Source organism: Salmo trutta, chromosome 17 (genome assembly GCF_901001165.1).
Source record: "Salmo trutta chromosome 17, fSalTru1.1, whole genome shotgun sequence".
In the NCBI taxonomy this organism is placed as follows: domain Eukaryota; kingdom Metazoa; phylum Chordata; class Actinopteri; order Salmoniformes; family Salmonidae; genus Salmo; species Salmo trutta.
The window spans coordinates 12,199,402-12,328,760 of NC_042973.1; the positions used below are offsets into that span (position 1 = coordinate 12,199,402).

At 43.8% G+C, this 129,359-nt stretch overlaps 1 protein-coding gene and 1 long non-coding RNA gene across 4 annotated transcripts; one reads left to right on the top strand and one right to left on the bottom strand.

The window, feature by feature from the left end:
- Positions 1–3,128: 3,128 nt before the first annotated feature.
- Positions 3,129–61,996, bottom strand: LOC115151594 (nuclear factor 1 A-type). 3 transcript variants are annotated; one of them, XM_029695657.1, is made up of 2 exons: positions 61,408–61,996; positions 3,129–3,793 (listed from the first exon to the last, which is right to left on the bottom strand). In XM_029695657.1, the coding sequence occupies exons 1-2, from the start codon at positions 61,501–61,503 to the stop codon at positions 3,233–3,235; spliced, it is 657 nt and encodes a 218-aa protein (XP_029551517.1). In that variant the 5' UTR covers positions 61,504–61,996; the 3' UTR covers positions 3,129–3,232. The 3 variants fall into 3 exon arrangements, with proteins under 3 accessions (XP_029551517.1, XP_029551519.1, XP_029551518.1); XM_029695659.1 differs by lacking the exon at positions 61,408–61,996 and adding an exon at positions 13,901–14,459; XM_029695658.1 differs by lacking the exon at positions 61,408–61,996 and adding an exon at positions 10,179–11,626.
- Positions 61,997–71,712: 9,716 nt separating this feature from the next.
- LOC115151596 (uncharacterized) lies at positions 71,713–76,832 on the top strand. Its single transcript, XR_003867328.1, has 2 exons — positions 71,713–71,996; positions 76,607–76,832. It is a non-coding gene; the product is annotated as an uncharacterized LOC115151596 (long non-coding RNA).
- The last annotated feature ends 52,527 nt before the right edge of the window (positions 76,833–129,359 follow it).

The following is a 129,359-nucleotide window of genomic DNA, read 5'->3' on the forward strand; positions in this document are numbered from 1 at the left end:
CCTGTGATAGTGACACCCGTTGCCGGGCCGAGAGTGAGGCTGTAAATTAGCCCTGGCCACGCTGCCAGTCAAAGGGGGGCCCGCCCTGACACCACATTGTTCCTAAAGATGACACATGATGTGACGGTTGAACAACGCACAGAAAGCCCTGGTTAAGACTGATATCCCGGCCCATCCCACCCACACACACACTCGCCACTAAGTAGGGTTAGGCATGTGGCATTATATCACAAAACTCTCCCAAGAATATACCATATTGCACAATAATTCACCAAGAGTAAGCCTAAAGATAAAGATAATAAAAGGCTAATTATGTTGTCAACTTTGCAAGTATACACACACTTTGCAAGAATTTGCACAATAGTTGTTTTTGAGAATTTTCATACCCTGATAATAAAAGTGGTCTACTGTGTTTGCTGTTAAATGGGTTGGTGGTAGGATAGTATTGTCACGGGGGTCCCCCTCTTCCACCCCTTGCCATTGCAGCAGTGGGGGATACCTTGCCCTGGCATTTAATTACTGACTTCAGCTGAAAAACCCCACCTTCGGCATCGGTGCATGAGGTCAGCCTCTCTTCAGATGGCTTGTAATCAACAGAGCTCTAGAAATGCTCCACTGCTTTAAATAAGACACAGGAAGAAACCTGATCCTGTGGGACGAGGCGACGAGAGACAGAGAGAAAACGAGATGGAGAGAGCGAGAACACACTGCAGACTTAATTCTACTGAAGGCATACCTCTGTGCTCTGTGGGAACCATCTATTTCTTCTCCCTCTTGTTCTCACTCTGATAGCTGATTTACAATCAAAGCTGAAAAAAACTCTAACTTTAGCTATCAGAATGCTCGCGAGAGCAAAGCGCCCATGACATTTAGCCACAATGAGCCTCAGAAAATTGTACACTGAACAAAAATATAAACGCACCATGTAAAGTGTTGGTGCCATGTTTCATGAGCTGAAATAAAAGATCCCAGAAATGTTCCTGACACACACAAAGCTTATTTCTCTAAAATTGTGTGCACAAATTTGTTTACATCCTTGTTAGTGAGCATTTCTCCTTTGCCAAGATAATCCACTTGACAGGTGTGGCATATCAAGAAGCTGATTAAACAGCATGATCATTACACAGGGACAATAAAAGGCCACTATAAAATGTGCAGTTTTGTTACACAACACAATGCCACAGATGTCTTAAGTTTTGAGGGAGCGTGCAATTGGCATGCTGACTGCAGGAATGAACACCAGAGCTGTTGCCAGAGAATTTAATGTTAATTTCTACACCAGACACCTTCAACGTTGTTTTAGAGATTTTGGCAGTATGTCCAACCGTCCACGTGTAACCACGCCAGCCCAGGAACTCCACATCCGGCTTCTTCACCTGCTGGATTGTCTGAGACCAGCCACCCAGACAGCTGATGAAACTGAGGAGTATTGCTGTCTGTAATAAAGCCCTTTTGTAGGGAAAACCTCATTCTGATTGGCTGGGCCTGGCTCCCCACTGGGTGGGCCAGTCTCCCACCCATGGTTGTGCCCCTGCCCAGTCATGTGAAATCCGTAGATTAGGGCCTAATGATTTTATTTCAATTGACTGATTTCCTTATATGAACTGTAACTAAAATCTTTGAAATTGTTGTATGTTGGATTTATATTTTTGTTCAGTATATTTGAGACAAAATGTATCTGTTCCTAAAAAATAAAAGTGCAAAAAGAAACTTTGGAAATTAGTGTCAATGTTTGACTTGTCTACACCATTGAGCAATTGAATGTAATGTTTCATGTGTTTAAGATATTGCTAATCAGGGATTTCTTTGCGTCCCATTATAACGTCATTGACTGAGGAGTTCATGATGAGGCCAATTATGCAGTATTTGGACAAAAATCCTCCAAAGGCCTACACTTTTGTGTTTGGCTCAAGTTAAAATGAGCTTCCATTCCAGCCCGACTAAAACTTAGTACTGCACAGCTCCCACAAGGGTACCCCAATCCTATAGGCCTATTCCAATCATTAAAAGCTCCATTCAGATATTTGGCCAAAATCACTACATAACCTCCTTCAACATTTTAAACTTAAATTTGCCGACTGTCGTTGCAAAAATCTGCAAAAACTGAACAAAAGCTTAAAAAATATATATATATACATATGATGACAACATGATGCTATGGGAATGTAAAACTAGGTACACATTACACCTAGCTCACTTAAGCTTCTGGAAACAATTTGTTGCAGAGTGGAAATGATTGTAATTAAGGTGCTCGGTTTGCCTGGTGAAACAGAGCTCTTTCCAAACCTTGCAAGTGAAAGCTGGTGTTTGTTGCTGTTAGTGGAGGAAGGAGACCCCACTGCCTCTTGTCAATGAACATTTCTCTATCGGCTATTTGCACTGTACTTCACTCTCAGGGTGAGTTTTCATGGCACAAGTACAACTCATATCAAATGGTGAAAACACACATTTTTCACAGACATTTTGAAAACATTTCTAGATAAGGATTTAGCTCATGGGGAAAACATGAAACCCTATCGAATTGATTTGTTAATTAGTATGTATTTTCCACTTTTTAAAAGCCTTTGAATAGAAAGCCTTTGAATACAATAATTATTAACAGGAGAGAAATCAAATAAGGCTAATGGCATGTTGAAGTTTTTATATGTACCAAATAGTTAATTTGCTTGTGCTGAGCAATCGTGATGGAGAGAGTGTCGTGATGGAGAGAGTGTCGTGATGGAGAGAGTGTGTTTTGAGGCAGCTGACTGTCATCACACAGTACCAACGTCTGGCCCGTCATAAACAGCAAAAGGACAGGGCAGTGCGAGGAATTTGGCAGATTTGTCCCGCTTTTCCCAGACTACTGCTGTGATGAAACGATGGTTGTCTGCTACAGATAACATTTGTGTCTGCATCCTGAGAGGGGACGGTGCTGTGTGGTGCACTGTTGTTGGGTTTGGTGAGGGCAAGGTGAATCAACGTCCTTCAATACAAGTACATTTCTTTGTTTAGGTTGGGTTGGGTGCTTACTTAATGAGTGGCCTGTGATTGTTCCTTGAAAGAGTGAAGCCAACTATGTACATTACATTGGCCTGCACTCTCTGATCAGGTCCATTTGACCCGTTAACCCCATCCAAGTGTTTTTATTTTCGATTAACAGTACAACTTTATCACACTTTCCATTTCCTATGATCATATGGAGTGAGGCCAACATTTATGCAACTCCAATTTCTAACAAATGTTGACTTGTTTAGAGAGTTGAGAAACAAAAGAGGGACTTACCTGCGTGAACAAAGTAGGCCAAGTAGAGGTCGAGCTCCTTCACAGAAACTCCAATATGATGAGGCTGTACACACAGCCCTGGGTTCGAGCACTGTGGGGACTTTACCAGCCTTTCCCCATCAGTACTTTCCAGGGGAATACCTTTGAATAAAATGACCATGACCAGGTCCAACCTCCAGACTTTGTCTGCCTGACGCAGGCAGTCGATCCTCCTCATCTTACCCTTCTGGTCGGGGTTGGACAGCACACAGCACGGGGGCTTCTTCCCGGTGACGGTGAGCACAAAATCCTCCCGGAACTCTGGCCGGATGTCCTTGCGGAGCTTGGCCAAGAGGCGTGATGCCCACTTCTGCTTAACCTCAGGCTTCTCGCTGAGCAGCTCGTCCTTGACCTCACGCTCCTCTTCCTTAGACATGCGCTTCTCATGCTTCTTGAAATACTTTCTCTTGCGGGCCTGCAAGTTGAACCATGTGTAGGCAAACGCTCGCACGTGGGGCAGCAGAGCTTCGATGAAAGGATGGAATTCATCCTGTGAAAGAGAGGACCACAGGAGAAAATAATTAATGATTTGGTGGTAACATACATTCATAGTGAAACACTTTGTTTATGTAATCAAATAAAAGACAAAGCAACAATAATCATTACAATTAATCTTGTGAAATCAGATTTACATTGAGTAAACACTAATTGACTTTTATCTGAAATACTCTGCAATGAAGGAATGCAATAAAGAACATGCACTAGTTCTCTTTGATAGAATATCATTCCAAAAATGACTTTTTAGAAAACAAACATTTTCCATTTTCCAGAATAATATGCAATGTCTGCCACGTTTGTATTTATGAGTATTTACGTAATTTTTTTTGCATTTGGGCCCGTTTCATTAACACAAGGAGAACGGGCTAACGGAGGAGTTTCTCTGGGCCGTACGGACAAAGAGGGAGCAGTGTGAAATACGGCCGTGTCTTGGCTCTCTGGCAAGAATGTGGGTATGTGGGTCTGTGGGTGTCTGCCAGAGAGGTGATAGAAAAAGCAACAGCCGAGCGGGAAAGCTGAAAGTCTATTTTTAACTGTTCGCAATGCAAACATATATGTATGCGCACACACACACACACACAAAGAGATGTACAGGCAGAAACGTTTCGCTCAGAAAACTGTTCCAAGACTGGTACATTACTTGGGTTTTTAGCAGGGAGAGCTGCCTGCACAGCTATTAGAGGAAGAATGTGGATAGATGGCATGTTGTGGATCAGTCCATTACACCTGCTACTAGCACAGTCACACACTGGACAATATGCTCCCTCTCAAAATCTGGCCTCACAACCTAATACAGGCCATGGAAATGTTACAGCACAACACTACGCCAGAACGATGCAGCACAACGCAAACAGGCAACAACCTCTTAACTACGCTCTTATATTTCAAATAGTCTCGCGTCTGCAAACTCACACCAGAATATTTTTGAGGAACAAAGAAATGGTAATAATAGATGAATGACCACTACCATGAAATCTATTGAACACGCGATCACAGACGACACGATGTCAGTCTGGTCCACTTTACTACAAGGACATTTTAGATTTGTTTTTTAAATAAATACAGCTGAGCTACCAAAGAGACGAATGGTGACCAAACTCCTTTGTAGAAATCCTTATTATGTACTAAAAGCGTTCATTGCCGAATGAGAAAATAAAAGAACACTGGAACCTGAAATCTTTCCCGTAATATAAAACAAATACCCTCGGTACAGCACTTTGAGATATCAGCTGATCTAAGGAGGGCTATATAAATAACTTTGATTTGACATACGGATACACCGTTTTAACTCAAACTTATAAGTGTGCCAATTCCAAATACTCAGTTTCAATTTTGTACCAGCATGCCGACACTATATCACGCTATAAGCAACGGAGCAGATATGCTTATCTTCTAGGTGAGTGTTTACATGCATATGTACAGTGAGTAGGCTGTGGGTTTTATGGGGAGCAAGCTGGGCTAGGCACGGGTCTAACAGTACATTTTAAAATGCACCAATCAAATCCAAACAAATGTAAAAAAAAATAATAATAATAAAATAAAAAAACTATGAGAAATCACCACTCCAACAGAGACGTATTTTAATTTCCCCAATACACTCAGTAGAGGTTAGTGAAGTACTGAGTGGTCTGGAGTAGGCTTCACCTCAGGCCATTTTACCACCCCAGCCAGTGCAGTGTGCTCAACCACAGATGTCAGATCTTAATATGAGCCAGTGCAGTGTGCTCAACCACAGATGTCAGATCTTAATATGAGCGAGTGCAGTGTGCTCAACCACAGATGTCAGATCTTAATATGAGCGAGTGCAGTGTGCTCAACCACAGATGTCAGATCTTAATATGAGCGAGTGCAGTGTGCTCAACCACAGATGTCAGATCTTAATATGAGCCAGTGCAGTGTGTGCTCAACCACAGATGTCAGATCTTAATATGAGCCAGTGCAGTGTGCTCAACCACAGATGTCAGATCTTAATATGAGCCAGTGCAGTGTGCTCAACCACAGATGTCAGATCTTAATATGAGCCAGTGCAGTGTGCTCAACCACAGATGTCAGATCTTAATATGAGCCAGTGCAGTGTGCTCAACCACAGATGTCAGATCTTAATATGAGCCAGTTCAAAGTGTGCTCAACCACAGATGTCAGATCTTAATATGAGCCAGTGCAAAGTGTGCTCAACCACAGATGTCAGATCTTAATATGAGCCAGTGCAGTGTGCTCAACCACAGATGTCAGATCTTAATTTGAGCCAGTGCAGTGTGCTCAACCACAGATGTCAGATCTTAATATGAGCCAGTGCAAAGTGTGCTCAACCACAGATGTCAGATCTTAATATGAGCCAGTGCAAAGTGTGCTCAACCACAGATGTCAGATCTTAATATGAGCCAGTGCAAAGTGTGCTCAACCACAGATGTCAGATCTTAATTTGAGCCAGTGCAGTGTGTGCTCAACCACAGATGTCAGATCTTAATATGAGCCAGTTCAAAGTGTGCTCAACCACAGATGTCAGATCTTAATATGAGCGAGTGCAGTGTGCTCAACCACAGATGTCAGATCTTAATATGAGCCAGTGCAGTGTGCTCAACCACAGATGTCAGATCTTAATTTGAGCCAGCGCAAAGTGTGCTCAACAACAGATGTAGGATCTTAATTTGAGCCAGTGCAAAGTGTGCTCAACTACAGATGTAGGATCTTCATTTGAGCCAGTGCAAAGTGTGCTCAACTACAGATGTAAGATCTTAATTTGAGCCAGTGCAAAGCGTGCTCAACTACAGATATAGGATCTTCATTTGAGCCAGTGCAAAGTGTGCTCAACCACAGATGTAAGATCTTAATTTGAGCCAGTGCAGTGTGCTCAACTACAGATGTAGGATCTTAATTTGAGCCAGTGCAAAATGTGCTCAACTACAGATGTAGGATCTTAATTTGAGTCAGTGCAAAATGTACTCAACCACAGATGTAAGATCTTAATTTGAGCCAGTGCAGTGTGCTCAACTACAGATGTAGGATCTTAATTTGAGCCAGTGCAAAATGTGCTCAACTACAGATGTAGGATCTTAATTTGAGTCAGTGCAAAATGTACTCAAACATTCATAGATTAAATAACTTTTTCCTCATTTTGATACGTGGAAATACTGTCCCTCTGACTGGGATGGCATGATACCATCCTTTTCATCGAATTTCAAAAGGACTCACACTCTTTTGTCTCATAGGCATGAAAATTGTATTGTTTTAAAAACCAGTAAATGGCATCTCCAACTGAAGTAACTTCAGCCAATGTGCTATGAAATATAAATTCTTCAAGGCTGATATGAGCATTGTTATCTGTGGTTTCTGTATATAATATACAGTTCCCCTGTATATCCCGGGACATTTGAACAATACCTGCATAGTCTACATTCTGCATTTTTGCTGCTTTTGTACATAAATAAAACACATGTGCACAGGTGCCTCAACCACTTCATGTATAGGCCTCATTTCAATATATATAATCTGCTGCATTTCCACTACTAGAGTAGTGTATATTTACTGATAAAAGTGTGTCAGTAGAAAATGTTAAGTTAAACTTCCAGCTGTGAAGTTTGTTTTCTTTCTGTATACCTTGGTGACAGATCTAATGTTTCCAAATAACAGGCCTGTAACAACAGCTCATGAATAACTGTAATTTAGAATAGCAATGATGGTAATCCCCTCCTACTAACACCCACGCCACAACACAGAGGTACTTATGGGAGTGTGTCGACAAGCTTACTTTCTCCTCTCCATGCCCACAACAGTAAACACACTCAAACAGAGCAGACGCCTCACCATTGCTAATCAATTGGAGCAATTACACAAAGGTAAATCTTCGAACACCCTCGTGTAGGCCGTAAGGGGCATGTTTTTCCAAACCCATGCAATGTGCACAACTGTTCCTATCTCTGCATCTTCTCCACGTCTAGACACAAACACTACCATGTGCCTCAAAGGCAGTACGCAATGACAAATTCTGGCAATTAGCAATAGTAGTTTTTCTACAAATGCACAAAGAATGTCAATGTTCAGTTCTAGGTATAATATTTCATGCTTTGCAGTGAACAAAAAATATGGAAGTGCTTTAGGCCTGCCTGTCTTGCATATGATTCGACCCACAAAAAAAACTTGAATCAATTGAAAGACTTTGATTATAAGTATTTTTGCCCAAATAAGATGATTTCACATACATATAATTGCAATATATCATTCAACTGTCAATACTTAAAATTTGTCAATTAGTACAAATTCTGTTTTATACAGCTGATATGAATTGTAGTACATGTGAATTACCCTAGTCATGTTTTAAGAAATAAAACAGATTCAAGCAAAATGAGGGTGAATAAATATTTTACATACTCAAGCGAGACATTTCTCCAAATGTCCCTTCTCAAGTTAGTGTCCATCAACTAGTATCAGGTTTCAGTCTTCTCCTTTGGGCCCATTTCACTTATGTCTTGTAGTATATGCACTGTACAATCCTATTAAATATGAATAGATAAATATTCAGGACTTATCAGTAATGCTTGGCACTAGAGGTAAATTAGTGCTAATGGTTTTGAAAAGGTCTTCCATTGTAAAGGTTGGAAAGTCCATGACCAGAAGCCATCATTGCTATTAAGTCAGGTACTTGTCATTTACATCAATTTGTGTGGTCATAGTTAAAAAAAGGTTGAAAAAAGTAGGCTATATCCCAAAATAATAATGAAAAGTACATGTATGAAAACATGAAATCAACAATGGGAAATATGATCAAAACTTAAATACAACTGACTTGAGACAAGGCCAATAGATAGTGGTCAATATGAAATCAATTTCAAAAATCAATTATACTGTGGCCTTATACGGCTATAGGCAAATAAAAGTATTCCACACACACACAAAAAATCCATCCGAACTTTCACAACTACAATTCAGTTTCTGCCCTCCAATAATGAGAAAAAAAGGAAAAAATATATATGTTGTTATAACATTGTAATATGTGAACAGTTATAGCTACAGTTAATAAGTGTGTTTTTTCTCTGTTAACTTACATTTGTATATAGGTCCTCTGTTCTGTCACCTCAACAAACCCCTAACATAATATATGGAATATAGATTGATCTTTTCTGTGCCTTCATGACACGCAGCTGCAACTTTCCTCCTGGAGCTCTAACATTTACCCCAGGCTACTCGTACTGAGAATATCTTCTCATCTTAAACAAACCCATAACTGTATTATGATACATTTGCTAAAATAAAATGTAGATTTTTTGTTAGGAAAGACAGGCCGATGATGCTTTTAAACATGAACGACATAACGGATATGCAACTGATCATTAAGCAGCTATTCCACTAGCGTTCCCACCTGGACTAACTTTTGGTCAGGCTTACAAACCACCATATTGCGGCTTATCAAACTCTAACAACAATCATTCAAGTCCAAGAAAATACTATCTTAGAGTACAGAAAGTTGTTGAATATTTCTTAAATATAATCGAAGTTCTTGAGGAAGTGCATACTACATGTCACTCATAGCGCTAAAATAAAAACAATACTATCCATAAAAATCGAATATAGCCTAGTAGCCTATTTGAAAAGTGTAATGTCCCAACTTGTGTTTTCCCCATGCACATGGCAAAGTTTAATGCCAGAGAGTGGCAAAGTTTAATGCCAGAGAGTGGCAAAGTTTAATGCCAGAGAGTAGCAAAGTTTAATGCCAGAGAGTGGCAAAGTTTAATGCCAGAGAGTGGCAAAGTTTAATGCCAGAGAGTGGCAAAGTTTAATGCCAGAGAGTGGCGGGGACTCGATACTGTTGAACAGTTTGAATTTTGATCATTTTTGGATGCAATTTAGACCAAGCAAATTGCTGTATTTTAAATATCGTGTTCAATGCAGTAATCGATACAAAGTGACAACTGCATGGATGTTAAACACCCAAAGTGCAGGGACCTGGAAGCCGACCGGGGGAAGCTTTGGAAAATGATGTACCCCATGTTAAAACATTGTGTGCATTCATTCATATCAAATATGTGGAAAGACGCGCCGATAACAACGTGCACATGTAACTCATAGGAAAGGCCACCTTCATTTTTGGATTGAAACTCTGGATACAAAAAACAGTCCAAGTTAAAGCGCGCTTGACATCGAGATAGTCAATGTCTAATATGAACTAAAATTGACATGCATATACGTGTGTGCATATATGTAGGAGGTAGGCGCCATCCACCATGTGGTAGTTAGTTCAGATGGCTCTGACAAACCAGGAATGCTGAACCTACTGCACAAAGTTATATGCCTTGAGCAACGTTAGTCCATACCACCCTGTCCCTGAGGAAGAAAGCATGAATGCAATAAAATGGTTAAAAACAGATGAAAGGCTCACTTACCTGTGTTAGGCATAGTGGAGAATACATATCTGTTGTATCTAATCTTGGATTTGGAGGGTGTATGTATGTGTGTTTGTGTGTGTGTGTGTGTGTGTTTTGGTTGCTGTGACGGGTCTGCGTGTTTATGTGTGTGGGTGTGTGTCCGTGTCTGCGTGGTGGCCGTGTCCGTGTGTGAAAAGGAAAAAAAAGGAGAGACAGAGAGAAGGGAGAGTGAAAAATAAAGCCTGCTTCTTGCTTTCACATTTCCAACTCTGCGAACTGCAACGAACGCTTCACCGCTGCATAGAGCTGAACTTTAACCCCGCCTCGAGTTACAACGCTTCCACTCTCCGCATTCATCTACCGTACAGTGCAGTAAAAGCCGTAGAGCAGTCCCTTTGTTGGAGAACTCAGAACTTTCACCAGAGGCATATTGAACAATAAAAGAAAAGTCCCAACGCAGACTGGCTGTAGCGGAGGTTAAAAATCACAGGAAATAGTAAAAAAATAAGTGATCTTCGGACGGTGCAAATCTTGATATATCGTATTAATACCGTTACAAAAAATATCTGATTGTCAGACGCGTGTTCTTCTGGACTCGGTAAGAGATCTCTCATTCACTCCACTGAAAGGTTGCAAAAACCGAAAGCATTGAAGGCATGTGGTGCGGCTTGCTTCACCGTGGAGCGAACTCTGACATGAGTCTGTCGGATTTACGAACGAGAAGGGTGCGGTAGATAATGGATCTAGTAATGCCTCTGAACACCCAACCAATTGCTTATTGCTGAAGCCCGACAGATGGTTTCCGTTTGGAAAATAATCTTAAACAGGAGACGACGATAAATTGAATCCGTTTTGCGTCTGTCCTGTATATGGCGGAGAGGAGGATTTTGTTCTTTGGATTACATACGAGGATTCAGCACCCGATCTACATTTATATAAGGTTGAGTGTCGAGCACGTTGTTAATCTTTTAACCGCGGAGATTAGCCACAACAGCATGCACTGAGTTCCATACAGCTACAATTCACTTTTGTCCCTGTGTGCGGAGGACAAACTCTTGTGCTCACCTCTCAACATAGCTCCCAAAGTATCGACGCTTTTAAGGAAGTAGGCTACTGAGACCAACGTCAATGCAATGAACATGCGGGACAGTAATGTAGCCTATATGCCTACATAGCCTGCAATGAACATGCGGGACAGTAATGTAGCCTATATGCCTACATAGCCTGCAATGAACATGCGGGACAGTAATGTAGCCTATATGCCTACATAGCCTGCAATGAACATGCGGGACAGTAATATATAGCCTACATAGCCTATTTAAAATGTTCAAATTATAAACTGCCCACTTGAGCCTCTTAGCCCCGCCATGAAATGGCTTTTCAAACTGATGCAAACAATGCGAACCTATTCATTTAAATCAGGAAGAGCAGGGATCGCGTAAGACTGCAACACCAACACTGCTAAATAAATGTTGTTATATGATGTTTAAAGCAAATGAAACGGTGTATAGCTGGGAGGAGGGAGCTCGAGGGATCACCACACACCCAATAGGAGATATACCGCCCCTTTTGAACAAATGCTTAACTTTAAAATGATTCGGACTAAGTAGGCTTTACGGTATTCCATATTCCAGCTATCGACATTTACAACAAGTTATAGCCTAATTCTAATTATTGGTCATCATTGACTTTAATACTCTATTAATCTGTAACTTGGCTATTAATCTATTAAAAGTATTGGCTGATTGTAACTGACATATGCTACATTACATGCAAATCAATGTCTGCTTGGCCAATTTATGTAAATTTGCAAGAACTTGCACAACACATTTCATCAGAGGGGTGCACAGCGAGTGCATTAAACTTTACATAACAAAAACCCCACACACAATTATATAATATAAACGAGAGAGGGCCATATGAGAGATAAGATTAGGCTACCACTCATTTTCCTAACTCACGTGCCATTATGTAAGCATGAGCAAGATCTTCTCCTATCCACAGCGAAGCTATGTATATTATCCCAAACCAAAGCATCGCGTAACTCCAGCACAAACGCATTAACGAACACTTGAGCCTTGAATTTTAATAAGTTTCAATCATAACCATCTATACAAAATAATAAATTGTAATGAAATACAATTAAAGCATCAAACAAACAATTGTTTACTTGGGTAATAACTTGGGTATAGAGCTTATATGAAAAGACTGACCAACATCTGACAACATTCCATAATACTCCTACAGTACTATACTACCCAAACGCCAAAGCTTGGCACTGGTAGCCTATTGTCTGCTTCACCTGCCCTTACAGACATGTCAGGGTTAATATTCATCGAAACAATGTCAACAAAGCAATACTCGCATTTTAGAGGCCCATTTACAGTGTGTTTTAAACAAAAGTAAGAGAAATACTAATTAGCCTACAGTAAAGGCGTCCAACATTTGTGTGACGACGAATTTGGACGGATTTCTCTCCAAAATATCAGATTGGCCTGACATAAATTCGAGCAGCCCGTACAGAATCACTGGATCAAGAGTGTGTGTGTGTGTGTGTGTGTGAGTGAGTCATAATCTTGATCAAGAGTGTGTGTGTGTGTGTGTGAGTCATGAATGTATCAATGTTTCTGTATGCGCTGTCCGAATTTGTTTTTAGTGAACAACTGCCGTCCAGAGGGAGAAGTCATTTGTGCGCCCTCTAGAAAATCGCCAGGGAAGCGACCACAAGTGGCGAGTGTGGTCTCTGCTGCATCTGAACACTCCACACACACCTGCACCAAGAAAGCGAGACTCCGCAACCAAATGCATGCCTATTCATAGTCTAGAGGTTCATTAACATACCAGCAAGGCCAAAGGTGCACTTGCAGCGGTTATTATATATTGTTGTTACAGAATAATATAATAATAATAATAAAAGTAGCCAAAGGCTGCTTGCATTTACAGAAAGCCCTCACACCAGCCTGAAAGGGATATTACCCAACTAGTATACCTCACTGAAGTTTTGATTCACTATATGGACTATAGATCATGTGTTGCTCAAGTAATTCATGTTAATTAATACCTTGAAGCAAATACAAGCCACACACCATTGCGCCACGATAACCGTGCGGCGGAAGGAAAATAGTCTACGCATGTTGTTCACTACCTCGTGTGCTTGAACGGACACAATACGTTCAGGAGATGTATATTAAGCTAGTGTATTTTCTCATGTTGCAGCGCATAGAACCTCTATTGAGAAAAGGCTAACCTGCTAACGGCATTTTGCCAGCCTCACCGTATCCATGCCGTCAGTGAGACGCTAGAGCTCCGTCCTCTGATTGGACTAAACTCTAGGATTTGAAGCCCAGCATCCATCTTATTGGACAAACCCATGTAACCAGAATTTCTCGGTATGCATTTATCTGCAATCGCTCGTTTACTCTACAGAACAACTTGTTACCGCATAGCTAAACAATGTATCTCTCACTCTGGTCGCTAGAATGGTAGCAGAAGGCGACACCGGGAGTGCAGTGCTCTGCTGTTTTGTTGTAATGGTTCTAATTGGCGATATCAAGATATCCGCATTATCAGCATTTGCATACATCGCTGGCAACACAGACCAGTCTGTCACTGACTCTTCTGAAATCCTTTTACAAAAGCAGAACTTCTTAGTCTACATTGAACCTGTGTATAGCCCGTAAACACCACATGTTCATTACTTCTCAGTGTACAAATAGATGATGAGGTATATTTGCACGTACCATGGTAATGTATAAAATGAATATACGTGAGCAATTTTAGACTGTTGGGACGAAGCGAAAAAAGTATTACGCTACAACTTGCTTCCGGTGTGAGTATTTTACACTGAATCAATGAAGTATAATAAAGCGCAAGGGAAAACCGTTTTTGTTGTATTAATCCCAAAAAATAAACAATGTCAGGGAGCCTTTCTTCACTCCTTGATATTTGACTGCGGACCTGGCCAAGCTGTCTCAGCTTGGTTTGATAGACTTTGTGCAGAAGTTGCAATCAGTTCAGTGAGTCCCCCCTTGTTCATTTCCGCAATCGCTGCAATTTGCATAGTAACGCGAACCCGGGCGGCAACTGAACGCCACTTCTTTCTTGCCATCTCCTCCCCTCGCGGAGTCACATAGCCTAGTGGCAAATCAGAGTCCGAGTCGAGTGCCACAGACCCCGGTCTGCGTTTTGCTCCCGCACGGAAAAGCTTTTTTTTTCACCTACATATTGCTGCATACCGCACTCTCTTAACCCTTCCTATAAATGTACGGTGCGCTTGGGACAGAGGGAGGAATGCCGCGACGCCTATATTGCGATCGAAAAAACGTCAATAAAGTGTAGGCTATAGCGAATTGTTGCTGCTTTAGCACCAGAGCATTGTTACAATGCTGGACATCTAAGCAATATTAAACCATCACAATGAGCATCTAAGAACTCCACTGATGGCGCAAGTTTACGGCTGGTGGACAGAAACTAACACCAATTCTTTGCAGCGGATTTTCTACTGCTTCTCGATGGCGATATGGAAAATATCAACCATAGGTGTGCGGGTGGGTCGTATTGATTTAGAAGTCATGCATAATCATGTCATATGACAGTCGTAGGCCTGTTTAATGCTTCTACATTCAATTGATGTGTGCATATCAAGTGCGATTGGATTCCTATATCAATTTCTACGTGTTCATTTAGCCTGTGTGTCTGAATTGTGTGGTAGCAGGCAAGTTAAGCAGCATATCTACATGATTGAATTGTTGTGGGCTGTATTTATTACTGTGTTGATTTTGCCCTTGCGGTTGACTGCAGTTAGATATTTTGTGTTAAAGAGACCTATTCTGCAACTGTAGCCGATAGAGCTGATGTTATGTATGCGAGTGTGGCTATACATTTTACAATGGGCATGACACGAAAAGTGGTGGTGTTGATTATTTGCTCAAATAGCCAAATAAACAGAATTTCTCAATGACAATGTGTTTTTTTGCTTGTTATATGAAGTAGCCTAGCCTATGCGTGCGCACGTTTGGGCTATCAGAGGTGACATTCCACGGAACTCCAATGAGTGTCCCTCACTGAGGTCAATGAGTGTCCCTCACTGAGGTCAATGAGTGTCCCTCACTGAGGTCAATGAGTGTCCCTCACTGAGGTTAATGAGCGTCCCTCACTGAGGTCAATGAGTGTCCCTCACTGAGGTCAATGAGCGTCCCTCACTGAGGTCAATGAGTGTCCCTCACTGAGGTCAAAGCGTCTTAACATTATTTTGAGCGATGAGGGGCGGTGGTTCCCACGCATGGTGACGTGGACATGTCAAAACGCTTGTTGTGTGTGGAGACGTGCTGAACATAACGCTATTAACCTGCAGTAACGTGGATTTCAACGAGGCAGGCTCGAGCAGCGCATATATTCCTTTTTCAGACTCAGTAGCCTACTGTTAAAATGTTGTTTATAAATAATTGTTTGATATTTTCACACTTAAAATCATGACCATATCTTCGTGCGCAAATGTTTCAATCCGTCATAAGCCAACAAATGCAGTTATGTGGGAACCACATTCCCATTGACTCTGGAATTTAACGAGGAAAAAAATCATGTAAAAACAAACATGAAATATCATTTTTAACATATTTTTGTAATTAAAACAAGTTTGTCCGGAGTCCTCTCTCAAATGGTCCATCCTTAGGTGCAGGTTGTTCGCACACAACATAATCTGACAGGTTTGCATGAAGTGTCAGAACTGCCACAGCTCCTTTTAGGGTCGCTATTTGCCACAGAGGAATGCCGTACCTGTCACTGGTTACTGTAGATTACTTTTGCCCAGCCTCTATGCCGTTCACATACAACAGCCGTTCAATGTCAGCTAACCTAGCGGTTAAGAACGTTGAACCCTTAACCAAAAGGATGCTGAATCGAATAACCAAGCCGACTATGTGAAATATCTGTCGATGTGCCCGTGACGTGAGCAAGGCACTTAAACCCATTGCTCCTGTAAGTCGCTCTGGATAAAAGCGTCTCCTAAATGACTCAAATGTAAATAGCATTGGAATCATTCGATCAAAGTTACTATCGGGTGAAATATGCATATAACTGATTTAGGAAATGGAATAAGTACGCCAATAAGCATATGCTACAGATATTACATTTACCAGCTACAAATGAGATCTCCTGTTAAATCTATGTCAGGCTGATTCCTTAGGTGCCTTGAAAAAATATATTGAATGGTAATATTAATTGGGCTTCAAGTCGAGTTTGATATTTTGGGTTCGAATATATCTCATGTCATTTAAATCACATTCTTGATTTCAGATACGGCTGAGAAATGACCAACTTGGCAACGTAATCAAACTGTACACAGGGTCCACAAGAAATCCGTTTTACGCACGGACTGGACGAGGTTTGTGTAGCGTAGGGTTTAAAGGGAGGTAGTGCCCTGATACGCTTCAGGCCTATCAACAATGATCAATGCTTACAGTCACAGGTTTATTGCATTCATATACCATGTGGTTTATCTATTAATTACCGCAAAAATAACATGAAGGGATTGGTTGGTTAAGTTCATTTTATGCCTAAATGGTGAACACACTAATTTATTCCAATTCCAAATGAAACCAATGCAATACGTATATCCTGATTTTTATTAGTACTTGTGTTATCGAGTAATATCGATCAAGCTCTTAGCTAAATCCCGTAACAGAATGGCTCGAGTGACGCCTTTATAGTGTTTTCTGCCACATTCTGCACAAAAAAAAATGCTCAAAGCACCAGCAACCAAGCCAGGGCTGTCCAATATAATATGTCCAATATAATAGGGGCAGGGGCTGCGCGCAGTTACAAAAAAATCCTATGAATAGCAAACACTGGAATAACCATGTCGAATATAGCCTATACGTTTTGAGACGTCAAACCCAGGGTCATTTATCAGACATCAGAATATTAAGGATGTGTTGGAACACCACAAAAATACATTTTGGACTCTGTCATTCTACGAAATCTTCTGCGAGTGCAAGGTAAAGCAAATTTGGAGGATCATAAACCATATTAACGATGATTACAGGGCTATTCTTGAAGTGAAATATTGTTATATGACTGTCATATGCGCGTTTGCGAATACAGGTTAAAGAGGAAAGTTGTCACCAACTTTCAGATGTACCAGTTCTTTTCACAGCTCCAAAGTTATGATCTGACATTTGCAGAGGTAATCAAAAGAGTTGGTACAAACTTGTATAGAATAGATAGTTAAGGGTATTCGGCCATTTCATTATCGGCAGTAAATCGAATCAAGCATGTGAAAACTTGATTCAGAATTGAATAAAGTAGTTGGTATTCGTATTAAGACATGTGTGTCAGTTGTTTGCGTAAGCCTGTTGGGATAGTGCAATAAAACAAAGCGGTCGTAGGCTATTCTTCATGACATCAATCTTACTATTAACTCACGACTAAAACAGCTGAAAACCTGCAATTCTGGGCACTGCCCAAAAAACATGAAACGTGAAGACTATGGTCACAGCCTAAAACAGAGTTCTGAAAAACGTTTATTCTACGTGCCAAGTTCTTCGATGTGTAAACAAAACACTGTTCCTATATGTTTGTTATAGGCAAGGATGAGAACTCAAAATACATTTATACAGAAGATTTGTGGTAATCAAATACATGTCGGCTGTTTCAAAGCAAACAATTTAAAGACGTTTGGCGACCGCCTCAACGAAATGTAAACTTTTATGGTAAATGGTGACGAGACTTGTTTTTGTTGTTGTGATGTTTAATGTACAATAGATGATCTCCCCTAGCTGATCTCCCCTAGCTGATCTCCCCTAGCTGCAGGTCGACTTTTAGAAGATATGGTGAGAACGGTATAGGGTCATCTCATTTTAAATCACACATGGCGGACTAGACAGACACCGTTTTTTATCCATCTTGACAACTTTTAGTCTGAATAGTGTGGATCCTGCTTTGAGGTAAAGGTACACCATTCTCAACAAATACGAAACTAATTCATCTGGGATCGGTTATTTGCAAAAACAATCTACCCATAATTTAAAGCAACTTAAAATAAGTGGTTTGAGCATTATATTTTTGTTGAAATATAGGCCTACCTGTGAATGAACAGAATACACGTGTCTAGAATTGGCATAAATAGGCTTTTTAAATTGAAACATTCGCAACACCAAAGTAATGTTAGGTCTAGCCTATTCCATTACAATAAATGTTGCCAATCTATTTATGTCATTCAGCGATGATGTCGTAAAAACATTCAGATTTTTTTTCCATGTACATTATGTTCAGATGGTGCATGATTTGAACAATGCTTAAAATAAGTGTTCCAAGGCCCTATAACCAACATATCTATAGAAACAATAGAAGTCTTGCAATTGTGTTGACATTAATTGAAATAGAATTTCAATTATACAGCCGATTTTGAAATACAAATTAATTAGACATGCCTATATTCAACTATTATATTTTGTAATCATGAAGTCACTGAAAAACGATTTGTTTGTCAATACAAACATATATAGCCCTAAATAAACTACATAATCAAGAAATACATGTTTAATGTTTTCATCGTCATTAAATCGACGGATTTGTGTCTGAGCGCCAAAGGAGTCATTCATAGATGTTCGTTATTTCGATGCCCAGTGTCATGTTAAAATCTACACGACACACTACTTCAAATATACTCCCTCTGCACGTTAAAGGAGCTCGACACTCCATCTAGAGGTTTATCATCAAAACTACATCATCGGAGCTTCTGTCAGAAACCGTCTGTGCACATCGTTTCAAACGGGCATGGGTTAGGTATGAACTTTTCATTTACGAACTGATCTTTTTTTCCCCTTGCGAAATTACATTGTTTTGAAATTTGGCCACAAAATATTGTCGATATAAGTAGCTACTCATCATATAAGTACTCAACAACCCATATTGTTTGTGCTAATTGTTGTCTATGATTTACAATAATAGGCCTCTCTCTAAAATATAACCTCATCAAAAGTAGGCTGCATGGTGAAAACGAGCTCTGTACTTCCCGTACCTCTATATTCAACTGTCTGCATATTCAATGCATAAAAGAAGGCAAATCATTTGGGAAGGGGGGGGGGGTGGAATATGGAATATTATTAAAGACAAATGCTCGTTACAAAGGTCAGAGGTCTTCCTCGTAAAGGATTTCATTATTAAAGCATAAATATGCATCCTGATATAATTTCTAACCAAATAAATTAGTATTTGAAACAATTTCTGTCTGTATGCAGTAAAATGAACAATAAATTCACCAAATTATAATTATAAAAATAAATATAATGCATAGACACATTTTTTTCTCTCACAAATGTCGTATGTAAACGTATTTTCCTGTTATTCTCTCGAATATATTAGTTACATTTAAATAAATGCATAATTTAACAATAACCCTATAATAACACGTTTTTGATAGCAATGATAATTTGTTATTTATTATACAATGGATACATTTTATTATATATATATATATATATATATATATATATATATATATATATATATATATATCCTTTTAATTGCAGTGAAAATATGCTATAATTTCTTATGGGGTCTTTATATAAATTAATTAGGTTATTGCATTTTCGATACCGTCTCTTAAACATCTATTATTATTCTTTTTTTTTAAAATGTAACATTTATTTAACTAGGCAAGACAGTTAAGAACAAAATCTTATTTACAATGACGGCCTACACCTGACAAAACCGGACGACGCTGGGCCAATTGTGCGCCGCCCTATGGGACTCCCAATCACGGCCGGTAGGGATACAGCCTGGATTCGAACCAGGGTGTCTGTAGTGAAGTCTCTAGCACTGAGATGCAGTGCCTTATACCACTGCGCCACTCGGGAGAAGAAGTAATGTTCTGTTTTTAAGAACGTTGCTTGATATTACGTGATCTGGTTGAAAATATTATTTTGACGAAGAAAATACCCACTAAACTGCAACCCACGTCATAGCGCACTGTCTGCCTGAGAAACGCGCGGTTCCACTCCTCTTAACACAATCACAATCACACCACGGGGGGAGGTCTTTCAACGCTCAATCTCCAACCAAACATTTCTGAGGCAATGGGGGTCTTGTGAACTAACATATAGGCTCTATACCATACTCTGAACATGCTAGAAGTGTTTTTTTTTCATCCATCACCCAGCACCTTTGAATAAACACACACAATTTAAGTGGACCCATTCTCACACTTCATGTGAGTGTGTGTGTGTGTGTGTGTGTGTGTGTGTGTGTGTCAATTTGACACAAATAAAACATGTAAAGTTTATGTGAACAAGGCTGCCCTGAAATCATAATAGGTTTCTGTCACACATTCCATATGAGCACTCCACACACACACACAACACTGCCTTGGTAAATAAAACATTCCCCAATATGTCCACGATGGCTGTGAAATGGCATTTTGGGGGAGAGTGTGTGTGTGTGTGTGCTAATATGCTAGCCCCAGGGTAATTACACTATCCAGTTCTGGAGCAGCTTGCCTCCGAGGCCCCTCCATAACAGCCCTTATGAATAAACAAGCAGAGCGTCTGTGGATCCCCTTACTGCCTGTAACACTACTGTGCCCTCCGGAGAAGCCCTGGCACCAGCCTACTCTACCCAACACTTCAACTAAACAACCAACACTGGAAACACATTACCCAAACAGAGGGGATGGTGGTTTTTACTGATTTAATCCATGACCAGTGAGAAAACAACAGTCGATTTTTAAGCCTTGGCCAGCCACATGTTTATGACTAAAGCAAAGCAAAAAATGAAAAAGTTACAGCTAAATCTACTGGGTAAAAATAAGCCTATGGGCAGCCAATGTGTGCGATTTGCTAGCATATTCAGAGAGTGCATGGTGGCATGAGGAAGATCTTAACTCCACAGAGAGCGAGAGAGAGGGGAAAATGAAGGGGGTTACTGGGCGGTTTGGACCCAGTTGGCTTCACCTGCTGCCAGCCGCTGGAGGTTGGCCCAGATCGGTCCACAGCTCTGGAGGTTAGCCAAGACCAGTCCACAGATCAGCCTCCTCCTCGGCCTAGACCAGTCCACAGATCAGCCTCCTCCTCGGCCAAGACCAGTCCACAGATCAGCCTCCTCCTCGGCCAAGACCAGTCCACAGATCAGCCTCCTCCTCGGCCTAGACCAAGTCCACAGATCAGCCTCCTCCTCGGCCTAGACCAGTCCACAGGTCAGCCTCCTCCTCGGCCTAGACCAGTCCACAGGTCAGCCTCCTCCTCGGCCTAGACCAGTCCACAGATCAGCCTCCTCCTCAGCCTAGACCAGTCCACAGATCAGCCTCCTCCTCAGCCTAGACCAGTCCACAGATCAGCCTCCTCCTCGGCCCACACATCAACACAGCTGCCTCCCAGATCACTCACTTAACAACTTGCTCCGTGACAGTGCCAAAAATCTAACCATTACAAACCAATAAAAAAACGATAAAACTGTCTCCATGAATTAGGTATGATAAGAAAAGATGGTCACAAAACAGAGGAACACAAGAAGAGCTATATTTACCGGCTGCACATCTCTTTTTATTAATGACACCAAACTAATTCATTAAATGCAACAAAAAAAAACAGTCTATTTATGCGTCTCTCAAAACAGCTTTAGCTTGTTGGAAGTGACCTTTAAAGTAGGGTTTCCCAAACTCAGTCCCCCAGGATCGAGTTCAGGAAAACCTGATTTAAAGGTCTGTGTGAATTTGGACCGTGTTCCACTTGGCATTTGAAAACGTAAAGCTCTGTCGTCCCTCAGCTGCTCCACTATTTGCTCCACTATTTGCTCCACTATTTGCTCAATGTCTGAGCGGTAGCAGCAGAGCCTAGAAGCTTTGCGCGGAGCAGAGCGCTACAGTGCGGCACGCTAACAGAAGCCCTGATAAAAATGGAAGCCAGTTGTGCTATGAAAGTAGAGGCTGGGCAAACAGATGGGCCCTGGGAAGAGCAGGGGCAGACCGGATACCGCCACGTCACCAATACCAACCTCCTGTGTGTGTGTGTGTTTCTGTGTAAAACAGAAACATAACACACACATTCAACTTGCACAATAATCACTCTCTCTCTCACACACACACACACACACACACACACACACACACACACACACACACACACACACACACACACACACACACACACACACACACACACACACACACACACGAGTGCTTTATCTGGCAATGGCTTTAATGAGCTGGTCCTCTTTAAACAGATACTGTAGTTCCACACACACACTGTGGCCATTTCCCTCTGCAGCTGCTGCTGTGACAGAGTGAGGTAGTAACAGCCAGCCGCTGCCACCTGCCTGCCACCAACTTGCCCCTCTCTCAACCCAGCACAGCAAAGAACCAACATTGACAAGAACTACATCCTTCATGACGAAGATTATCTGAAACACGCCAAACCCACTACCTCAGTATCACCATGAGGCGTCTTACAATCCAAAACCACTACCTCATACCTCATTATAACTGAGATCTACAATCCAAAACCACTACCTCATACCTCATTATAACTGAGATCTACAATCCAAAACCACTACCTCATACCTCATTATAACTGAGATCTACAATCCAAAACCACTACCTCATACCTCATTATAACTGAGATCTACAATCCAAAACCACTACCTCATTATAACTGAGATCTACAATCCAAAACCACTACCTCATTATAACTGAGATCTACAATCCAAAACCACTACCTCATTATAACTGAGATCTACAATCCAAAACCACTACCTCATACCTCATAACTGAGATCTACAATCCAAAACCACTACCTCATACCTCATTATAACTGAGATCTACAATCCAAAACCACTACCTCATACCTCATTATAACTGAGATCTACAATCCAAAACCACTACCTCATACCTCATTATAACTGAGATCTACAATCCAAAACCACTACCTCATACCTCATTATAACTGAGATCTACAATCCAAAACCACTACCTCATACCTCATTATAACTGAGATCTACAATCCAAAACCACTACCTCATAATAACTGAGATCTACAATCCAAAACCACTACCTCATACCTCATTATAACTGAGATCTACAATCCAAAACCACTACCTCATACCTCATTATAACTGAGATCTACAATCCAAAACCACTACCTCATACCTCATTATAACTGAGATCTACAATCCAAAACCACTAGGTCATCTACCTCACCCCTAGGCCTCTGTGATACACTGCAGAAGCCTCAGCACCTCCACCTACAGACCGTGATTGTCATCATAATGGAGGTTATAGGATGTGTCAAGGTGGCGAGACCTGCAGCTGTTCTGGGCCGGACTGTAGTAGAGTCGCCAAGTCAGCAGCCAGGCAGAATCCAACTGATACGTCATACACTGGGAGGGACGTGTCAAAAACGGATACAAGTACGGCTCATCCATGTGTAAATATACAACAGCTCAGATTTGTCCCTCAGAGTCCCTCTCTGGAACAATACAAGAAGCTCAGTACTTGTGTTAGGAGGGGTCAAATCTGGAGGTCTGAAAATAGTGGTATGTGGAGGGCAGTCGGAGAACATGAAGTAAATTTCTTCCTTTCTTTACCCCCCCACCCCAACACCTACACTTCTTATGCCTCCCTCCAACAGATTGCCCACCCATACCAGGTTTGGTGGGGCCCAACCTGACAAGGAGCCCAACACTATTTAGTCTTTAAAAGAGGCCTGCGGGCGAGTTTCTAACGTACGCAAGCTGTTGGCATGGCCAGGCATATGCTGGGTCTAGCTCACGCAGATCACCGCCTTCCCCCTCACTCCTGCTGTCTAGTAGACAGGCAGGCCTGGAAGTAGCTGCCTGCAGCAACCTAGCATGGATGTGACCTTCTCTCCTCACGACACTAGGGCTCGGTGATGTGGCCTTCTCTCCTCACTACACTAGGGCTTGGTGATGTGACCTTCTCTCCTCATTACCCCAGGGCTTGGTGATGTGACCTTCTCTCCTCACTACACCAGGGCTTTGTTATGTGTCCTTCTCTCCTCACTACCCCAGGGCTTGGGGATGTGATCTTCTCTCCTCATTACACTAGGGCTTGGTGATGTGGCCTTCTCTCCGCATTACCCCAGGGCTTGGTGATGTGGCCTTCTCTCCTCACTACACTAGGGCTTGGTGATGTGACATTCTCTCCTCATTACCCCAGGGCTTGGTGATGTGACCTTCTCTCCTCACTACACCAGGGCTTGGTGATGTGACCTTCTCTCCTCACTACACTAGGGCTTGGTGATGTGACCTTCTCTCCTCACTACACTAGGGCTTGGTGATGTGATCTTCTCTCCTCACTACACTAGGGCTTGGTGATGTGTCCTTCTCTCCTCACTACACCAGGGCTTGGTGATGTGACCTTCTCTCCTCACTACACCAGGGCTTGGTGATGTGACCTTCTCTCCTCACTACACTAGGGCTTGGTGATGTGACCTTCTCTCCTCACTACACTAGGGCTTGGTGATGTGACCTTCTCTCCTCACTACACTAGGGCTTGGTGATGTGATCTTCTCTCCTCACTACACTAGGGCTTGGTGATGTGTCCTTCTCTCCTCACTACACCAGGGCTTGGTGATGTGACCTTCTCTCCTCACTACACCAGGGCTTGGTGATGTGACCTTCTCTCCTCACTACACTAGGGCTTGGTGATGTGACCTTCTCTCCTCACTACACTAGGGCTTGGTGATGTGATCTTCTCTCCTCACTACACTAGGGCTTGGTGATGTGTCCTTCTCTCCTCATTACCCCAGGGCTTGGTGAGGTGACCTTCTCTCCTCACTACACTAGGGCTTGGTGATGTGGCCTTCTCTCCTCATTACCCCAGGGCTTGGTGATGTGATCTTCTCTCCTCACTACACTAGGGCTTGGTGATGTGGTCCAAAAAACATCCACCACAATTCACACCATTATCAGAAGAAATTATGAAGGATGATAGAGGCTTTCCTATTGGGACAAAATCAGGTGTGGCACAGCGTCTGTCTGAAAATGTTTGCTGTCATTTGGTTCAGGCGAAAAGTACTGTAGTGCCAATATTGTGGACGGCTGGAGTCCAACCGTGTGTCGTGATATTGACACCCAGACATATACAGTGAGGGAAAAAAGTATTTGATCCCCTACTGATTTTGTACGTTTGCCCACTGACAAAGAAAGGATCAGTCTATAATTTTAATGGTAGGTTTATTTGAACAGTGAGAGACAGAATAAGAACAAAAAAATCCAGAAAAACGCATGTCAAAAATGTTATAAATTGATTTGCATTTTAATGAGGGAAATAAGTATTTGACCCCCTCTCAATCAGAAAGATTTCTGGCTCCCAGGTGTCTTTTATACAGGCAACGAGCTGAGATTAGGAGCACACTCTTAAAGGGAGTGCTCCTAATCTCAGCTTGTTACCTGTATAAAAGACACCTGTCCACAGAAGCAATCAATCAATCAGATTCCAAACTCTCCACCATGGCCAAGACCAAAGAGCTCTCCAAGGATGTCAGGGACAAGATTGTAGACCTACACAAGGCTGGAATGGGCTACAAGACCATTGCCAAGCAGCTTGGTGAGAAGGTGACAACAGTTGGTGCGATTATTCGCAAATGGAAGAAACACAAAAGAACTGTCAATCTCCCTCGGCCTGGGGCTCCATGCAAGATCTCACCTCGTGGAGTTGCAATGATCATGAGAACGGTGAGGAATCAGCCCAGAACTACACGGGAGGATTTTGTCAATGATCTCAAGGCAGCTGGGACCATAGACACCAAGAAAACAATTGGTAACACACTACGCCGTGAAGGCTTGAAATCCTGCATCGCCCACAAGGTCCCCATGCTCAAGTAAGCACATATACAGGCCCGTCTGAAGTTTGCCAATGAACATCTGAATGATTCAGAGGACAACTGGGGGAAAGTGTTGTGGTCAGATGAGACCAAAATGGAGCTCTTTGGTATCAACTCAACTCGCCGTGTTTGGAGGAGGAGGAATGCTGCCTATGACCCCAAGAACACCATCCCCACCGTCAAACATGGAGGTGGAAACATTATGCTTTGGGGTTTTTTTTCTGCTAAGGGGACAGGACAACTTCACCGCATCAAAGGGACGATGGACGGGGCCATGTACCGTCAAATCTTGGGTGAGAACCTCCTTCCCTCAGCCAGGGCATTGAAAATGGGTCGTGGATGGGTATTCCAGCATGACAATGACCCAAAACACACGGCCAAGGCAACAAAGGAGTGGCTCAAGAAGAAGCACATTAAGGTCCTGGTGGGCCTAGCCAGTCTCCAGACCTTAATACCATAGAAAATCTGTGGAGGGAGCTGAAGGTTCGAGTTGCCAAATGTCAGCCTCGAAACCTTAATGACTTGGAGAAGATCTGCAAAGAGGAGTGGGACAAAATCCCTCCTGAGATGTGTGCAAACCTGGTGGCCAACTACAAGAAACGTCTGACCTCTGTGATTGCCAACAAGGGTTTTGCCACCAAGTACTAAGTCATGTTTTGCAGAGGGGGTCAAATACTTATTTCCCTCATTAAAATGCAAATCATTTTATAACATTTTTGACATGCATTTTTCTGGATTTTTTTGTTGTTATTCTGTCTCTCACTGTTCAAATAAACCTACCATTAAAATTATAGACTGATCATTTCTTTGTCAGTGGGCAAACGTACAAAATCAGCAGGGGATCAAATAGTTTTTTCCCTCACTGTAGGGTTCAACTCAGAACGTGGCGCTGCATTACATTATAGGAGATGTCCTGGGCTAATACTGTAAGAAATAACACACACAAAAACGAAATACTGCAAAGTTGCTTAGGAGCCATAAGCAGAACTACCATGTCTGTCAGCACCATCTTACTGTTTTTCTCCTCGCTCACAGGACCCTCTGTAGTTAAGGGGCTTTGTGTGTGTGTGTGTGTGTGTGTGTGTGTGTGTGTCTGTGTGTGTGTGTGTGAGTATGCATGCAGCTAATGCAGTGGCTTCGCCCCACAGGCTAGACACACGAGGTGCACACACACACACACACACACACACACACACACACACACACACACACACACACACACACACACACACACACGCACACGACAGCTGTTCCCAAATAAAAAAACAGGAGATCTGCACACACAGTTGGATATGGAGACCGTACCATTCCTCCCACCTCTCACCTCCACAGCATAGCTCCCCTACCACAGCCCACCACGGCATGGTGGTGTTTTTGACAGGTGACTGGGATAAAATTAACTAAAGGGAGGATTCAGAGGCTATGCGTAAATTACAGTCGTTCATTATGGAGGAGAGGGAAAGAGAGAGCCTTTAGCGACTGTAAAATGCCCAGGTCTTTTGGGCCCAGCTGGGATAGATGAGAGAGTAGAGAGAAATTGTTGACCTGCACTCCGCTAACCATAGTGAAAGACGCACTGGTAAAAAATGGTTGTAGATCCGTGAGGAAAAACCCAACAGCTACCTATGTAAAATAATACAATGAATTATTCTATAAATAGTCGTTTCCACTTGTTCCTGAATAACTGACTAAAGTGCACTAAGCTGTTTCTCATACATACAGCTTCATTCTTGTAAAGCTGGTTGGCAAAGATTAAGGTGACCATTCCCCAGGCTAACAAGATCAGTCTAACCATCACCACAATAGCATAATCGTTTAATGCTTTTTAAAATTGAAATACCACCATCCTATACTTTCAGTGTGTATGTGGCGATAGACTGAAGACTGGGGCCTAGTGTCTTCTGTATATTCATTCCATATCTCTTGTATAGGTGGGATGTCTGCTGTGAGCTATAGAACTGCATTGTAGACAGTGGCAGTAGCAGACGTGGGTCTTTCTGGCTCCTGTCTGTGGAGAGGCGTGGAGAGCCCGGCTCTGGCCCCTCTCCTGGGGTGTGACTAACGCAGGGCGACAGTGCCAAGGCAGCAGAGGGCCACGGCCCTGCCAGGGAGCTTGCGCTGCTCGGCTCGGCTCAAGGCCACCTTTGTTGTGAGCCCACTATCTTACCACAACATGTGCTTCTGTCAGGCCGAAGCTGGCTAAATCCCTTTTAGAGAACCCAAATCCTCTTGATGAGCTCCCATGCTCCCCTTTAATGTCTTAATTTTCTGGACATATTTATTTTGTTGCTTACTGTTGAGACGAGGGGAGGTGGGGAGGAGAAGAGGAGGGTAGTTGGGGAGGAGGAGAGGAAGGGAGTTGGGGAGAAGGAGAGGTGGGAAGGAGGAGAGGAAGGGAGTTGGGGAGAAGGAGAGGTGGGAAGGAGGAGAAGAAGGGAGTTGGGGAAGAGGGAGGTAGGAAGGAGGAGAGAAGGGTAGTTGGGGAGGAGGGAAGGAGGAGAGGAAGGGCGGGAGAGAGGAAGGGAGTTGGGGAGAAGGGAAGGAGGAGAGGAAGGGAGTTGGGGATGTGGCGAGAAGGGGAGGAAGAGAGATGGAATCAGAACAGGTAAGTAATTCATCACTACATTATGCCTCTACAATAAAGCTGGCTGCTGGGAAAGCTTTGATCTTTTTGAATTCATATTCATTTTACTGTGAAACTTTGGGATTAGAACTGTTTCATTGAAAATAAGCAGCACATTGTACGGATTCTATAGATGAATTCATGAAAAGGTATAGTGTACTACATCGACAGGTCTCATGAAAAGGGTACTCAATAGCATTCATGCTAATTTAAAAATAATAATAATGAAATGTAAAAAGTTGTCACAAAAAATATTGCTTTCACAGAAATAGCTGAAGAAATCAACATCAAAAACCAAGACAAACCAAAAGAAAATCTGAATACAAAATGATTGACTAAAAGGAAATGTCTAGCACGTCTTTCAAAGCAGCTCCAGCCTTGGAGTAATGTCTCCCCTTGGTGGCGATTGACTGCCAGTGCACAGCTCCGAGTTAATTAGTGACTCAATGAATCCCAGCACATCACTGTATCCAGTAAGACAGGGTCCACACTATAGGGTGACCTTTCTACATCATGTATTACACAACAACCCCATAGCAACTAGAATAGAAAATAACAGTTTGTCCAGTCCCCTGGTCAGGCAAGAGAGTCTTGCCAAAGCAAGTGAAATAGATAATAAACAAAAGTGAAATAAACAATAAAAAATTAGCAGTAAGCGTTACACTCACAAAAGTTCCATAAGAATAAAGACATTTCAAATGTCACATTATGTGCAAATAGTTAAAGTACATAAGAGAAAATAAAAACATAAATATGGGTGGTATTTATAATGGTGTTTGTTCTTCACTGGTTGCCCTTTTCTTGTGGCAACAGGTCACAGATCTTGCTGCTGTGATGGCACACTGTGGTGTTTCACCCAAAAGCTATGGGAGTTGATCAAAATTGGGTTTGTTTTCTAATTCTTTGTGGGTCTGTGTAATCTGAGGGAAATTTGTGTCTCTAATATGGTCATTCATTTGGCAGGTTAGGAAGTGCAGCTCAGTTTCCACCTCATTTTGTGGGCAGTGTGCACATAGCCTGTCTTCTCTTCAGAGCCAGGTCTGCCTACGGTGGCCTTTCTCAATAGCAAGGCTATGCTCACTGAGTCTGTACATAGTCAAAGCTTTCCTTAAGCTTGGGTCAGTCACAGTAGTCAGGTATTCTGCCACGGTGTACTCTGTTTAGGGCCAAATAGCATTCTTTTTGTTGGTTAATTCTTTCCAATGTGTGAAGAGATTCACTTTTTGTTTTCTCATGATGGGGCAGCAGGTAGCCTAGTGGTTAGAGCGTTGGACTTGTAACTGACAAGGTAACAATCTGTCGTTCTGCCCCTGAACAAGGCATATAACCCACTGTTCCTAGGCTGTCATTGAAAATAAGAATTTGTTCTTAACTGACTTGCCTAGTTAAATAAATAAAAAATGATTTGGTTGGGTCTAATTGTGTTTCTGTCCTGGGGCTCTGTGGGGTGTGTTTGTGGATCAGCTTGCTCAGGGGACTCTTCTCCAGGTTCATCTCTCTGTGGGTGAAGGTTTGAGAATCGCTTCCTTTTAAGTGGTTGAAGAATTTAACAGCCCTTTTCTGGATTTTGATAATTAGCGGGTATCGGCCTAAATCTGCTCTACATGCATTATTTGGTGTTTTATGTTGGATATTTTTGCAGAATTATGCATGCAGAATCTCAGTTTGATGTTTGTCCTATTTTGTGAATTCTTGGTTGGTGAGCAGACCCCAGACCTCACAACCATAAAGGGAAATGGGTTCTATAACTGATTCAAGTATTTTTAGCCAGATCCTAATTGGTATGTCGAATTTTATGTTCCTTTTGATGGAATAGAAGGCCCTTGTCTCTCAGATCATTCACAGCTTTGTGGAAGTTACCTGTAGCGCTGATGTTTAGGCTGAGGTATGTATGTTTTTTTTTGTATAGGGCAACAGTGTCTAGATGGAATTTGTATTTATGGTGCTGGCAACTGGACCTTTTTTGGAACACCATAATTTTTTATCTTAGTGAGATATACTGTCAGGGCCCAGTTCTGACAGAATCTGTGCAGAAGATATAGGTGCTGCTGTAGGCCCTCCTTGGTTGGTGACAGAAGCACCAGATCATCAGCAAACAGTAGACATTTGACTTCAGATTCTAATAGGATGATGCCGGGTGCTGCAGACTGGAGGTCGACCAATTAATCTGAATGACCGATTAATTAGGGCCGATTTCAAGTTTTCATAACAATCGGAAATCGGTATTTTTTGACGCGGATTTGGCCGGTTTTTTTACACCTTTGTTTAACTAGGCAAGTCAGTTAAGAACACATTCTTATTTTCAATGACGGCCTAGGAACGGTGGGTTAACTGCCTTGTTCAGGGGCAGAATGACAGATTTTTACCTTGTCAGCTCGGGGATTCAATCTTGCAACCTTACTGTTAACTAGTCCAACGCTCTAACCACCTGCTTTACATTGCACTACACGAGGAGCCTGCCTGTTAGGTACACGTTGCGCCAACGTGTACCTAACCATAAACATCAATGCCTTTCTTAAAATCAATACACAAGTGTATATATATTTTAAACCTGCATACTTAGTTAATATTGCCTGCTAACATGAATTTCTTTTAACTAGGGAAAATGTGTCACTTCTCTTGCAACAGAGTCAGGGTATATGCAGCAGTTTGGGCCGCCTGGCTCGTTGGGAACTGTGAAGACTATTTCTTCCTAACAAAGACAGCCAACTTCACCAAACGGGGGATGATTTAACAAAAGCGCATTTGCGAAAAAAGCACAATCGTTGCACGACTGTACCTAACCATAAACATCAATGCCTTTCTTAAAATCAATACACAGAAGTATATATTTTTAAACCTGCATATTTAGCTAAAAGAAATCCAGGTTAGCAGGCAATATTAACCAGGTGTAATTGTGTCACTTCTCTTGCGTTCATTGCACGCAGAGTCAGGGTATATACAACAGTTTGGGCCGCCTGGATCGTTGCGAACTAATTTGCCAGAATTTTACATAATTATGACATAACATTGAAGGTTGTGCAATGTAACAGGAATATTTAGACTTAGGGATGCCACCCGTTAGATAAAATACGGAACAGTTCCGTATTTCACTGAAAGGAAAAACGTTTTGTTTTCAAGATGATAGGTCATTAATATGGTCGAATCCGGAAACTAAGGCTCGTATTTCTGTGTGTTTATTATATTATAATTAAGTCTATGATTTGATAGAGCAGTCTGACTGAGCGGTGGTAGGCAGCAGCAGGCTCGTAAGCATTCATTCAAACAGCCCTTTCGTGCATTTTGCCAGCAGCTCTTCGCTGTGCTTCAAGCATTGCGCTGTTTATGACTTCAAGACTATCAACTCCCAAGATTAGGCTGGTGTAACCGATGCGAAATGGCTAGCTAGTTAGTGGGTGCGCGCTAATAGCGTTTCAAACGTCACTCGCTCTGAGACTTGGAGTAGTTGTTCCCCTTGCTCTACATGGGTAACGCTGCTTCGAGGGTGGCTGTTGTCGATGTGTTCCTGGTTCGGGCCCAGGTAGGAGCGAGGAGAGGGACGGAAGCTATACTGTTACACTGGCAATACTAAAGTGCCTATAAGAACATCCAATAGTCAAAGGTATATGAAATACAAATCGTATAGAGAGAAATAGTCCTATAATTCCTATAATAACTACAACCTAAAACTTCTTATCTGGGAATATTGAAGACTCGTGTTAAAAGGAACCACCAGCTTTCATATGTTCTCATGTTCTGAGCAAGGACATGAGCTTTCTTACATGTAGCTTTCTTACATGGCATATATTGCATTTTTACTTTCTTCTCCAACACTTTGTTTTTGCATTATGTAAACAAAATTGAACATGTTTCATTATTTATTTGAGGCTAAATAGATTTTATTGATGTATTATATTAAGTTAAAATAAGTGTTCATTCAGTATTGTTGTACTTGTCGTTATTACGAATAAATAAAAAATATCGGCCGATTAATCGGTATTGGATATTTTTTTGGTCCTCCAATAAATCGGTATCGGCATTGAAAAATCATAATCGGTCGACCTCTACTGCAGACTGTTCTAGTGCCCTTGCTAATTCGTTGATATACAATGCATTCGGAAAGTATTCAGACCCCTTCCCTTTTTCCACATTTTGTTACGTTACAGCCTCAAAAATGGATACAATAATTTTTTCCCTTTATCAATCATCACACAATACCTCAAAATGACAAAGCGAAAACAGGTTTTTAAAAAGAAAAAAAAAACGTATTTACATAAGTATTCAGACCCTTTGCTATGAGACTCGAAATTGAGCTCAGGTGCATCCTGTTTCCATTGATCATCCTTGAGCTGTTTCTACAACTTGGAGTCCACCTGAGGTAAATTATTTTATTGGAAATGATTTGGAAAGGCACACACACCTGTCTATGTAAAAGTCCCACAGTTGACAGTGCACGTCAGAGCAAAAACCAGGCCATGAGGTCGAAAGAATTGTCTGTAGAGCTCCGAGACAGGATTGTGTCGAGGCACAGATCTGGAGAAGGGTACCAAAACATTTCTGCAGCTTTGAAGTTCCCCAAGAACACAATGGCCTCCATCATTCTTCAATGGAAGAAGTTTGGAACCACTAAGACTCTTCCTAGAGCTGGCCACCCGGCCAAACTGAGCAATCGGGGGAGAATGGCCTTGGTCAGGGAGGTGAACAAGAACCCAATGGTCACTCTGACAGAGCTCCAGAGTTCCACTGCAGCATTGGGAGAATCTTCCAGAAGGACAATCATCTCTGCAGCACTCCACCAATCAGGCCTTTATGGTAGAGTGGCCAGATGGAAGCCACTCCTCAGTGAAAGGCACATGAGAGCCCACCTGGAGTTTGCCAAAAGGCACCTAAAGGACTCTCAGACAATGAGAAACAAGATTCTCTGGTCTGAAGAAACCAAGATTGAACTCTTTGGTCTGAATGCCAAGCGTCATGTCTGGAGGAAACCTGGCACCATCCCTACGGTGAAGCATGGTGGTGGCAGCATCATGCTGTGGGGATGCTTTTCAGTAACAGGGACTGGGAGACTAGTCAGGATCGAGGGAAAGCTGAACAGAGCAAAGTACTGAGAGATCCTTGCTGAAAACCTGCTCCAGAGCACTCAGGATGTCAGACTCGGGTGAAGGTTCACCTTCCAACAGGACAACGACCCTAAGCACAAAGCCAAGACAACACAGGAGTGGCTTCGGGACAATTCTCTGAATGTCCTTGAGTGGCCCAGCCAGAGCCCGGACTTGAACCCGATCTAACATCTCTGGAGAGACCTGAAAATAGCTGTGATCCAACCTGACAGAGCTTGAGAGGATCTGCAAAGAAGAATGGGAGAAACTCCCCCAAAACAGGTGTGCCAAGCTTGTAGCATCATACCCAAGAAGACTCGAGGCTGTAATCACTGCCAAAGGTGCTTCCACAAAGTACTGAGTAAAGGGTCTGAATACTTATATAAATGTGGTATTTCATATATATGGGGTATTGTGTGTAGATATGTGAGGAGAAAAAACAATGTAATACATTTTAGAATAAGGCTGTAATGTAACAAAATGTGGAAAAAGTAAAGGGGTCTGAATACTTCCTGAATGCACTGTATATGTTGAAGAGGGTGGGGCTTAAGCTGCATCCCTGTCTCACCCCACAGTCCTGTGGAAAGAAATGTGTGTTTTTTGCCAATATTAACCACACACTTGTTGTTTGTGTACATGGATTTTATAATGTGATATGTTTTCCCCCCAAAACTTCCCATCAATTTGTATAGCAGACCCTCTTGTCAAATTGAGTCAAAAGCTTTTTTGAAATCAACAAAGCAAGAGAAGACTTTGCCTTTGTTTTGGTTTGTTTGTTTGTCAATTTGGGTATGCAGGGTGAATACGTGGTCTGTTGAATGGTAATTTAGTAAAAAAACATTATTATTTTTATACATTTTTTACTTTTTACCTGGTAGTTAGTCTTGTCCCATCTCTGCAACTTCCATAGTCGAAGGTCTAGAGTCATGCATCCTCCGAAACACGACGCTACCAAGCACTGCTTCTTGACACACTGCTCGCTTAACCCGGAAGCCAGCCGCACCAATATGTTGGAGGAAACGCTGTACAACTGGCGACCGGAGTCAGCTTGCAGTATTCCAGCTGCCACAATGAATTGCTAGAGCGTGATGGCACAAGAAAATTCCAGCCGGCCAAACCCTCCCCTAACCAGGAAGACGCTGGCACAATTGTGCGCCGCCTCATGGGTCTCCCGGTCACGGCCGATGCAATGCTTTAGACCACTGCACCACTCGAGAGGACGTAAAAAGCCAATTTGACATTTGCTCAATACATTGTTTTCACTGAGGAAATGTACTAGTCTGCTGTTAATGATAATGCAGAGGATTTTCCCAAGGTTGCTGTTGACGCATATCCCACAGTAGTTATTGGGTCAGATTTGTCTCCTTTTGTGGATTGGGTGATCAGTCCTTGGTTTCAAATATTGGGGAAGATGCCAGAGCTAAGGATGATGTTAAAGTACAGCCAATTGGAATTTGTGGTCTGTATATTTTATCATTTCATTTAGGATACCATCAACACCATAGGCCTTTTCGGGTTGGAGGGTTTGTATTTTGTCCTGTAGTTCATTCAATGTAATTGGAGAATCCAGTGGGTTCTGGTAGTCTTTAATAGTTGATTCTAAGACTTGTATTTGATCATGTTTAAGGCTCCTGGGTGGCGCAGCGGTCTAAGGCACTGCATCTCGGTGCTAGAGGCATCACTGCAAACCCTGGTTTGATACCGGGCTGTATCACAACCAGCCATGATCGGGAGTTCCATAAGGTGGCGCAAAATTGGCCCAGCGTCGTCCGGGTCGGGGTAGGCCGTGGTTGTAAATAAGAATTTGTTCTTAACTGACTTGCCTAGTAAAATAATAAACTAAATGTATATGTTTTTGCTGTTTGTTCTTTGTTATAGGGCCAAAAACATCGGAGAAGTGGTTTACCCATACATCTCCGTTTTGGATAGATAACTCATCGTGTTTTCCAATTTTGCCAGAAGTGGTTAGCCTATGGATTCACCATAGTGAAGGCTGGGTTCTGGGTCAGGGGTTCTGGGTCTCTATGTTTTTCATTGGATAGGTTTCTGAATGCATTCTTCATCAAACCATTTGTCATTGTTGTTCATTTTCTTAGGTTTTCTGCTTCTAATTCTTAGATTTGATAGGGAAGCTGAGAGGTCAAATATACTGTTTAGGTTTTCTACTACCAAGTTTACACCTTCACTATTACAGTGAAGTGTTTTGTCCAGGAAGTTGTCGAAAAGGGATGGAATTTGTTTTTTCCTAATTGTTTTTTTGGTAGGTCTCGCTCTCTCTCTCCCTGTTTTGAGAGGGTGCAAAAAGCGCTAGGAGTGCCCTCCATTCCTATCCCCATTGTTCCCTCTCTCTCAGTATCCCTGGTTGGAGAGGCAGAGTTACTGCATTAGAAACAGTACCCTGTCTCTTTGGCAAACAGTCAGTATGCATCCCAAATGGCACCCTATTCTCTACATAGTGCACTAGTTTTAATCAGAACACTAGGTGCCCTGGTCACAAGGGAATAGGGTGCCATTTGGGATTAACCCTCAGTCCAATCCTAACTAGGACCAGTTACAGCATCACTATCACTGAATAAACCCTGAATAAAGAGTGAATGGATCACTTTCATTACAATCACACACACTTGAGAAGCAATTAATTTTGAAGCAATTAATACCACAACAAAATTATCCAAAAGTTAAAATCAAGCAGTTTTATTTTATTGGCACTGTGGTGGGTAGACAGTACGGCAGCCAGATACACTTGTAATGCTGAAAAGGAGAGAAGCACGCCACCTTGTGTTAACAAACAGTACATTGTATGAGGAAAAAAACAGAGCCGTCTGTTCAACCAGAGAACGTACTCATAAAGCAGAGGAGGAGGAGTGCTGATCTAGGATCAGTTTAGTCTATTAGGTCATAATGAAGAAAACGATATGGAACTTCCGTTTTCATTGCAAAATGCTACAGTGTGCACTAATGAACACGGCCTGTCAGGTGGGGTGAGAGATGGACGTGGCTGGTGTAAAGGGCCATAGGTACACGCCCCTGAGTGGAGATGAAGGATGCTGCATGGAGAACTGGGTCAGAGGGACACCATCACTCACTGGCCCTGCGCTCACTCTCACGCAGTGAGGGGTAGGGGAGATGGAACATCGGAGGGCAAGGAGGGTGTGTGTGTGTGTGTGTGTATGTGTGTACGGAAATCTTATGATCTCCCTGACTCTATGCATAGAAGACACTCTGCTTTCTTCATTAAAGATGCAATGCTCTTTCACTCACTTCATTTTCACAAGTTTGGATGTGACTCATCCTCTCCTGTTGTCAGGGGCGTGTGTGTGAGAGCCCGGCTGGCCCAGCTAGAGACCAGGGGCCGGTGCTGGTGGGCTTCAGGACCACACAGAGACAAGCCAAACCAGAGAGGGAGGCCAGGCCAGGCCAAGTGTTTTAATAAAGCTGAAAGTAGTCTAGTGAGTTTGGTTTCCTGCTCTTCTGCATCTCATCACCCTCAGTCTTCCCCCAATCTCTTTTTTTATCCCTCTCTCTGTCCGTCTACCTCTTTTTCCCTGGTCTCCCTTTCTCTCTGTCTGTCTCGCCTACCTTCGCTCTTTCCCTATCTCCTTATGCTACCTGATCCCGTCCCAGCTCTTAATTCTCCACGCTGCAGCATTAAATAGATATGCCCTGGTGAGCGAGAGGGTCAGCCCTTATTTCCGCAGCGCTTAATGAGAAGCACATTTCCGTGGTCCGCTCCGTAACCCCCCCAGCCTTCACATCCTGTCCGCCACCCCCCCCCCCGAACCTGACCGAACTGACTGGGATGATGAGCCCCCCGGGAGGGAGGAAGTGAGGTGGAGGAATCAGAAACCAACCCAAAACACCAGGGCACAGTACTGGACAAAGACTAATAAACACTGGATCGTCTCATTCCTTTACGTCACGAAAAGGGCTTCTCTTGCTAAAACCCTCATCACTAATTGCAATGAAACTCAATATAATTGGTTTTGTACAGACACACCCACACATTCTGGCTGTGTCAGAGTTGGCATGCTATGACTATCGAGTGGACTCGTATCTGGTCACAATTGTTGTTCACCTGCTTTAAATAGGGAAGGTGTGTGTGGTGTGTTTACGGCAGGGCCTAGGAGGCGGTGTGTGTGATGTGGTGACTCCAGGCCTATCTGTCAGAGCCCTGGCTCCACCAGAAATACAATGGCTCAAGTCCCTGGCCTCCTGCAACAACCTACCCTGTACACCTCTTATTAATCCACTCAGTCACCTGGCAGAACCAGAGCGCTACACTGAAGGACACGGCCACCGCCTTAAAGGGGCAATAGAGGATTTCTAGATTGGCCTCTAGGGGTGCACATGAGCTAAAAAGGGTCGCTAAAAATTGACCTTATTGCACAAACACAGGCATGTGTTTGTCATTAAGTCAAAAACCCGATTTTCTAGATCCATATCATTTTAGAGACGAGAGGAGTGAAATGGTTCATGGCCCACATCTTATAAGAGAAAGGAGTGAAATGGTTCATGGCCCACATCTTATAAGAGAAAGGAGTGAAATGGTTCATGGCCCACATCTTATAAGAGAGAGGAGTGAAATGGTTTATGGCCCACATCTTATAAGAGAGAGGAGTGAAATGGTTCATGGCCCACATCTTATAAGAGAGAGGAGTGAAATGGTTCATGGCCCACATCTTATAAGAGAGAGGAGTGAAATGGTTCATGGCCCACATCTTATAAGCTCGCCACTCATTTCTAAGCTCTCTAATGTTACACAAATCGAACTCCAATCGCATGGCTTCAAAATCATAACCTCCACAGCCACGTGTGTCTTTCCTGCTATCGTGGGTATATGACGTGGGCTTCTTGTTAAAGTTAGAGTTCAGCCAGCCAAACAGGCGAGTAGGAGTGAGCATAGAAGAGAGGGGAAGGTGGTGGTGGTGGTCTGGTGTCCTCTACTGCAGTAGGCCCTGGTGGGAGGGGAGGGCTTCTGTATCCCCCTTTCCTCCTCTGTAACATGTTCAACATGCTGACCTGGAAAACTCCCTGAAGTGGGTCCCCATCTCAGAAATACTTACGCAAGACAGAGTACACATACAAGACAGTCACACACACACACATACTAAGGATGGGCATTTTAAATGATTTCACTATTCAAACAATACCATGCTTTTTTTTATATATCCGGTGTGTGTGCACATATGTGCCTGAGTGTGTGTACACATGTGGGACAGCTGCAGACGGCTGGTCCTGGGAATAGGTGCATCATGAATATTCAGGTAAAGCCTCTGGATGAAACAGCTGCCAGAGAGAGAACAAGAGGGAGAGAGGGAGGGGGAGAGAGAGAGAGAGAGGGAGAGAGAGATCAATAGAACGAGAGAGAGAGAGAGAGAGAGAGAGAGAGAGAACGAGAGCGAGAGCGAGAGAGAGAACGAGAGAGGGGGGGCAGAGAGAGAGAGTGAAAGATGGATCAAGAGAAAGAAAAAAGAAAGAGAGAGACAGAGTCGCATGGCCCCACACAGTTGGAAGGAAGGTCTGCTGTGGGGAACAGCCCATTAGGAGGAACAGCTTTGAGACAACAGAGAATAGCTTAAATAAATTCATTAGGCCCTAATCTATGGATTTCACATGACTGTGCAGGGGTGCAACCAAGGGTGGGCCGGGGAGGGCATAGGCCCACCCACTTGGGAGCCAGGCCCACCCACATGTGGTCTGCGGTTGTAAGGCCGGTTGGACATACTGCCAAATTCTCTAAAACGAAGTTCGAGGCGGCTTATGGTAGAGAAATTATCATTAAATTATCTGCCAACAGCTTTGGTGGACATTCCTGCAGTCAGCATACCAATTGCATACTCCCTAAAAACTTGAGACATCTGTGGCATTGTGTTGTGTGATCAAACATTTTAGAGTGACCTTTTAGTGTCCCCAGCACAAGGTTGACTTGTGTAATGATCATGCTGTTTAATCAGCTTCTTGATTTGCCACATCTGTCAGGTGGATGAATCATCTTGGCAAAGGAGAAATGCTCACTAACAAGGATGTAAACAAATTTGTTCACATCATTTGAGAGAAATTCTGTTTTTGTGCATATGGAACATTTATTTTATTTCAGCTCATTAAACATGGGACCAACACTTTACATGCTGCGTATATATATATATATATAAAAAAGAGAGAGACAAAGGTAGTCTAGTGGTTAAGAGTGTTGGGCCAGTAACTGAACAGTTACTGGTTCGAATCCTAGAGCAGACTAGGTGAAACAAATCTGTTGATGAGCCCTTGAGCAAATCACTTAACCTTAATTGCTCCTGTAAGTCACTCTGGATAAGAGTATCTGCTAAAATGTACTTCTACAATTAAGTACTGGGATATACAGTATGTCATGGAATGTTTTAGACTACTAAGGCACTACCACTTTCATTTCTGGTGGTCAGACATGAAATGGCAACAGAGAGCATCCCAGGGAATTTAAAGGACAATTCCACCCAAAAACTATATTTTGGTATTTGTTTGATTAGTCAATTGTCCCAAAAAGTTTTGCTTGTCAGCACTTATGTTTTCAAGATATGTAACTCCCCGTACAATGCATTTTCCATTAAATTTAAAACATTGGTGGGGAATGCTCAGTTTCTTTATGATCATGTAATCTAGTATTTTTGTTGTGTTTTGTATTAACGTTTTGTGCAGAGCTCATTTGAAAAAGAGACTTGGTCTCAATATGACACCCTGTTAAAATAAAGGTTGATAATTGACTAACCAGAGAGTATTAGCTCCCCCTAGCATTGAAAATAGAATGAGTGAGGCCCTCACAGAATCGCAAAACACTGTTTTGTGGACCTTCACAACCTGCATTCTCTCTTAGTTGATGCTATCATGAAATCAACAAACTCTATCATATGGATAGTGCATGGGGTAGTTCCATGGATAATGAGCCATTCAATATTTGTTAGAACACAGGTGAGAACGTCATTATTTCCTGGTTGATCTATCTGTAGGCCCTGTAGTTTCCCATCTAGAGCAGATGTTAAAGTGAATCAGATGTCATTTCCTTACAGCAACAACCGTTTCGTTTCTTCAGACTATTCTTTTGTCATGTACAGGGAATTTCTGCACTGCATGCCCTGGAGGGAGTTTCCAAACCTGTGTGTTTCAGGGTTAAATCAAGTTCCCTACCAAACTTTTCCCCCTAAATATGACAATTCTAATGTTGACTCTCCTCCGCCAGGGGAATAAACACAAATCCTAATTTGGGCTGTCCAGCTGTTTGAGCAACAACTGTCTGTTAAAGCTGCTGCTCCTCAGGGGAGCCACCCTGATCACATGTGATTCATCTGTTCACAACAACAACAAAACAATACCGCCACGATAAGACCTAGAGTAGGTACTACTACATCCTCCTGATATACAGAAAAAGTCCACTTCAACTTGGATATAAACTTCAAATCTAAGGCGCTCACAAATCCAGGTGAAGCGTATGCCTGTAGTATGGTTCTTCTGTTAAGTCAGTTGAAAACTTTCACATTTCACGTTAATTTAGCATAAAACCTATGATTGAAATGCTAATCTATTTCTAAACTGGCCTTGTGTATCTGCCAAGAAAAATGACCTAGAACTCTACTGAAGTTACTCTACCACCCCCTCCCCTTTCGAAAGTGTGAAATGGAGAGAGGATTTAATTACATTTACTTTATCATTTTTGTTTATTTCAATTTAGTTCAATGTCCTTGATTTCTTCACGGTGTCCCAGTTATCGATGTGATACGAGCCAAATCTGTTTCGGAAACTTCTGTGTCACGGAAGTGATGCAGAGAGGAGAACAGATGGGATGAATTAATTAGCCCATGTATGTTTAAGTAGAAAGGTATTTATTTGCGTGAGTGGCCAAGGAGCGGAATTACAGAAAGAAAGGGGGGAAAAAAAAGAGAGGGACAGGGGAGTACTTCTTTTTACAGAATCTCAATGAAACCGGCGTTTTCACAAGCTCACAGCGATCGGGTTGCAACACAGAGTGGTTTCGGGGAATTATAAATAAATACGAGTAAAATAGGCAATCTAGAGTGGAGGAAAGCTCTTTGTTTACGGGGGGCTTTGGAGACCTGAGACGGACCCTCCAAATAAATAAATACAACCGCTACAGGAAGTTCAGCTGCTTCCCCTCAGGTCCAGTTTAGTTTTATTAGCTACAGTCCTGTAGAGATACCAAACAATGAGTCGTTCTTCCCCCCTCGCTCTGCCCCTGCATGTGTACCGCTCCCACAGTGGGTCTCTGGCCTCCTCCACAACACTAGCACTGATCAAAGCAGTCATCTAGAGATCGCTAACAGACTTTTAGACTGAGATGCAGTTAGAATTCTTCCAGTAGGAATGAACAAGAACCAAACTGATTTGGCTTAACGTAGAGAATCTTTGAGAGTTGGAACTTCACCTCTGAAATAAAGCACCACTCTGTTCTGCATCCATTCTTTAAACCTTGTCAATAATTGACACGCAGCACGCACCTGAAAATGGCAAAAGGCACGAGAGGACAGGTGCGAGGGGTTGAGCTCGGGCTTGGTTGAGGAGGCTGGCGAAACAGCTTGCTCTCAGTGGGGGTCCCGCAGAAGGAGCAGGTGAAAAGATATCCATTGCACCTCTTTTACAGTATGTACCTGACACCCATTTAGAGAGGGAGTGATGGAGGAAGGAGAAGAGAGCCCTGGCAGTACAGGAAGCCGGGCGATGAAGATGAGAGTGCAGACGCCATCTGGCAAAGGTTTGGGTCAGTAAGTCAGAGGAGAGGACAGGCTATGCGAGGGTCAACCACAGTGATGTCACTATCTCTTATGACCACAACCCTAGCACATACAAAACAAGAAGGCTACAGTCACAGGGTTCCGCTGGGGGGTTTTGAAAGAGCCCCATCATGGATTTCATCATCGGTCATTCACATACTGTATATAATCAGCCTGAGAGCTTGTTTAAAGTGAATATGTGTCCAATTAAGGTGTATGTTTTTCTCTGTTAAGAGAAATAATCCTTGGCCCCCACCACCCCACCAGAAGGGGGTATCTTGGGATGTGAGGTCTGTCTGACCCGTGGTTCCCACAGCATGGTGTGTAATCTGAGCCAGAGGGCCATCCATCCCCACAGCTCCAGTGATACTGACCACATACACGGCCAGCCAGGGCCAGCCAGACCACGGATCTCCAGCTGGGCTGTACTGTACACACTACAGTCATTTACAGGCTTAATTAAGGCTGCTGCGTCCGCCGTTCTCCCATTTCATTGTTCCTCTCCCTTAATGAGCCCTTTCATTCACCCCAAATGGCTCTTTTATTCACTCGGCGAGGAAGAGGAGCGTGATGCCTAAAACAAACTCCAACCGTGACTGTCTGGAACGGGTGGCCCGGGTGGGGTAAGGATGGGGGGGGCAGTAAAAAGTGCGTTTCCCCCTCTCCTCCTTCCAGCAGTTTGGGGCTGGACTGGGACACCTAATATGGTTCATTAATTCTCCCGGTCGACCATCAGTCCTGGGCTCCCACAGCCTTCTCTGGTTTCACCCTCTCTACAGCCCAGGTACCTGGGCCAATACCTGGATGGTTTCACCCTCTCCACAGCCCAGGTACCTGGGCCAATACCTGGATGGTTTCACCCTCTCCACAGCCCAGGTACCTGGGCCAATACCTGGATGGTTTCACCCTCTCCACAGCCCAGGTACCTGGGCCAATACCTGGATGGTTTCACCCTCTCCACAGCCCAGGTACCTGGGCCAATACATGGATGGTTTCACCCTCTCCACAGCCCAGGTACCTGGGCCAATACCTGGATGGTTTCACCCTCTCCACAGCCCAGGTACCTGGGCCCAATACCTGGATGGTTTCACCCTCTCCACAGCCCAGGTACCTGGGCCAATACATTAATGGTTTCACCCTCTCCACAGCCCAGGTACCTGGGCCAATATATTAATGGTTTCACCCTCTCCACAGCCCAGGTACCTGGGCCAATACATTAATGGTTTCACCCTCTCCACAGCCCAGGTACCTGGGCCAATACATTAATGGTTTCGCCCTCTCCACAGCCCAGGTACCTGGGCCAATACATTAATGGTTTCACCCTCTCCACAGCCCAGGTACCTGGGCCAATACCTGGATGGTTTCACCACCTTTACAGCCCAGACACCTGTGGTGGAAAACCCTCAGCCACTGATCACTGGTAAAACTGGAGATATTGCCAACAGATCTCTGACCAAAACAGGCTGATTGTACAGTGATACAGAGCAAATAAAGAAGATGGAGTCAGCAAGCAAAAAAAAAAAAAGCTAGCAAAAAAAAAAGATTGCTACAAATATCTCTGCTAGGATACCAAAAAATAGGGCCAAGAGGAAAGGAGCCGGGCTGTGGCAACGGAAGCACACTCATTCAGCGGGAAAATGGAAACAATTAGTGTTAGGGAGGACCTGCTCTGTGTTCACCGAGGGATGGCTTGGATTTGGGGAGAGGAGGATCCCGGCTGTACCCTGATTGCAGGAGGATGTATCCACTTTGGGAGGCAGGCCGGTCGGCGCTCTCACTTTCTCCAGGCCACAGTGGAGGTCAAGGGCCAGGGAGGAGGGACTTCAGGAGGGAATACCAATTTCTCCTCAACAGACCCATCGCCATTCAGAACCACCACTAAAAATAAAAATAAATAAATAATGTATCCTCTGGCCTTCCTGACCATTTAATGATGGACTCTAATGAAGGATACCCCCACCGACCAAGGCCCTGCTCGCCTCCCTACCTCCTCCCTACCCCTACCTCTGCGGAAGCTCAGTTCCCGCTCAGCCCAGTCAAAACTGTTCGCTGCTCAGGCACCCCAGTGGTGGAACAAGCTCCCTCACGACGCCAGGACAGCGGAGTCAATCACCACCTTCCGGAGACACCTGAAACCCCACCTCTTTAAGGAATACCTGGGATAGGATTAAGTAATCCTTCTAACCTCCCCCCCCAAAAAAAATATATAGATGTACTATTGTAAAGTGGTTGTTCCACTGGATATCATAAGGTGAATGCACCAATTTGTAAGTCGCTCTGGATAAGAGCGTCTGCTAAATGACGTAAATGTAAATATATTAAATATCTAATAGCCTGCATACATGGGCTTCAAAGGCATGCTACTGAACAACTGAATTGACAGGGATTTACATGGTCTCTGTGTCTCCAACCTAGTCTCCAAACCTGACTAACTCCTCCATCCCACCTCCTTGGGCCATCCCACATCAGAGACCGGTGTGGGATTCAGATAAGCCAACCACCATTTTCTCCCCAGTGTGCTCAAGGAAAAACACATTATAATCTTATGTACATACTCCAGGCCCAGAAAGGGAGCCCATGTGGCTGTAATGTGTGAACACCTGCCTGCCTTGTCTGCCAGCCCAGTGGGTCACCTTGCTCCTCTGGACAGATGGTTGCCTTCGCTGCCCCCCCCCCCCGACCAAGGCCCTTCTCCCCCGATTGCTCAGTTTGGCCAGGCAGCTAGTTTTAGGAAGAGTCTTGGTGGTTCTAAACTTCTTCCCTTTAAGAATGATGGAGGCCACTGTGTTCTTGGGGACCTTCAATGCTGCAGAAATGTTATGGTACCCTTCCTCAGATCTATGCCTCGACACAATCCTGTCTTTGAGCTTTACGGACAATTCCTTCGACCTCATGGCTTTGTTTTTGCTCTGAAATTCACTGTGAACTGTGGGACCTTATATTTTATTTTTATTTCACCTTTATTTAACCAGGAAAAGGCCATTGAGAGCTTGAGTCTCTTTTTCAAGGGAGACCTGGCCAAGAAGGCAGCAACAATCAATACATTACAGAATTAAAACATACAACATGATCCAGCCTAAAAAAAAGCATTTACAGTCCTCCGTAACAGAGTGTCCCATCAATATTTTAAATTAATTCAGTGGCACTAACATATCTAAATTAAGCATGGATTGTAGACTGTTCCATGTCTCTGGTGCACAAGACGAGAAGGCAGTCTTGCCTAATACTTGCCAACCTACCATTTGGTACAAGGTGCAATAGTGGGTGAGTGACTTGGCATTTGTAATAAAGCGCAAGGATGCTTGATACATCATTCTACATCTGCATTGCTTGCTGTTTGGACTTTTAGGCTGGGTTTCTGTATAGCAGTTTGTAACATCAGCTGATTACAAAATGGCTTTATAAATACATTTGATTGATTGATGATAAACAGAGTCGTCTCTGTAAGATGGAGGAGGCTGCATGCATATACAACAAGTCACCATAGTAAATTACAGAGAGAAAAGTGGCCTGAACAAGCTTCTTTCTAGCCATAAGCGGGAGCAAGCCTTATTACGAAAATAAAAACTACATTTCAATTGAAGCTTCCTCACAAGATTATCCACATGAACTTTAAAGGACAACTTGTCATCCAACCATATACCTAGGTATTTGTAGGATGACACTTTCAATGGATAAGCCACCAGATGTGTCAATGCTAACCTTCTCTGGCTGAGGGCAAGATCTGGTAAAGGTCAAGAATTTAGTTTTTTTGTACATTCAAGACCAGTTTGAGCCCATAAAGGGAGGCCTGCAGTAACTGAAAAGCAGTCTGGAGCTCTTCAACAGCCTGAACCAGAGAAGAAGCACATTAATATACAACTGTATCATCTGCATATAGATGCAGCTTTGCTGGTTGCATCCCATTTCCCAAATCATTAATACAAATTGAGAACAACACAGAAGCTAAAATGGAACCCTGGGGCACACCTCTATTAACCTCAAGATAACGACTTGTGATTGTCAGTATATACATAGTGTTCTGTCAGAAAGATAGCTCCTAAACCAATTTACTGCCCCTTCACTGAGACCAATGTTACTGAGTCTAGCTAGCAACAATTCATGGTCACCTGAATCAAATGCCTTTGATAAATCAACAAACAGAGCAGCACAATGTTGCTTTTTATCAAGTGCATTAATGTCATTTGCCACTGCTATTGCTGCAGTTGTGGTGCTGTTCCCCAATCTAGAAAGCCAGACTGAACCCCACTCAGTATGTGCTTTTCAATGAAGATGTTTTTTTAACTGTGAGTTCACTAGGGATTCATAGACTTTGGCCAGGATAGGGAGTTTGGAGACAGGACGATAGTTATTAGCATCTGAGGGATCTCTACCCTATAGCACTGGGGGTCATAAGCTGATTTCCAAATGCTGCGTATGGAATTGGTCAAGAGACTAGAGTTGAAATGGTGAGCCACAGTAATAATTCAGTAATACCAGCTGCTACCTTTAAGAGGTAGGGATCCAGGTTGTCTGGACCGGCAGACTTTTTAGTGTCTATTGCCTTTAGTGCTTTATAGACCTCAGCATAAGAAACAGGCTCTAAGTTAAAATGGTTCACATGAGGGCCTATATCATAGTTTACTGTGTACAGGTACAGTGATCGGTAAGCTGCTCAGGCAGCTGATGCTTAAAGTTAGAGAGAGCGATATAAGACTCCAGCTTCAGAGATTTTTGCAATTCGTTCCAGTCATTGGCAGCAGAGAACTGGAAGGAAAGGCGGCCAAAGGAAGTGTTGGCTTTGGGGATGACCAGCGCAATATACCTGCTGGAGCGCATATTATTACTTACAGTATGAACTCTGAAGATAAATGGGGGGCGATCAATTCACATGTGGTGTCCAGGGCACAGCTGGGGGCTGAAGGGGGTCTATAACAAGCGGCAACGGTGAGAGACTTATTTCTTGAAAGGTGGATTTTTTAAAGACGAATTGTTTGGGCAGAGACCTGGATAGTAATACAGAACTCTGCAGGCTATCTCCGCAGTAGATTGCAACTCCGCCCCCTTTGGCAGTTCTATCTTGTCGGAAAATGTTAATAGTTAGGGATGGAAATTTCAGGGTTTTTGGTGGCCTTCCTAAGCCAGGATTCAGACATAGAACATCCGGGTTGGCGGAGTGTGCTAAAGCAGTGAATAAACAAACTTAGGGAGGAGGCTTCTAGTGTTAACATGCATGAAACCAATGCTTTTACGGTTACAGAAGTCAACAAATGAGAGCGCCTGGGGAACCTGACACTGAGTTGATTTGCTTCCAGAACTTGGTATGGTTGTTTAGGTTCTCTGTGACTGCATTTAGATAGACATCTGATTTGGACTTCCTGATCAATCCTGTGCATTTGTTCCTTAGCGCTCTGAAGGGGGCCCAGTCAACAGGAGCATTTGTTTGTCTAGCTTGAGCCCAAGAGACATTTTTCTTTCTAATTAATTCTGCCAAGTTATCTGAAAACCAGGGACTGTCCCTTCCACTGATTCTAAATGTCTTCACAGGGGCATGCTTATCACAAATGGACACAAATTTCATATAAAAATAGTCCCAGGCAGTGTCAACATCGGGAATCAGACTTACCCTGTCAATATTATGGTACAGATGATGAACGAACGCTTGCTCATCAAATTGTCCAAAATGTCTTTTAAAAATATAACATGTTTGGCTTTGGTCATTTTTGTATTTCTAACAGAAGCAATTGCACAGTGATCATATAGACAGGTGTGTGCCTTTCCAAATCATGTCCAATCAATTGAATTTACCACAGGTGGACTCCAATCAAGTCGTAGACACATCTTAAGGATAATCAACGGAAACATGATGCCCCTCAGCTCAATTTCGAGTCTCATAGCAAAGGGTCTGAATACTTATGTAAGTAAGATATGTTTTTTATTTGTAATAAATGTGCAAAAAAATATATAAATAACAGTTTTTGCTTTGTCATTATGGGATATTGTGTGTAGATTGATAAGGGGAAAAAATGTATTTAATACATTTTAGAATAAGGCTGTAACGTAACAAAATGTGGAAAAAGTCTGAATGCACTGTATGTACTCACACTCAAGAGCTAGACGTGGAAAGAGAGAACGTATCAGTATTACTCTGTGCTGTAAGGTCTTTCCTCTGTCTGCATCTGTCCATCTAGGATCTCATACTTGGTAATAATGGACTCCATCAGGTTTAAATGATGTCTTAACATCTTTACATCTACCCCCGTTCTCTACCGTCTCCATGCTGACCCACCTCCCTGACTTCCCAGTCTGTGCTCCGTACCCCTACCACATCCTGTGTCTTACCCTCTGGCCCCCTTTGGTCTTCCCCCATGCCAGGCAGCAGGAGGACAGCCAGCCCCCTGCTAGGTTTCCCTGCCAGCCGGCCAGGCCAGCCAGCGCAGGGGCCTGGTGCTCCTGGACGTGCCAGGCAGGGCTACAGATGTGCTGCCAGCTTTGCCAGGGGTCACCTTGGAGTGGCCCGTAGCAGCCTGTCCCCCGGCTGCAGCTGGCTCCCAGCTTAATCCGCCATGGGGGGAGGAGAGAGGCCAGCCAGTCCTCTGGATCTCTGAGAGTCAACCTCCAATTTTACAGCCACCACTTCATCCTCTGCCTTTCTCACTCCCATTTAGCACTGTTCTGAGATCAGTGTGAGGAGCAGCTACAGGGACATTCTCCATGGCTCTGCTCACTCTGAGCTAAGAGTAAAAAAAAAGAACACTGCCCCCCCGTGAGAACTTCCTGTCTTTGTGTGAGGAGAGAGGTGGGGGATTTGGGGGTGAGATCGACCTCTGTAGATGCCCCCGCCAGCTGCTTGCCCTCCCCTGGGTTCAGGGAGTCCGAGGCTCCCCCTGTTGGAGGAGTGTGGAACATGGGTGACCGGCTCGGCGGGGTCAGCAGGTGTCCCTGCCTGGACAGCCGTAAGTAATGGGGTCCTGCGCCTGCACAGGCAGCACTCTGAATCAACTTAATTAGATGGGCGGAATGGAGGGGTGAAAGGCTGGCCACGGGACAAAACGGAGCAGGGGTTGTTACACACGCAGATAAAAACGGTGATCATTCTACATTTGCGTTTATGGGGAATTAGCTGACCCTGCATGGGTTGGGATGCTGAAAAACTCTGAGAATCTTTTTATTCCCTTCAGATGACTGGGCACAGTTTAGACTGTTGAGAGTAGAAGCTTAACCTGCAGGGTTTTAGAGAAGCGATAATGGCAGCGGCCAGACGCTGCAAAAACAAATGAGAAGTTATCCTGTCATCACCTGCCAGTTCAACTCCAGATGTAAAAACACTCTTCAGACCTTGTTGTTCAGATACTTCACCAATGGGTGAGAGGAGTGAGGACATTCATGGCAGGAAGGGTTGCATGAGTGGCGCTTCCATGATCTCTGGTAAATAGGCAAACTCTTGTGTTGCCATGCAACGCATTGGGAAGGGTGTCAGTAGTTGTTAGGGAGGGTCTCTTCTCTTTTCCTTGTTTTAATCGGATTTCTGACATCTGTCCGCTCCTGCTGCTGTCCTCTGCGTGTCCCTGCAGCGTTGCCACCCAGCCACAGAACTGTCAAAGCTCCAAATCACCTCTCCGCATTAGCTCACCTAATCCAGCCCCGCCCTTTTAAATGAACTAAGTAGCAATCTTGATTTTATTTGCTGGAATGGCTAGCTCATTTGTTTAATTGTTGGTGGGCTATTCTGGTAATCAGCGTTATTGGTTTTAAAGTCTTAGTGGGTCAGGAAATACACAGGGATGCATTAGCAATCATAAAAAAAAAGAGGCCAGGGGCTTAGTCTGGTATGATGAAGAAACATTTGAAATGTATAACTGAGACTGATTAAAAATGATCAACAATTATTGAGATGAAACCATTACGCATTATCATGTTTAGATGAGAGATCTCTCCTTTACACACACACACACACACACACACACACACACACACACACACACACGTTAATCTTGAGCTTAATCAGCTGTGCACCCCACAGATATGGTTCATATTTCATGTCTCTCTGTATGAATGGAGTCTGGGGCCAAACAGAGAGGATTACCTCCTTCACATGACAGTTAGTGAGCAGGTCTTACAGCAGGGCAACACTGGGGCTTCACAGAGCCTACAATCAGATGGAATTACTCATTCACTATGCCAAAGTCACAGGCACCATTATACACAAGGGTGTAAGGTCAGAGCAGTGAAATCTGAGCCCCAATATTTAAAACACAGGGAAGTTTCTGTAGCCAATTCCTCATTTACAACTCTGACAGGGAGATGTCCTATCTCTGACTGGAATGGTCATCCTAATGGCTCATGATTGTGATTCCATAATGAAACCAAAAAGAGTGGATATTACCATGTAAGGCATACTATATATACAAAAGTATGTGGACACCACTTCAAATTAGTGGATCTGGCTATTTCAGCCACACCCGTTTGCTGACAGGTGTATAAAATCGAGCACACAGGCATACAATCTCCACAGACAAACATTGGCAGTAAAATGGCCTTACAGAAGAGCTCAGTGACTTTCAATGTGGTACCATCATAAAGATTGGCACCTTCCCAACAAGTCAGTTCGTCAAATATCTGCCTTGCTAGAGCTGCCCCGGTCAACCGTAAGTGCTGTGATTGTGAAGTGGAAACATCTAGCCGCGAAGTGGTAGGCCACCCAAGCTCACAGAATGGGACCGCTGAGTGCTGAAGCGCGTAAAAATTGTCTGCCCTCGGTTGCAACACTCACAACCAAGTTCCAAACTGCCGCTGGAAGCAACGTCAGCACAAGAACTGTTCATCAGGAGCTTCATGAAATGGTTTTCCATGGCCGAGCAGCTGCACACAAGCCTAAGATCACCATGCGCAATGCCAAGTATCGGCTGGAGTGGTGTAAAGCTTGTCGCCATTGGACTCTGGAGCAGTGGAAAAGCGTTCTCTAGAGTGATGAATCATGTTTCACCATCTAGCAGGAGAACGCTACCTGCCCAAATGCATAGTGCCGACTGTAAAGTTTGGTGGAGGAGGAATAATGGTCTGGGGCTGTTTTTCATGGTTCGGGCTAGGCCCCTTAGTTCCAGTGAAGGGAAATCTTAACACTACAGCATACAATGAAATTCTAGATGATTCTGTGCTTCCAACTTTATGGCAACAGTTTGGGAAGGCCCTTTCCTGTTTCAGCATGACAATGCCCCCGTGCACAAAGCAAGGTCCATACAGAAATGGTTTGTCGAGATCGGTGTGGAAGAACTTGACTGGCCTGCACAGAGCCCTGACCTCAACCCTATCGAACACCTTTAGAATGAATTGGAACGCCGACTGCGAGCCAGGCCTAATCGCCCAACTTCAGTGCCCAACCTCACAAATTTTCTTGTGGCTAAATGGAAGCAAGTCCCCGCAGTAATGTTCAAACATCTAGTGGAAAACCTTCCCAGAAGAGTGGAGGCTGTTTTAGAGACAATGGGGGGGACCAAATCCATATTAATGCCCATGATTTTGGAATGAGATGTTAAATGAGCAGGTGTCCACATACTTTTGGTCATGTAGTATATGCTGCCTTCAGATAGTCATGGTGGAGGAAGATGGAGAGAGAAGTGTCAAAAGTGAATAAATACGGGAAAGGATCCAGTTACGTCAACAAACCATCTTTCCCTCAGTCATCACCAAACACCCCCCTACCTACCTCCCTTTTACTGGAGAGACTGACACCTTTTTTTGGCAGCAAAGTGGCGGGTAGCTAGAGACCAAGAAGCGAGCTATGGAGAGAAAATTATCACTTTTCAGCACGTACACACACCTCCTCCAAATACCAGATGGCATTTCTGGAATCCATTTCCATTTTTTTGTGGCTATTACAAAAGGAAAACTCCCAAAAGAACACACACTTCTACAAATCAATACCACTCCTTCACAAATAGTAAATATAGATTAACAGAGACATTAAAAGCTATCTTACAGCTTATTAAACTCCGTAAACAAACAAAAGGAGCATTTCCTGGTTGGAGCCAGGGAAACAGCCAGGGTTGGAAAGCCGAGCATTACCAAACTGTGAGGAAGACAGCATATGCATGAGCCAGTGTCCATGATTGTTTGATATTGTGCCTTGAGTGGCACAGAGCCATGGCAGAGGGAAAAACAATCCCCACTTTGTTTAGCACTGCTCCCCTTAGGTTTAGAGAGAGAGAGATGAGGGAAAGAGAGGGGGCAGAAAGAGAGAGAGAGCAGGGAGAGAAAAAGAGAAAGTGTGTGAAAGAGAGTGAGAGGGTTTGCACGAAAGAGAGGAGAGAGACGTAGAGAGAGGCAGTCTAAGTCCCTGCTGAGTGAGACACCGTTCACATACGCCTTCCCACGCTACCACAGTGTGCTGCCCACCACTAAACACCCAGGAACTGTGCTAGAGGAAACAAGCTACTATAGTGTGGCTGTGTTTCCACTCATACACCTGCCACTCAGCTAAACTCCAATGCACTGGGGGATAATGAAAGTAGCCCATCGACAGTAAGAATGTGAAAAATTCTGTATGCTAACAAGTCACAAACTGACTCCAGCATGAATCCCCCAGAGTGGAAATCACAGTGGGTCAGTTACTGATATCTGTCTGTCTCAGTCTCAGGTCTATAATGGAGCATGTTCTTCTACTCCCATGGTTTCGTCCCCCACCCCCCCAGCAAGACAAGCCCCTGACAATCCAAGCCTCAAAAAACAGCACCAGAGTGGCCCAAAGAGCCAGCTGTCTTGGCCAGTAGCCATCGTTCTCTGGGGAGGGACAGAGAGGGAGATGGGGATAGAGACAGAAGAGGAGGACAGAGAGGGAGATGGGGATAGAGAGAGAACAGGAGGACAGAGCGATGGATGGGGATAAAGAGAGAGAAGAGGATGATAGAGAGGGAGATGGGGATAGAGAGAGAAGAGGAGGACAGAGAGGGAGATGGGGATAGAGAGAGAAGAGGATGACAGAGAGGGAGATGGGGATAGAGAGAGAAGAGGACAGAGAGGGAGATGGGGATAGAGAGAGAAGAGGACAGAGAGGGAGATGGGGATAGATAGAGAAGAGGATGACAGAGAGGGAGATGGGGATAGAGAGAGAACAGGAGGACAAAGCGATGGATGGGGATAGATAGAGAGAAGAGGATGACAGAGAGGGAGATGGGGATAGAAAGAGGAGGACAGAGGGAGATGGGGATAGAGAGAGAAGAGGATGACAGAGAGGGAGATGGGGATAGATAGAGAACAGGAGGACAGAGAGGGAGATGGGGATAGATAGAGAACAGGAGGACAGAGAGGGAGATGGGGATAGAGAGAGAGAAGAGGAGGACAGAGGGGGAGATGGGGATAGAGAGAGAACAGGAGGACAGAGAGGGAGATGGGGATAGATAGAGAAGAGGATGACAGAGAGGGAGATGGGGATAGAGAGAGAGAAGAGGAGGACAGAGAGGGAGATGGGGATAGATAGAGAACAGGAGGACAGAGAGGGAGATGGGGATAGAGAGAGAGAACAGGAGGAAAGAGAGGGAGATGGGGATAGATAGAGAAGAGGAGGACAGAGAGGGAGATGGGGATAGATAGAGAGAACAGGAGGACAGAGAGGGAGATGGGGATAGATAGAGAGAACAGGAGGACAGAGAGGGAGATGGGGATAGATAGAGAGAACAGGAGGACAGAGAGGGAGATGGGGATAGAGAGAGAAGAGGACAGAGAGGGAGATGGGGATAGAGAGAGAAGAGGAGGACAGAGAGGGAGATGGGGATAGAGAGAGAAGAGGAGGACAGAGAGGGAGATGGGGATAGATAGAGAGAAGAGGAGGACAGAGAGGGAGATGGGGATAGATAGAGAGAACAGGAGGACAGAGAGGGAGATGGGGATAGAGAGAGAACAGGAGGACAGAGAGGGAGATGGGGATAGAGAGAGAACAGGAGGACAGAGAGGGAGATGGGGATAGATAGAGAGAAGAGGAGGACAGAGAGGGAGATGGGGATAGATAGAGAGAAGAGGAGGACAGAGAGGGAGATGGGGATAGATAGAGAGAAGAGGAGGACAGAGGGGGAAATGGAGATAGAGAGAGAAGAGGACAGAGAGGGAGATGGGGATAGATAGAGAAGAGGAGGACAGAACGGGAGATGGGGATAGAGAGAGAAGAGGACATTTGTCTGAATAAAATAACATTATTCAGACACATACGACTGATAACCTAAAATAAATGACAAAATAAACATTTAGATCAAATCAGGCAAGAATGGTTTGTTGTTTTTCAATTTAAATAGCCTGGACTGAATCCCAAACATCTCATCCTCAGTTCTTGTCTATTTTCACACACAGACTCGACCCAAAGCTGATTTTCTCCTTCCTGCTCCTCTCCTGTTCACAACATCACCAGGTGCCAAATGAGAGCCCTCCACTAAGCCTCATTAATATCCATCTGCATCCAAGAACATCGTCACATGCAGATGGTCATTGGGGCTGTGAATTGCCTGAGACTGACTGGTCATTAATATTATCAAAAATAAGCATCATCTAAATGTAGCAAAAGAAGAAGTACTGTGGAACGTCTGAGGGAACTATTCCAAATCTGTCTCCTATGGTCTTTCTCCTCAGATATAACATCGCAACAAAAAGAAAGCAAAAACACCCTGAGGCATGTTTTGTGCCTAAGACACGACATATGAACGGATATTACGGCCTTTTGCTTAAGTTATTCAGAATGTTCCACTACAATATTGCAAAAAGAAGCTGAAGATCCTAAACCCCCTCCCATCCTAAACCCCCTCCCATCCTAAACCCCCTCCCATCCTAAACCCCTTACCTCCTCCATCCTAAACCCCCTGCATCATAAACCCCCTCCACCATAAACCCCCTCCCATCCTAAACCCGCTCCCATCCTAAACCCCCTCCCATCCTAAACCCCCTCCCACCATAAATCCCCTCCCACCATAAACCCCCTCCATCCTAAACCCCCTCCACCCTAAACCCCCTCCACCCTAAACCCCCTCCACCATAAACCCCATCCATTCAAAAGAAATTCAACTCCTCAACGTGCACATACCACTGGTAGAACAACACAGATAAGCTAATTTCACCAAGACCTGAAACGATACCACACAGTGTATAGTGTATCATCTACAGTATAGTGTATCATCTACAGTATAGTGTATCTACAGTATAGTGTATCTACAGTATATTTGCAACAATATATAACGGCAACAAAAGTAAACAGTTGTAGTTCAGTGTGAATTAAAAAAAAAAACAATAATGCAAGTTTCCATTAAATATCATAGACATATCCCATCCTAGAGGACAAAGGACTAACACCATTTGTAATGTTACTGTGGTCATAAGGTCAGAGGATCCCAGGTCGTTGATACAGACCCAGCTGACTGCCTGACGCACTAGGAGCTAGTTCACACTGTGCAACACCGGTGGGTGCGCACGCACGCACACACACACACACACACACACACACTCACGTCTACTGTGAACCAGTAGACACTTACCTCCCAAGCTGTAGGGCCTATGGTGTACAGCTGCTCAGGCAGAGACAGAGAGAGAGAGCGAGCGAGACAGAGAAAGACAGAGAGACAGAGAGAGACAGAGAGCAAGCAAGCATGCAGTGTTCAACCAAGTGTTCAGGAAGTTCAAGCAGACAATTTTAATCCTCCAATTTCCTCCTCTCTAATCACATCTCGCTCGTCCATGGCAGAGATCAAATTGGAAACATCTTCCGCACAATATGACACTAACACTGTAACTCCTACACACACGTAGCAGGAACGTGGCCCAAACATTCAGACGTTTTCATGTCCTTTTGTGACGGTTACATGGTGGAACGGTAGATTAGTGTGACAAAGTGAGACGCTAAAATGATCAAAACTGATTATCTACCATTGAGTGTGTGGAGCAAAGCAATATGGACATTAATGTATTTTAATGTCAATGGAGCATAAAGCCGACATTTAAAACCTCAAACTGTTCACTTCTGCAACAATGCTGAAGTCCTTTCGTCAACTATGAGACGGAGTCACAACCAATGTGGACACATTATCTTTTCTTTATCTACCATAGACAAACTAAATCTTTTGGTGAGTCTACACAATCTAGAATTGTTTGGGCACTTGTAGATTTGGCCTTAACCTTAATCTGGGTGCCAGGTCATCAGATAAACGTGAGGGCTGGCTAATGAACATGACCTCGCACGGAAAACGAAGGCAACAAGGGAGCACAAAGCCGCTGAATCGTTACAGACACAAAGACCTGATTCATCAAGTTGACCAATCAGGGTTTGAACCTTGTTGCCCCAAGAGAGCAATTCAATTGAATAATTTGATTCCTGAATAAACAACTGCAATTAGAGACAATAAAATCATCAACACCAATTATGAAGAACATCTACTGACATAGGTACTCAACAGAGTTGATGTTCTTCAGGGCAGATTGTTGTTTTTTTCACTCCAAACAACAATGACAGCCAGTACTTGACTGAAATAGGTGCCGGTACTGTTTATATTTAGGTGCAGAAGCTCCACAATACTTTTGAGCTAATATACTAGAAGAGGTGCAGAAATTCGAGCAGTAGAAAATTTGAGATGATGTCTCCCGCCAAAATCAAGCCCTAGTTGGAGCAGGGTTAGGGAGGGCGTTGGGGGTAGTGTTAAATGACTGTATGGTAATTATTTTATGCCCTCACGCCATACCTCCTCCCTCTCTTTCTCCGACACTGGCTCTCACACACTCATATGCATATGCCCACTAACAGTAGGAACGGATACTGTACACACACACACGCACGGTGCACATTTGCCTGATGGGGGGGGGGGGGGGGGGTCTACTCACTAACAAGTGGATTATAGGAGCGACACTTGTAGAGCAGTTGAAATCTCATTAGCCCCTCCGGTGGTGGAATATGACATGAGCGCATTGTTAACGGGCTGGTGGGTCGCAACCCCCAGAGCCCAGGCACAAGCAGGGTTAATTACAGTGGCCGACTTCAAACAAAGCCTGGATACCTTTAAAACATACAGAGAGGCTCGACACAGTCACTGCACGGGAGCCCCAGCCACCTCTCAAAAGACTAAACGTTGAGTAACACTTTAAATATAGGGTACATGTAAAATAGAATAATATCCACCCACATATCAGAAAGAGGTGATACTTTGACGCCTGCTACTGGCACTTCAAAATAAAAAAATAAAAAACATGGACTCTTTTTTTACAAATTTAAACAAGAACGGTTACTATATAAATGTCAAGGTAGAGAAACTTGCTAATTACAAAAATGCAAATAGACCATTGCGTGAAGTATGAGGAAAGATGAAAGCAAGCATGGTAGGTAGAAAAGTAGGCACACAGAAGGGTAAGTGCACAGACTGAAACATTTGTGACAAGTGTCATTTGGATGTATCTCGTGTGCTACAAAAGATAGCAAACCTACAGTGCAGCTCGATCAAAACTGACTAAAGCCAGGGAGCACTCAATGCTGATGTGTATTTGAACTGGTCATCATGAAAGCCCATTTATGAAAAAACCTTGCAATGATGAAATTCATGAAATATAAATGAATCTACAAGATGGTCCACTAAAATAGGACGTCATAACTTTTAATTTGGGAAATGCATTTCAAATAAACAAGCTGTACAAGATTATTTTTTAAATGTACGTGTTAAAATTGGTGAATCTTTTTTTATTTAACCTTTATTTAACCAGGCAAGTCAGTTAAGAACAAATTCTTATTTACAATGACTGCCAAACCCTCCCCTAACCCGGACGATTCTGGGCCAATTGTGCGCCGTCCTATTGGACGCCCAATCACAGCCGGTTGTGATTCAGCCTGGAATCAAACCAGGGTCTGTAGTGATGCCTCTAGCACTGAGATGCAGTGCCTTAGACTGCTGCGCCACTCATCGTGCTAGTGTAGTCATTTAAAAATAAGTGGAGAATGGTTTCTACATCCCCTGTATTTAACAGGACGGTGACAAATGTGTAGAAACCACAGCCATACCAGAGGTAAAATGCTCCCTAGAATGAACAGGAAATAATAATACAATTTAAGGTAGCCTATAGAACAGCTCACACAAAACATACAGCAGATGATGTGGTAACTGCCAGATAACTGACAAAGCTCAATTCATTACTAATAGGGAAAGAATATACTGTTTTATAGGCCACTTCTTTCCTAATAACGTTTTAGAAAATGTGGACTTTTCAGCAATAAACTGTCAAAACTCTGACCAATCTGTCAAGATATATTTACAAATGAGGGTTGCGCCCTTTCAATTGCAAGGCGTGTTTTTGCAATGGTAATAATGTGGCGAAGCTTGAAGCAATTATATATGTATATATTAGAATTATTCTGAAGAACACAGGAACTGATAATGGTAGGACTGTCTTCAATAAAATATGAATGCCAAATAGAAAACATTTGAGCTCAAATAGAAATGTATGAATTCCACATTTAAAGAAATCAAATGTGGAGTGTACTGACAGGAGTCACTGTCTGTGCTAATCTGGAATAATTACTATAACTGTCCTTTTGAAATTAAACATATAATCCTCTTTCCGCTGTAACCCAACTTAACCTCCAGTGAAATTAAAGTGTATGGGAGCACATGGAATGTCATCAATGGTAATTAACAAAAACAGCCTCCATCAAACAGTGTAAAAAATCCCCATGGCATCCCATAATAACCATGTCATTGTAAGTATATTACTTAATACTAGGAACATAATTTTAAGAAAGTTAATCGCGGTTTCCTGGGTCGAACAGCTATATTGCATATAACATTCCTAATTTTTAAGGCGATTGTTTTGTATTGCCACAAGATAGTGATTTTTGCCAAGTTGGTTACTAAAAAACAGAACATTTCAAATGTCATTGTGTATAAACCTTTTTTAATAGAAACCTACAAATTATATTCCAATCTGAGCAAATAAAGAGTGTATTGCAACATCACATATCATTAAACATTCACTTAATAAGCAGCACTGAAAGTACATTGTGTTCTTTATAATTACAACGTCAAAACATCCAATTATTTATTGTACAGAAGACAACAGATTCAGCACAAGCTTATCTATTGACAAATGTCTATTGACTATGATAACTCAATAAATTTAAAAGCTCAGTACTTCCACTGCTTTATACACAATACAGAGTTATTACTGTGTATAAGTACAGTTCACAAACTCCCCTTGACAATCCACAGTGCAAGGCTGGGATACAGATTTCATTCAGAAATACATATACAACTACCGTATCTCATGAGGCAACTTTAAAAAAATGAAAGAACACGTACAAGAGACCAACTGAAAGCTACATGCTCTTTTAGGAGGATAAAAGTTTAAAAAGCATCAAAAGATTGCTAAAAAAAAATCAAGTCAACTCAGTCCATAAACTGGACAACATTTCCGCACACCCAGTCTTCAGCCCCATGGTCCCAGAGAGAGAGGGCAACAGGACAGTGAGGAATGCCCACACATCACTACCCCCCGCCATCCAAAAACAAAACCAGCACTGTACCACCACCAGCCATCTCGTTCCCCTCTGTAACAGGTCCCCTCTGTAGCAAAGGTCTAAAAACATTTTCTCTGTTACTCATAAGGACAGGGACAGGCAGAGTAAAGTTACCGTTTCTCTCCTTCAGCCCCTCATCAGTTCAGCCCCACACACAGGCATGAAGTGCTGCCTGCTGCCTGCCACTGTGGCCAAGGTGGCCTGGGTGAGGGGAGAAGGGGGTGAGAGAGTGAGAGAGAGACGGGGGCCAACGGAATGGAATTCTGAAGTTCATGGTCTTCTTACAGAGGAATAATACAGCCATTGTCTCCTGGGAATACAACTATCTTCTTTTATTCAAGCTGGCAAGGAACCTGCCGTGGAGAAAAGGACCAGTGCTCACCATCACACTCCCCTTTCAAAAAATAATTAAAAAACAATAACGCTGGCAATAATTAAGATAATAGTAATATAATGATGCCAAGGCTAACGAGTCATCCCCTAATGAACACAGGGCGCTGGGAGTTTTAAAGCCCTTTTATCCAGCCGACTGAACTAATTTGTATCTGTTAGCCACAATAGACTATTGTGAATCCCCCTGCCCCTCTTCGTCTCTCAGCAGTCTACAAAGTCCACTTGTCTTGTTTTCTCCGTCTAGTTTAACCTCTCCCCATCGCTGCTGGAGCAACAAGGATGTCAAAGGTTGTCTGGCCTCTATGACCACAACAAGCAAGTTAATCTGCCCCGGCACTGGGTCCGGCTCATGGGGGCTTTTTTCCCCTTCTGTGTGCTTTAATTGCTGGCGCGGCGTCAGAGCTCAGGAGTGGAGTGCGATGCACCACGCAAAAAAACTTGCTGCCTCAGTGTAAACTAGAGGTCTGACAGAAACGGTCCGAGACTTTTTGGTTCTTTTTTTAACGCCGTCACTGAACCTTCCTCAATTAGATGAGACAAGCGGACGCTGGAAAATATATTAGTTTACTTATGGAAAGGACTGACTGCTCTGTGCACTGCAGAAAAGTTGGAATGAATGTCAGCAGGTGAATTGTTGTTTGTGAAAAAGTGAGAATATTTCCTCTACAAATGGGTATTTATTTTCCTGAAGCCAAACTAATGTTCTATAAAACAGGACACTGTAAAAGAACACATAAGTACATCGTTGGCAGGACAATATTTCAGATCTGACATCCTGAATTGAGACGACAAGAAAAAAACAAAAGGGACATGAGTCTCAAGGCTCCAACAGAGAGAAGACTGTGACATTGACAAGACACAAAAACAAACAATACAGTCATTAAAAATCCACTCAATGTGAAGTTGAAAAATTGAGTTTCAAAAAAAGACAAAAAACATCTTTGTTTTTTTTAAAGGCTCTAAAGAAGAGGTGGGGAAAGAGTTTTTTAAAAGAAAAAAAAGGGGGAAAAGAATGGAGGAGGAAGAAAAAAAAACAGCTTTGGTTGCTGCCAACTTACCATCCACCAAGTCCTGGCTGAGATGTCGTAGCAGAGCTGCCATTTGATGGAGCCTTCCGTGGTTTTGCCTGCCATTACACTGTCAGCAAGCTTCATCTGATGCTAGCGCACTCACCGGAGATAAGACGCCTAATTGAGAAAACATTCGCACTGGCATGTTGGGAAACATGTAGCCTGCTCCATACCATATGGAATCATGGGTAAAAAGAAACGAGAAAAAAAAAAAAAACTTGACAATGAACCAATCTGAAGCAGACCCCGTGGCAAGGTGAGCGGCAGTCATCTGCTCAGGGACCGCGCCGTCTTTAGAAAAAACACCAGAATGATGAGCCTTTTTTCCACATCACTGAGTGCCTGGGGTCGTTTTTTTCTCCCTCTTTAATTAGGGCTTGTTCTTCATCATCATCATCACCATCACCACTAGCCCGTTGACTTAGGTCTGCACAAGTTCTTCTATTTTCCTGACTTTCTGCTCTCTTTTTTTTGGGAGGAGTGGAGAGATTTAATAGGACAGAGTCAGGTAGAGAAAGGGAGTGAGGGCAGTGGGCTGAAGCGCTACAGGCTATTAGGCTGACATTTCTGCCGGACAGATGGAACTGCTTAGACTATCATGCAATGTTTTTTTTCGGCTCCCCCCCTTTCCCTCTCCCGGCAAATGTCTATCTTTTAGCAAAGGATCCACTAAAGCCCCCCCCCCCCCCAAAAAAAGAAATTGACACAGGGTGGTCACTTGTACTGACTGCCTTACTTGACACTCTGCTAATATATATTTTTTATCTAGACAAAGTCTGGACATTATGTGGAGGAATTCAAGGCTGTGTGTAGCAATGCTGTCCAGAAGACATTTCACGCCTTTTAAAATTGTATTGAGGATAAGTAAGTGACCAAACTTTAAAAATATATATATTTGAGTATGTTTAGGCTACAGTAGATATTCTGTATTTATATTTTTGATGTTTAAAATGACAACCTGTACTTGACTACCTCACTTTATTATTACCCATATTCACCATTGCATGCAGTACAATCAACTCACTAAATCAAATTAGATGATGCTCTGTTAGGAGTCGTTAAAGGAAACTATCTTCTGATATATGTTTCATTAGTGCATTGCTGACAAAGTCCCAAAATGTTTTGCAAGTCAGCAATCAAGTTTCAAGATACATAACTTTCAAAATACAGAAATACAGCCGGTATGCAAAACACATCATCATATGATGCAAAATTAATCCTACTGGATGCATTTCTGTATTTTGAAACACATATTTTGCATCATATGATGCATACCAGCTGTATTTCTGTATTTTGAAAGATATCTTGATGCTGTGTTTTGCATTAATACTGCGTTATGCATCATATGATGCAAAATGCATCATACCGGCTGTATTGCTGTATTTTTAAACATATCTTTTGCATCATATGATGCATACCAGCTTTATTTCTGTATTTTTAAACATATCTTTTGCATCATATGATGCATACCAGCTGTATTTCTGTATTTTGAAAGTTCAATATCTTGAAAATGCGATTGCTTACATGCAAAACATTTTTGAGACTATATCAACAATGGACTAATGAAACAAGTACCAAAAGATAGTTTTTGTGTGGAATTTCCCTTTAAGTGCATTGAGCAGGGCTGGAGGGCCATAAGAGGTGATGCCCGGCCAGTGCTCTCTGAAGCTCAGGTTCCTCATCAGGGGGAATACCTGAACCAGGGGAGGGAGGAGACAGAGCGCCCATCAAACAGTTCTCCCATTGTAGCATAGCGGCTATGGAATTTGATTCAGCCAGAGATATGGCAAGCGCTTTGGGGAGGGGAGTAGAAATGCACAGGTACTCTGAAGACCAAAGGCCCCGCTGATGGGTTTGGAGGGAGGTCATCTTAAATTTCACTTCTTGTGAACACTTTTTCACTTTCTAGCACACTTTGTTCCCCAATAAATTATGAGAAAATGTTCCCGACCTTTCTCAGAATGGCTGAGATACAAACACTATAAGTATGAATCGGAGAATCTGATTCAACCTTATAAATTAGAATTCTTTAAAAAAGTATCTTATTAAATAAAAGTGTATTGTCTCGGATGAAGAAATCACAACAATAAAGTGAGGCAACAATCTAAATATTAATGTGCAACATGTTATCTCAATAAACAATTGGCTTTCTGAGACCTTGTTCTCGGACTACTTTTCACCATAAATTAGATGTTTTTTATTTTTGTTTTACTCTTTTTAAGGATCAGTCCAGTTTAATACACTTTCTGGACATCAGGGCAGTCTCTATTATTAAAAGTCAAGAGGAAAGAATAATTGTTTATATCATCTCAATTAAAGGAATCACTACTACTTTTATTTGACATAGCTGACCTTGGTTGGCAATGTAAGTCATTTTGCTGTTACATTTAGTAGGGATGAAGGTTTGCAAAGACCAGAGCAGTGGGAAGTTCAGGATTGGTTATGTGTGTTCTGTGCGTTTGTGTGAGAGAGATTGGGGATAGAAGCCGTGTCACACGGCGAGCAAGGGGCCGTTTACTGTATACCAGGTTAGCAGCGGCCTGAGAGCCTCTACAGTCTGCACTATCACCACATACAATGCAAATTACAAGGCAAATTAGTCTGCAGCATATATTTACACAGACAAGTCTTTCAGGCCTGTGTCACAATAATTAATAAAGCAATACATGAAAAGATCCCACCCCGCCCAAAAAAAAGAAATCAAAAGATTCTACGTGTAGGTTTGATAAAAGTTGATATTACATTAAAAATACGACCACATCGACATTAAGTTGCTATATGGTTGCTACTGACGATTGTCACCGAGGTGAATAAATGTGACATGTTATCAAATGGTATGCATGATATATGTGCTAAAATTACATTCTAAAATGTTATATGCAGATGGTAATTACAGTTAAATTGGAATGTTACATAAAACAATATTTATTAAAAGCAAAAAACATTATAATAAAATGTCTACCATTAAGAGCTGTTCTATGCGCAACTATGATTTATGAGCAACTATGATTTCCCATTAAAAACTAGCGAACGAAGTAAACACTTTCAAAACATTTGAGGATATTAAAACAAATGCTACAGAGAGAAAGCAGCCAGTCATCTCTATAAACTGGCCAGTAGAAAGCAGCCAGTCAACTCTATAAACTGGCCAGTAGAAAGCAGCCAGTCATCTCTATAAACTGGCCAGTAGAAAGCAGCCAGTCAACTCTATAAACTGGCCAGTAGAAAGCAGCCAGTCAACTCTATAAACTGGCCAGTAGAAAGCAGCCAGTCATCTCTATAAACTGGCCAGTAGAAAGCAGCCAGTCATCTCTATAAACTGGCCAGTAGAAAGCAGCCAGTCATCTCTATAAACTGGCCAGTAGAAAGCAGCCAGTCATCTCTATAAACTGGCCAGTAGAAAGCAGCCAGTCATCTCTATAAACTGGCCAGTAGAAAGCAGCCAGTCATCTCTATAAACTGGCCAGTAGAAAGCAGCCAGTCATCTCTATAAACTGGCCAGTAGAAAGCAGCCAGTCATCTCTATAAACTGGCCAGTAGAAAGCAGCCAGTCATCTCTATAAACTGGCCAGTAGAGGGCAGTGTTGCACTGATAGGCTTTACAGTTATTAGAGCGCTTCACAGTTAGATAGTGAAGTTTTAACAAGTTAAGATTGACAATCATACCCTTGGTTCCATTTACATGCTATGATAAAGATGGACTTTTCTTCATTCTCTCTTCCTTACTCTTTCCCGAGTATCAGTATGTCATCAACACAATGCGTTTTGCTGTCAGAAGTCTTCCATACATTCATTTCTGCAATTGAAAAATGACAAAGCATCAATGACAATTCCCACATTATTATTTGACATTATTTAACAAACAGTTTACTAAACACAGTGTATCAAAACAAGTACAAAATAAAGTAAATTAGGCTGCAACATTTTTTTCATTACAAAAATATATTGTGCATTGAACTGTGCTTGAATCACACACCACAGCAAGGACAAAATTAATTGCAAATAAAATACAATGGGTATAATAACCTATTTAGTACTATCACTACACACTTGGGAGGCAGGCATGCTGAAATGATATGACGTGATTTATGAAATCACGCACCAATGCCTTGCAGATCTTTTGTTTGAGAATAAAAGTTGGGAAAAATGTTGGGTTCATTCTAAGAGGATAAACATTGGTCTTCATTAATTCTGGGGATTCAACATCATGTAACCCTCCATGTAATATTTTCACTTTATCCAATATGGCCACTTAACTTCCCAACTTTTATCAATGTATGTTTTTTTTTTAACCAATCTGTCATTTCAACTGAAATGCTAATAAAAATTATACAAGCCAAGCTGAGTCATAATATACGACAACAGTGCTTTCTAACTGTTCTAAACTGAAACCGGCAAAAGGGAGAATGCTCGTGCACCTTTTTCCAATTTATCCCCAAATCCAATAAATTAAGCAAATGTGTGCATTAGGTTACTTCCTCTTCCTAACCATGATTCAAAATGCTAAGAAAAAACACATGAATGTCAACATGTGTTTGGCTTTTCCTCTTTGTGAAACATGGCTGTACCCCCAGGCAGGCCTGCGTCCTGCCACCCAACGCTGTAGCCGGGGCTCCGCTCAGTGAAACTCGCTGAAGCCAGAGGAACCGTCAGAGCCAGTGTTCTGTGTGATAATCCAGTCCCTGAGCTGAGTATCCTTAGTGCTTCCTAGGAGAGGATTAGGTTTAGCCAAGTAGACCAATTTAACCAACTTTGAAATAAGTATCCCACAAAAATGTCCTAATAGCTAAGTTGAACAGTCTTGGAAACTTCTTTCCGGGCACCTTTTCCCCTGTTTTTATCTATCGCATCGGCACTTGCAGAACATAAGCACCTAGTGAAGCATTTGACAAAACCCAGGAAGCTTTACTCCAAACAAGGGAATTTGTTTTCATGCATTTTTCCTCTCTGATTGTTGTCAGATGCCTTTGTGTTCCAGGTTGTTAAAACTGCAGAGGGGAAAGCATGCACCAAAATAAATAATATTTCTCATTTATATACTCAACGTATATAAACCACAAACAGCGTCTTTGAACTTAAACTGCAGGAAACAATTAATCTGAAGGCTCTATCAGGGCCATCAGCCATGGGAAGTGAGCTCGCACATCAGCAGTGCAGTGCCAGTGAAGATTCCTCGCATTCGTTTTCCCGACATCATGAGCAAATGGGAGCGAGTGAAAAAGCAGCTGCCTGGACCAAAGCTCTTTGTGCGACATGCCTGATGTGTTAGTGACTTGGGGTTTGGCTGGAGTCTCTTCTGAGTGTGGATGCTAAGTGAGGACAGTAATAGGGAGCTGCTGTGCATGTGCTCCAGCGATTAGAAACACGCCACACACACAGGCCTCGGTTCCACGTCCAGGCATTCGCTGTAGTGAGAACACCTGGGACCACCATCTACAGTAAAATCTATGCAAAACAATACTCAGACAAAATACTGCCACCCACATGTAATACCTAGTAAGCTCTAAGGGCAGAATACTAACTTGAAATACACACGCAACTTCAACTGAAGCGCAAATCTGGATTTAAACAATGCATCTCAAATTAGAATTTCATCCTAAATCCCCCAATTAGTCAGGCAAACTGTGTTGTCCATTTCTCAGAAATACTAATCTGTGTAAATAAATCAAGAGAATTATTCCTATCAAACCCACTGAAAGACAAGGACAAGAGAATATCAGAGTATGAATAATGGATGTCACAAGAGAGAATAACTGGGAGTATGTGAGACAGCAAAATGCATAAGGTTAATACATTCAGGTAGTGCATCCAGTACACAGCCTCAGACCTGACCCCTTACATTACAGCCACCTGGTCCTATATACACTTGTGAGAGAGTGCATATGTGTGTGTGTGTGTGTGTGTGTCCAAACACACCGAATACTGAGTCTACAACCAACCACAGGGCTGGCAGAGATGGGTTTAAAGTAGAGGGAGGAGGAGGTAAAGGAAAGGGCTTGAGTACCATCTGCCTCTCCACTGCAGACAGAGCCAAGACGTAAGGTCAGTGCCTCTCCACTGCAGACAGAACCAAGACGTAAGGTCAGTGCCTCTCCACTGCAGACAGAACCAAGACGTAAGGTCAGTGCCTCTCCACTGCAGACAGAGCCAAGACGTAAGGTCAGTGCCTCTCCACTGCAGACAGAGCCAAGACGTAAGGTCAGTGCCTCTCCACTGCTGACAGAACCAAGACGTAAGGTCAGTGCCTCTCCACTGCAGACAGAACCAAGATGTAAGGTCCGTGCCTCTCCACTGCAGACAGAGCCAAGACGTAAGGTCAGTGCCTCTCCACTGCTGACAGAACCAAGACGTAAGGTCAGTGCCTCTCCACTGCAGACAGAACCAAGACGTAAGGTCAGTGCCTCTCCACTGCTGACAGAACCAAGACGTAAGGTCAGTGCCTCTCCACTGCAGACAGAACCAAGACGTAAGGTCAGTGCCTCTCCACTGCAGACAGAACCAAGACGTAAGGTCAGTGCCTCTCCACTGCAGACAGAACCAAGACGTAAGGTCAGTGCCTCTCCACTGCAGACAGAACCAAGACGTAAGGTCAGTGCCTCTCCACTGCAGACAGAACCAAGACGTAAGGTCAGTGCCTCTCCACTGCTGACAGAACCAAGACGTAAGGTCAGTGCCTCTCCACTGCTGACAGAACCAAGACGTAAGGTCAGTGCCTCTCCACTGCTGACAGAACCAAGACGTAAGGTCAGTGCCTCTCCACTGCTGACAGAACCAAGACGTAAGGTCAGTGCCTCTCCACTGCTGACAGAACCAAGACGTAAGGTCAGTGCCTCTCCACTGCTGACAGAACCAAGACGTAAGGTCAGTGCCTCTCCACTGCTGACAGAACCAAGACGTAAGGTCAGTGCCTCTCCACTGCTGACAGAACCAAGACGTAAGGTCAGTGCCTCTCCACTGCTGACAGAACCAAGACGTAAGGTCAGTGCCTCTCCACTGCTGACAGAACCAAGACGTAAGGTCAGTGCCTCTCCACTGCTGACAGAACCAAGACGTAAGGTCAGTGCCTCTCCACTGCTGACAGAACCAAGACGTAAGGTCAGTGCCTCTCCACTGCAGACAGAACCAAGACGTAAGGTCAGTGCCTCTCCACTGCTGACAGAACCAAGACGTAAGGCCAGTGCCTCTCCACTGCTGACAGAACCAAGACGTAAGGTCAGTGCCTCTCCACTGCTGACAGAACCAAGACGTAAGGTCAGTGCCTCTCCACTGCAGACAGAGCCAAGACGTAAGGTCAGTGCCTCTCCACTGCAGACAGAGCCAAGACATAAGGTCAGTGCCTCTCCACGTAAGGTCAGTGCCTCTCCACTACAGACAGAGCCAAGACGTGCGTCTCAATGGCTCTCCACTGCTGACAGAGTCAAGACGTGCGGTCAGAGCCAAGATGTGGGGTCAATTGCTCTCCACTGCCGTCAGAGACATGTAGTCAGAGCCAAGACGTGTGGTCAGAGCCAAGACATGCAGTCAGAGCCAAGACATGCGGTCAATGGCTTTCCAGTGCTGACAGATCCAAGACGTGTGGTCAATGCTTTTCCACTTCGGTCAGAGCCAAAATGTGCAGTCAGAGCCAAAATGTGCAGTCACAGCCAAGACTTGCGGTCACAGCCAAGACTTCTGGTCAATGCCTGTAAACTGCTGACAGAGCCAAGACGTGCGGTCAGAGCCAAGACACACGGTCAATGGCTCTGCTTAACTGGAAGTGTGCTCACTGGAAATGTGTTTTCAGAGGTTATCTATGTTCAATGATATTGTGAGAGCTGCTGTTTTACATGACGACTTGGAATGTATTTGTGCACGCAGACAATGAGGGAAATTATTAGTGCAAAGGCCAATAGAGCAGTGAGGTTTGTACACAAACAGTCATTTAAATTGTACTATTTCGAGCATTATGCTCCTTTTAAAAATAAATAATGTTTCATTCAGAAAAACACAATTAGACAACATGGAGGAGGAATCTTTAGAATGTCACAAAAACAAAAGCATCCAATTCTGTAAGCTTAGCAAACAAACACAAAATGAAGTGAACCCCCCTCCTCCCCTTTACAGATTAATGACCGGCTAGCATGCACGACCTCTCCCTGGTTTAATTATCCTCAGAAAATATTGCCTGGTGCCCTTGAAGGCTATTTATACCCTGGGAACTTTAGCCACAATGGATCATCAGGGTACACTCATCCATTTTGGTGGTGAGAGTTGATGGTTAAGTTGGCAGAAACATTAAACTTTGAGGAATTTAATTTTTTTCCATTTCCATTTTAGTCATTTAGCAGACGCTCTTATCCAGAGCGACTTACAGTAGTGAATGCATACATTTCAGAAATTTTTTCTCTCCGTACTGGTCCCCCGTGGGAATCAAACCCACAACCCTGGCGTTGCAAACACCATGCTCTACCAACTGAGCCCCTGTTCTCTCCAGAGGGCCCTGCAGACACTTGGAATGGCAGCCAAACGACGTTGAGGCATGCCAAATGCCAAAGTGCTACGCCTTCCCCAGAACAAGACATAGTGCCGTTGTGCCATTTAAAGTCGACAGTCGCTGCACGCTACATGGGGCTGTTACCCCGCGAAACGCCCGCTGCGTTGATGTCCATCTTGGCACATCATTCTGAATCAGAACGAGTGGCGATGAGTGGCAGCCAAAGCTGTCATCCTGATGTCCTATGTCAGCCAGCAACAGCCCACGTTCTGTTCCTCTGACCTTCATCATCCCAAGGTTCGCTGGCGGCCCATGCCACCTTGTCCCCGCCCTGCTGTCCGGTTCGCTGGCTGCCCACGCCACCTTGTCCCTGCCCGCCCACGCCACCTTGTCCTCGCCCGGCTGCCCAGCAGTGAGCCCACTCAAAACCTACTTTCACAACATTCCATACCATAGCCTACACACAGCTGATTATGCACTGTTAAAGAGTACACATTTGATGAATAGTTTTCTAAATGATTTATAGATTTTGCAATGGAAATATTCTATAATCTAACCAATTAGTGCTACTAACTGTAGTGGACATTTGCACTGTAACACACACTGGGATGTGTAGGCCTATCCACGAGGGAAGGGGGATTTGCTATACAATTGCACAAACACTGCATCAATTTGCATCCCAATCTAAATTGGCCCATTCTGGTGAAGTGAGGCTAGAATTAAGCAACAAGGCCAGAGGGGGTGTGGTATATGGCCAATATACCACAGCTAAGGGCTGTTCTTACGCACGACTCAACGCGGAGTGCCTGGATACAGCTCTTAGCCGTGGTGTATTGGCCATATGCCACAAACCCCTGAGGTGCCTTATTGCTATTCTAAACTGGTTACCAACGTAATTAGAGCAGTAAAAATACTGTCAGCCAATCAGCTGTCAGCCAATCAGCATTCAGGGCTCGAATCATCCAGTTTATAACAAGATTTTCATACAAACCTTACTATCTAAACAGCTACAACTTTACTGCCAGCTGAGAATGATACTAGGGATAAGTTCTTAAGCTATTAAATTCAGCTTTAAGAGTGTTAATTGCAAAAATGGCAGATACCAAACGCCAAGTGTATGTTTTTGTACATCCAAATACTGCAACTCACCATACTATTGGTCTCGCCAGACAATTTTCCGGTCCAATGAAGAGGGAGGCGTTTGGCAAGGTAGGAGGCACATCTTAGGAATTGGCTTTCACTGACACCAACATGGAGCCAGCAGCACCAGCAGTGAACAGACTTCCTTTCTAAACTTTGGGATCTTTACAGACTCACACCCAAGATATAGCAGGGTGCAAGTTTCTACAGGCTTCTGACAGAGTTCTATACAATGATGTATATAAACTCTGGATTGTTGATGCTATGTATATGGGCTCCCGAGTGGCGCAGCGGTCTAAGGCACTGCATCTCAGTGCAAGAGGTGTCACTACAGTCCCTGGTTTGAATCCAGACTGAATCACAACCGGCTGTGATTGGGAGTCCCATAGGGCACAATTGGCTGGGGTAGGTCGTCATTGTAAATAAGAATTTGTTCTTAACTGACACGTCTAGTTAAATAAAGGTAAAAAATGATATGTATAGCCAATGAGAGGCTTTCGAGCCACTGGTTGGCCATATTGGCACTACTCAAAGGTGCAGTCATCCATAGGAATGAAAGCAATTCTTCAGTTTTTCAAGATGTAGTGGGGACAGCAACATTAGAGGTTTCAAAACAATGTTTTAATAATTTATTTGTATGTTAACTCACATAATATAATAAAGTATGCATTATGGTGTATAATAGAATAAACATTGCACAAACAAATATAGACATTAATAAATGCATTTCTATAGCATGCAAAATATATTTTAACACGGCGGGGGAGCGCCAAGTTGCAGGCCCGGCGGCTTCAAAACCCTGCCCCCTATCAGCCATCTAGTGTATATAAAACATTGGTCCTATATCCCAAGGCGCCGGGTTTCGTCGCCCAAATTGCCTTCAAAACTTGTACGTTTAACCTATACAAACAAATAATATTAAAGCGTTGAATTGAAAAATATACGTTTTTACAGCTGAAGCAAGGTAGGCCAGCACATGCACACGAACTTGACATTTTAAATGTAACTAATGTGGCCTAATTGTTATATAATATTATAATCAAACACTTACTTACCAAATGTGCCAATTCTTTGGGTTGAAAACAAGGAGAAAATGCGACTTAATTGAGTTTTTCGACGTTGTAAACGCTAACGTTAGTAGGCCCACCTGCTGGTCTAACGTTACCTTGTTTGTAGCCTGAGCATATACTTCCTCGTCGAAAAACAGCACATTTCGGTCGCCAATATCTTACTGTTTATGCTACTTGTTTAATGTCCTCTAAAACGTAAAAAAAAATGTGTGACTTATTTCAATTAAAATATTGGCAAAATAACGAATATTTAAGGGAACGGACAGCGACGGTAACGAGGAACAAAAACGCCACAGCAGTTGGGACGACAATCAGCGAAACGCGCGGAGGTCTGAGTTGTGTCAGGTGAATAGGCCTAGTTTACGTTTCAAATGCTTATGTACTGACATCAGATATGCCTATATGTATTGTTTTAGAATCAGACTAACATCTAAATGTAATAAATTATTATACATTTTTTATTTAAAAAAAAAAATGGGGATATTTCTGATTTCTTGGCAATACTGATTTGAACTTGATTCAAAAAGTGTGGACACAAATCCCTTTCATTTGAAATACATAATTCACATTCAGTATTATTCAGGCTCTTCCCGTGTCCAGTCCATCACAAGAGAACTGAACAGAGTACAGGAAAAGGGAAATAGGCCAGGGAGTGGGTTGCTATTGGCAATAATGAAAATAATAAGGCAACTCTGTATATCTCCTTTAATGAAGAAGTCCAATTATTTTTAAATCTATGCTTTTTTGGGGGGGGGGGGGGGGGGTTGCATCTTAAATTTCCCCCTCACATAATGGCCCCATTGTTGTGACTGCAGATTAGTGACTGGAACTGAACTTCACAAAATACCTGCTGTCCCCTGAGTCAGTTACCTGAAAGCTCATATTTATTCCTCTTATCTTTGAAATCCTCTCACAAGGCTGCTTCAATGGTTAGTCAGACCAGGTGGCTTTCATTTACTTATTTAAAGGTATGGCTTATGTTTAACAGACCAAATTAGCCTGTCTGTCTTTGTGACAATCCAGTGAAATCTCCTTTGATATCAGACTGTTCGTTGAGTGTAGAACCATTAGAGATTGCACTGCTTTACCGTGGGTTTGTGCATTCAGTGAGACGATGCTTAGGTTTTCAAAGGTAAGCAAGAACACAATGTGGTGACTTGAGAATGATTCCCCCTTAGAACAGGGACCTCCAGAATGATACTAGGCTGGAGAGTTGATGAATGGAGGCATTAATTGAAAATCGTCACTATAGGAACACAACGTGATGTGGGTTTGGCTGTGGGCCTTGCCAGCGAGGTTAAGTGCTGAAAGAGAAATGGGCTGTAAGTGAGGAAAAATTGAGAAAGGGAGACTGGAGGGAGGGAGGAGGGAGGGAGGCAGCAGTAGGACATGGACACAAAGGACAATGTGGGGGATTGAAGGTGATTGCTCTCTCTCGCTCAACTCAAAATGAAGGCAATAATGGAGAATTTCACAAATAACACAGGTAGCACAGATAATTGTAGGTAATAATTTAATATAATAGTGAAGATATGTCCCTACTTTGAAGGACCCTCTACATGAAATCAGAAGTTGGTGTACAAAACATTGGGAACACCTCAGAACAGCCTCAATTTGTCAGGAAATGGACTACAAGGTGTCAAAAGATTTACACAGGGATGCTTGCCTATGTTGACTCCAATGCTTCCCACAGTTGTGTCTAGTTGGCTTTGTTGTCCTTTGGGTTGTTGGCCATTCTTTATACACATGGGAAACTGTTGAGCGTGAAAAACCCAGCAGTGTTTCAGTTCTTGGTGCACTCAAACTAGTGCACCTGGCGTCTACTACCATACCTCGTTCAAAGACACAATATTTTAAATATTTTGTCTTGCCCATTCACCCTCAGAATGGCACACATACACACAATCCATCTCCATTGTCTCAATGCTTAAAAATCCTTCTTTAACCTGTCTCCTCCCCTTCATCTACACTGAAGTGGATTTAAGAGGTGACATCAATAAGGGATCATAGCTTTCACCTGGATTCAACTGGTCAGTCTGTCAAGGAAAGAACAGGTGTTTATTTTAGTCCAAGTAAAGTACTGCTTATCTACCTATGTGAATGATGGGCCAGCCCAGTGCAGGTCCCTTCCTTAGGCTTGGACGGTGAGCTCAATAATATCCTGAGCCCGTTGTCCACCTGAGCAGCTCCCCTGGTCCGACCCCCATCGCCTGGCAATCAGAAGGGAACAATTCTTGTGTGCCCCTCTCCCTTTACGTCTATTTAGCATAATTACGTTGATCTGCCTACGGTAAGGCTCAGCGCTCCCTTGCCTTCTGCCACTGTGAATCACATCGGCATGCTAAACACTTCATCTGGGGTCTTCGGGCTGCACAGGCTGGACACACTGCGGCCAACCTCTGTGGGCTGGATATGAACACAACACTTAGAAACAGGTTATCTAGACTGGTAGCGTTGTCATTTTATGACAACAGAATATTTGAAGCGTTGCTATGGATACACTACTGGTGATTTAAAATTCTGAACTTAAATGTTTACCAGTCTTTTTCCCTCAGGACTATTAGTTTATGTAACTGTAAAACATACCAAATACTTGGAAGTCACAGACTTTTCACTTTATGCTTTTTAAATATGAATTTGCAATGCAAATACATGTTGACTAATACTGAGCAAAATGTTTATGGTGATTCCAGATGATTGTGGGAGACAATGTGCAAGAAAACAGCACAAATCCTCTTTAGGCTCTGTGTTTTGTGTTTAAAATGTAAACATAGTGTAAGTGTACACCACTATTACCAACAAAAATAAGTGACATAAACTGTACAATGTGTATCCCCAGCCAAGCCTCCACCACCTCCTTCTAACAGTATGTTCTCCCCTTCTGAAAGGCTTCATTTTTTTGAAGGGCTTGGTTATCAAACCAAAATATGAAACCCAAAACAGGAAAATCATTTTTATTGCTTTTAATGATATTTTCTAGGCTTTTAATTGGAGGGACATCACACTGCTCCACGGAAACATATGTTCACCTACCCCTAGCAGATGTCCTTCTCCAGGCCCTGACTCACGCCCAGTAGAGGCATGTAAGCTTCAGTAACTTCTTTGTTTTGGCCAGCCATAGGCCTGCTCTCTTGGGCAAGCATCTCTTTTTAGCTCTACCTTTTATTTTTGTCCATATTCTTTTCTTTGTTCGGAGTAGTGATTTTCATACACATAGACACACACACACACACATTGACACAACTTCCATAAAAACGAATATTATCTAGTCACTAGCAAGATATGGAAACGGCAAAGCAGAATTGTAGCTGTTAGTGGAAACAGCCAAGACACTGAGGTTGAAAGAGAGAGGGTCATGGCTAGATAGTTTACAGCTTATGTCAAAATTACATCAAAAGTATGACAAAATATATTATTTCAGCTAACCTGTGACCTAATTCTCCTAACCTGCTACATTAATTCTCCTAACCTTCTACGTTAATTATCCTAATCTGCTACGAAAAGTCAATTCTGGTCCATTCTGACATAAACAGTGTACTATCTAGTCAAAACCAGAGAGGGGGCCCAAAAATAAGAAACAGAAGATGTATTGTGGCAGTGTTGCCATCTGCAGCCTGCCCTGTGTTGGCAGCGCCGTCCGTCTGTACGCTTCCCTTTCCAGTGAGTGGAGATTAACAGACAAGCCGAGCAGTCTGGCAGTCACCCTGGCCCTGCTGGAGCCGGAGAGGGTGACGTCCCCCAAGAGGGAATTACAGAACCCTCTGCGTGTCCTGATACTGTTCAACAAAACACCTTTTCACATCCAAAACCCAGAGGATGGAATAGTTGTAATATTGCCTGGTTAGGGCCACCATTGTCCCATTTAATACGTTTTTTATAAATGCTCGCCTGGCAACTCTTTCTGCTATTTTTGTCTGATTCAGTTGGGCTGCTTAATCCGATCCGCCGACATATTGTACCTCTTCGTTTTATCTTTAGTTTCCCTGCGGTTCGAAGTCATTCACATATTTCCTCAATGTCACTGTTTTCCCCAATGTGAATGTCAATAAGACAAAATAGGAACCACATAGGGCTGATACAATGAAGAGAGCCGAAGCACAGACACAAAACACAACAGGACGAAACTAGAATGTTCTTGTGCTGGTTGTTGGCTACGTATTGTACATTTCAGGGTCAGTGGACTGAAAGAAACCTTGGCTCAGTCCAGGAGACCTGGAGAGTTGCCCCAGAGCCTGGCTGTCTTCCCCTGGAGGCCCCCAGGTCTGAGGGCAGAGGGCTGGGTGGTGGGGTGGAGGGTGGTGGGTGCTGGACCAGGCCAGGGTGGGAGAACCAGAGCCAGGGAGGGAGGACCAGAGCCAGGATCTAAGGAGAGCCAGTGACAGCCCGTCCTGAAATCTGATCCTTAAGATCCTGTCTCACCAGACAGGTTTCTGTTTACCCCATTTAAACAGTGCCAGAATGCCAAATGTTAATATGAGGCATTGATACCATACCTGTGTTACAGTGGGCAGGGCGGTGCGGCAGAGACGTGTGCTTGACATGGAGCATCATGTGTCCGTTCCAGAAAGATACACCAGGGACTCAACGGGACTCGGGTTGCAGTGACGTTCGAGAGCAACGCTGCTCTACCTCTCATACTCACATTAAATGAAAAGGAATAACATTGTCTGAAATGTGCTCGTTTGGAGAAAACAATTGTCCAATAAAATAAAGTCAGTTTCTACATTAAAGTTGCAAGTTGAAGTAATTGTAGATTAGCATATTAAGATGTAGTTATATTGAAAACACTAATGTAGTGCAGTCAGTACAGTACATTTATCACAGAGGATAGTTGACCCATTGGACATGTGCTGTACTGTATGTACAGTAAAACCATTGGGACTATTTGTTGGTATGCTGTATAGATACAGCTGTTTTTATGAGTGCTGGAACCGAGCCACGAGAGGTTGTATTCAAAATGGTACGAGCCCCTGCCTGCCCTCCAGCGCTCTGAAGCTCTACCGTTAACACCCCCTTCCACGTCCATTTCAGGTCAAGCTGGTAGCAATGTTTGAAATTGCTACCCTCATTTAAATGAATGGAGTTAACCAGGAAGGGCGTGGTCAAATACTGGGTTGTGTTCATTTGGGCACATGATGGAAAACATTTTTAAAGGTTTTGCAACGGAAATGAAAATGTAAGGTTTGAAACAACGGGACTGTAACAAAAAGTCCCTCTTACTTTCAGTCTGTTTTCTTCAGTTTGGTCCCTTCAGAACACAATCCTGTTCTATTGTCGGGGTTGGTATTGTGCATTCGAGTCATTCTTCATCACCTTTGAATAGCACCACTTGCTCAGTGAGGACTCCAATATGGCTGGGGGTAGCTAACTGCTGTGACAATAGCCTGTGCAGGGGCTGTCCCGGCCTCCACTGCGACGACAGCACTGATCACCAGAGATTAATAGTTATTAATGAAGCTGGGCTTTCCACTGTGTCACTTGAGGACACAGTCATTAGTAAGTCCCTTTAATTACGCTCATTAGCCCACGCTTGTCCTCCCTTAACAGTCCATTTCATATCCACACCTCTCCTTCTGTGACAACACCTTTAAATAAGTTCAGTACTTTCAAAACTAGTTAGGAATGTCAAATAACAGAGTTGAGAAGATATTCAGTAAGTCATGATTGTTCTCTTGTATCCAGACCATGTAATGTGACGTTGCAGTGCTATACATACATAAATGAGGACCGGCTTTAACAAAGGAGGAAGTATTTTTGTTCTCGGTGCCCCCCTGTTGCTGAGAGGGTGTGTGTGTGCGTCATTAGACTGACAGATGCTGGGTAATAAGTGTTTAAACAAGATAATTAACGAGCGCTGTCAAGTGGATCTGCAGTAGGTAGCTCTATTAGCCCCGGCTTTAGACTGGCGCTGTCCCTCCGGTTCTGCCGTAGGGTTCTGCATAGGGTTCTGCCCCAGGGTTCTGCCATATGGTTTTACTGGCTTTGGCTCCCACATTAGCGTGGATCAGCACTCAGCAGCACCATCACACTCCTTGCTTGTGTCCCAAATGGCACCCTATACCCTACATAGTGCAGTACTTTGGACCAGAGCCCTATGGGCCCAGTTCAAAAGTAGTGCACTATATAGGGTGCCATTTGGGATGTAGCCTGGGATACATTACTGCATTAGAAGGGTCAGGCATTTTGCCGCCCTAGCCGGTTACAGTACATTGGTTGCACATGTCTTCATATTGCATTGTCCAAATTAGAGAAAGTAGATACAGGTATCTGCCAAAATAAATGAAACACCAACATGAAGTGTCTTGATGGCATTGGGCCACCACAAGCCAGAACAGCTTTAATGCGCCTTGGCAGAGATACTACAAGTGTCTGGAACTCTATAGGATGGATGCGATACCATTCTTCCACGAGAAACTCCCTAATTTGGTGTTTTGTTGATGGTGGTGGAAAACGCTGTCTGAGGCGTCGCTCCAGAATCTCCTATAAGTGTTCAATTGGGTTGAGTTCTGGTAACTGAGACACACAGACAGACACCCTTTAAACCCCCATACTCCTTTGAGAACCCTCTTTCAAATTCACTGAGATCTCTTCTTCTAGCCAAAATAATGGGCAACTGGGCATTTTTATGCGTGACCTTAAGCATGATGGGATGTTAAATGTTTAATTAACTCAGGAACCACACCTGTGTGGAAGCACCTGCCCTTCAATATACTTTGTATCCCTCATTAACTGAAGTGTTTCCTTTACATTTTAGGCAGTTACCTGTACATCATATCAATAATACTTTTAAATAATGTGACATCGAGGTGAATTAAATAATTTTCAGAGCCAGGCTGACTTAAGGCGTCCACATGCTTCCCAGCCGAAACAGTTCGGAAGAGTTTGTGCATATATTATTGACACATTATGTGACTTTTTTGTTCATTTTGGACTTTAGTAATGTTTTTTTGGGCTGTTCAGGCACACTACATTTTTTCTCAAGGCCAGCCGAAGTTCTGGAGCCGAAGTCTATGCCCCTTCATCCGTGATTGGTCAATTGTAAGGATTCTTCAATGAAGTCTTTGTCATTCAACGAGAGACGACTCGTTGTCATGCACATTTTGTATTGAGAAACACTACACCAAACATCTTAGTTAGATGTAAAATTGCACGACTAAGATTTCCTCGGCAAAAACGTCAAAATGAATGACAGATTTCTTGAATTATCTTAGGTAAATTGTGACTATTTTAAGGAAAAGTATACCGGCTATGGCGTCTCAAAATGGACAAACAGTACTATTGCCTCTTTTTTCTCATTTTTCAAGTGAAGGTATTTTAACGGAGTATGTGAGCACACTCGTTCAGTTCGCCTAGCCGACAGCCGAATGTAAGCATGCTGACGCCTTTACAGAGTTGGTGGGTATTTTACAATTGACTTTAGTAAGGTTGTAGCTGCACTTGTGTTCTTGTGTCTCACTTCCAGACACTAAGCCCTGAATGGAACCAGAGAGGTCTGAGTTCTCCTTATTTGGTAGTATGTGTCTGTCTGGTCATATTGCTTCTGTGTGCACATAAACACAAATCCAAGACTCCTGCACTCAGTGAGAAACTGTGCCCCTGGACAGAGGAGAGAATTTAAGTTCAGATATGCTCAGCAAGGTTTTTTTTCAGAATAGATTTAAATTCTGGAAGAGACTGACTCAGGTTGTAGCTAACATTAACATTAAAATTAACTTAAAGTGGAGTGCCTGTCAAAAAATGGATTAATATTTTCTTCCACATTTGGATTTTGTCGCAGAAACAATCAGAGATGGATGGCATGAGAGTTAGTGATGCAGAAGTATCTAAGCTGGTACAATGAAGACGTGTGGGCCCCAATGTTGTGTCCTTGACCACCCTTCCCTGCTGAGCTAGACTTGGACCACAAAACCTGCATTTAGTCATGCTTCCAGAGGGGCTTCATTTGATTGACAGATCCACATTTCACACCAGCTCTAAACAGTACCCACCCCTAATGGAGCCCAAGCCAAAATTCTATCATTCCATAATTGTCTTTGACACACACACTGTGAGGGTAATATTGGTGGCGGTATACCTCACGTCCTGAAATTGATTCTGTGACAGCAGTATGAACATGAATTATTAAAGGAATAATAATGTCTAGCGTCAATTTTCCTTCCTCCCAGCAATTCATAGATCAATGCTCTCATTTAGACAGATGATTCTCTCACTTGTTTCTTCTAATTTAAAAAGGACACAAGAATCCAAGAATTAGGGTAGGCATTTTTTGCTTCCATTCTATAGAACCAATGGGATAACTAGGCTTAGTACAATACTTATACACTATAAACCTTAAAGGGTCAATCTGCAGTTGCTACGTCCATTTTTTGACTTATAAATTCATTATATGTACCCATTGATTCTTGAAGAATATACACTGAACAAAAATATAAAAATGCAACATTCAACAATTTCAAAGTTCAAATCAAATCCAACTTTATTTGTCACATGCGCCGAATACAACAAGTGTAGACCTTACCGTGAAATGCTTACTTACAAGCCCTTAACCAACAGTGCAGTTCAAGAAGAGTTAAGAAAATATTTACCAAATAAACTAAAGTAAAAAATAATAAAGAGTTACAGTTCATATAAGGAAATCAGTCAACTGAAATAAATTCATTAGGCCCTAATCTATGGATTTGACATGACTGGGAATACAGATGTGCATCTGTTGGTCACCCCCCCCAAAACAAAATAGTTGATCAGACTGTTGCTTGTGGCCTGTGGAATGTGGTCCCACTCCGCTTCAATGCCTGTGCAAAGTTGCTGAATATTGGCGGGAACTGGAACACTCTGTCGTACACGTCGATCCAGAGCATCACAAACATGCTTAATGGGTGAAATGTCTGAGGATGCAGACATTTTCAGCTTCCAGGAATTGTGTACAGATCCTTGCGACATGGGGCTGTGCATTATCATGCTGAAACATGAGGTGATGGAGACGGATGAATGGCATGACAATGGGCCTCAGTATCTCGTCACGGTATCTCTGTGCATTCAAATTGCCATCAATAAATGCCCATACCATAACCCCATCGCAACCATGGGACACTCTGTTCACAATGGTGACATCAGCAACCCGCTCGCTCGCCCGCACGACGCTGTCTGTCATCTGCCCAGTACAATTGAAACCGGGATTCATCCATGAAGAGCACACTTCTCCAGTGTACCAGTGGCCATCAAAGGTAAGCATTTGCCCACTGAAGTCAGGTACGATGCCAAACTGCATTCAGGTCAAGACCCTAGTGAGGACGACGAGCACGCAGATGAGCTTCCTTGAGATGGTTTTAGACAATTTATGCGGAAATTTTTTGGTTGTGAAAACCCAGTTTCATCAGATATCCGGATAGCTAGTCTCAGACAATCCCGCAGGTCAAGAAGCCAGTTGTGGAGGTCCTGGGCTGGTTTGGTTTCACATGGTCTGTGGTTGTGAGGCCGGCTGGATGTGCTACCAAATTCTCTAAAACGACGATGGAGGTGACTTATGGTAAAGAAATTAACATTAGATTTACTGGAGAATGAGAAATGCTCACTAACAGGGATGTAAACAAATGTGTGCAGAAAACTTGAGCGAAATAAGCATTTTGTGTGAATGGAAAATTTCGGAGATCTTTTATTTCAGCTCATGAGACATGGGACCAACACTCTACATGTTGCCTTTAATATTTTTGTTCAGAATAACTTATAAATGCCTCATGAGCTTAGTTTAACTGTCATACAAACATTGGAGTGAAACAAGATTATATTTTGGGGTTCTGATGGGGTACAAATCAAATACATTTTTCTTGATTTGAAGATTTGATTTGTACCCCATCAGAACCCCAAAATATAAGCTTGTTTCACTCCAATGTTTGTAAACAAAGTAAATGTAAACAAACACTATATAGCCTCAACACATGGTTAAAACTATAATTTTGATATCATCCAGCTCGGTCAATGAATTTTAGTGGTTACATTTCTCCAGCCCCATTCTTCAGCTTTTTACCAAAACAGGGGTGGGGAATTCACTTTGTTATTGTTTCAACTGCTGATTTGCTGCTTTAATAGATATTTACTCTTAAAAGTATCTGACCCAGGTTAGTTAGAACTAAACCAGCATGCCTTTAACTTTTTACTTTAGCCCACGTAATGGGTGCCCTACTATGCTATAATACTGTATGTCCCATTAGGGGCGGCAGGGTAGCCTAGTGGTTAGAGCATTGGGCTAGTAACCGAAAGGTTGCAAGTTTGAATCCCCGAGCTGACAAGGTACAAATCTGTTGTTCTGCCCCTGAACAAGGCAGTTAACCCACTGTTCCCCCTTGAAAATAAGAATTTGTTCTTAACTGACTTGCCTAGTTTAATAAAGGTAAAATAAAAATGAGGGGACTGCTGTGCACAGCTGAGTCTTCACCACATGCCTTGTCTATTCTTCTCCTTTCTCTTTCCATTGGTCAATTTCACCCCTTTCACCCAGCTGCATGCAGGTCAGGTCAGGCTGCCCATAATTCCACCATGACAAAAAAATGGGGGGGAAGCAAGCGACACAACCATATGGATGGAACAATGAGGTCTGCCAGTTGAGCTGTATAAGGGGGTGAGGGTCTGGGGTTCTTGGTGGCTCACCCTGGAGCTATGTGGCTCACAGACAGTGCAAGGGAGTGTGGGATGAGGGGGGGGGGCGCAGTGAATGCTAACAGCAGGTGTTGGTCCATCCTTGGGGGAGTAGGCAGCAGACTGGGTCCTGATGTGTGACAGAGAGAGGGGGCCTGGCAATCTGGTGAAGCGTCTGGACAGAGGGAAAGAAAGATGGATGGAATAGATAGACAGGTAGACTGAGATTAGCGGACTGAATGTGTCCACTTAAGGGTTTGATTAATGGGGGTGTTTAGTTTATGAGGATCCCACATGCAGCAGCTACTCTTCCTGGGGTCTCTCTCTCTCTCTGTGTGTGTGTGTGTATCCTTGTGAGACGTCCTTAAAAGGATAGTAAAATTAGGACAAGTGGGGACATTTTGCCAGTCCCCACAAGGAAAAAAGGGCTATTTTAAGGTTAGGTTAAGGGTTAGGGTTAGGAGTTAAGGAAAATAGGATTTTGAATGGAAATAAATTGTTTGGTCCCCAAAAGGATAGTAAAACAAATTTGTGTTATCAGACATTTATCAGACCTTTTAAATTATTGATGTCCTCGGCTCAAGTAATTAAAAAAGGCTGATATTTCATATTACAAACATGAACACTTACATATGATGTCTGGGGATCAATATCAGGACACCATACCATTATTGCATACATCTATGTACTCGTTTTTATCTACAGGCTAATAAACGTTCTCATTGGTTGATGCAATGATTGATATGTCTGTAATGAAATGATGGCCATTTTGACATAGTAGATGACAGAAAATGTCACACTGGCTTTTATCCATAATGATCCCAGTGGGTATCATATTATATGGGCACTGATGTGAATGTGAGCACTGGTGAGATGGTTGTGGGGAGGGGGTTGCAGTGAAAGGGGACCCCCCTGCGCATCATCTCAAACCCAGATGACATTGCGGGTGGCGGCGGGCGATCTGAACGCCACTCAAGACGTGAGGCCTGTCTTTGGCTGGGAAGTTGTTGTGACTGTTACTCCCTCAGAAAAGCATGTGCTTTGTGTGAAAGTGCCATATGACAGGGGGGAACCTGCCCAGCTTGTGTCAGCTTAGCTCCTTGCCTGTGTGGGGGGACATTTGCTGGAGGTGGGTGGGGACAGGCATATGCCCCCCTAAAACCCCCCTCCTGTTCCATTTTTTGAATGGTGAAGTGACACAACAAACAACATGGCTTTCAAAGTGAGTGTGGCCAGGCAGGCTGGCAGTGGCTTTTGTGTGTGTGTGTGTGTGTGTGTGTGTGTGTGTGTGTGTGTGTGTGTGTGTGTGTGTGTCTAGCTGAGAGGGGCTGTGTTTGAGCAGTGAGATGTGGTCTCTGTCCTACCCTGCTCACAGCCAGGTCTTCAACTGGAGCCAACAGCTCTGAATCCTCCTCAGCTTCCAATCCACCATCCAGGCGCCAGCTCCCACTGCCTGTCAGGCCCTCCTGGGCTCTCCTTACAACTCACTGCCAGGTACAGGACACTGCTCTCTCTCTCTGTGTGTTTGCATACGTGTGTGCGTTTGTTCATCCTTGCATGTTTGTGTGTGTGTGTTTGAATTTATGGGCTCGTGCTTTAAATATCCATATACAGTTGTCACAAAAATAGAGCAATGATGAAATAAATAAAGGTGTTTGGTCCTTTAATAACCTGCCGTTCAACTGACAAGCTAACCTGCGTCTTTGGCCACATCTCTCCCTGTTAAGTTTCATGTATTCATAATGGATGTCCTAGTCTCTCTAAATGCTCAATATGTTGAGCCCCAGGTGAGCGCAGCAGCAGTCAGAAACAATTACCTTTGCAGTCTTTACTTCCTCCACCCAACCTCGTGGTCACACCAGAGAGAAGAAGAAGAAGAAGAAGAAGAAGAGCGAAGGCTCATGGGTAACAGTAATGAATGATGTTATTGGTCTATTGTGGTAGGGTAGCAGTAGAGTTTTTAAAACATTTTATTCAACTAGGCAAGTCAGTTAAGAACAAATTCTTATTTTACAATGACGGCCTACCCCGGGCCAAACCCTCCCCTAACTCGGACAACAACACTGGGTCAATTGTGCACCACCCTATGGGACTCCCAATCACGGCCGGTTGTGATACAGCCCGGGATCGAACCAGGGTATGTAGTGACGCCTCTAGCACTGAGAAACAGTGCCTTAGACCGCTGCGCCACTCGGGAGCCCTATACCAGCACGCTGTTGGGAATCTAAATAATCATTAGAAAATTGTAGATTCATTAGAACCACTAATGTTTTTTTAATTGTCAAAATAACATTTTAATGTTTGATATCATAATTCACTTAACATTCATCCCATGTATCAATCATAGAGAGCATTTAAAGTACCAGTCAAAAGTTTGGACACACCTACTCATTCAAGGGTTTTTCTTAATTTTTTACTATTTTCTACATTTTAGAATAATAGTGAAGACATCAAAACAATGAAATAACACATATGGAATAATGAAGTAACCAAAAAAGTGTTATACATATCAAAATATATTTTATGTTTTAGATTTTTCATAGTAGCCACCCTTTGCCTTGATGACAGCTTTGCACACTCTTAGCCTTTTCTCAACCAGCTTCATGAGGTAGTCACCTGGAATGCATTTCAATTAACAGGTGTGCCTTGTTAAAAGTTGATTTGTGGAATTTCTTTCCATCTTAATGTGTTTGAGCCAATTAGTTGTGTTGTGACAAGGTAGTGTAGTATACAGAAGATAGACCTATTTGGTAAAAGACCAAGTCCATATTATGGCAAGAACAGCTCAAATTAGCAAAGAGAAACAACAGTCGATCATTACTTTAAGACATGAAGGTCAGTCAATGCAGAACATTTCAAGAAGTATTAAAGTTTCTTCAAGTGCAGTCGCAAAAACCATCAAGCATTATGATGAAACTGGCTCTCATGAGGACCGCCACAAGAAAGGAAGACCCAGAGTTACCTCTGCTGCAGAGGATAAGTTCATTAGAGTTACCAGCCTCAGAAATTGCAGCCCAAATAAATGCTTTATTCAAGTAACAGACACATTTTAAGCTCAGAGGAGACTGCATGAATTAGGCCTTCAAGGTCGAATTGCTGCAAAGAAACCACTACTAAAGGACACCAATAAGAAGAAGAGATTTGCTCGGGCCAAGAAGCACAAGCAATGGACATTAGGCCGGTGGAAATCTGTCCTTTGGTCTGATGAGTCCAAATTTGAGATTTTTGGTTCCAACCGCTGTGTCTTTGTGAGACGCAGAGGTGAACGGATGATCTCCATATGTCTCCACGTGAAGCATGGAGGAGGAGGTGTGATGGTTTGGGGGTGCTTTGCTGGTGACACTGTCTGTGATTTATTTAGAATTCAAGGCACACTTAACCAGCATGGCTACCACAGCATTCTGCGGTGATATACCATCCCATCTGGTTTGTGCTTAGTGGGACTATCATTTGTTTTTCAACAGGACAATGACCCAACACACCTCCAGGCTGTGTAAAGGCTATTTGACCAAGAAGGAGAGTGATGGAGTGCTGCATCAGATGACCTGGCCTCCACAATCACCCAACCTCAACCCAATTGAGATGGTTTGGGATGAGTTGGACCACAGAGTGAAGGAAAAGCAGCAAACAAGTGCTCAGCATGTGTGGGAACTCCTTCAAGACTGTTGGAAAAGCATTCCAGGTGAAGCTGGTTGAAAGAATGCCAAGAGTGTTTAAAGCTGTCATCAAGGCAAAGGGTGGCTACTTTGAAGAATCTAAAATCTAAAATATATTTGGATTTGTTTAACACTTTTTTGGTTACGACATGATTCCATATGTGTTATTTCATAGTTTAGATGTCTTCACTATTATTCTAAGTAGAAAATAGTAAAAATAAAGAAAACCCCTTGAATGGGTAGGTGTGTCCTGGTACTGTATATAAATACACACACACACACACACACACACACACACACACACACACACACACATATATATATACCCTTCATTTAACAGGAAAGCCCCCCCCCTTTTCCCCCCAAGTAAGTACTTTAAAGTGTATGAGAAGGGACGATGTATCCACAACATTTGTAATTTAGATTTTATTAAATAAGTCCATATACGTTTTAACCCTCTAACTCAGATGTAGATCATTTATTATCACAATTACTAGATTTACTTGATTTAGCTTTTTGCCCCATCTCACCAAAGTTAATCATCACGTCATACCCCCAAGCGCACTGAATTTGATCCACCCCAAATATTTGAATGCTGTTACATTTGTGCTTGAACAATCTGACAGGAGCAGCTCATCTTATTTAATGAGATACCAACTGGGTTGATTAGATTCAACATGATATTTTACATGTCATTATACACCATAGCGGATCCTCATGATTCACACATCAGTTTTCTGCTTATTTCTATATAGTATTCTATATCGTTTTTAGTAAACTGTCATCAAGGACATTTTTTTGATTTGTCTAACACTGTTTTGGTTACTACAGGATTCCATATTTGTTATTTCATAGTTTTGATGTCTTCACTATTATTCTACAATGTAGAAAATAGTAAAAATAAAGAAAAACCCTTGAATGAGTAGGTGTTCTAAAACATTTGACTGGTACTTTGTGTGTGTGTGTGTGTGTGTGTGTGTGTGTGTGTGTGTGTGTGTACGTTCTTTCCCTTACTGCAGATTTCTCCACAGAAAGAAATCTACAAATGCTATTTTGTTGAAGCTGGAGAAATGTGCTTGCTTTCTATATTCTCACCAGCAGGGGGAAACCAACAGTTCACTGCTGGTCTTGAAAACAGACAGCATTTCATCAGTGCCTGAACAAATTCAAAAGCTTTATCAATCAAAGAAAATCTCGTAACTCTTTTTTAATGCGTATGGATTAATCATTTGCTAAATAGCACATTTCCCCCACCTTGCATGGTTTCAATACATACATAGGCTATTTAAAAATATACTTTATGCTTATATGTGAATTTAAATATTGATTTTTTTTAAAAATCCAGTCATGAAAACATTTATTTGACCTGTTATCAGTCATTATTTTGGTTTGTAGCCTTTCAGTTGCTTCCACATGGAAGCTTTGATACATCCTCTGTTAACTCTACAGAAGTAGCCTACACTGTCACTCTCAATACATCAATATCTTGTCACTTTCTTCCCCCTCACTGACATCAGGGCGTGAGTTCAACCTCTCATCAGAAGTCAGACTAGACGTACACATGACAAAGAAACCGACAAACAACCACAGCTCCAGGTCACACTCATACAGTATTTGATTAACAGTCAGCAACTAATTGATTAAATGAATGAATACATTAGCATAAATCAAATGTTTGTATATTCTCTAGTTTAGCTAAGCCCTGAGCATATCCCCTTTCCTCTGTCTCTCCTCTTCCTATCCTTATGTCCCTCTCTTCCTCTCTCCCTTCGTGGCCAGTCAGTCAGTCAGTCATTTGCGGGGCTGTCACTCCGCATCAGGCTCTGTTTCCGTGACGACAGGCGCTGATGGGCGGCGTGGGTAACCCGCGGTGATGGGAGGCCACTGTGATATGTAAAGCAGGGTGTCTGGACAATGGCTGAGCTGTCATCGGTGCAGCCAGGCTTCACTGGGAGGAATGCAACGGGGTCAACGGAAATGTATGCACATTTGACATTTCCAAACTAATTTGCATATTTACACATTGTTTTTTAATTTTCTTTAATTATTATCCTTTTTTTGTTCATCCCTTCTTCCAGTTTAGTGAAGTTAAAGTGCTCTTTGGTTGTTTGCCTTTCCCCACCCATTTGATTTGGAGCTTGTGAGAGGCAAGTGGATTGACGTGTGGCTGTCCCTCCTTTGAGCAATCTTCCCATGGCAATACCATCTCCCGACCAGGGCCCTCTTTTTGCCTACCCAGAATCCCTTGCTCTGGGTTCCCACCTGTCCCCAGAGCATGGAGAGCAAGGCACAGCTGTGGACTGTGTTGGGAGATACTACAGTATAAGGACACTTCTGACTTGCAAAAAGACTAACTAAAATCTAAAACTGACCCTATCCCGATGCCATGACACCAGGGTTCTTCATCACAATGGTTGCTTGCCACATCACCTTGTGCTATGAACAGTAGCATCATCATTTTAGAATCCAACCAAACTGATTTTTTATGTTGACCTCCTTCTCTGTTTCCTCTGGAACAGCATTGTAATACAATGAAAAATAATAGACACAACTGTACAATATGCATAGCTCATAAGTGTAATAAACTGCTTTAATATGGGGGTAATGTAATATCATGCACAGGTACATGACCTTTGTTCCGCTCACATTGGTGATAGACTCATGTCTTTATGTTTGGTTCAGTTGTCTCTGTGACATTTTGAGACCGCAATCTAAAGAAATACCCAAAGTGCTAGTTTGGAACTACATGAATTTGATTGTGTTTGAATTCAAATATATGTACATTGTGTTCTTATATTCTTTGTTGCTGTAAATATTGATTGATAATACTTAGCTAAATGTACGGTAACATTTTGACATGACTTGTTCTTGCCTTGTTTGAATTAATCTAAATCTATAAAACCTATTATTTAATAGTATGAAAATGTATGCGCTCACTACTGTAAGTTGTTCTGAATAAGTTTCACGTCCTGACCATAGAGAGCTCTTATTTTCTATGGTAGAGTAGGTCAGGGCATGATTGGGGAGGGGTTATCTAGTTTATTTAGTTCTATGTTGTTTGGTTCTAGTTTCTGTTTTTCTATGTTGTTTTTTTTGGATGATCCCCAATTAGAGGCAGCTGGTCATCGTTGTCTCTAATTGGGGATCATATTTAAGTAGTTGTTTTTCCCACCTGTGTTTGTGGGAGATTATTTTTGAGTTAGTGCATGTTGCACCTCTGTCGTCACGGTTTTGTTTTTAGTTTGTTTTGTCTTGCAAAGTTTCACATTCAAATAAAAGATGTAGAACGATAGTCACGCTGCGCCTTGGTCTGTTCCTACACACAAGCATGACAGAATCTCCCACCACCAAAGGACCAAGCAGCGTGCCCAGGAGTGGACATGGGAGGACATCTTGGATGGCAAAGGATCCTGGACGTGGGAGGAGATCCAGGCCGGATAGGATTGCCTCCCATGGGAACAGGTGGAAGCAGCGAGGGAGGAACGGCGACGAGATCGGGAGTCACGGCAACGACGGAAGCCCGAGAGGCAGCTCCCCCCAAAGAATTTTGGGGGGCACACGGGGAGATTGGCAGAGCCAGGGTTTAGACCTGAGCCAACTCCCCATGCTTACCGTGGGGAGCGTGTGACCAGTCAGGCACCGTGTTATGCGGTGATGCGCACTATATCTCCAGTGCGCATTCAAATCCCGGTGCTCACTGTGCCTCCGCCCTGCATTTGCCGGCCTAAAGTGAGCATTCAGCCAGGACGGGTTGTGCCGGCTCAGCGCTCCTGGTCTCCAGTACGCCTCCTCGGTCCAGGATATCCTGCTCCAGCTCTATGCACTGTGTCGCCAGTGCGCATTCACAGCCCAGTTCGTCCTGTGCCAGTGCTTTGCCGGGCTAAAGTGAGCGTTCAGGCAGGATGGGTTGTGCCAGCTCTACGCTCTAGACCTCCAGTGCGCCTCCACGGTCCAGTATATCCTGTGCCTCCTCCTCGCACTCTCCCTCCAGTGTGCCTCCACAGCCAAGTACGTCCTGCTCCTCGCACTCGCCCTGAAGTGCGTGTCACCAGTCTGGTGCCACCTGTCCCGGCTCCACGCACCAGGCCTCCAGTGCGCCTTCACAGTCCAGAGCTTCCGGCGGCAGCACCCAGTCCGGAGCTTCCGGCGGCAGCACCCAGTCCGGAGCTTCCGGCGGCAGCACCTAGTCCGGAGCTTCCGGCGACAGCTCCCAGTCCGGAGCTTCCGGCGATGTTTCACAGTCCGGAGCTTCCGGCGACGTTTCACAGTCCGGAGCTATTGGCGACGTTTCACAGTCCGGAGCCTCCTGAGACGGCCTACAGTCCGGAGCCTCCTGAGACGGCCTACAGTCCGGAGCCTCCTGAGACGGCCTACAGTCCACCGATGCTGGCGGGTTAGCAGGATGAGAGGGTTCTTCGTCCTGCAGCAGAGCCGCCTCCTATGCTGGCGGATCCGCAGGATGAGAGGGTTCTTCGTCCTGCACCAGAACCGCCTCTGATGCGGGATGAGAAGGTTCTTCGTCCTGCACCGGAGCCGCCACCAACACTAGACACCCCCCCCAACCCTCCCTTTTGGTTTCAGGTTTTGCGGCCAGAGTCCGCACCTTTGGGGAGAGTACTGTCACGTCCTGACCATAGAGAGCTCTTATTTTCTATGGTAGAGTAGGTCAGGGCGTGACTGGGGGGGTTTATCTAGTTTATTTAGTTCTATGTTGTTTGGTTCTAGTTTCTGTTTTTCTATGTTGGGGTTTTTGGATGATCCCCAATTAGAGGCAGCTGGTCATCGTTGTCTCTAATTGGGGATCATATTTAAGTCGGTTTTTTTCCACCTGTGTTTGTGGGAGATTATTTTTGAGTTAGTGCATGTTGCACCTCTGTCGTCACGGTTTGTGTTTTGTTTATAGTTTATTGTTTTGTCTTGCAAAGTTTCACATTCAAATAAAAGATGTAGAACGATACTCACGCTGCGCCTTGGTCCGTTCCTACACACAAGCATGACAATAACAGTGTCTACTAAATTACAAAAAAGTATTAGAAAAAAAAATGTTTTTTATATTTTTATATATATATATATATATATATATATATATATATATATATATATATATATATATATAACTATGGAATAAATCCACTACATCCTTCACAAACTTTATGAAGTATACTTTGACGTAAGGTGTAATTTCTGACAAGGCTGTATACTTGATCCGTATGCTTTTATTGCATCCCGTCGTTGCCCCATGTGTATTCCTGTACTACAGCAGTACTTTCATCCCAATACATGGTAATACATATAGACGTGTATTGTTGTTTGTTTAGTTTGTCCAATAGTATAACCTCCACTATTAGTAAAGTGTTTTGTAACACTATTAGCACAGTGTTTAGTAACACTATTAGTAAAGTGATCACATTTCCGTCGGCCAAGATGGTTATGTTATAGCTACTTTCCCAGCCAAGCTGTCATGTGCTTGCAGGCACTTCTCAAGGTTCTGTCACCATTTCTATTTGTACAACCTACAACACATCAGCATTATACAACACACACACTAACACAAACACGAACAACAGTGGCACATTGGTGACAGAGATTCGGCGTGTCTGGAGAGAGACTTGTTCACCCAGTGTTTGGCAGGCCCCAGCCTTGGCTGTCCCACACAATCTGTGCTCATGGTCTTGGCAGGTCTCCCTGACCCACCACCAACCTCCCCTCATCCCCAGCCCCTTCCCCTATCCTGGCCCTCCTCCCCTCGCTGCGATTTAGGGCCACCAGCAGCCACTGTCCCTGGTTCATGATTACACACCTGCACAGTGGGTGCGGGGCACACTGGAGAGAGATGGATGGAGGGAGGGAGGGAGGAGCCAGCCAGCACCACTCCCTGGACTATCCCCCTGTATGAGTGATGTTAGCTGGCTGTGAAAAGCGAGGAAGGGCCGCAGCAGGCTGACCGCTCACTGTGATTAAACACCAACTGGGCTACGGCCAGAGCACTGGAGCCCCGCCATGCTGTCCCTGTCTGGGCACACCAGCCAGCCAAGATGGTCTCTGCTGAGACCAGACCCAGCCTGCTGCTGCTGAGGTGGAGCCGCTGTCCAAGTATTGTGTAAATACTGGAAATAGAAGGATACGTCTGTACTGCATTCAAACTTCCTTTTTATTCTCCACTAAACGTGTTCAGGCATTTCATATTCAGTTTTTGCTTAATCCCATGGAGATCCTATTAAATTACTAGAGGGGCTATGTCATAAACCCTCAAAGTTCCAGAATGTGGTGAAAATGGCAGCCATATTGGTAAGGCATGGGATGTATCAGAAATTCTGTTATAGAATTATTGTCAACCTAAAATATTGTCAAATAATTATATATACAGTTGTGTATAAATCCCATACAATTTTCTGTATAAATATTCTTTAAAATATATGTAAACAGTTTTTTATTTTCTTGTAAAGTTGTTGTTTTTTGGAAATCTGTGAGCGCTGTGATATGATACAATATCAGTACTTGTTGCATTTACAACTGGTCTAAATTTAGCTAATAGTAGTTAATCCAGAGATTCTTACCTTTGCCTCGATTCGGCAGTCTCGTCCAGATCGTCATGGCATATGTTGTTCTTTATGATAGCCACATTAGCAGCTAATTAGAGTTTAATTTTGGGGGGTAAATACAGGTGAATATATTGATAAAAGTCACCTTGTCCTAGAGAGATTTACATGGTTATCAAAACGTCATGTCAGGGTAAGTCTACACGAAACACAGCCATTATTTTAAGTGTTTCTAAATTCCCATATGGGAAAAAAATTTGGTGGAAAAAACAATTGGAACCATTTCCTTGTTTGACTGCTAGGTTTTATGGGTATTATGGGTATTACTGTGGAACTCCATATCCCAGAACTGGCAAACCATGCTTGACCAACTCCCTGACCAAAATGGCGGATCTTTATCCCATCGTAAGAAGGTTAATTACCATTTTAGTATTCTCTATTCCTAATTCTATGCTTATTTCATTGTTGATTCCTAAACAGTCTGACATTGACTGCTATGAAGTGGACCTCTATCACGATTGTCGTGTATAATGTCCCCTCAGCCAGTCGGGCTATGCCCATTAATAGTCTTTAAAATCCACATCAGAGAGAGTATCTAAACTGTGTCATGGCAGCTTAGAACCCTGTGGACAGTATGTGATGAAGCATAAAGCCAGGACGGTGGCCAAGTCCACTCCAGCCTGTGCTCCTAATGCAAAGCTACTGCTGCTAATGCTGCTGCTGCTGCTTGACTGAGCTCCGGAGGAGACGTAGCCTAGCCGTAGCCGCTGGTCAGTCCGCCTGCCTGCCTGCTGAACAGCCATGTCACACCAGGCCAAGGCCCAACGCACAGGCAGAGGCACGCCAGGATAACCGCATTGCAAGGAGATGTCATGTGTCTCGTCACAAGCTGAAGAGCTTGGCTTGACTGGGAGGGTAAATGTGTTACTGTGAAGCATTGGTTCCTAATAACATTGGCCGGTAATGGCATCTAATGATTGATCTTACCAGTAGTCCTGATGACAGATGAACAGCTGAAGACATGTACTATACTGAGGAACTGGTTATAGTATTAGTCATGCAATATTATTTTCTTAAGAAACACTATTTATATCGAATATCATGTTTGATTGGAGCATCTCAATCTTTCGCATAAAAAAAAAAAAAATATATATATATATATATATATATATATATATATATATATATATATTGTTTTTACACAATTTTAAAGAACCAAGAGGTTCACCCTACAGTCACCAGCACCATAAATCCCCAGAACTTTGGCCTCAATTAGCAGACGTTCTTATCCAAAGCGACTTACAGGAGCAATTAGGGTTAATACTGCATCATATGCAATACCAGAGGGTGCTGGCCCTCAGCAATAAGGAGACATATTGAAACCGTTCTTTGTAGAATGTGTTGATAGTTTATCATTCAAAGCATAAACAGGTCTCAAAGGCAAAATTATCCAAGATTACACCAGAACTAAATTATCCAAGATTACACCAGAAATAGATTATTCAAGATTACACCAGAAATAGATTATCCAAGATTAGACCAGAAATAGATTATCCAAGATTAGACCAGAAATAGATTATCCAAGATTAGACCAGAAATAGATTATCCAAGTGTCACACCCTGATCTGTTTCACCTGTCTTTGTGATTGCCTCTACCCCCTCCAGGTGTCGCCTATCTTCCCCATTATCCCATGTATATTTATACCTGTGTTCTCTGTTTGTCTGTTGCCAGTTCGTCTTGTTTGTCAAGTCAACCAGCGTTTTTGTGTCTCAGCTCCTGCTTTTCCCAGTCTCCCTTTTTCTCGCCCTCCTGGTTTTGACCCTTGCCTGTCCTGACTCTGAGCCCATCTGCCTGATCACTCTGCCTGCCCCTGAGCCTGCCTGCCAACCTGTACCTTTGCTCCACCTCTGGATTATTGACCTTTGCCTACCCTGACCCTGAGCCTGCCTGCCGTCCGGTACCGTTGCCCCACCTCTGGTTTATTGACCACTGCCTGCTTTGACCTGTCTATTGCCCCTATTGGATTATTAAACCATTGTTATTCGATGTTGTCTGCATCTGGGTCTTCCCTTCATAACTGATACCAAGATTAGACCAGAAATGGATCAAATCCTCTGAGCTGACAAGGTATAAATCTGTCGTTCTGCCCCTGAACAAGGCAGTTAACCCACTGTTCCCCGGTAGGCCGTCATTGTAAATAAGAACTTGTTCTTAACTGACTTTCCTAGTTAAACAAAGGTTAAATAAATACAAAATAAAGTCTGGTTTTGTGTTGGGGCTCTGTTAGAGCATGGGGGGGTTTGGGTGGGTTTGATTTGGTAGGGGATCTGTGTGTGTTCTGTTAGAGCATGGGGGGTTTGGGTGGGTTTGATTTGGTAGGGGATCTGTGTGTGTTCTGTTAGAGCATGGGGGGGTTGGGGTGGGTTTGATTTGGTAGGGGATCTGTGTGTGGTTTCCCCTCTACCTGTTCAGTCTGTGTTATCTGTATAATCATAAAAAAATACCAAATAAAAAAACAATAATAACATTAACAGGTCTGTGACGCAAGACCCAGGAACCCAGTGTGGAGGCAGTGTGGCCTCCTGAGGCTCCTCAGGGCCCTGACAGAGAGCCACAGTGCCACCAGTCATCTGCTCGTCTCCCCGCACAAATCCTAGGGTGGCAGACCAAAGATTAAAAAAAAAAGTAAAATGTAATCCTCTCGCCTTACCAAAACCCCCTCTCATCTCCCTATCATCTCACACAGAGGACTGAGAGCACAGCACAGGATATGATCATAAAGAGTGGATATGAGGGGTGTGCTGTAAGGAGAATGGGGAGAAGGAGCAATCATGCGAGAAGGGGGGGGGTTAGGGGTCATCGTAGAGAGGGAGAGGATAGGCCAGCCCCTACGGCACTGAATGCATCGTCAACCCGCTCACTCATTTCAAGTGGAAAAACAAGCTAATTACGTGGAAATATGATAATTTATTATGCTGGAGGAGTCGCCGGTCCAGCTTATTAGGACCTGAGGAACTTATGTCCCTTTCTCCCTTCGTCCTTTCTTCCTCCCTCCCTTCTTCCTCTGCGCTCACTCATCTCCCGACACGCCTGTTCATCTCTCCATTCAGCTCATGTGCCTTATTTCTCCCAGGGAGCCTTGCCCTTTCACGACTCGTGAAACATTGGTGACCAGTCCGGGGCACTTTGCGTCAAAGCCCTCCTCATTTGCATAATCAGAGGATCAACTCGTCCTCCCTCCATCACGCCTCCACCGCCGCTAGTGAAGGTCAACCATCCTGTCCCACGATTCCCCAGGAGAAGATGCCCCCCTTCTTTTCCTCGTCAATCCCTCCATCCAGCCTTACCTGATACCTGGGGCCATAGGTTGCCATGTGGTGGGCGCCTGAGTGACTTGTCCCTCAGATCCATTTCTCCACTTCTCCATCTTCTGATGACCAGGAAGGAGGGATCAGGTGTCAGTTATAACAGTTTAGTTGCTGTGACAGCTTGTAACTGTGTTATTATGCTATTTAACCTCCACTGGTGACCAGTATTAACCTCGCTAACTACAGGCCTTGAAAACTGAGCGATTAACAATATAGAAACAACAATTGACCGCCATGGCCCTTATCATCTGACAAATGTTCTCAATGCCCTCGACAAATGGAGTCCAATCCGACAAATGGAGTCCAATCCGACAAATGGAGTCCAATCCGACAAATGGAGTCCAATCCGACAAATGGAGTCCAATCTGACAAATGGAGTGTATTGTCTATTCTTTCTATTCCAATTATTTTTAGAGTCTACAACTTGATCACCGCTTCCCAATACAGGAACTTAGATTTTTGTTAACCGTGTGACAGTGGAGGGAGATGACGAAGGAAGATAGATCCCCGTCCATGGATAGAATGTTCTTCCTGTGACACCCATGGTCCTGTGCCACCCATAGTCCTGTGCCACCCATAGTCCTGTGCCACCCATAGTCCTGTGCCACCCATAGTCCTGTGCCACCCATGGTCCTGTACCACCCATGGTCCTGTACCACCCATAGTCCTGTACCACCCATAGTCCTGTGCCACCCATAGTCCTGTACCACCCATAGTCCTGTGCCACCCATAGTCCTGTACCACCCATAGTCCTGTACCACCCATGGTCCTGTGCCACCCATGGTCCTGTGCCACCCATAGTCCTGTACCACCCATGGTCCTGTGCCACCCATGGTCCTGTGCCATGCAGCTCAGTCTCGGCCATCAGCCTCCCAGGCTTCGTCGGCTGCCAGTCTCTGAAGAATCGGGTCCAATTTAGCTTTCATTTTTGGACATTATTTCACGGCTGTGGAGTGAAACCGCATTGCAAACTAATGTCTTCACTTTCGTTGGAGGGTGTCAGTTTTATACCTGTTAATTATGTAAAATCCAGTGTCTTTGTTTTAAAGTGATGTTGATAGATATGCAGCTTCCCTGTCCAATGGGAATAAATAAATCTCTCGCCAAGCGAGAAATAGCGTCAAGTCACTGCAGAACCGCTCTGCCTATTTTCATTGTCCACACCCAGGAAAACCTATGATTCCCTGAACATTTGTTAGAGTTAGAGCATGTAAAATATTTTCTACCAAACTTCCTGCCCCTATAAACTAGCTTTATCGGGGCACAAACACTTAATTTCATCATGGGTCAATAGCGAAGCAAAATTAACTTCAAGTGGAGGAGAAGTGGTGGTCCAAGCTATGACATGCCCCTTGAGGGGCAGGTGGGCATAGGGCCAATGTTGTGCCACTCCACTCCCAAAGTCACAACTCAAAGGGTACCAGTCAGAATTCATCAAGTGACTGGACACTTGATTCAAATGCAATCAAAACTAGCTATAGCATCATTTCTGGCAGTGCCTCCACTCAGCGACAATGTCAAATACACAAGTATGTGAACATCCCTTCAAATTAGTGGATTCAGCTATTTCAGCCACATCATTTTGTATATATAGTGTATGTCTAGTGCATATATATATATAGTATGTATAGGGTATATATAGTGTACAGTGGGGGAAAAAAGTATTTGATCCCCTGCTGATTTTGTATATTTGCCCACTGACAAACAAATTATCAGTCTATAATTTTAATGGTAGGTTTATTTGAACAGTGAGAGACAGAATAACAACAAAAATATCCAGAAAAACGCATGTCAAAAATGTTATAAATTGATTTGTATTTTAATGAGGGAAATAAGTATTTGACCCCCTCTCAATCAGAAAGATTTCTGGCTCCCAGGTGTCTTTTATACAGGTAACGAGCTGAGATTAGGAGCACACTCTTAAAGGGAGTGATCCTAACCGCAGCTTTTTACCTGTAAAAAAGACACCTGTCCACAGAAGCAATCAATCAATCAGATTCCAAACTCTCCACCATGGCCAAGACCAAAGAACTCTCCAAGGATGTCAGGGACAAGATTGTAGACCTACACAAGGCTGGAATGGGCTACAAGACCATTGCCAAGCAGCTTGATGAGAAGGTGACAACATTTGGTGCAATTATTCGCAAATGGAAGAAACACAAAAGAACTGTCGATATCCCTCGGCCTGGGGCTCCATGCAAGGTCTCACCTCGTGGTGTTGCAATGATTATGAGAACGGTGAGGAATCAGCCCAGAACTACACGGGAGGATCTTGTCAATGATCTCAAGGCAGCTGGGACCATAGTCACCAAGAAAACAATTGGTAACACACTACGCCGTGAAGGACTGAAATCCTGCAGCGCCCGCAAGGTCCCCCTGCTCAAGAATACATATACATGCCCGTCTGAAGTTTGCCAATGAACATCTGATTGATTCAGAGGACAACTGGTGAAAGTGTTGTGGTCAGATGAGACCAAAATGGAGCTCTTTGGCATCAACTCAACTCGCCGTGTTTGGAGGAGGAGGAATACTGCCTATGACCCCAAGAACAACATCCCCACCGTCAAACATGGAGGTGGAAACATTATGCTTTGGGGGTGTTTTTCTGCTAAGGGGACAGGACAACTTCACCGCATCATTTGACGGGGCCCTGACCTACTCTACCATAGAAAATAACAACTTACTAACACCTACGGGAAAGGTTCTAATCTGAGCTAGGCTTGAATCTGAGTGGATCAGATCGAGAGGCTTTTATTGAGCCAGTAGCTCGATCAAGGCACAGAAGAAGTGGCCGTGTTTTGTGTCACCCTCTCGTTAAACATGCGTCAACACACCCTTGATTGGACACAATGACGACTTAACTACGACTGACAGGTCTGTGCCGTCAGCCCAGTCTGCGTGCTGCCCCCAAAACTGCTTGACTAATCACTGACCACTTAAACTGCTCATCCAGTGTGTGTGTGTGTGTGTGTGTGTGTGTGTGTGTGTGTGTGTGTGTGTGTGTGTGTGTGTGTGTGTGTGTGTGTGTGTGTGTGTGTGTGTGTGCAGTTAGTATTGTGATTTATCTGTATTTATTATGAACCCCATTAGCTGCTGCCAAGGTAGCAGCTACTCTACTTGGGGTCCAGCAAGATTTAGACGGTTAATACAATAAAAACAACAACGTTACAATACATTGACAGATTTCACAACACACTGTGTGCCCTCAGGCCCCTACTCCACCACTACCACATATCTACAGTACTAAATCCATGTGTACGCGTGTGTATAGTGCGTATGTTATCGTGTGTGTGTGTGCATGTGTCTGTACCTATGTTTGTGTTGCTTCACAGTCCCCGCTGTTCCATAAGGTGTTTGTTATATGTTTTTTAAATCTAATTGTACTACTTGCATGAGTTACTTGATTGGAATAGAGTTCCATGTAGTCATGGCTCTGTAGTACTGTGGGCCTCCCATAGTCTGTTCTGGACTTGGGGACTGTGAAGACACCTCTGGTGGCATGTCTTGTGGGGTATGCACGGGTGTCTGAGCTGTATGCTAGTAGTTCAAACAGACCTCTGGTGGCATGTCTTGTGGGGTATGCATGGGTGTCTGAGCTGTGTGCTAGTAGTTTAGACAGACAGCTCTGTGCGTTCAAACATTCCCACACCTCTCATAAATACAAGTGGTGATGAAGTCAATCTCTCCTCCACTTTGAGCCAGGAGAGATTAACATGCATATTATTAATATTAGCTCTCTGTGTACATCCAAGGACCAGCCGTGCTGCCCTGTTCTGAGCCAATTGCAAAGTATTTTTTTGTGGCACCTGACCACATGCCTGAACAGTAGTCCAGGTGCGACAAAACTAAGGCCTGTAGGACCTGCCTTGTTGATAGTGTTGTTAAGAATGCAGAGCAATGATTTATTATGGACTTCTCCCCATCCTAACTACTGTTGTATCAATATGTTTTGATCATGACAGTTTACAATCCAGGGTTACTCCAAGCAGGTTAGTCATCTCAATTTGCTCAATGTCCACATTATTTATTATAATATTTAGTTGGTGTTTAGGGTTTAGTGAATGATTTGTCCCAAAGATAGTCCTAAATATTTAAAAAACTAAAAGCACTAACTTATTCCTTGCCACCCACTCTGAAACTAACTGCAGCTCTTTGCTGAGTGTTACAATCATTTCAGTCGCTGTGGTAGCTGATGTGTATAGTGTTGAGTCATCCGCATACATAGACACTGGCTTTACTCAAAGTCAGTGGCATAGTAAAATTTTAAAAAGCAAGGGGCCTAAACACCTAGTAGTGTTTTATCACTCAGGGAAACATCCCAGCAAACTAAAATTGGTTCTGTGAAAATTCCCAGAACATTTGTTAGGTTGCGGCAAATGCTCTCATAACACAAAAACTGCCCTGTTGGGGCCTCCCGAGTGGCGCAGCGGTATAAGGCAGAGATGTTCACAAGTCTTTGAGGTAGAGTCCAAGTCAAGTCTCAAGTCTTTTAGGGCCAAGTCTAAGTCAAGTCTCAAGTCCCTTTTGGCAAGGGCTTTCTGCCTGCTGTGGCTTAGTTCTATAAACCTTGTAAATTATTTGAAGAGACTCCCTTGTTCATTAGTCCATGCTTGTATGGAAGAAAGCACATCAGGCAATATTTAAATCAAAATACATTTATTTTTAAAATGTAGACATCCGAGTACTCCATTCTGACATTCACAAACACCACCTGGAATCGACATAGACCAGACTGTATGGTGGAGGTGGTTCTCAACGAACCAGTCACTCAGAGAGTGGGGAAACTCACTCCTCAGGTAAGAAGATCTACTATAGTCTTGCTTTTCAATTATGACAAATGTAAACAAAGCAAAAGCAAAGTGGCGAATATTTTACTGTGTTACTATTTTTCCTGAAGTTTATTTAGCAAATTTTTATTATTTACTTTTGAAAAACTCTGCATTGTTGGTTAAGGGCTTGTAAGTAAGCATTTCACGGTAAGGTCTACACCTGTTGTATTTGGCGGATGTGAGAAATAACATTTGATTTGATTTCATGTGCTATAACGGTGTACATTCAACACAGTATGTTAGAATATGTATTGTAACAGTGTGTTCTACTGTATGATTATGAGTGTATCATCGCACTGTCTGGTCACGTGTAGTGTAACAGCGTTGTGTCTGATTGTGTTGCAGTTTGGTTATGTGTAGTGTAACAATATAGTGTGCGATTGTGTCGATGGTATAATGTTGATGGTGTACCATTGATGGTGTAATGTTGTTGTAACGTTGATAATGTACCGTTGATGGTATAATGTTGATGGTGTAACGTTGATGGAGTAACGTTGATGGTATAATATTGATGGTGTAACGTTGATGGTATAATATTGATGGTGTAACGTTGATGGAGTAACGTTGATGGTGTAACATTGATGGTATAATATTGATGGTGTAACGTTGATGGAGTAACGTTGATGGTATAATGTTGATGGTGTAACATTGATGGTGTAATGTTGATGGTGGAACGTTGATGGTGTAATGTTGATGGTGTACCATTGATGGTATAATGTTGATGGTGTTCCGTTGATGGAAAAATGATGATGGTGTAACGTTGATGGTGTACCATTGATGGTGTAACGTTGATGGTGTAACGTTGATGGTATAATGTTGATAATGTACCGTTGATGGTATAATGTTGATGGGGTTCCGTTGATGGAGTAACGTTGATGGTGTACCGTTGATGGTGTACCATTGATGGTGTAATGTTGATGGTGTAACATTGACAGTGCAATGTTGATGGTATAATGTTGATGGTATAATGTTGATGGTGTACCGTTGATGGTATAATGTTGATGGTGTTCCGTTGATGGAAAAATGTTGATGGTGTATCGTTGATGGTGTACCGTTGATGGTATAATGTTGATGGTGTAACATTGATGGTGTAATGCTGATGGTATAATGTTGATGGTGTAACGTTGATGGTATAATGTTGATGGCGTAACGTTGATGGTGTAATGCTGATGGTGTAACGTTGATGGTGTAATGCTGATGGTGTACTGTTGATGGAAAAATGTTGATGGTGTAATGTTGATGGTGTACCGTTGATGGTGTAATGTTGATGGTGTAACGTTGATGGTATAATGTTGATGGTGTTCCGTTGACGGTGTAACGTTGATGGTGTACCGTTGATGGTGTAACGTTGATGGTATAATGTTGATGGTGTAACGTTGACGGTGTAACGTTGATGATATAATGTTGATGGTGTACCGTTGATGGTGTAACGTTGATGGTGTACCGTTGATGGTATAATGTTGATGGTGTAACGTTGACGGTGTATGTTGACAGTGTTGTGTCTGATTACGTTGTAGGTGTTTGATTGTCAGTTCCTGCATGATGAGGTGAAGCAGGTCCATAATGGCAGTCCTGTGCTGGACGAGAACACAGTCATGTTGACAGTCTACAGGTACTGCGCATTCATATTCAAACTATTGAGACAACTCCTGCTGAGACTGAGGGTGTCCTAATATGAACACTGTAATGTGCAATTTTAGTATTGTATAATATAAAACATTTAAAATAATATCATTATTTGTCATAGGCATAGCATACTTCCTAAGCTAAAATTAATCATCAAAGCAAGTCCAGAAATAGTTGTTGTTCTGCGCAGGACTAACACACCAGGTTCAACTCTTCAAGGGCTTGGTGATCAGTTGAATGAGGTGGTCCTTTATATGTTGCAAATGCAGATGGAGCGAGATGCGTTAGTGAAGTACTGTCACCCTGGCCTGGACCCATAAAAGTCTGGGCTTTTATAGGTCAATGAAATTTATGGTGCTTCATGATTTTATTTATATAGCGAATGCAAAGTCCCTTAGCCAAGCGATTGCTTCCGGTCCTGCTGTGTTTAGGGTGAGTAGGCCTCTGCTGAGTTTGTAGATTGGACAGACTTCAAGAATGTGATTCATGGTTTTCTCCACCCCACAGACACTTTAATGCCCCATTAATGCAGGCTTTCTTTAATGCCCCATAGGTGGAGGATGGTGAGGCATGGGCCGTGGCCAGTCCTGAACCTATTGAGGGTGGTGCGGTTATGAATGTGAGTTTGAATCGCAGGTCTGCCGTAGCAAGGAACTGCCACAACTCTCCATCACCCCTCGGTAGTTGACCAGTACATTTGACGAGCCTCAGGGAAACTGCCATTGACTGCTATTGACACATTTGTCTCCCTACCCTTGCTCACCCAAGGCAGACGAACTGGAGACCGCTGTCCGAGAAACAAGCCCTGCCTCCATGGCACCAAGGAGGTGTGTTTCCTTAAAGCCACCTGCCATGAGTTCCTCAGCTCGGCTCTGAAATACCAGCACCTGAGTCCACCCTCTCCAGCACTGATAATTAGCCAAGGGGTTTGAAGACGACAGACAAGGCGGTTGACGTCACCTTTCATTGCGACTTTGCATAGCGAGAGGAATTTCCCCATTGACTGACCTTCATGTCTTAAAGTAATGATAGACTGTCCTTTCTCTTTGCTTATTTGACCTGTTCTTACCATAATATAGACTTGGTCTTTTACCAAATAGGGCTATCTTCTGTATACCACCCCTATCTTGTCAAAACACAACTGGTTGAGAGAATGCCAAGAGTGTGCAAAGCTATCAAGGCAAAGAGTGGCTACTTTGAAGAATCTCAAATATAAAATATATATTCATTTGTTTAACACTTTTTTGGTTACTACATGATTCCATGTGTTATTTCATAGTTTTGATGTCCTCACTATTATTCTACAATGTGGAAAATAGTAAAATAAAGAAAAACCCTTGAATGAGTAGGTGTGTCCAAACTTTTGACTGATACTGTATATCACTAATGGAAGTAAAATAAAGGATATCCAAAACATTTGTTGAACCATTGATTCACTTTCCTTTCACAGAGCATTCAGGAAAATAGGGAGGATTTTTTTTAACCTTCCTTGGAATTCTGTGCTGTTATCTGGAGTGCCACCCTGAAGATTCTGTGAACGCCTGCCCTTTTCCGCCCTTTTGCCTCCATGTGTTTGCCATCCATCGGGGACGGCCGCGCGGCTTGGGAAGCATATGTGAGATGGCCTGCATGTGTTTCCTAATCAGGTGTAAAATGGGCCGTTGCCACTTTCGCCAGGGGCTCTCGCGCACAAAGCTGTCTATGGTGTGACGGCGTCTGTCCTTCCTTTCCAGCGCACGGGGAGACAGGCCTTTGTTTGCACAGGCCCTGAGTGAAGCAGATTGGGGAGACTTATGCCAATTCATGCCACTATGCACAAAGAGCAGATGTGCTGTCCCAAGCGCAGACCTGTTTTTTTAGAGATAGAGAGAGAGAGCGAGAGAAAGAATCAGCGCTGATAACGGTTTGAAGACGGCAGACAAGGCTGGGGACGTCATCTTTCACGGCAACTTTGCAGAGCAAGAGGAAGTGTAATGCTTTGTGTGGTTTTATTGAGGTTACAGTGGTGATTTTGTTTTGAACCCCTCATTAGGGACAGTGCAACTACGAGAACTCAATCTGGGATGTGTAGAAGACTAGTCTCATATAGAGAGGCTGAGGTGGTTTGTTTTGAACCCCTCATTAGGGACATTGCCACTACGAGAACTCAATCTGGGATGTGTAGAAGACTAGTCTCATATAGAGAGGCTGAGGTGGTTTGTTTCAGTTCAGTAGTTTCCTAGTTTGGGCTAACTTCAGTTCCCATTTGCTATTTACTTTCCCTCCTGTAGGGCCATCCGATCAACAGCATCACATGCTCAAACAACCGTCCCACCCACACCCATTCCGCTATCAGTTTAATTGCTGTTATTTTGGGGTGGGGTGGGAGGGTCAGAGAAAAAAATGTCAGACCCAAAAGTTTTGGCCCCTATTCTCCCTTATCAGAACCTGTTTGCTCATGTTCTGCTTGGTTCTATTCAGTTCAGTGAGAGTTCTGGCCCACCGACACACAGTGTCTCTGGAGGACTTGTTCACCCTTGACCTCGGACTTGGGGCCGTCAACACGGGAGTGTTACCTCAAGGTTGGTCCAACGCCTTCAGCCAAATGGAAAGCTGCCTGCCTGTCCCTCCATACACCATACTGACTGTCGTCCCGACTTGGGAACCTGTGTTTTTGGGGCCTGCTGCCCACTGCCACCTTTGGATGCCAATTACCAAGTTTTTTTCTCCGTTGGACTTGTGGCCGTTTCCCCTGCAGTAAAGATGTTGCTAATGAGGTTTTGCGCGTGACCATTCATCACTCAATCTGTCTGGTGACCTTGCCCTTCTGTCTCCCTGGCAAGCACTATAGCATAATCCAAGATGGCGTAGCAGTCAGACGTCTTTGTCTTTGTCCTGTCGTGTCCCTTGTATATATCTTTTTACATATTTTTCTTCGCATATCTTTTAAAAATATTTTCCTAAACCTCAACTTCTAAATACTCTCCTGCAACCCGCCTCACCCAATGTGGCGTGGATCTGGGGGTTTTTCTAAAGTATTTCTATTTACTTAGGATCTGGAATCCCTCAACTGAAGCTAGCCAGCCCAGGGCTCCTGTACTACCACCGAAGCCCGCTCCTGGGCTACAATATCCGGACACCTTCTACTGCCGGTACAGGGCACGGAACCCCGCCGATCCTTTACGACTGGAATACCGATGTAATCTGCCCGAGGATTCCAACAGGCCCCTCAGGCGCGACGACCACTGAAGGCCCATTCTACTAACCGCTGCCTACTAGCTACCTAGAGCTACTTGGAACCCTACTAATTCCACGACTGGTCTATCGACGTCACCGCACGAAGAGGCAAAAACAGACTTACCCCCATCGCGATGTCCCCCAAAGGCTAACTTGCTAGCACTGGTCTGTTAACTGCTAGCTTGCTTGCCCCGGTCTGCTAACTGCTAGCTTGCCTGCCCCAGTCTGCTAACTGCTAGCACCGGTGTGCCAACTGCTTGATTGCTAACCTGGTCTGCTAACTGCTAGCTTGCCAGCCCCGGTCTGCTAACTGCTAGCTTGTTTAGCCCCGGCCTACTAACTGTTAGCTTGTTAGCATCGGTCTGCTAACTGTCTGAATCGCCGTGTCCCCAGTCAGCCCAACCACTCACTGGACCCATATCTTCACTTGGCTACGCATGCCTCTCTCTAATATCAATATGCTTCGTCCATTACTGTCTTGGTTAGTGATTACTGTATTATTTCACTGTAGAGCCTCTAGCCCTGCTCAATATGCCTTAGCCAGTCATGTTGTTCCACCTCCTACATATGTGATGACATCACCTGGTTTAAACGTCTCTAGAGACTATATCTCCCTCATCATTACTCAATGCCTAGGTTTACCTCCAATGTACTCACATCCTACCATACCTTTGTCTGTACACTATGCCTTGAATCTATGCTATCGAGCCCAGAATCCTGCTCCTTTGACTCTCTGTTCCGAACGTGCTAGACGGCCAGTTCGTATAGCCTTTAGCCGTACCCTTATCCTACTTCTCCTCTGTTCCTCTGGTGATGTGGAGGTTAATCCAGGTCCTGCAGTGCCTAGCTCCACTCCCACTCCCCAGGTGCTCTCTTTTGTTGACTTCTGTAACCGTAAAAGCCTTGGTTTCATGCATGTTAACATTAGAAGCCTCCACCCTAAGTTTGTTTTACTCACTACTTTAGCACGCTCTGCCAACCCGGATGTCTTAGCCGTGTCTGAATCCTGGCTTAGGAAAACTACCAAAAACCCTGAAATCTCCATCGCTATCTATAACATTTTCCGCCAAGATAGAACTGCCAAAGGGGACGGTGTTGCAATCTACTGCAAAGATAGCCTGCAGAGTTCTGTATTACTATCCAAGTCTGTACCCAAACAATTCGAGCTTCTCCTTCTAAAAATTCACCTTTCCAGAAACAAGTCTCTCACTGTTGCCGATTGCTATAGACATCCCTCTGTCCCCAGCTGTGCCCTCGATACCATATGTGATTTGATTGCCCCCCATCTATCTTCTGAGCTCGTGCTGCTAGGTGACCTAAACTGGGACATGCTTAACACCCCGGCCATCCTACAATCTAAGCTTGATGCCCTCAACCTCACACAAATTATCAATGAACCTACCAGGTACAACCCCAAATCTGTAAACATGGGCACCCTTATAGATGTCATCCTAACTAACTCGCCCTCCAAATACACCTCTACTGTTTTCAATCAAGATCTCAGCAATCACTGCCTCATTGCCTGCATCAGTAATGGGTCTGCGACCAAACAACCACCCCTCATCACTGTCAAACGCTCCCTAAAACACTTCTGCAAGCAGGCCTTTCTAATCGATGTGGCCGGAGTATCCTGGAATTTCATTGACCTCATCCCGTCAGTAGATGATGCCTGGCTATTCTTTAAAAGTGCCTTCCTCACCATGTTAAATAAGCATGCCCCACTCAAAAAATGTAGAACTAGGAATAGATATAGTCCTTGGTTAACTCCAGACCTGTCTGCCCTTGACCAGCACAAAAACATCCTGTGGCGTTCTGCTAAGGCTAAGGCTAGCTTTTTCAAACAGAAATTTGCATCCTGTAGTACTAACTCAAAAAAGTTCTGGGACACTGTAAAGTCCATGGAGAATAAGAGCACCTCCTCCCAGCTGCCCACTGCTCTGAGGCTAGGAAACATTGTTACCACCGATAAATCCACTATAATTGAGAATTTCAATAAGCATTTCTCTAAGGCTGGCCATGCTTTCCACCTGGCTACCCCTACCCCGGTCAACTGCACGGCACCCTCCACAGCAACCTACCAATGCCCCCACCATTTCTCCTTCACCCAAATCCAGATAGCTGATGTTCTGAAAGAGCGGCATAATCTGGCCCCATACAAATCAGCCAGGCTAGACAATCTGGATCCTCTCTTTCTAAAATGATCTGCCGAAATTGTTGCAACCCCTATTACTAGCCTGTTCAACCTCTCTTTCGTATCGTCTGAGATTCCCAAAGATTGGAAAGCTGCCGCGGTCATCCCCCTCTTCAAAGGGGGTGACACTCTAGACCCAAACTGCTACACACTCTAGACCCAAACTGCTATCTATCCTACCCTGTCTTTCTAAGGCCTTCGAAAGCCAAGTTAACAAACAGATTACCGACCATTTCGATTCCCACCGCACCTTCTCCGCTATGCAATCTGGTTTCAGAGCTGGTCATGGGTGCACCTCAGCCATGCTCAAGGTCCATCATAACTGCCATCGATAAGAGACATTACTGTGCGGCCGTATTCATCGACCTGGCCAAGGCTTTCGACACTGTCAATCACCACATTCTTATTGGCAGACTCGACAGCCGTGGTTTCTCAAATGATTGCCTCGCCTGGTTTACCAACTACTTCTCTGATAGAGTTCAGTGTGTCAAATCGGAGGGCCTGTTGTCCGAACCTCTGGCAGTCTCTGTGGGTGTGCCACAGGGTTCAATTCTCGGGTCGACTCTCTTCTCTGTATACATCAATGATGTTGCTCTTGCTGCTGGTGATTCTCTGATCCACCTCTACGCAGACGACACCATTCTGTGTACTTCTGGCCCCTCTTTGGACACTGTGTTAACTAACCTCCAGACGAGCTTCAATGCCATACAACTCTCCTTCCGTGGCCTCCAACTGCTCTTAAACGCAAGTAAAACTAAATGCATGCTATTCAATCGATCACTGCCCGCACCTGCTCGCCCGTTCAGCATCACTACTCTGGACGGCTCTGACTTAGAATACGTGGACAACTACAAATACCTAGGTGTCTGGTTAGACTGTAAACTCTCCTTCCAGACTCACATTAAGCATCTCCAATCCAAAATTAAATCTAGAATCGGCTTCCTATATCGCAACAAAGCATCCTTCACTCATGCTGCCAAACATACCCTCGTAAAACTGACCATCCTACCAATCCTCGACTTCGGTGATGTCATCTATAAAATAGCCTCCAACACTCTACTCAACAAACTGGATGCAGTCTATCACAGTGCCATCCGTTTTGTCACCAAAGCCCCATACACTACCCACCATTGCGACCTGTACGCTCTCGTTGGCAGGCCCTCGCTTCATACTCGTCGCCAAACCCACTGGCTACACGTTATCTACAAGTCTCTGTTAGGTAAAGCCCCGCCTTATCTCAGCTCACTGGTCACCATAGCAGCACCCACTCGTAGCACACACTCCAGCAAGTATATCTCACTGGTCACCCCCAAAGCCAATTCCTCCTTTGGTCGTCTTTCCTTCCAGTTCTCTGCTGCCAATGACTGGAACGAACTGCAAAAATCATATATCACATTGTTACGTTACAGCCTTATTCTAAAATGGATTCAAGAAAATGTTTTCATCATCAATCTACACACAATAATGACAAAGTGAAAACAGGTTTCTAGAAATATTTGTAAATGTATAAAAAAACGTATTTACATAAGTATTCAGATCATTTGCTATGAGCCTCGAAATTGAGGTTGGGTGCATCCTGTTTCCATTGATCATCCTTGAGATGTTTCTGCAACTTGATTAGAGTCCACTTATGGTACATTGAATTGATTGAACATGATTTGGAAAGGCACACACTTGTCTATATAAGTTAACACAGTTATATCTGGAGTATTTCTCCTGTCTTATCCGGTGTTGTCACGTTCGTCATAATAATGATCGGCCCAAGGCGCAGCGTGAGTAGCGTTCCACATAATTTATTAGAAAGTGAAACTTTAGAAAAATACAAAACAAATAAAGAATAAACGAACCGTGACTACAATGCAATTACACAAACAATATCCCATAACCCACAAGTGAAAAACAAGCTACTTAAGTATGATCCCCAACTAGAGACAACGATTACCAGCTGCCTCTAATTGGGAATCATACAAATCACCCAAACATAGAAAAACTAAACTAGAACCCCACATAGAAAATAACAACTAGGAAAAACCTCCTGTCACGCCCTGACCTACTCTAATATAGAAAATAAGAGCTTTCTATGGTCAGGACGTGACAGGTGTCCTGTGTGAATTTAAGTATGCTCTCTCTAATTCTCTCTTTCTTTCTTTCTCTCTCTCGGAGGACCTGAGCCCTAGGACCATGCCTCACAATGGCACATGGCACAATGACTCCTTGCTGTCCCCAGTCCACCTGGCCGTGCTGCTGCTCCAGTTTCAACTGTTCTGCCTGCGGCTATGGAACCCTGACCTGTTCACCGGACGTGCTACCTGTCCCAGACCTGCTGTTTTCAACTCTCTAGAGACAGCAGGAGCGGTAGAGATACTGTCAATGATCGGCTATGAAAAGCCGACTGACATTTACTCCTGAGGTGCTGACTTGTTGCACCCTTGACAACTACTGTGATTATTAATATTTGACCATGCTGGTCATTTATGAACATTTGAACATCTTGGCCATGTTCTGTTATAATCTCCACCCGGCACAGCCAGAAGAGGTCTGGCCACCCCTCAAGGCCTGGTTTCTCTCAAGGTTTCTTCCTAGGTTTTGGCCTTTCTTGGGAGTTTTTCCTAGCCACCGTGCTTCTACATCTGCATTGCTTGCTGTTTGGGGTTTTAGGCTGAGTTTCTGTACAGCCCTTTGAGATATCAGCTGATGTAAGAAGGGCTAAATAAATACATTTGATTTGATTTGATTAACAGTGCATGTCAGAGCAAAAACCAAGCCATGAGGTCGAAGGAATTGTCCGTAGAGCTCCAAGACAGGATTGTGTCGATCTGGGGAAGGGTACCAAAAACGTTTTGAAGTTCCCCAAGAACACAGTGGCCTCCATCATTCTTAAATGAAATACGTTTGGAACCACCAAGACTCTTCCTAGAGCTGGCCGCCCAGCCAAACTGAGCAATCGGGGGAGAAGGGCCTTGGTCAGTGAGGTGACTGACCATTCTTGTCTTAAAGTAATGATGGACTGTCATTTCTCTTTGCTTATTTGAGCTGTTCTTGCCATAATAGGGCCTTTTATCAAACAGGGCTATCTTCTGTATACCCCCCTACCCTGTAACAACACACCTGATTGACTCAAACACTTTAAGAAGGAAAGAAATTCCACAAATTAACTTTTAACAAGGCACACCTGTTAATTGAAATGCATTCCAGGTGACCACCTCATGAAGCTGGTTGAGAGAATGCCAAGTGTGTGCAAAGCTGTCATCGAGATGACACTCCTAGGACATCATGTTACACAATACATGTATGTTTTGTTCGATCAAGTTCATATTTATATCCAAAAACAGCATTTTACATTGGCGCGTGATGTTCAGAAAATGTATTCCCACCAAAACCTGCGGTGAATGAGCACATCAATTTACAAAAATACTCATCATAAACGTTGACAAAACATATAACAATTATTTAAAGAATTATAGATACACTACTCCTTGATGCAACCGCTGTGTCAGATTTTAAAATAGCTTTACGGAGAAAGCACATTGTTCAATATTCTGAGTACATAGCTCAACCATCAATGCAAGCTATACAGCTACCCGCCAAGTTCTGGCATCAACAAAACTCTGAATTAGTGTTATAAATCATTCCTTACCTTTGTTTATCTTCGGCGGAATGCACTCCAAGGACTCCTACTTCCACAAGAAATGTTATTTTTGTTCAAAATACTCCATATTTATGTCCAAATACCTCCGTTTTGTTTGTGCGTTCAGATCACTATCCAAAGGCATAATGCGCGAGTGTAATTCGAGACACGAAAAGTCAAAATGTTCCATTACCGTTCATAGAAACATGTCAAACGTTGTTTACTTTAGGGTATTTTTAACGTAAAAATGCGATAATATTCCAACCGGACAATAGCGTATTCCTTCCAGGAGAAAAAGAAGGAATGGCGCGCTCGCGGGCTCGCGCATAACCAAGCCCTTTGTCCTCAGGCAGTCCACTCATTGACTGAGCTACTATTCTCTGCCCAGTAACAGGAGAAGGATGAAAAAACTTTCTAAAGGCTGTTGACAGCCAATGGAAGCCTTAGGAAGTGCAACGTGACCCCACAGACACTGTAGTTTCAATAGGGATTCAAAAGAAGAACTACAATTCTCAGATTTCCCACTTCCTGGTTGGATTTTTCTCAGGTTTTTGCCTGCCATATGAGTTCTGTTATACTCACAGACATCATTCAAACAGTTTTAGAAACTTCAGAGTGTTTTCTATCCAAATCTACTAATAATATGCATATTCTAGTTTCTGGGCCCGAGTAGTAGGCAGTTTAATTTGGGTACATTTTTCATCCGGCTGTGAAAATACTGCCCCCTATACCTTAACAGGTTTTAAATGGTTGTGCTATTGTATTGTTTTGATTTCATGGGGCCTACCGGAGTGAATGGGCTGCTTATTCTTTAACATGATTTGATACTGTGTGTGACTGCTCACCAATAGCGACAACAACAGTGGCACATGAAAGGTGATAGGCTCACGGTGCTGAAAGGACAGCGACCGTAATATCGGTGTACTCCATGGCGCTGAAGGAGAGCCAAGTTTTGGTCATACACAGGAGTCTCCTGTCTATCAGCCGTGTCTAAGTGTTTGACCAAAACTTTTAGGTCCCTCTGAAGGCCTAGGTCTTATAGTCACAGTCCACCACTGCATTGAACGAACTCTGGCTAATTTTGAACTAACCATGGCTAACTGAACTAACCATGGCTAACTGACCTAACCATGGCTAACTGAACTAACCATGGCTAACTTTGAACTAACCATGGCTAACTTTGAACTAACCATGGCTAACTTTGAACTAACCATGGCTAACTTTGAACTAACCATGGCTAACTGACCTAACCATGGCTAACTGATCTAACCATGGCTAACTTTGAACTAACTATGGCTAACTTTGAACTAACCATGGCTAACTTTGAACTAACCATGGCTAACTGACCTAAACATGGCTAACTGATCTAACTATGGCTAACTTTGAACTAACTATGGCTAACTTTGAACTAACCATGGCTAACTTTGAACTAACCATGGCTAACTGAACTAACTCTAGCTAACTTTGAACTAACCATGGCTAACTTTTTGGCTACTTAACCATAACTCTGACGTGCCCTCGCTAACCACAAACATGTCACCTGAAAGGGACACACAATGAGAGGATTGCAATGGCTATAGTTTAGAGTTTCTCACAATAGTAATGATTTCAGAAGCTTTAAGACAAGGCATTGCCTGAAAAAGGCATCATATAGAAAAACCCTCCATCCATCCATCCAACTGTAAATGCATGCCAATCTCTCTCTCTCTCTCTCTCTCTCTGTCCTGTCCTCCCTCTCTCTCTCTCTCTGTCCTGTCCTCCCTCTCTCTCTCTCTGTCCTGTCCTCCCTATCTCGGCTCTTGGCCAGCCCGCTGCCACCTGGGTACTGATAAAGCCATCATGCCTGTGCACGCTGGCATCTGTTCCCATTTACAGCACTGATAAACAATGAATGGAGAATGGGCACTGGTGGGATGGAGGCTTGGATCAGGATCCACACTGATCGAAGGGTGGAATGTGGTGTGTGTGTGTAGTTGATGACCAACAGTCTGGGATATAGGTGATAAAACCAGCGTCCCCAAACAAGAAAAGAGGCAAAGCCGGATTCCTCTTGTTTCGCTCTGCTAATGCTCTTCTCCGCCTTTATTCGTGACTATAGGATTAGCGAATTAGCAGATCAAGGTGGATATGGGCTCCGGCGGGCAGGGATAGATAATCTTGGCAGCGAGCTGGGTAGAATGGTGTGTTCTAATGTGTGTTCTTTTGTGAGCGAGAGATGTTCCTTTCTGTCTTTTGTTTGCTGAGGCCTTCATTGTCCGGAGGCTCTTGTGGGGAATCTGTGTCTGCTCGGTGCACACAGGTCGGTCGCTAACGTTAGCTCCCTTCCACGACATAGCACGACAGAGGAGTAATCCCCATTAGCCGTGTGCGTGGCCTCTGCATGCAATAACACACCACAACACCATGCAATAACACACCACAACACCATGCAATAACACACCACAACACTATGCAATAACACACCACAACACTATGCAATAACACACCACAACACTATGCAATAACACACCACAACACTATGCAATAACACACCACAACACCACGCAGGAACACACCACAACACTATGCAATAACACACCACAACACTATGCAATAACACACCACAACACCATGCAATAACACACCACAACACTATGCAATAACACACCACAACACCACGCAGGAACACACCACAACACTATGCAATAACACACCACACCACAACACTATGCAATAACACACCACAACACTATGCAATAACACACCACAACACCATTCAATAACACATCACAACACCACGCAGGAACACACCCCACCACAACACCATGCAGGAACACACCACACCACAACACCACGCAGGAACACACCACACCACAACACCATGCAGGAACACACCACACCACAACACCATGCAGGAACACACCACACCAAAACACCACGCAGGAACACACAACACCACGCAGGAACACACCACAACACCACGCAGGAACACACCACACCACAACACCATGCAGGAACACACCACACCACAACACCATGCAGGAACCCACCACACCAAAACACCATGCAGGAACACACCACAACACCACGCAGGAACCCACCACACCAAAACACCATGCAGGAACACACCAAAACACCATGCAGGAACACACCACAACACAACACCACGCAGGGACACACCACAACTCCATGCAATGATTCACAACACAACTTTCTATTAAAGCCTTAACAAGCCCCCTTCTTACTTTTACACACAGACACACATAGCATGTACACAAAGACACAGGCCACATACACATGTACAAGCATGCGTGTGCACTAACACACACATGAACACAGGTATACAGGCATGCACACAAACACATGAACGCATCCACCCACCCACCCATGCATGCAGGCTCACACACACACACACACACACACACACACACACACACACACACACACACACACACACACACACACACATACCTCCTCCCAACCCCCCTGCACAACAGCCTCCCTTCCTCTCTACCCCCCATCCCCTAGCCACCCTCCGTAGTCCTTCCTCCCTCTCTACCCCCATCCCCTAGTCACCCTCCGTAGTCCTTCCTCCCTCTCTACCCCCCATCCCCTAGTCACCCTCCGTAGTCCTCCCTCCCTCTCTACCCCCCATCCTCTAGTCACCCTCCGTAGTCCTCCCTCCCTCTCTACCCCCCATCCCCTAGTCACCCTCCGTAGTCCTTCCTCCCTCTCTACCCCCCATCCCCTAGTCACCCTCCGTAGTCCTCCCTCCCTCTCTACCCCCCATCCTCTAGTCACCCTCCGTAGTCCTCCCTCCCTCTCTACCCCCATCCCCTAGTCACCCTCCGTAGTCCCTCCTCCCTCTCTACCCCCATCCCCTAGTCACCCTCCGTAGTCCTTCCTCCCTCTCTACCCCCATCCCCTAGTCACCCTCCGTAGTCCTCCCTCCCTCTCTACCCCCATCCCCTAGTCACCCTCCGTAGTCCTCCCTCCCTCTCTACCCCCATCCCCTAGTCACCCTCCGTAGTCCTCCCTCCCTCTCTACCCCCCCATCCCCTAGTCACCCTCCGTAGTCCTCCCTCCCTCTCTACCCCCCCATCCCCTAGTCACCCTCCGTAGTCCTCAGTCCCTCTCTACCCCCCATCCTCTAGTCACCCTCCGTAGTCCTCCCTCCCTCTCTACCCCCCATCCCCTAGTCACCCTCCGTAGTCCTTCCTCCCTCTCTACCCCCCATCCTCTAGTCACCCTCCGTAGTCCTCCCTCCCTCTCTACCCCCCATCCCCTAGTCACCCTCCGTAGTCCTCCCTCCCTCTCTACCCCCCATCCCCTAGTCACCCTCCGTAGTCCTTCCTCCCTCTCTACCCCCCCATCCTCTAGTCACCCTCCGTAGTCCTCCCTCCCTCTCTACCCCCCATCCCCTAGTCACCCTCCGTAGTCCTCCCTCCCTCTCTACCCCCCATCCCCTAGTCACCCTCCGTAGTCCTTCCTCCCTCTCTACCCCCCCATCCCCTAGTCACCCTCCGTAGTCCTCCCTCCCTCTCTACCCCCATCCCCTAGTCACCCTCCGTAGTCCTCAGTCCCTCTCTACCCCCCATCCTCTAGTCAACCTCCGTAGTCCTCCCTCCCTCTCTACCCCATCCCCTAGTCACCCTCCGTAGTCCTTCCTCCCTCTCTACCCCATCCCCTAGTCACCCTCCGTAGTCCTTCCTCCCTCTCTACCCCCATCCCCTAGTCACCCTCCGTAGTCCTCAGTCCCTCTCTACCCCCCATCCTCTAGTCAACCTCCGTAGTCCTCCCTCCCTCTCTACCCCCATCCCCTAGTCACCCTCCGTAGTCCTTCCTCCCTCTCTACCCCCATCCCCTAGTCACCCTCCGTAGTCCTCAGTCCCTCTCTACCCCCCATCCTCTAGTCAACCTCCGTAGTCCTCCCTCCCTCTCTACCCCCATCCCCTAGTCACCCTCCGTAGTCCTCCCTCCCTCTCTACCCCCCATCCCCTAGTCACCCTCCGTAGTCCTCAGTCCCTCTCTACCCCCCATCCTCTAGTCAACCTCCGTAGTCCTCCCTCCCTCTCTACCCCCATCCCCTAGTCACCCTCCGTAGTCCTTCCTCCCTCTCTACCCCCCATCCCCTAGTCACCCTCCGTAGTCCTTCCTCCCTCTCTACCCCATCACCTAGTCACCCTCCGTAGTCCTTCCTCCCTCTCTACCACCCCATCCCCTAGTCACCCTCCGTAGTCCTCAGTCCCTCTCTACCCCCCATCCTCTAGTCACCCTCCGTAGTCCTCCCTCCCTCTCTACCCCCCCATCCCCTAGTCACCCTCCGTAGTCCTTCCTCCCTCTCTACCACCCCATCCCCTAGTCACCCTCCGTAGTCCTCCCTCCCTCTCTACCCCCCATCCCCTAGTCACCCTCCGTAGTCCTTCCTCCCTCTCTACCACCCCATCCCCTAGTCACCCTCCGTAGTCCTCCCTCCCTCTCTACCCCCCATCCCCTAGTCACCCTCCGTAGTCCTTCCTCCCTCTCTACCACCCCATCCCCTAGTCACCCTCCGTAGTCCTCCCTCCCTCTCTACCCCCCCATCCCCTAGTCACCCTCCGTAGTCCTCCCTCCCTCTCTACCCCCCATCCTCTAGTCACCCTCCGTAGTCCTTTAATTCTCTCCCAGTGTTCCCTATTGATAACAGCAAAGTTGCCTGTCACATTCAGGGGGCTTTATGGTCCAATCCCTTGTCTTGGCTCGGGCTCTAAAAGAGGCATTCCCTCACCCTCCCCAGGAATGTGTGTGGGTGTGAATGTAGGGACACATTGCTGGCCCAACTGCCACTCCCAGTGCAGTGTGTGTGTGAGAGGCTGATTAAGTGATTCCTGCTAGCGTGATGCATTCTGCCACCTGCCACCGAACTGCCTGCTTCAAAGAATAGTCCAGGCTGAGAAATTACATCCCTGGTCTGAGCCCTTGTTTACCTGAATTAAAGGGATTGTGATTATCGTAAAGTAGTTTAACCATTACACATGGGCCAAACTCCAAAACAATAGAAATGAGGTGAGTGGAATCTGTAGTGTCTTGTTGAATGCACCCAGCTCCCCATACAGCAGTACTGACAAGACAAGGAAAGATGAGGCGTCTCTAATATTCCCTTGCTTGCACCTAGAGCCAAATACAGAGAGTATCTCTCTCTCTCTCTCTCTCTCTCTCTCTCTCTCTCTCTCTCTCTCTCTCTATTTATATATATATATATTTATATTTATTTATATACAGAGAGTATATGTCTCTCTCTATGTATATATACAGAGAGTATATCTCTCTCTCTATATATAAATATATATATATATATATATATATTTACACTACCGTTAAACAGCCATTTTGAGCCTGTAATCAAACCCACAAATGCTGATGCTCCAGATACTCAACTAGTCTAAAGAAGGCCAGTTTTATTGCTTCTTTAAATCAGCACAACAGTTGTCAGCTGTGCTAACATAATTGCAAGTGTCATTGGAACACAGGAGTGATGATTGCTGATAATCTGTACGCCTATGTAGATATTACATAAAAAAATCTGCCGTTTCCAGCTACAATAGTCATTTACAACATTATTAATGTCCAAAATGAAATTAACAAACCATCTATTAATTCCTATTGCAAATATATTTTACCACATTCATCACACTAACCGGTCTAAAAGTTTAAATGCAACAAATGTTTCAGTCATTATTTTCAAAGAAATAGCTAACAGCAAGCTAACCCTAACCCTAACCCAACAAGCTGCAACAAAAAAACAGTACCACTCACCAGATGATCATTTATAAACAAAGTTTGAAATGTAATCTTGAAAATTGTGATGCTAACGAATTAGCAACAACATCCACTTTGAAGTTGATAACAGCTGCTGCAGATGCCGTCACCATTATCACACTACTACAACACAAGGTAGCTAACGTTACTCACTTGCACATGTTCACCACAAGGGTTTGTACTGTCACCCCTTCTTTTCATTCTCTATACCAATGACTGTCAGAGTGCCCACGTCCACCGTCATCTTGTGAAGTTTGCTGAGGACACAGTCCTCCACTCAGCCCTCTCAGGGTACGAGCAGGACCGCAACCCTGCCCTCCAGGACTTCATTGACTGGTGTGACAGTGCACTGCTGGAGTTGAATGTCTCCAAGACGAAGGAAATGGTTGTCGACTTCAGGAGGAAGCACCACAGGATGGACCAGGTGATTATCCATGGTGAGCAGGTGGACATTGTGGACCAGTATAAATATCTTGGTACCATCTAGACGCCATCATTAAAAAAGCTTACCAGAGACAATACTTCATCAGGAAGCTGAATTCATTCAGTGTCCACAAATCGATATTGCAAACCTTTTACAGTTCTTTCATCGAGAGCGTTCTGTGTTTTTCCTTCGTATGCTGGTTCACATCCCTTTCTGTCAAGAACAGGAACCGCCACCAAGCTATTGTGAACACCTGCTGTAAGATCACCGGGGTGCATCTCAAAAGTCTGGCTTCATTCTTTGAGCAGCAGGCCAGGAGGAAGGCCTATGACATCCTGGGGACAGCACACATGTCCTCAACCCACAGTTCCAACAGCTCCCCCTTGGACACCCCTGCGCTGTCTCAAGGGCTTCACCAATAGGTGCAGGGGCTCGTTTGTGCTCCACCTGGTTAACAGGATAATTAAGGAAGACCTAGGGACTATTCTAGAGATAGAACTGTGAATAACATGAACTTTTAAGTTTCTTAGATTGCACTATGCACCCTAAACTGATGCCTTAAGTTTATTTATTTTGTATACTGTTAGTGTCTGAAGAACCCTGTCACCCCTTGGGGATTGAGGAAGTTGTATTGTATACTAGCATTAGCGTGGGAAAACTACTGCTCCTGACACTGAATATTTTCTCTTGCGTTCTTCTTCTTTTTCTTCTTCATGTTTTTATGGCATTGTAAGTCTAAATATGATTGGTTCATTCCACTGTCACTACATCTGTGAGATGGAAGCGGACGTTACACACGTCATCTCTAGCTGACACCTTTGCTAACAGGTATTGTGTCAATTTAAAACTTGCAAAAGACAATTCAAAGAATTGTCAGTTTAAAGAAATGTAGCCAATTTATTCATTACTAAATTTAGCTAACATTAGATAGTTAATCCAGAGATTCTTACATTTGCCTTGATTCGGCAGTCTCGTCCAGATCATCATGCCATTTTTAGTTATTTATGATAGTCACATTAGCAGCTAAGTAGCATTTCATTTTTGGGGGTAAATACATTGAGAAAAGTCACCCTGTCCTTGAGAGATTTACACTTTTTTGTGGATATTTGAGCCCACTAAGGCCGGTTTTTCCTCAATAATTTTGCCCAACTAAGGGCAGCAGTTGCCTTCATGATGTCTTCATTTGATTTAGTGCCGTATGTTGACTTGTGTCTTTTGTTAGTTTGTGGGTTTAAGGTTGTTGGGTTGTTATTCATGGGGTACAGGCGTTGCGTCCCACTACAAGGCCAGCCTGCCCCTTCCCCCTCCCTCCCTACCCCCAGCCTGGGCTGTGCCTTCCTTACAGAGGGTTGTGTTGTCGTTGGGGTCAGGCCCCTGCTGAACAGATGTTAGAGAGAGAGGTTGCCAAGCGCCTGTGGTGCTGCTGCTGTTGCTTCCCCTGCACCAAGTCCTTCCAACTCGCTCTCTCTCTCTCTCTCTCTCTCTCTCTCTCATTTTTGCAATAAAATATTACAGTTCTTAAAAAGCCAGTTTCTCATTTCCACCACATAAACTCAGCAAAAAAAGAAATGTCCTCTCACTGTCAACTGCGTTTATTTTCAGCAAACTGAACATGTGTAAATATTTGTATGAACATAAGATTCAACAACTGAGACAAACTGAACAAGTTCCACTGACGTGGAGGGGGGGTCAAAATCAAAAGTAACAGTCAGTATCTGGTGTGGCCACAAGCTGCATTAAGTACTGCAGTGCATCTCCTCCTCATAGACTGCACCAGATTTTCCCGTTCTTGCTGTAAGATGTTACCCCACTCTTCTACCAAGGTACCTGCAGGTTCCCGGACATTTCTAGGGGGAATGGCCCTAGCCCTCACCCTCCGATCCAACAGGTCCCAGACGTGCTCAATGGGATTGAGATCCGGGCTCTTCGCTGGCCATGGCAGAACACTGACATTCTTATCTTGCAGGATATCACACACAGAACGAGCAGTATGGCTGGTGGCATTGTCATGCTGAAGGGTCATGTCAGGATGAGCCTGCAGGAAGGGTACCACATGAGGGAGGAGGATGTCTTCCCTATAACGCACAGCGTTGAGATTGCCTGCAATGATGATGCTGTGACACACCGCCCCCAGACCATGACGGACCCTCCACCTCCAAATCGATCCCGCTCCAGAGTACAGGCCTCGGTGTAACGCCCATTCCTTCAACGATAAGCGTGAAACCGATGAAGAGCACATTTTTTTGCCAGTCCTGCCTGGTCCAGCGATGGTGGGTTTGTGACCGTAGGTGACGTTGTTGCCGATGATGTCTGTCTGGTGAGGACCTGCCGTACAACAGGCCTACAAGCCCTCAGTCCAGCCTCTCTCAGCCTATTGCGGACAGTCTGAGCACTGATGGAGGGGATTGTGCGTTCCTGGTGTAACTCAGGCAGTTGTTGTTGCCATCCTGTACCTGTCCCGCAGGTGGGATGTTTGGCTGTACCGATCCTGTGCAGGTATTGTTACACATGGTCTGCCACTGCAAGGACGATCAGCTGTCCATCCTGTCTCCCTGTAGCGCTGTCTTAGGCGTCTCACAGTACGGACATTGCAATTTATTGCCCTGGCCACATCTGCAGTCCTCATGCCTCCTTGCAGAAGGCCTAAGGCACGTTCACGCAGATGTCAGTAGAAAGGCCTCTTTAGTGTCCTAAGTTTTCATAACCGTGACCTTAATTGCCCACCGTCTGTAAGTTGTCAGTGTCTTAACGACCGTTCCACAGGTGCATGGTCATTAATTTTTTATGGTTCATTGAACCTCCTCTGTCCTCCTGTTTTTCCTCCTTAGATCAGGAGGGGTTTTTTGAGTCAGTGCGTTGGCACTGGTTGCAGTCCATAAAGGCCACATAGGCAGAAGTAATGTGGCTTTTTGGCAGACTCCCGCTTCCTTGTTTGCGGGGCCCTGGTGGATGGCTCTGACAAATCTATGCTGCTCGCCTGCCTGTTGTTCTATGCCAGGCAGCAGGGGGAAGGGGGGGATCTGGTGTTTGTTGACTTGTGTTCAGGATGAGGACTCTTCTGAGCGTGCTAGGCTAGGTTAAGTGCATGTTAGGCCTCTGTGGTCCTTTCTGCATGTGTCTCTCTGTGGCCCCCAGTGTTTGCCCTACTGTATCTCTGGGCTGGGGCCCCTCAGTTGACTGGTGCTAGTCGGTACTGCTTGAAGGGAGCTGTATATGAGTTGGAACTGGTACCCAATGTTTCTGTGGCCCTCAGTGTCTTTGCTGGTGATTGTACTCTCTCTAGTAATGTCTCTCTCTCTTAGTCCCTAGTATGTTTCTTTCTGTGTCTCTATGGTCCTAACCATCTCTTGGATCCTCCGTCAGGAATGCAGGTGTAGAGGTGGACTGGATGGATAGGAAGGTGATCTCTGGTGTGGTGTGGAGGCGAAGACCTGGACACTCGTCCCAGTCAGATCTACTATATCCTCAACGCTGGGCCCAGGTTTGGGAAGCTGCAGCTCAAGATGCAAAGCACGGCCCTTCTTCAAATGACACTGAGAATCAACTTATTTATAATGTTGTCCCCAGATACACCTTACCCAGCTAGCACACAACGTTCTGAGAACTATATATGTTTCTTAGAGCTTGGTGAGAGCGTGGTTACCCTATGGTTATTTTGCATACAACCTTCCCACAACTTTCTGGGAATGATGCAGAACAGTTGCTTGGCTTTGGAACTTTCTCAGCATATCTAATGAACTTAACAAAAAAATGACTTGGTATTTCATTACTTTAACAGAAAATGTCCTATAAAGTTCAAACATGGTTACATTACATTTTTGGCAATGTTCTCAAATAGTTCAGAGAACATTAAGAAACATTCTTCTGTATGAATGTCAGTACTGCGTCATAAAGATTCCTACAGGTTTCCTCATGGTTTTAATTAAAGTAATGTTCTCAAATTGTTCAGAGAACGTTAAGAAACAATGTTCTTCTGTGGGAATTTCAGTACTTCCACAGAACATTACACACAAGTTCACATGTGGTTATATTTAATGTCATATTTTTACTACATTCTGGCAATGTTCTCAGAAATGTTGTGACTTTTAAGCGATGTTGTCAGAACGTATGGTTCTCTTATATCAGTTCTTGGCAATATTCGGGGAATGTAAAAAAAAGGAATTCAGGGAACCAGAGTAAAACGAACCTCCCTGTAACCTAAAAATGAAACATTCCCAGAACAGGCAAAACGTTCTGTTTTACCGGTCAGGAAACTTATGTCTTCGTTCTCACAACCAATGTGAAGCCAAAAACATAAGTTCCTACAAAAAAAGTTCCCACAACTTCCAAGGAGCCAAATGTGCTAGATGGGTATGTCACCCACCTGAGCTACTCCTGTCCACGTGTCAAAGTAACATTTTAGTGTGTGTGTGTGTGTGTATCTATCTGCAGGTACTTTAGCAATCACAACGCATATCAATATATAGTAGTTATTACTTGCAGTTATACCAATACATTATACCTCATTAACCCACCAGTGTGAGGTTGACGCACGGCATGGCAGCCATTTTGTGCCTCAACGCACCACGCATGCATCAGCAGCGGCCCAAACCAACTTTCTCCAGCCACTGCGTCTCAGCCATGTATAATTGAGTAGGTGGCATTCCCTATAGCCAGGAATGCTTTGTCAGTTGGGTGAGCATGGCATGTGAGGCAGGGAGGGGCAAAGAGAGGAAGGGCAACGAGGGGTGCGCCCTTTTGGCTCAGTGGCCTCCAGTCCTGGAGGAGTGGAGGTGAGAAACACACCGCAGGAAGAGCCACCTCAGAACATGAATAATTGAAATAAAGGGAGGGAACAGATGTTGAGGGTTTTGGTTCCCTCCACGGTTTCATTGTTCTATTTTTTGCCAGTTTTTATAAACATTTTTGCTTACATTTTTACCTTTTTGTTTCAGATTTAGCACATTAGCCTACAATTTGAGCTACCAATTCTCCACGCTTTTCCTACAGTTCATATTGAGGTAACCTTTTGATTCAAATCAAACTTTATTTAAAGTCCATTGAAAATTGCTATACACACACACTTTACAGTAAAACAGACAGTTAAATATAATAAAAAGCAGGTAACACTTACAGCCTGCAGCTATAATGCATTATGATCAAGTTATAATGGGAGTAAGTAACATGTAAGACCCCTTGTAATCTCTTCTAATTGACGTCTGTCCTTTGTGACATCATGCTGGTCACCAGGCCAGTGACCTTGGAGGGAGAGAGGCTCAGACTGACCACAGACATTCTACTGGCCACCGACGGACACATCCACACGGTCCAACTTCCCGGAACACCGCTCCTCACCTTCTCCCAGCTGGATGTGGCAGCCCAGAGAGTGTATTACAACCATGACAACAGTACACAGCCCAGCAAGACTCATTCAGGTCAGACTTGAATGATTGAATTCAAAGCATTCTTGTTCAGTCAGATTTAATTGGATCTTTACATTTGTCTCAAAATCCAGACACAATTATGTCACAAATGTAACAAATATGTCTCCTTTTGAAGTTAAACACCATGAAATGTCAGTTGATTTTGACTGTATAAAAAAGTTAGATTTGTTTTTCATCACATGGCCCATCACACGTACATTTGGACAGAGTACTTGAGCATAAAAAGAAGCTCAGCAAAGCTCATCAAATGCAAAAAATATACATATATAAAAGTCAAGTTTCAAGAGATGAGGGAGCGGTCTTTGCTACAGTATGTTAATGATCTTAATCTTGGGTGGAGAGAGAGAGACGGCGGGGCGTATGACTGACCTGTCCTTTTCTCTCCTCTCCGTCACCCAAAAGCCTGGCGCGCGCACACACACACACACACACACACATTCCACCTCGGGGTCAGCTGGGAGCCAGCAGCCCTTCTGCAGCCAAGCCAGACGGTGACAAGAGGAGAGGAGAGGGGGAGCACACCCACTGCCTATGCTCTCTGTCAGAGCGCGAGGTGATAGCCGACCAGCAGGGGCAGTAGTGATGGCATCTCTTAACTGAAGCACTGACCCAAAAGAGCAATCAGTCATTTTATCCGCCCACTACACATCACTCAAATACAACCTGATAACATTTTTAGATCATCCATCTATTTCACTAGGACTATTTCTTCTGGTTTCTGGTTCACCCCAGTCTTAACCAACACATATGAAGGTATTTGACCAGCTTCATTCATGCTGTATTGGTGTGTTACTGTATATTTCTGTTGCAGGGTGACTAGTGGCAGTGTGTGATGGCAGCGGATGAGGCCACACCTGTGTGTCAGAGCAGGGGCTTGGCTCAGGCCCCCAGGCAGAAGGTGTTTTCTATGCCCACTCTCCTGGTTCCTGGTCGCCGTGACAGCGGATGATGAATGGGCATTATTAGGAGAATAATAACAGCGGCTAGTATCGGTTGCCATGCCGGCCAGAAAGGAGTGTACAGACAGACAGGCATCCCTGGGCACAATTACCCAGCAAATATGGGATGATGGAGATGGCAGATGTTGCACCGGTTTGGCTGAGAGAGGGGACCTGTGTGTGTGGTGGCCGGTGTGTCGATTGTCATGGCTGGTGAAGCCTAGGGCAGTTGTCAGCTGCAGGGCTGTGTGTGTGAGGCAGATTGGCTTGGCAGCGGGTTGAACGAGGACTAAAATCTGTCCACACACTGTCCCCATTTCAGCCCCAGTACATTGTCACTGTAGCATATGGTGGACCATGGACAAAACTGTGAACACGCACCAAAACTCACCCAGCTTGCAAGTGGGAAAGGGAATCTTCAGAGTGATTTATTTATTTTTAAATTGGAATCGGAATAATAGCTAGTTCTCATTGTAGAATAATGTGAATTATTTGGAGGGGTTTTCGATAATTTAGAGAAATTATAAATTTTGGTAGTTATTTTTCAATGCTATGTCTTTCTATCACACAGACACTGTTGGCCAGTGGCAAAAATGGCCTGATTGCTGGTGCTTTGATTCGTAGACTTTCTCCATCCATCTTCTTCTGTTATACAAGATGTCCACGAGTCGGCATTAGCCCTTTTAACTGTACCTCTATCTCCTGTGTTTTAATGGACACACCACCACAATAGCACACAGCTAAACCACCAGCTCACCTCAATATACAATCCAACCAACCATAACTTGTTTTTACAACAAAGGTGATCTGTGCTTTCTATGCCCACCTACAGTGCCTTCAGAAAGTATTCATACCCCTTGAATTATTTAACATTTTGTTGTGTTACAGCCTGAATTCAAAATGGATTGAATATATTTTGTTCTTCACCCATCTACACACAATAACCCATAATGAGAAAATTAAACCTGTTTTTAGAAATGTTAGTAAATGTATTGAAAATGAAATGCAGAAATATCTAATTTACATAAGTATTCACACCCCTGAGTCAATACTTTGTAGAAGCACCTTTGTCAGTGATTACAGCTGTGAGTCTTTCTGGGTAAGTCTTTCCACACCTGGATTGTACAACATTTGCCCGTTATTATTTTTTTAATTCTTCAAGCTCTGTCAATTTCATTGTTGGTCATTGCTAGGCAGCCATTTTAAAGTCTTGCCTTACATTTTCAAGCTGATTTAAGTAAAAACTGGAACTAGGACACTCCAGAACATTCAATGTCATCTTGGTAAGCAACTCCAGTGTAGATTTGGCCTTGTGTTTTAGGTTATTGTCCTGCTGAAGGGTAAATTAGTCTCGCAGTGTCTGTTGGAAAGCAGACTGAACCAGGTTTTCCCTCTAGGATTTTATTTGTGCTTATGAAAAATAAACCTAGGCCAGGGGTTTCCAACTGTTTCTAGCATGAGAGCTACTTTAAAAAAAATTAAACATGTCGCGAGCTACACATTTTTTCTAGCTTTCAAATAGGCACATTATTTTCTTTCCCCTGCAACTCTTCCCCAGGTCCTTAGTGTACAAGAGAAAGTAGTGCACTGTTCTCTGTCAATATACCTGGTAAAATAATGGTTAATAAAAAACTAAGGAGGTCCCTATATAATCTGTGATTTTCCCCTCAAAATGTTTTCACAAATTTGTTCTCAGTTATATTTTTTCCTGGTTTTAGATTATAGTTTTTTTACTCTCAAAATTAGAATTGTTCATAGAGAAACAACCAAATGTGATATTCCCTTTCGATGTCAATGCTTCAATCACATCAGAATAAAAAAAATGTTTAGGTCTGAAAGAAAACGAAACATTTGAGTGTAATTCCCCTTTAATTGCACATCTAGTGTGTCTTCTAATGTGCCGTCTAGCAATGGTTCAGTACTGCTGCTGCTTATTTCATGGCAAAGTTTGCAAATAGCAAATAGATACAAATAATATACTTACTCCTGATATACTTCTGCCAGGTAAGCCTACTTTGCATTTAACATTTAATTGAGAAGGTTTTGGAGAAAGTATTTCTGTCAACCCAAAAGACCATTATCATATCAACTGGCTGCACACAGAGTGATAGACAGACGCCCGCACCACAGACAGAAAGGGCTGGAAATGAATTGGCAGATATTGTGTTAGGTTTGGCTTGAGGCCAGTAGTGGCTAACCAGGGGTGGGATAATGTCAATGTTGCGTTGGTTAGATAAAGGCTGGGATCTTGTGGGGTTTCATACTTGTGATATTTGTTGGACAGTTTGCGGTGGAACATGTGAAACTTGTTTGGTGAGCTACTCATGGGTGGGCAGCGAGCTACTGGTAGCTCGTGATCGACATGTTGGAGATGCCTGCCCTTGCTGATGACAAGCATACCCATTACATGATGCAGCCGTCACCATGCTTGAAAATATGGTACTCAGTGATGTGTTGTGTTGGATTTTCCCCAAACATAACGCTTGTGTTCTGGACAAAAAGTGTATTTCTTTGCCACATTTTTTGCAGTATTACCAGAGACTTTCTAAACCCAGAGGCACAACATCGCAAGACTTCCTGGAACGCTTGCGGAACAGACCAAACAGACCAGGCCAGGGTTTGAGAAGTAAATGAGAGAAGTGAACAATTCTTCCTTAGTTGTTAATTTTCTCAAAATTTAAAAGGCACAGCCTATATTCAAGCCAATGTCTTTAGTATTTGAACATGCTATTACTCCAACCTTGTGAAAGGACAAACTTACACGTTTTAATTTTTGTCAAAAATAACTTTATATCAAAGGAGAGCTTTGATTTTACGGCCTGCACATGTGCAGTTCGGCGCTAGACGACCGTTAGACCCGATGACGTGTTTCTGCGCCTGAGCTCAGCTAGCCAACGTCTCCATGACATCACCTACAAGTGTGATCGGGGATTTCTATTGGAGAAGCAGTTTCTGCCTATCTTCATACTGTACTGTCTTTGGTATTACTTAGGTGCCTTTTTGCAAACAGGATGCATGTTTTGGAATATGTGTATTCTGTATAGGCTTCCTTCTTTTCACTCTGTCAATTAGGTTAGTATTGTGGAGTAACTACAATGTTGTTGATACATCCTCAGTTTTCTCCTATCACAGCCATTAAACTCTGTTTTACAGTCACCATTGGCCTCATGGTGAAATCACTGAGCAGTTTTTTTCCTCTCCGGCAACTGAGTTAGGAAGGAAGCCTGTATCTTTGTAGTGACTGGGTGTATTGATACACCATCCAAAGCCTAATTAATAACTTCACCATGGGATATTCATCGTCTGATGTTTACATTTTTACACATCTACCAATCGGTGCCTTTCTCTGCGAGTTATAAAAAAACCTCCCTGGTCTCTGTGGTTAAATCTGTGCTTGAAATTCACTACTCGATTGAGGGACCTTACAAATAATTGTATGTGTGGCGTACAGAGATGAGGTAGCCATTTAAAAATCATGTTAACCACTATTATTGAACACTGAACGAGTCCATGCAACAAAAGTGACTTGTTAAGCAGATTTTTACTCCTGAACTTATTTAGACTTGCCATAACAAAGGGGTTGAATACTTATTGACTTGACATTTCAACTTTTCATTTTTTATTCATTTGTAAACATTTCTACAAACATAATTCCACTTTGACATTATGGGGTATTTTGTGTAGGCCAGTGACACAAAATCTCAGTTTAAATTCAGGCTGTAACAGTTAAGGGGTGTGAATACTCTCTGAAGGCACTGTACTACACGCCTATACCCAAAGCCAAACTACACGCCTATATCCAAACAAACTTAATCCAATCCACTTTTCCATTTTCTCCCCCACAGTTTTGTGGTTACCAGCGGCATTAGCTCCCGTAGCGGCTCTCTGCATTTCACCATAGAACATGGTAATTGGATCCCGCAGTCCCTCAACCGCAATACCAGCCTCCAACTGACAGAGGGCGCTGTGAAGACCATTACAACAGACCAGCTGGAGCTCACAGACCCAG

Coding starts and splice junctions, on each gene's coding strand:
- LOC115151594 (XM_029695657.1), bottom strand. CDS start 61,503: ATGAAGCTTGCTGACAGTGTAATGGCAGGCAAAACCACGGAAGGCTCC. Junction 3,794..61,407: donor CAGCCAGGACTTGGTGGATG/GTAAGTTGGCAG, acceptor TCTCTTTCACAG/GATGAATTCCATCCTTTCAT.